The sequence below is a fragment of the Oryctolagus cuniculus genome, chromosome 7, assembly GCF_051225735.1.
Source record: "Oryctolagus cuniculus isolate XC-2025 breed Fujian yellow rabbit chromosome 7, ASM5122573v1, whole genome shotgun sequence".
In the NCBI taxonomy this organism is placed as follows: Eukaryota; Metazoa; Chordata; class Mammalia; order Lagomorpha; family Leporidae; genus Oryctolagus; species Oryctolagus cuniculus.
The window spans coordinates 126,389,046-126,531,456 of NC_142873.1; the positions used below are offsets into that span (position 1 = coordinate 126,389,046).

A 142,411-nucleotide genomic window follows, 5' to 3' on the forward strand; every position below is an offset into this window, starting at 1 on the left:
ATCTGTTTCTCATTATTTCTAAGTAATCTGATTATTAATTTTCTGAATTCTTTTTCAGGCATGGTTTCAAATTCTTCTTCTTCAGCCTCTATTATGGATGGTTTAGCCTGCTCCATTGGCGAGTTCATAGGTTCTTCTATATTCTTATTCTGGATTTTTCCTTTGTTCTTCAGCATTTTTTTGGCTTATTTTTCAGGTTGATTTCCCTCTGCTATGGGCTGCTGTGGGTCTGTACCAACATCCAGTGTAAGCAGGCAGCTCTACCTTCTAGAGTTTATTTATTTATTTTGGTAATTTGAGTGGGCTGGTGTCAGGGCTTTGAGGTGCCAAGCTCTGCCCCTTGGGGCCAGTTTCCCTGTTCCTTTGTTTGCCCTAATGTGCCTGGTCCTCGTTAGTCAGCCGCTCCCCCTAACTGAGCCCTCTGCATGAGGAGTGAGGGGTAGCTCCAAACCACCTTTAGTCTCCACCCCTGAAATTTCCTCCTTCAGAGTGTGAAAGCAGAGGCCGTTCTCCTTTATGTTCGAATGTAAACAAACAAGATGGCTGCTTTCCACCTGCTGCAGCTCTGATGGGGGGGCGCTGGCGGAGACACCAAAAGATCCTGGCATGTTCAATCCCTCAGTTCATCCCCCTGGATCATGCCCTTTTCCCATGGGCGCTATTCACTTTGTTTTGATTTCCTCGCCCACTCAGTTGTGTGTGTCTCACCTGTCCGTCCCAGGGTGGGTCGGGGGCAGCAGTGGCGGCTGCCTTGTCTCACCTCCCTTTCCAGTGCTGGTGCATGGACTCGGCGGCTGGGGTCCTGAGCCGTGGGTGCCCATGCCCTCCTCGTAGGTCCACCATGTCCCACTAGTTCTGGAAGAGCTTCCTCTGCAGTTTTTTTCCTTAACTTTTTCCTGAAACTACAGAATCTCCACTTTTATTAAACTATCTTTTCCCGGACTATCAGTGTGCTCCCTTCCTATTCCTCCATCTTGGAGCCCTCCGAGTACTGGTTCAGTGATGTGGTCTGCAGTGTAGTTTACCCAGATGGTTCTTTAATGATTTTTTTTTGCCTGGACAATGTGTTAATTGATGAAAGTGGGGTGTTGAGGTGCCCATTACTATCATACGGGAACTTATCTCTCCCTTTAGACTCAATTATGTTTGTTGTATAAAATGGGTGCGCCAGCGTTAGGTGTACATACATTGAAATCATCCTGTATTCTTGTTGAATTTATCCCTCGATTGTTAGAATTGTCGCTTTTTATAGTTTTAGTCTTAAAGTCTGTTTTGTCTGATAAAAGTATAGCTACTCGAGCTTACTTTTGGTTTCTGTCTGCATGGATTTTATTTTTCCATCCTTTCTCTGTCAGTCTGTGTTTGTCTTTTCCTGTAAGGTGAGTTTCTTATAGGCAGCATATTGTTGAACTATACATACATACATACATACATATATATATATGTATAAATATAATACATATAAAAATATTCAGCCAGCCTGTAAGGATTTATTTATTTATTTTAAAGACAGAGTTACAGAGAGACAGAGAGAGAGAGGTCTTCCACCTGCTGGTTCACTCCCAATATGGCCACAATGGCCAGAGCTGTGCTGATCCAAAGCCAGGAGCCAGGAGCTTCTTCTGGATCTCCCATGTTGATGCAGGGGTTTAAGGACTTGGGCCATCTTCTACTGCTTTCCTAGGCACATTAGCAGAGAGCTGGATTGGAAGTAGAGCAGCCGAGACTCAAACTGGTGCCCATATGGGATACTAGCACGGCAGGCAGCAGCTTTACCCACTATGCCACAGCACTGGCTCCCAGCCTGTATTTTTTAACTGGGAAATTTAGACCACTTACATTCAAAGGTATTATTGATAAGTAATGATTTAGTCCTACTATGAAACAATCCTTCTGTTTCTTTTGACTATCCTTTGTCCTTTGTCCTAGTGGATTTAATACTTTTACATGTTTGATTCCGTTTCAATAAGAGTGGACAAAGAGTGTTGAAGGGACACCGGGTCATCTCTGCCACAAGCAGCCTATCATTTGAACTTGGACTGGGTGGGGTTGCTTAAAACAGAAACAGTGTCAGGGATCAGGGACCGTGCTGACCATGAAACTTACATTTATAATTCTGCAATCATGATTCATCCAGATTTGCAGTAGGCCTTACAGGTTAATTTGTAAAGGAAATTGATAACCTCACCACAAAAGTAATTACTGCCATTGTTGTGCCTGAGCGAGTGCTGACAGGAGTGCCACACACTGATACACTTTGGAGTCCTTTATTGCCGGCGATGGAGAGTGGGTTCATGCCCTGAAGATCTCCTGACCCTGAAGCTCAGAGCAATGGGGCTTATAAAGGCACAGACCACAAGGGGGGGAGGGGGAATACATGTTGCTAGGGTCTAGTTGACCTAAAACATATGTGAAACTAATACCAATTACAATCTTGACATCAGTCCAGGTGCCGGCCTGAATCACATGTGGGACATAGACAAATTATAATGTAAACATGAATCCAGGTGCAGCCCATCTGTTTTAAGCTGGAGCGATCATGCCAGGGAATCTCTATGTTCTGCCAAGCGAGGTGCAGTGTACTGTTACTGCCTTCGTTGTAGACCACAGTTAGTTTCAGACCATAGTCTCACAGTGCGGGGTGCTTTCTCAAGATGGAGGCTCAGCTGCTCTAAAATGGAGTCCCTCTTGTCAGGGTTCACTTCAGTGTGAGTTCCAGAATCCCCCAAGCACTCATGACCATAGCCCCCATGGTCGGGTAAGCACTACCTGGCACTACACTGATCAGAGGTTGCCAGTTAAACCAGTGGAATGGAGGCTCCCTCAGCTGGTGAGTGGTCTTCCCCAGGAGTGCACATGGGCACGGAGAAGACACAGGAAAGCTGGGTCAGAGATCTTTGGACGTTGCCAGCTGTTTCTCTAAGAGGCATTTGACACTACTACCTTTGAAGGCTAAGTCCTCTCTATCATTTCACTCATGCTTAGTGGGATACAGGTTTTGTTAACTCCAAGGTGGTGGCTTTTGCGTCTGGGTAAGGGAATTCTTGGTCCCACAATGCACCTGCTTGTGATTGAAACGTGCAGGAAGTCAAGGTGGAGGATGGCCAGAGCGTTCTGGGCCCAGGGTTATGAAGCGCAGTCCTAGGATTGGATGCTATAGCCTTGGGCAGTCTTCACAAATCGTTAATTCTCCCTTTTCAATCACGCCCTACTTCCAATCCTTGAACGAGTTCTAGCCACTCTATCAAATGCCACCACGGCCCAGGCCACATCCACTTCCCTTCAGCTCCACCTCTGCCATTGTCTCTTCCCTGTGCTGTTGCAACAGCTTCCTAACTGTTGTGCGGCTCCGCTCTTGCCCTTCTCACACCTCCGTGCAGCAGAAGCAAAATTTCCTCGAAACTCAAGTCGCTGCACAACCCGCTGGTGGGCGAAGTCCTCTGAAGTCCTCCTCTGCACTTAAAAACAAGTCTGCCTGTCTCAGTGGCCTCAGATGAGTGATGAGTCTGGAAATCATTAAGACATGCCTGGTTGGGTTCCCCAGAGGTGGTGGGTACCAGGAAAACATGCAGAAGGTCCTTTATAATATTCTAATGAAGGCTTTCTCAGCCAAGACTCAAAGCCTAGAAACCCTAAAGAAAGGTTTATGTGGGGTCTACGCTGTGTCACAGCAGGTCAAGCTACCCCCTATAGTGCTGGCACCCCACATGGGCACCAGTTCGAGTCCAGGAAGCTCTACTTCCCATCCAGCTCTCTGCTATGGCCTGGGAAGGTGGTAGAAGATGACCCAAGTCCTTGAGTTCCTGCACCCACGTGGGAGACCTACAAGAAGCTCCTGGCTTTGGATCAGCCCAGTTCTGGCAGTTACGGCTGTTTAGGGAGTGAATCAGTAGATGAAAGATCTGTGTGTGTGTGTGTGTGTGTGTGTGTCTGTAACTCTGCCTTTCAAATAAAATAATTAAATCCTTTAAAAAAGGATAAAGATTTATGTATCTTACTTCATAAACATTTAAAAGTTCCATATGGTAAAAGCCATCATATGGGCTGGTGCTGTGGGCAGTAGGTTAAACTTTCACCTACAAGGGCTGCCATCCCACATGGGCACCAGTTCAAGTCCTGGCTGTTCTGCTTCCAATCGGTTCCCATCTAAAGTGCCTGGGAAAGCAGCACAAGATGGCCCAAATGCTTAGGCTCCTGCCACCCACGTGGGAGACCCCGATGAAGGTCCTAGCTCTTGGCTTTGGCCTGGCCCAGCACTGGCCGTTCACCTCTCTCTCTCTCTCTCTCTCTCTGCTTCTCTTCTCTCTGTGTAACTGTGACTTTCAAGTAAAATAAATCTTAAAAAAAAATGCAAAACTAATTTTATGAGTAGAATTGATTTAAGGCCGGTGCTGCGGCTCACTAGGCTAATCCTCTGCCTGCAGCGCCGGCACCCCAGGTTCTAGTCCCAGTTGGGGCGCCGGATTCTGTCCCGGTTGCCCCTCTTCCAGGCCAGCTCTCTGCTGTGGCCAGGGAAGTGCAGTGGAGGATGGCCCAAGTGCTTGGGCCCTGCACCCCATGGGAGACCAGGAGGAAGTGCTTGGCTCCTGGCTTTGGATCAGCGTGGTGCACCAGCCGCAGTGGCCATTGGAGGGTGAACCAATGGTAAAGGAAGACCTTTCTTTCTGTCTTTCTCTCTCACTGTCTAACTCTGCCTGTCAAAACAAACAAACAAAACCAACTTTGGGAGCCAGCTCTGTGGCATAGCGGGTAAAGCTGCCACCTGCAGTGTCGGCATCCCATATGGGTGCTGGTTCGAGTCCCGGCTGCTCCACTTCCAATCCAGCTCTCTGTTATGGCCTGGGAAAGCAGAGGAAGATGGCCCAAGTTCTTCGACCCCTGCACCCGTGTGGGAGACCTGGAAGAGGTTCCTGGATCCTGCCTTTGGATTGGCCCAACTCCATCAGTTGCGGCCATCTGAGGAGTGAACCAGCGGATGGAAGACCTTTTCCCCTCTCTTTCTCTGCCTCTCTTTCTCCCTCTGTGTAACTCTAACTTTCAAATAAATAAATAAATCTTTTAAAAAATAATCAGTGCTTCCCCTTCTCTCGTTAAAAAAAAGGAAAACTGGCATATTTGTAGTTTTTCTTGAAAAAGATCAATGTATTTATTTCTGTAGTAAATGTTTGCAGTTCACCAAAGGAATTTACATATATTTATGTATTAAGAACTGAAATAAAGACAACTTCGTAAATAGAATGAGGAACACTTAAAGTAAAAGAATGGGAAAAATAACAAATAAAAGTTATATATATAAATATTCGAAGATTATTTATTTTATATATTATTATTTATTATTTATTATATATTATATTATTATATACTATTGTATATATTACTTATATACAATATACTTGTATAAAGAATTCATATCAATCCACAAGAAAAAAGAGAATCCAATACAAAAACAAACATAGACAATGTACACACATGAATCACAGAGGAAAAAAAAAGATAAAAATGGCCCAGGAAACAGCCTTTGAAATAATAAAGAACTTAAATATCCACTGGGAAAAATAATGAAGTACATCATAGTACATCCATATTAAAGAATACCATGGAGCCACCTTAAGGAATGAGGTGGGTTTTTATTTAGTGAAAAACCAAGAACAATGCAGATATAATGCCTTTATAAGAACACATACATACATATGTACACATGGAACATTCTGGAAAAAGTCTGAAAGAATGCACACGAAAATATTCTGTTTTAGGAAAAGCATTGGTTTTGGGAGAGACTTGGTCAGAGTATGGAATGTAGGCTTGGTGAAGTGGGATTTTCAGCCTTCTAATATTGCAAATAGTTTACGGTGAACTTACACACCTCCCCCCCCCCACCTGTGGGACTCTGAAAACTACTTTAAAAGCAACAGAAAATACACTGAAGTCACCTGACAAAGTGCTTGGTATATGGCACTAACAGTAGTCAGACTCCAACAGAAAAAATCCAAAACTCTCCCACAGTCACACGGAAACAGACACGGGCATCACTCCACGTTACTTAAAAGTGTGTTTGCATAACAGGCTGCTCCCAAGGTGCCCTTGCCTCCCCACCCCCACTCTCCCAGGACACTTTGGTTGCCCTGCATTTGCCTGGGCTATTAGCTGTGAATTTAACTTGAAAACAAAATGCATTTAATCACCATACCCTGGGATTGGACATGCAGGGAGTTTCTGCAGGCGCAAGTGGATCCCATTCTTAGGTTTGAGGATGACGTGGTTGGAGGAGGCCAGAGGCGTGGGGGAAGCTGGGGCCACTTTGAACCGGAGCAAAATCAAGGCGATGGCCACCTTCAACTCGAGCATGGCGAACTGCTGCCCGATGCAGTTCCTGCAGAGAGCGGGGGAAGGAAGAGATGTTTGCAGAGGGGATGCTTGTCAGATTCCTTAATAAGTTACCGGAGCAACAAGGGAGAACCCAGCAAAGCGGCGTTTTCATACTCAATGCCGTGGGAACTTCGGGACTTTTGATCAGCACTGTTTCCTGTGAGGCTCCAGTGTGCTGTCCTCCCCACGAGGCAGCACTGAAGCCACTCAGAGAGTGGCTCCTCCCGCACTGAGCCGGTGGTGAGCAACCACATCCACCCCTGGGTCACTGCTGAGGCCAGCTACACGGTGTGTGGCAGGGAAAGGATGTCCTTTGCGACTTCAGCTGACCCTATAAGGGGCTCGGATAGGCACTGAGTCCATCTCACGGTCAGGGGAGAAGGTGGGGTTCCAGGGCAGAGTTTAGAGGACAGAGAGGCTGAAGGGAGCATGCTGGTCCCTAACCAGACACTTCTGTGTATTCTGAACAGCTTCAGGCGTTCTCACCGTGAACCAGCTGAGAATGGCAAGAAGGCATGAGGATGTCTCTGAGCAGAATTCTCCTTAGAGAACCTCGAAGGGTCGAACACCTGAAATGACAGCAGAGCGCCACCGCCAACTCCCAGACAGCACTGAACACATTTCTTCAGCGACTACCTAGTGCTGACCAACAGACGTACAATATGGATCATGTGTGAAGTTTAAAGTGTTCTGGTAAACACATTTTTTAAAATAAAAGGCAAAACTGGGGCTGGCGCTGTGACATTGTGGATAAAGTCGCCGCCTGTGATGCCGGCATCCCATATGGGCACCAGTTCAAGACCCGGCTGCTCCACTTCCTATCCAGCTCTCTGCTGTGGCCTGGGAAAGCAGTAGAAGATGGCCCAAGTCCTTGGGCCCTGCACCCACGTGGGAGACCTGGAAGAAGCTCCTGGCTCCTGGCTTCAGATCAGCGCAGCTCCAGCTGTCGCAGCCAATTGGGGAGTGAACCATCAGATGGAAGATCTCTCTCTCTCTCTCTCTCTCTCTCTGCCTCTCCTCCTCTCTCTGTGTAACTGTGACTTTCGAGTAAAATAAATAAATCTTTTTTAAAAAAGGCAAAACTAATTTTATGAGTAGAATTGATTTAACCAAAACTTGTTCTGACATGCAATCAAAATAAATAGTTATTGAGGAGGTATTTCACTTTTTGTCTGGTGTTGTGTCTTCAGAATTCAGTGCATCCGTTACACGGACAGCACATCTCAGCTCCGAGAAGGCACATTTCAAGTGCTCAGCAACAGTTTTGGCTAACCGCCGCTCCACTGGACACCGCGCCTCCTGACCTGCAGACCCTGGCTGGCCTCCTAATGGGCTTGTCTGCTATTCAGACTAAGTAGGAGGGAGGCAAAAAGCCTGCCGTGGTAACTGGTCTGGTCTTCACCTTGGAGGTGAGAGTGCATCCACTTGGAAGTGAGGCTGAGATGAGTGGGAGGTCAGTTGTTACTGGGACAAGTGTAACAGAGCTTGACCTCACAGGCCTCTGTGAAAGAAGGCTGGGAGTGTTTCGAGGTTCAGGAACTCAAGTAAATTAAAATCATATTGTTGTGAAACTCACAGGAAAAAAGAAAAAAGGAAGAGGAGGAAGTGTGGACTATCTTCTCAGACTTGTTCTATGAAATACATGAAATCTGTTCTCTTTATAGTAATAAAAATAAAAAAAGAAACAGTACCTCTTGGAAGTAAAGATAAGAAACTAAGAGTGTGCTGAGCCAATTTCCCTGTGGGACCAGCACACTGAAGGCGCCAAACTCTAAGAAGCTGCCATGGAGATGTGAGAAGCGCCTCAAGTACTTTTCGTGTTTGCCACCAAGCTAGACTTTAACTGGATGTCAAATTTGTAGTCTACATGCGCCCACTTGACAGATATTTCTTCTTCTGATGAATGTAATAGCTAAACTTCAGGTGACTTTCCTGCTGTTGAACTAAATAAGTATTTCAAAAAAATGATAAAGCAATAGGCAATGTGTAGTAAGAAACAAACAAACACTGAATCGAAGATCTCAGGCTTGCTTCAATCTTTTTTTGCCTGTCTAGATGTTCTCTCCTTTCTCCCTCCCTCTTCAGGGCTCCAGGAAGCTGGCGCCCATGGCTTCCTGTTGGGTTTGGTCAGTAAGAGGCATTGACAGGGCATCTGGAGAGAGGGAGAGTTGAGGGCTTCTGTTCCCCGGGCTCCTTGCCACTGGCTGCATCAGTGTGATCGTGTCTCTCCACAGCTTTCCCCAGAAGCACCCTCCTTCCAGGCTCTGTACCCTTCCCTCCCATGCCTGCCAGGCCACAAGGACCAAGCACTTCTGGTAGGGATTTGCTCCACTTTTCCTCAAACCCATTCATATCTTTGTTAATAGTTCCTTTATAAAATATTCAAACTGCCCAACTTGAGCACGTCATGGATTTCTGCCTGGGAATCTTTTCCATCCAGCAAAAGCGAGTTACCTGGAGTACACAATTAACAGATCACAATCTGACATCCAGCTAAGGGCAGGACCACAGACTGTGGGGGCTGAGAACAGACTGTGTGGCATCAGTGGACCTGTTCATTCAAAGGTAAAGACAGAACAGGAACAGAAGAGGATAACTTCATTTGAGTGCAAAAGGTTTTAAAAATTATCTATCTATCTATCTATCTATCTATCTACCTATCTACCTATCTAATCTAGGCATCCATCTATTTATTTATTTTGAAAGGCAGAGACAGAGAATCTTCTATCTGCTGGTTCACTCCCCAAACACCTGCAACAGCTGGGGCTGGGCCAGGCTGAAGCCAGGAGCCAGGAACTCAATTTGAATCTCCTATGTAGGTGGCAGGGATCCTTGCTGCTTCCCAGGGTGTCCAACAGCAGGAAGCTGGATCCGAAATGGAGCTGGGACTTGAACTTCAACCAGGGATATGGGAATATGCCCCATATGATCTTTTATTGGTTTGTGCTTATTTTTGTTTTCTTTGTATCATTTGCCTTAACTGAGGGGCCACTTGCAGGCTCGCTTGCCAGAAGGTGAACAGCACAAAACTCGCTCTTCGAAGTGTGTGTGCGTGTATGTGTGTGTGTGTGTGTGTGTGAGAGAGCCACACCTTTGGGTTCTTCCAGACAGCAGGGTTGTGGTGAAGACCCCAGATGCTGAGGACCACGATCATTCCTGAGAAAGGAGGGAAAGAAAAGAGGTTTGCACTGGCATCTTAGTTTTCAAAACAGCGATTTAATTGGATTACATGGTTCCACTTTAAGGAGCAGTTGGTGCCATGTCAGAATCATAAACTATGCTTATGGCTTCTATTATCTTTGGAAATTACTTAAATCTCTGTTATGGCCTCTAAATCTCCCCCTGAGACAGTTTGGGTGCAAAGAACCAGAGTTGAATTCCATCATGTGGTTCCAATGGCAAGTTCCTGTCACTGCTGTTGATACGTGGACGGTATGAAATTTCTGGAAATGTCCATGTGGTTCAGCATGGAAGGGAGGAGAATGTGAGGATTACTGGGCTAACAGAAGCTGTTCTGATGAAGTGAGTCTGGGTCTGTCAACGGAGTTGCAGTGACAGCGGCAGCTGTCGGCTACAACAGCACTGTTGGCTGTTTCCTAAGGCCGGCATCAGCGGACCACTGCTCAGACACCTGTGCCGTTCTGGGCCACCTTAGGTTCCTTGCACCGGCCTCCGACAGCTCTGCCCACATCGGCCAACCTCAACTGCACAGTGTGCTCCCCCAGTGGGTTTCTGGCTCATCACAAATGTTTAAAAGGGTTTCAGAAACTGTCAAACACTGCACATGTGTCTGTTAAGATCACGCTCAAGGGGAAAACCAGGTAAGGTGTTTGAAGGGCTCTGTGTGAACTATGGAGTGGTGCACGCTTGTGAGAGTGACTACGGTGATGAGGACAAAGACCCCACCCTGGTGTACGCCCCTCTTTCTCCTTCCTGGGTCTCCCGGATAGAGATAAACTTGCTCAGCTCCCTCAGCTCCCATGAGGTTTCAAACTTGGTCAGACAACGATGACCTCAGCACCAATGTCCCCCAGGGGAAGAAACGCGGGGCTGGGGTTCCGGGGGTGTGACTTCCGGGCTTAGTTTTGCTGCACCTGGCTATGCGTCTTTGGGAAAGTCATTGCAATTCACATTTTCTGAGCTCTTAAGGTGCCCAAACCTAAGCCAGCTGTCCTCAGGATTATCTTTGACTTCTCTGACAGCTCAGGAACCTTGCAGTGTTTGTCACTGTGGTCCCTAGGAGCCCACTGTCTTCAGGAAGTGCTTAGGAAGAGAGGGCAGAGACCTGCAGGCAGCGCGCGGCCGTCCGGGAAGGTGAGGGGCTTGCTGAGTTCTCTGGAAACGGCCGGGACTGGAGGAAACAGGCGGAACGTCTCGCTGATGCACATTGAGGTGAAGCACAGCTCGTCCAGCTGCTCCCTGGGGGACAGGGAGGGGACTCAGAGGCCACATCCAGTTTGTCAACACGGATCTGTCCTTCTATTTGATCTTTTTTGGGTAAATATCAGCCAGGTGTTAACTCTACTTTGCCATCAGTTTATGTAACAGAATATTAAAACGAGACTCTTTATGCCGCGGGTCAGAGACAGAGGTCCCAGAGAAGAGGATGCAAACAGGTGACAAACATCCTGATTGCAAAGTTAAACTGCCAGCACAGGGTCTCTAAGGCGGTGACTGCACTTCCTAGTTCAGCATCCGGAGCAAGAACGCACAGGGATGGCTGAGGATAGAGGAGAGAGGCTTAAGAATTACAAGAGAAAAAAAACCCTGGAAGAGAGTTGTTGGCATGGTGGAAGCTGTGGAGATTGGAGAGTGCTTCCCCATCTCCATCAAAGGGAGCCTTCAAGAGGATCAATCAGATGGGGAGGTGCTCCCTGGACTGTGGGGAGCTCCGGACGGACACAAGAGGCTGTGGCTCAGAACACAGAGAGAGGCAGGAGACAGCAGCTGAGCCAGGCGGAAAAGCGCAAGTGTGTTCTCGGAACCAAACGGACCAGTGGGAGAGGTCTGGAACCGACCTGAGAAAGATTCTGCTTAAAGCCCAGAACTCCTCCGTCCCGTAACTCACCAGCGGTGAGTTCTCGTGATGGCGTTCCACGAACCCCGGAGAGTCAGGGGAGCAAGGGATCCCCATCAAGTCCTCTGGGCACGGCCACAGTCACACCAGCCCCTGTCTCCTTGCCCCTGCTCCTCCGGGAACCGTGTCAGGACTGGTTTGGAAGAGCAGCTGCTAGGTGGACGAGAAGGTCAGCAAGATTAGCCAAGCAGAAGCCCTCAACCAGCCATGCAGGCTCCCGGGCCCCAGGAAGCACCAAGCAGGGACTGAAGGGGGAGCTCCAAGAGGACGAGTGTTGGAAGGTCTTGTTATGTCTCTGGGCCAGTTCACTGATGTGAGCCCTGTTGTGATGCAAGCGGATGGGAACTCTATGAGATCCACTCAGGATTTTCTCCAGAGACGAAAAGGGCTGGTCCTGTGGCGCACGTCTGAAGTGTTAGCAGAGGAATACAGTCGCTTTTTTTTTTTTTTTTAAATTAGCATCCTGGCTAGTCAGGTTGGTTCACTAAAATGACTGCATTTATCTGGTCTCATTGCTTTATTGTGTTTGTATTTGCTTTTCTGATGACTTATTTTGAATGTAGGCTTTGGTCACGTGGTAATGTGAAATTTTAATTTTGAACTCTTTCCTCTGCAAGCTCAGGATAAGACAGAGTAATTCTACTTGCCCTGCAACTTTGTATAATTAATAAAAACAATTTTTTTCCGTATCAGTCATGGTGCAAGAAAACAAAAAGAAAAGTTGAAAAACTCTTTAGCTTCCTCACTGTTTGGAGTGTGTTGTTTTATTGTTATTGGGGAGCAGAGTGAAGTTTCAGAATTCCATGTACAAATTAAATTATATGTGACTATAAGTGTGTATTACAGAGTAAAAACTCTTCCCTATAATATTATTGGCAGTTCTCTCATTAAAATAAATGGTAGTAAGTAGATCCTCTGGGCTTAGTTTTCTCACCTGACAAGGATTGCTTTATTGTTTTCACATTTAGAACAAGCAGACATGGGACAGTCAATATTTGAGTTGTATAGATATCCACTCTAATCAAGGGTAAAGTATCAAATTCGCATTAGGAGGTGATGTCCAGTGTCTCCAAATTCAGTAAACAATTAAAAAACAATGACTTGTCAAGATGGGAGAATAGGAGGTTCCCCACTTGGAATCCCCTCTAATAATAAATTCGCAGCCATACACAGATGGCGTATCTTGTGAGAGGCACTACCTGATCTGAAAGTCTACTACAAAGCTATGGTAATCAAGACAGCATGGTGCTTTCACAAAACAGACACATGAACCATGGAATAGGACAGAGGCCAGAAGCACATCCACACCTTTGTGGCCACTTAATCTCAACAGAGGTGCCAAGAACACAATGGGTGTTAATCTCTTCAGCGAATGGTGTAGAGAAAACTGGACATCCATGTGTAGAAGGACAGACTGGACCCCGCTCTCACTCCATATACAAAAGCAACTCAAAATGCAGTAAAGACTTAAACATAAGAACTGAAGCAGTGGGGGCCGGCACTGTGGTGTAGCGGGTAAAAGCTGCCGCCTGCAATACCAGCATACAATATGGGCACCAGTTTAAGACCTGGCTGCTCCACTTCTGATCCAGCTCTCTGCTGTGGCCTGGGAAAGCAGTAGAAGATGGCCCAAGTCCTTGGGCCCCTGCACCCATGTGGGAGACCCAGAGGAAGTTCCTGGCTCCTGGCTTTGGATCAGCGCAGCTCCAGCTTTTGTGGCTATCTGGGGAGTGAACCATTGGATGGAAGACCTCTCTCTCTCTCTCTCTGTGCCTCTCCTTCTCTCTCTGTGTAACCAACTTTCAAGTAAATAAATAAATCTTTAAAAACAAACAAACAAAAAATCTGGAGCAGTAAAAACTACTAGCAAAAGAAAAGACATGGGAGAAAATTTCTTGATATTGATCTTGACAAAGATTTTTTTTTGATACAATATCCAAAGCACAGGCAACAAAAGCAAAAATATAGAAATGTACTGATGGTATCAAATTTAAAATCTATGCACAAGGGGCCCAAGCACTTGGGCCATCTTCCCCTGCTTTCACAGGCCATCAGCAGGGAGCTGGATTGGAAGCGGAGCAGCCAGGACTCACTGTTGCCCATATGGGATGCCGGCACTGCAGGCAGATGCTTAATCTTCTATGCCACAGCGCCGGCCCATGGTATCTACTCCTGAGTATAACAACTTACATAGTTTGAGAGAGCGAGAGATGCTTTGGGACTGGTGCTGGTGTGTTCTTGGCATCATTGTTTACTGGATAATGTTTATAGGTTAAAAAAGACAAGATAAACTAATAAAGGGATAATTACAGGAGTAAATCAATTCAAATTCAGATAATCCTTGTGTATATTACCTAAATAGTGGTGTAGATGTGTTTTAATAATTCATTTATCTCATAAATTGGATGACTCTATTGCCTCAATTTTACAAGTTGCTCATGATAGCAAGAAAAAAAATCTATTTACATGAAAACTACTTGCTAGAATTCAGGCCTTCATGGCTTCAGAAAACCAATTGATCCATAGAAAATTTAGATATATTTGTTCTCTTCAGAATATTTAAAGCAATTCATATTGAAGTTTATTTTTATATTTTCATAAAGTATGCTATAAGATTTGAAGTGATAGTTTTCACTGTTAATGCACTGAATCATTTAAAATTCCTAAAATAGAGTTATCTTTTACACTTGCTTACAATGCAGAAACAGGCTTAGATCAGTGAGGGGGTGTAGGTGTGACTCCCCAACAGGGGTGGTGAACCTTTGTCTGCTAATATTTTATAATATCATTCATGGGCCATACAAAATTACTGGCTTAAAAATTAGCTTACTATAGGCTTATTGAATTTCAAATCACACCCGCAGTAGTCTAAGTAGGGCCAGATCAAATGATTTCATGAACATTATAGGGTATGCAGGGTGAATACTCCCCACCCTCACAAGGGATAAGCTATTTTGAGGGAGAAAATTTGTAGTGATGAAATAGTTCTATATCTTGAATGCTATTGTGTTTATACAAGCTAATACATGTGGGAAAGTGAACAATACACACAATTTATGCCACTCTCAGTTCTTTTCGTTTGATATTATTACATATCTATGTGAGACTTAATTAATGAAGCAAAGTGAGTGACGTGTGCACAGTTCCTCTTCATAAACCTTTGCCACTTCCTGTGAGTCTATAATAATTTCAAAGTAGTCTTAAAAATAACGCTTAATTTATAAGACACACTAGTTTAGGGGAAAATGAGGACACCAGACCCCAGAATGTTAATTGATGCATTTTTCTTTATAAGTGAATAATTCTTACTTGATTTTTTTTCAGATTGTTAATTAACAGGGTAATGAGTTATTGTAAGCACAGCTTTTTTGTCTTTCCTAAAAACATAATAATCACATTTGAGATCCTGTATGTTCTTGCAAGTATTAAAAGTCTTCTGAATTAATTAATAAGTCCAATTCAGAAATAAAAAAAGGCTATGTACAGCAAAGGAAACAATTCACAGAGTGAAGAGGTAGCCTACCAAATGGAAAAAATATTTGCCGATCATGTATCTGATAAGGAGTTAATATCAAAGTACATAAGGAACTCATCCATCTGCATAGCAGAAAACAACTGCAGTAACAAATGGCCGAGTGTGGACATCTGGCCTAGCAGTGAAGACTCCCGTAAATGGGGTGCCTGGATTGAGTTCTGGATCTGCCCCTGACTTAAGCTTCCTGCCAGTGTAGACCCTAGGAGGCAGCAAACGATGACCTCCTGGCTCGGGCCCTGGCCTACCCTGCAGCCATTGTGTACATTTAGGGAATGAACCAGTAGATGGCAGCTCTGTTTGTTTGTCTCTCTGCCTCTCAAATAAATAAATAAAATTTTTAAATGAGCAAAGGACCCAGACAGACATTTCTCAAAAGGAAGCATACAAATAGCCACAGATATGTGAACATAGGATCAACATCACTACCCATAGGGACATGCAAATCAAAATCACAGTGAGATATACATTAAAATGTGTTAGGATGACTATTATCTAAAGGAAAAAGATAACAAGTATTGATGAGGATGTGAAGAAAAGGGAACCCTTGCATGCTGTTCATGAGAATGTAAATTAGTGCAGCCTTTGTGGTCAACAGTATTGCACTTCCCCCAAAAATTCATAAATACAGGGTGAGAGGTGTGTGGGGAGTGTTACGTTTCAATATTCTGCATATGGATGTCTAGCTTCCCCAGTACCATTCATTAAGGAGACTGTCTCTCTCCTGCGTTGATGTAGATCATTAGCCAGGATAGATTCATTTCTGGGTTCTCCATCTTGTTCCACTTTGTTTTTATACCAGTATCAGGTGGCTTTGTTTACAAGTATTTTTTGTATGCCTTGATATCTGGTATTACACTGCCCCCAGCTTTGTTCCTTTAACTCAGGATTGTTTTGGCCATTCAGGGACTTTGGTGCTTCCAAAAGAATTTTAGGCTTTCCCCCCCTTGTTTTGTGAAGAATGTCATTAGCATTTTTATGAAGATTAAGTTGGATCTGTAAATTGCTTAAGATAATATGTGCATTTTAATAATATTCTTTCAATACATGAACATGGAGGTTTTGTATTATCTTCAGTTTCTTCCTTAATGTCTTATAACTTTCACTGTAGAGATCTTTCACATCCTTGGTTAAATTGATTTCAAAATATTTTATTTTTGTGTAGTTATTGTGAATGGGATTGTTCTTATAATTTCTTTCTCAGTGAGTTTATCATTGGTGTATAAAAATGCTATTGACTTTTGGCGTGGATTTTGTATCCTGCAAACTTTACTGAATTCATTTACCAACTCAAATCATCCCTTGGCAGAGCCCTTAGGTTTCTCTCTCTGTAGAACCATGTCATCTGCAGGTCGGGATAATGTGGTTTTCTCCTTTTCCATTTGTATGCCTTTCATCTCTCTCTCTTGCCTAAGCGTTCTAATGTAAGACCTGGAACTGTGAAAGCACTAGAAGAAAACTCTGAGATGTTGGTTTAGGCAATGACTTACTGAACAGGATCCCAAAAGCCCAGGCAGCCAAAGTGAAACTAGACAAATGGGACCATATCAAACTAAGAAGCTTCCACACAGCACGGGAGACAATGAGTAGGGGGAAGGGACAACTGATGTAGTGGGAGACAATATTTGCAAGTTATTCATCTGGCAAAGAATTAATATCCAGAATATATAAGGAGCTAAAAAAAGTCAACAACAAAACCCCAAACAATTAACTTAAGAAATGGACAAAGGAGCTGAGTAGACATTTCTGAAAAGATGACACACAAATGGCCAACAAATACATGAAAAAATAGTCAATATTACTAGCCATCAGGGAAATGCAAATCAAAACAACAGTGAGGTATCACCTCATTTTAGTTAGGATGGTTATTATAAAACAATAACAAATGCTAGTGACAATGTGGAGAAAAGAGAACTCTTATGCACTGTTGCTGGGAATGTAATTTAGCATAGCCATTAAGGGGAACAGTATGGAGTTTCCTCAAAAAACCAAACAACAAATCTACCGTATGACCCAGCTATCTCAAAAATGGGTATAGATGTGAAGGAAATGAAATCAGCATACTAGACAGTCACCTGCATTCCCATTTTCACTGCAGTGTCATTCACAATAGCCAAGATATGAAAACAACCAAGGTGTCCATCATCAGGTAGATGGATAAAGAAAACGTGATGTGTGTGTGTGTGTGTGTGTGTAAAGGAATATTATTCAGTCATGAAAAAGAATGAAATTATGACATTTGCAGCAAAATGGATAGATCTGGAGATCATTATGGAAATTGAAATAAGCTATACACAGAAAGATAAATACCATATATTCTCTCTGATATGTGGGAATTAAAAAACAGTAAATCTGAATTTAGGATTGTGATTACAGGAGGTAGGAAGAATGGGATGAAGGATAGAAGCGGGTTGGGTAATAGGTACCAAAACACCATCAAATGAAAAAAAAAACCACCATCAAATGGAAAAGTCCCAGTGTTCCACAGCACAGTGGGGTGGCTGTGACGCATAACCATGTATCATAAAGAATGGGAAGAGAGGAGCTGGTAGGATCTGAACACAGAGGAAAATAAGGAGATGGAAAGACCAGTTGTCTGATTTGATCAGTTTATGCCTATATATTATACTGTGTATAAAATATTGCACTATATATTATAAAATAAAATATTAATTTTAATAAAAATGTAAATATAAAATATTAATAAAATAGTTTAAAAGAAGAATCTAGAATTGCTATTTGATTCAGCAAGCTCTAATCTGGGTATATACTGTAAAGAAATCAAATCATTAGCTCATAAAGACATTAGGACTTCCATGTTCACTGTGGTGTTATTTATTCACAGGAAGCAAGATGAAAATAACCTGTGTCCATGGAAGGACAGACGGACAGACAGACTGCGGTTATGTGCACAATGGGATGCATTCACGCTCAGGAAAAGATTACGCCGTCCATCAGCACCTGACTGGACGTGGAGGCCACAGCGGTGAGGTGAGTCAGATGCGGGGAAGAACACATTATGAGAACTCACTTACCTGTGGAATCTGACAAAAGGGTCAAGAATAAACCAGTCATCGCCTGGGCAGGAGTGTAGGAGGAGTGGGGAGTGTGGACCGGAGGATGCAGAGGAGTAAACAAGTGGGCTGAACAAGTCTGGAGGCCAAATGCGCAGCACGAGGCCTGTGGTTAACACAGTCAACTGCGAGGGATTTCTCTAAATACATGGATTTTAGCTGCTGTCACCACACACAAAACAGGTAACTCTGTAAGGTGATAGATTTGTAAGTTTGCTTCTCTACAGTCATCATTTTACTATCTGCATCCATTGCATAACATCATGTTATATACATTAACATTTATTTCTAAAATTAAGCAAAAAGCAAATATAACAGACTCTATAAGTATGAGTGCATACTTGTTTTCCCTGTCTTTTCTCAGCTTCTTTAAAATTTAAATTGTATAAGAAGTTAATAATAGAACTACTGTGGGATATAGCAATTCCACTCTGGACATATGAAAAGACTTTTTGCATATTATGCAAAACTATTCATGGATTTTAATTTTTTTTCACACCAAAATAAACCTATCTTTTGATTTCATGTTTCGTGAACTTTTGGAAGTACCCTCATCTGTCCAAGAGGGAATGAAATTAGTATGTTGAAGAGATATCTCCACTCTCATGTTCATCATGGAATTATTCAAAAAGTCAAGATATTGAGTCAACCTAAGTGTTCATCATGAGATGAACATGTGAGGGACATACATACACACAATGGAACACTTCTTAATCTTTAAAAAGAAAGATATTCTGTTATTTATGACAACATGGATGAACTTGAAGGATACTATGCTGAGTGAATAAGCCAGGCACAGAAAGACAAAGACCACTTGATCCTCCTTACTTGTGGAACCTTAAAAAGTTGAACTTACAGAACAGTACGATGCTGCTCACCAGGGGCTGGGGTGGGACAACAGATTGGAAAGATGCTGACCAAAGGGTGTAAAATTTCAGTTAGGAGAATATGTTCAAGAGCCCTATTGCATAATATCTGATTATCAATTATATCAATTATCAATAATTAGTTGTACATTTGAAAATTTCTTGGAGGGTAGATTTTTAACTTCCTTACCACAAAAAATAAGTATGCTGAGGCCATTGATTGATTTCTTCATTCTACATATATGCACTGGACACACACACACACACACACACACACAATTTGTCAGTGAAAAATATGAAAGATGACTGAACACTGAAATGGTGCAGCTGCTTGCACAGCCCTTAGGAGACGAGCCCACCAGTGAAGCTGTAGACGCAGCCTTGGGACCACGTCCTCATTTCCAACACACCAGAGCTCAGGTGATTAGAAAATCAATGACCGTTTGTGGATGAGCGAGCTTCTTTTGCAAGAGACACAGGGATAATTTGAGGCTCTCCAGATACAGAAACATCATCTACCTTTTCTGCTCCCAAGAGCAAGCATCTTCAGGCATGACGGTCACCAAGGTACCAGGAAAAAGACTGTCTCACCAAAAGCAAAATCCCATGTGGATCTTACCAGGTGGTGGAAGACCCGTTCCCCAGGACGTCCCTGATCTCCTCCCGGCATCTTTCCTGGTGCTCAGGGTTCAAAGCCAGGCAGTAGAGAAACCAGGAGAGGCTCGCGGCCGTGGTACTGTGCCCTGCCAATATGAATGTATTCATCTCAGACTGCAGGTCAGCGTCCGAGAAGCTGTCTTCATTCTCGCGCTAGAACAGACAGCAGAGAAATCTGTCTGGAATATTGGTGATAATGTTTGTGGAGGTCCAGTCAAAACAATGGTGCAAGGCAGAAAATTAGTTTCAAGTGAGTTTGTGTATCTATCTGATTACCTCCAAGTCCTGCCAAATCAGCAGTTTAACTTGCATCAGCTCCTTCCCAGTGACAGAGTTCTGGAACTCCATCTTCACCCCAGTCTACATGGAGCCAACTCATCAATTCAAAGAACTAATAAATTTGGTCAACCAGGTTTTTTGGGTATATCGAGACAGAGATTTATTTTAAGGAATTGGATCACATGATTGTGAAATCCGTCAAGGCCAAAAGGCTGGACAAGAAAGAATTGATATTGCAAGTCAGGAAAGAGTTGGTACTGCAAATCAGGGAAGAGTTGGTACTGCAAATCAGGAAAGAGTTGATATTGCAAATCAGGAAACAGTTGGTACTGCAACTCGTATTGCAATCTTTGAGTCCAGAATCTGCAGGGCAGGCCAGTAGGTGGAAACCCAGGAAGGACTTTTCCCTTTCTTTTTTCCAAGTCTGGCTTTAATTCCTTGGGGAGCTGTTCATTATTTTCTTTGTTCTGCTTTTGTCTCCTCCCCATATTCCTACACACTCATCTACCCACAGAATTAACCGGTTACTGGAGCCGACTCACAGTGTTGGAAGTCTTACCTGGGCAGAAAGGACAATATCCAGGAAATCCTGGTACTCCGTCTTCCCAGCGCTAGCCTGCTTCACCCCACCCTGGAGGGATTTCCTTCTGTCTTGGAGGACCTGTTCTGGGTAGGATGATAGTTCTCCATTACCAAAGTGATAAAGAAGTCAGTCAAACTCAAATAAATGAAAAAGAAAGCCGTGGCCCAGGAGTAGCTTCAAATCTTGTCTGAGTTCCAGAGGCCAGAGTAGGTACTAAAACACTTAGTTTTCACAGATGGCTCATTTTCTCACCAAAATGAACAGCTTTTAATCCAAAGCTCCAAAACAAAAACAACAGATGGAAAACATAGGTTATATCACAAGGCAAGCTGATTATGATTACAAATTTATATGCAACTGACCAATCATTCTCTTCTTCCTCAGTCTAATACCTTCATGAAAAAGTTACAAAAAGGCCGGTGCCGCGGCTCAATAGGCTAATCCTCCGCCTTGCAGTGCCAGCACACCGGGTTCTAGTCCCGGTCAGGGTGCCGGATTCTGTCCTAGTTGCCCCTCTTCCAGGCCAGCTCTCTGCTATGGCCAGGGAGTGCAGTGGAGGATGGTCCGAGTGCTTGGGCCCTGCACCCCATGGGAGACCAGGATAAGTACCTGGCTCCTGCCATCGGATCAGCGCGGTGCGCCGGCCGCAGTGCGCCGGCTGCGGTGGCCATTGGAGGGTGAACCAATGGCAAAGGAAGACCTTTCTCTCTGTCTCTCTCTCTCACTGTCCACTCTGCCTGTCAAAAAAATAAAAAATAAAAAAAGAAAAAATTATAAAAAGACATGGAAGACAGGGCAAAATGCCAATACATGTATAATTAAAGGGCTGGAAGAAAAAAGAAATGAACAAAAGTTTGGGACAGAACTAATATTTAAAACATAATCCAAGAAAACCATCTAGAAATAAGACAAAACTAAATACATCTCCAAGCCTGGAAAAATGGAATGGCCAATTCTAATATGTATCCTAGTAAAACTATTAGACAGTAAAGACAAAGAAAAAAAGTTCCTTGGGGCAGGTGTTGTGGCACAGTAGGGTTAAAGCCCTGGCCTGAAGTGTTGGTATCCCCTTCGGGCGCTGGTTTGAGTCCTGGCTGCTTTACTTCCAATCCAGCTCTCTGCTAATGCGCTTGGGAAAGCAGCAGAAGATGGCTCAAGTCCTTGGGCCCTTGTACCCGTGTGGGAGACCCAGAAGAAGATCCTGGCTCCTGCTTCAGATCAGCTCAGTTCCAGCTGTAGTGGCCATTTGGGGAGTGAACCAGTGGAAGGAAGACCTCTGTCTCTGTCTCTACCTCTCTCTGTAACTCTGTCTTTCAAATAAATAAAATAAATCTTTAAAAAAAGAATTTCCTCAGACTCCAGACAAAAAGACCAAATGACTTGTAAGGGTAAAAAAAAAAAATTGGGCTACAGACACAGAAACACAAATATCACATGTTTTCTCTCATATGTGGAAGCTAAAATTGTTGATCTATATTTAGAAGAAAGATGAAATGAATTTACATAGAAGAAAGAAAGATATCAGGGAGTTCCTCACACACACACACACACCCCACAAAGGACAAGGAAAAGAGACAGGAACAGAAGAAATATGTGAAGTAGTAAATGACTGACAGCTTTCCACAATTATTTTTAAAGATTATTTTATTTATTTGAAAGACAGAGTTACAGAGAGAGGTAGAGACAGGGAGAGAGAGGTTTTCCATCCACTGGTTCACTCCCCAGATGGCTGCAATGGCTGGAGCTGCGCTGACTGAAGCCAGGATCCAGGAGCTTCTTCCAGGTCTCCCACATGGGTGCAGGGCCCAAGGTCTTGAGCCATCCTCTACTGCTTTCCCAGGCCACAGCAGAGAGCTGGATTGGAAGAGGAACAGCTGGGACTAGAACCAGCGCCCATGTAAGATGCTGGTGTTTTAGGCCAGGGCTTTAACTCGCTGCGCCACAGCACCGGCCCCAGCTTTCCACAATTAATGGTAACCGCATTAACGCACAATGCCATAGTGCTGGCCCCTGCTGAATCTTTTTCTGGTTTTGGAATTTAGGTGATGTTGGCCTCATGGAAGGAGTTTGGGAGGGCTCCTTCCCTTTTAATTGTTCAGAATAATTAGAAAAGAATTGGAATTAGTTCTTTAAAGGTTTGCTAGAATTCAGCAGTGAAGGCATCCAGTTCTGGATGGCAGGCTCTTTATTACTGATTCAGTCTCCATCTTGGTTATTTATTTATTTAGGTTTTCTATGTCTTCATGATTCAGTTTTGGTGATTGGCGATTGTACGTGTTCAGAAATCTATCCCTTTCTTCTAGATTTTCCAATTTGCTTGCATATAGCTGTTTGTAACAAGTCCTGATGATTATGGTATATAAATTTTGTTTTTTTATTCAAACAGCTCTTCATTTTTTGTTTTTTGGTTTTTTTTTTAAATTTTTTTTTGGTTTCAATTTTGTTTATTTCCTCTCTGATTTTATTTTTTTCCTCTACTAATTTTGGGTTTGGCTTGTTCTTGTTTTCCTAGGTCCTTGAGACACATTGCTAGATCATTTATTTGATACCTCTCCAATTTTTTGATGTAAGCACTAATTGCTATAAAATTCCACCTTAACACTGCTTTGCTACATTCCATAGTTTTGATATATTGTATTTTTATCATCATTCTTTTCTAGGAACTTTTTGATTTCTTCTGTGACACACTGTTCATTCAGGAGCATGTTGTTCAGTCTCTGTTTGGTCATTTGATAGTATCCCATAAATCTCAAACACGGTATTCAGTTTTTCTATTTTCTTCTTCTTCCTTTTTTTTTTTTTTTGTCTCACTGAGATAGTTCCAAGGATTACTCCTTTAGCCTGCATCAGTCTGTTATTAAAGCTTTCCATTGTATTTAATATTTGACTAATTTAATTCTTCATTTCTTTTTTTAAAAAAGATTTATTTTATTTACTAGAAAGTCAGAGTTACGGGGGAGGGGGGAGAGAGAGAGAGAGAGAGAGAATCTTTCATCCACTACTTCACTTGCAAGGTTAGGCCAGGCTAAAGCCAGTAGCTAGAAGCACCATCTTAGTCTCCATGTGTGTGGCAGGGACCCAAGTATCTACTGACTCAGGCACATTAGCAGGAAGCTGGGTCAGAAGTGGAGGTGGGACTTTACTCACTCTAAGGGATGTGGGCATCCCAAGTGGTGGCTTAACCTGCTGCACCACAATGCCTGCTCCTAAACTTCCCTCTTAGTAATGCTTTTTCTGTAGCTCATAGATTTTGCTATATTGTTTCCATTTTCATTTATTTCAAGAATTTTTAAAATTCCATTCTTATTTCTTCCTAGATCCATCAGTTGTTCAGATTAAGTTGTTTAATTTCCATATATTTATGTAGTGTCTGAAGTTTCTCTTTTTATTGATTTCTAGAAGCTAGAAAAATACTTTTCTTGTGGCCAGAAAAAATAGTTGATATGATTTCTATTTTCAAAAATACGTTGAGACTTGTTTTTTGTTTTATCATGTGATCGACATTGGAGAATTCCTCAAGTGTTGTGGAGAAGAATGTGTACCCTGCAGCAGCTGGACAGAATGTTCTGTAGATGTCAATTTGGTTCAATTGGTCTAGGGTACAGTTTGTGTTGTTTCTTTGTTGACTTTCTGTCTGGATGATCTATTTTTTTTTTTTTTTTACAGGCAGAGTGGACAGTGAGAGAAAGGTCTTCCTTTTGCCGTTGGTTCACCTTCCAATGGCCGCCGCGGCCAGTGCGCTGTGGCCAGCGCACCGTGCTGATCCGAAGGCAGGAGCCAGGTGCTTCTCCTGGTCTCCCATGGGGTGCAGGGCCCAAGCACCTGGGCCATCCTCCACTGGACTCCCTGGCCACAGCAGAGAGCTGGACTGGAAGAGGGGCAACTGGGACAGAATCCGGCGCCCCGACCGGGACTAGAACCCGGTGTGCCAGCGCCGCAAGGCGGAGGATTAGCCTATTGAGCCGCGGCGCCGGCCTGGATGATCTATTAATTGCTGAAAGTGGAGTGTTAATATTTCCTACTACTACTGTATTGGAGTCTTACCTCCCAAACTCAGTCTATTAATATTTGCTTACATATTTGGACATTCTGATAATTGGTGCATATACATTTATAAATGTAATTTCCTCATGTTGAATTGAACCCTTGATTGTCATATAATGATCTTCTTTGTTTCTTTTCACTACTTTTGATTATAAACTTATTTCATTTGAAAAGTATGTCTATTCCTTCTTTATTTGGGGTTCTGTTTATTTGTTGTACCTTATTCTATTCTTTCAACTTCAGGCTATGCATGTTCTTAAAGGGGAAGAGAGTTTCTTGTAAGCAGCATATATTAGGGTTTTGCTTTTTAATCAGTTCAGTAACTCTTTTAATTGGAGACTTTAATCCATTTACATTCAAGGTAATTGCAATAGTAAAGTCTTACTACTGTAGATTTTTTCCCCCTCCCTCCCTCCCTCCCTCCCTCCCTCCCTCCCTCCCTCCCTTCCTTCCTTCCTTCCTTCCTTCCTTCCTTCCTTTTCTTCCTTTCTCCCTCTTCTACTTTTCCTTTGTGGTTAATTGATTTTCTTCCTTTTTTTAAATTTATTTATTTATTTTCAAAGATTTATTTTATTTATTTGAAAAGCAGAGTTACAGAGAGAGGTAGAGACACAGAGAGACATCATTCATCCATGGGTTCATTTCCCAAATGGCCGCAATGGCCGGAGCTGTGCAGATCTGAAGCCAGGAGCCAGGAGCCTCCTCTGGTTCTCCCACGTGGGTGCAGGGGCCCAAGGATTTGAGCCATCTTCCACTGCTTTCCCAGGCCACAGCAGGAGTTGGATAGGAAGTGGAGTAGCCAGGACTCAAACTGGTGCCCATATGGGATGCTGGCACTGCAGGCGGTGGCCTTACCTGGTATGCCACGGTGCCCGCCCCATATTTTGAATTTTTGATCTCCCATTTGCATCTTTCCACATCAAGTGTCTTGTAACATAATAATGTAGATATTAGTTTAGTTATTTTGTGTTTCAATCATCATACTAAAGCTGTGCATGGTTTACATACTATGTTTAACAATGAATTTTGCACCTTCTAGCATATTCTTTTTCTTTGCTAGCAACTCTTTCAGTTTAAAGAACTCCTCTTAAAATTTCATGTAAGACAGGACCGGTGGTGGTTAATTATTTTAGTTTTCTGATCTGGGGATGTCTTCATCCCCTCCCCCCCTTTATTTTTTGACAGGCAGAGTTAGACACACACACACACACACAGAGACAGAGACAGAGACATAGAGACAGAGAAGCAGAGAGAAAGGTCTTACTTCTGTTGGTTCACTCCCCAAATGGCCGCTACGGCCTGCGTGCTGCGCCATTCCTCTGGTTCTCCCACGTGGGTGCAGGGGCCCAAGGATTTGAGCCATCTTCCACTGCCTTCCCAGGCCACAGCAGAGAGCTGGATTGGAAGAGGAGCAACCGGGACAGAACCAGTGCCCCAACCGGGACTAGAACCCAGAGTACCAGCACCGCAGGCCGAGGATTAGCCTAGTAAGTCATGGTGCCGGCCTCACCTCCCTTTCATTTCTAAAGGATAGCATCACAGGTGCACTGTTCTTGGCTGACAATGTTTTCTCTCATCACATGAAAGTCTCACCTACTGACATGTAAGATTTTTGCTGAGAAACCTGGAGTCAGGCAAATTGGAGCCCCTTTGTGTGTTACTTGCTTCATTTTTATTACAGCTTTGAGAATCTCTTTGTGTCTAGCCTTCGGTAGCTTGATTATTTTATGTCATGGGGTAGACTTGGCTTATTTGAATCTGAATGGTGACCTCTGACCTTCTCATTTCTGAACAGTTATATCATTCTCCAGTTTTTATTATCTCTTTGGATATTTTTTATATTTTATAAATATATATTTTATATATTATATTTTTTATACCTCTCTGGCATTCTCAAGTTCCTCTTGAACCCCAATAATTCAGATATGTGCCCTTTTGATGCTGTCCTTAAGTTTCTGTAGCATTCTTTGTTCACTGGAATCTCTTCTCCACCAGTGTATTGCATAGTCTTCTCCTCCGGTCACTAATTCTTTCTCCTGTTTGATCTATTCTGCTATTGATGCCTTGGATCATGTTTTCTGTTTTGCTTAGTGAATCCTTCTGTTAAGGGATTTCTGATTGATTTTTTTCTGGTTGATTTTTTTTAACTTTTATTTAATGAATATAAATTTCCAAAGTACAACTTATGGATTACAATGGCTTCCCCCCCATACCATCCCTCCCACCCACAACCCTCCCCTTTCCCACTCCCTCTCCCCTTCCATTCACATCAAGATTCATTTTCAATTATCTTAATATACAGAAGATCAGATTAGTATACATTAAGTAAGGATTTCAACAGTTTGCTCCCACACAGAAACATAAAGTGAAAAATAATAGATGATTTTTTAAAATGATGATGAAATCAGATCAGACCTATTGTCATGTTTAATCCCAGTGAGAGTCAAGTTAGGAATTGATAATTTCTTTTTTTTTTTTTTTTTTACAGAAGATCAATTTAGTATGCATTAAGTAAAGATTTCAACAGTTTGCACCCCCATAGAAACACAAAGTGAAATATATTGTTTGAGTACTCGTTATAGCATTAAATCTCAATGTACAGCACATTAAGGACAGAGATCCTACATGAGGAGTAAGTGCACAGTGACTCCTGTTGTTGACTTTACAAATTGACACTCCTGTCTATGGCATCAGTAATCTCCCTATGCTCAGTCATGAGTTTCCAAGGTTATGGAAGCCCTCTGAGTTCTCCGACTCTTATCTTGTTCAGACAAGGTCATAGTCAAAGTGGAGGTTCTCTCCTCCCTTCAGAGAAAGGTACCTCCTTCTTTGAAGACCTGTTCTTTCCACTGGGATCTCACTCACAGAGATCTTTTTGCCAGAGTGTCTTGGCTTTCCATGCCTGAAATACTCTCATGGGCTTTTCAGCCAGATCGGAATGCCTTTAGGGCTGATTCTGAGGCCAGAGTGCTATTTAGGACATCTGCCATTCTATGAGTCTGCTGAGTATCTTGCTTCCCATGTTGGATCACTCTCCCCTTTATTTATTCTATCGGTTAGTGTTAGCAGGTACTAGACTTGTTTATGTGCTCCCTTTGACTCTTAGTCCTTTCATTATGATCAATTGTGAACTGAAATTGATCACTTGGACTAGTGAGATGGCATTGGTACATGCCACCTTGATGGGATTGAATTGGAATCCCCTGGTATGTTTCTAACTCTACCATTTGGGGCAAGTCAGCTTGAGCATGTCCCAAATTATACATCTCTTCCCTCTCTTATTCCCACTCTTATGTTTAACAGGGATCACATTTCAGTTAATTTTCAACACTTAAGAATAACTGTGTGATAATTACAGAATTAAACCAGTCATATTAAGTAGAACAGACAAAAAAAACTACTAAGAGGGATAATGTATTAAGTTGTTCATTAACAGTCAGGGCTATGCTGATCAAGTCACCGTTTCTCATAGTGTCCATTTCACTTCAACAGGTTTCCTTTTTGGTGTTCAGTCAGTTGTCACCGATCAGGGAGAACATATGGTATTTGTCCCTATGGGACTGGCTTACTTCACTCAGCATGATGTGTTCCAGATTCCTCCATTTTGTTGCAAATGACTGGATTTCGTTGTTTCTTGCTGCGGTATAGTATTCTAAAGAGTATATATCCCATAATTTCTTTATCCAGTCTACCGTTGATGGGCATTTAGGTTGGTTCCAGGTCTTGGCTATTGTGAATTGTGCTGCGATAAACATTAGGGTGCAGACCGCTTTTTTGTTTGCCAATTTAAACTCCTTTGGGTAAATTCCAAGGAGTGGGATGGCTGGGTCGAATGGTAGGGTTATAGTCAGGTTTCTGAGGAATCTCCAGACTGACTTCCATAGTGGCTTGACCAGATTGCATTCCCACCAACAGTGGGTTAGTGTCCCTTTTTCCCCACATCCTCGCCAGCATCTGTTGTTGGTAGATTTCTGCATGTGAGCCATTCTAATCGGGGTGAGGTGAAACCTCATTGTGGTTTTGATTTGCATTTCCCTGATTGCTAGCGACCTTGAACATGTTTTCATGTGCCTGTTGGCCATTTGGATTTCCTCTTTTGAAAAATGTCTATTGAGGTCCTTGGCCCATCTCTTAAGTGGGTTGTTGGTTTTGTTTGTGTGGAGTTTCTTGATCTCTTTGTAGATTCTGGTTATTAACCCTTTATCTGTTGCATAGTTTGCAAATATTTTTTCCCATTCTGTCGGTTGTCTCTTCACTCTCCTGACTGTTTCTTTTGCAGTACAGAAACTTCTCAATTTGATGCAATCCCAATAGTTGATTTTGGCTTTAACTGCCTGTGCCTCCCGGGTCTTTTCCAGAAATTCTTTGCCTGTGCCAATATCTTGAAGGGTTTCTCCAATGTTCTCTAATAACTTAATGGTGTCAGGTCGTAGATTTAGGTCTTTAATCCACGTTGAGTGGATTTTTGTGTAAGGTGTAAGGTAGGGGTCTTGCTTCATGCTTCTGCACGTGGAAATCCAGTTTTCCCAGCACCATTTATTGAATAGACTGTTCTTGCTCCAGGAATTGGTTTTAGCTCCTTGATCAAATATAAGTTGGCTGTAGATGTTTGGGTTGATTTCTGGTGTTTCAATTCTGTTCCATTGGTCTATCCATCTGTTTCTGTACCAGTACCATGCTGTTTTGATTACAACTGCCCTGTAGTATGTCCTGAAATCTGGTATTGTGATGCCTCCGGCTTTGTTTTTGTTGTACAAGATTGCTTTAGCTATTCGAGGTCTCTTTTGCCTCCATATGAATTTCAGCATCATTTTTTCTAGATCTGAGAAGAATGTCTTTGGTATCTTGATTGGTATTGCCTTGAATCTATAAATTGCTTTTGGGAGAATGGACATTTTGATGATGTTGATTCTTCCAATCCATGAGCATGGAAGATTTTTCCATTTTTCGGTATCCTCTTCTATTTCTTTCTTTAAGATTTTGTAATTCTCATCGTAGAGATCTTTAACGTCCTTGGTTAAGTTTATTCCAAGGTATTTGATTGTTTTTGTAGCTATTGTGAATGGGATTGATCTTAGCAGTTCATTCTCAGTCATGGCATTGCTTGTGTATACAAAGGCTGTTGATTTTTGTGCACTGATTTTATATCCTGCCACTTTGCCAAACTCCTCTATGAGTTCCAATAGTCTCTTAGTAGAGTTCTTTGGATCCCCTAAGTAAAGAATCATATCGTCTGCAAAGAGGGATAGTTTGACTTCTTCCTTCTCAATTTGTATTCCTTTGATTTCTTTTTCTTGTCTGATGGCTCTGGCTAAAACTTCCAGAATTATGTTAAATAGCAGTGGTGAGAGTGGGCATCCCTGCCTGGTGCCAGATCTCAGTGGAAATGCTTCCAACTTTTCCCCATTCAATATGATGCTGGCCGTGGGTTTTTTATAAATTGCTTTGATTATATTGAGGAATGTTCCTTCTATATCCAATTTGCTTAGAGTTTTCATCATGAAAGGGTGTTGAATTTTATCAAATGCTTTCTCTGCATCTATTGAGATAATCATATGGTTTTTCTTTTGCAGTCTGTTAATGTGGTGAATCACATTGATTGATTTGCGAATGTTGAACCATCCCTGCATACCAGGGATGAATCCCACTTGGTCTGGGTGGATGATTTTCCTGATGTGTTGTTGTACTCTATTGGCCAGAATTTTATTGAGGATTTTTGCGTCTATGTTCATCAGGGATATTGGTCTGTAATTTTCTTTCAGTGCTGCATCTTTCTCTGGCTTAGGGATTAAGGTGATGCTGGCTTCCTAGAAAGAATTTGGGAGGATTTCCTCTTTTTTGATTGTTCTGAATAGTTTGAGAAGAAATGGGATTAGTTCTTCTTTAAATGTCTGGTAGAATTCAGCAGTGAATCCATCTGGTCCTGGGCTTTTCTTTGTTGGGAGGGCCTTTATTACTGTTTCAATTTCTGTTTCAGTTATGGGTCTATTTAGGTTTTCTATGTCTTCATGGTTCAATTTAGGTAGATTGCATGTGTCCAGGAATCTATCCATTTCTGATAGATCTTCCTGTTTGCTGGCATACAGGTCCTTGTAGTAATTTCTGATGATTCTTTTTATTTCTGTGGTGTCTGTTGTTACATTTCCTTTTTCATCTCTGATTTTATTGATTTGGGTCTTTTCTCTTCTTTTTTTAGTTAGTTGGGCCAATGGGGTGTCAATTTTGTTTATTTTTTCAAAAAACCAGCTTCTCGCTTGGCTGATTTTTTGTAATTTTTTTTTATTCAATCCTGTTGATTTCTTCTCTGATTTTAATTATTTCTCTTCTCCTACTAGATTTGGGTTTGGTTTGCTGCAGTGTTTCTAGGTCCTTGAGATGCGCTGAAAGCTCATTTATTTGGTACCTTTCCAATTTCTTGATATAGGCACCTATTGCTATAAATTTGCCTCTCAATACTGCTTTTGCTGTATCCCATAAGTTTTGATATTTTGTGTTGTTGTCTTCATTTACTTTCAGAAAGTTTTTGATTTTTCTTTTGATTTCTTGAATGACCCAGTGTTCATTCAGGAGCATGTTGTTCAGTCTCCATGTGTTTGCATACTTTCTGGGGTTTCCTGAGTTGCTAATTTCCAGTTTCATTCCGCTGTGGTCTGAGAAGCTGCATGGTATGATTCTAATTCTTTTAAATTTGCTGAGACTTGCTTTATGGCCTAGTATGTGATCAATCCTAGAGAAGGTTCCATGCACTGCTGAGAAGAATGTGAAGTCTTTAGACGTAGGATTGAAAGTTCTGTAGATATCTGTTAGATCCATTTGGGCAATAGTGTCAATTAAATCTGCTGTTTCCTTGTTGATCTTCTGTCCGGATGATCTGTCTATTTCTGAGAGTGGAGTATTGAAGTCCCCCAGTACTATTGTATTGGAATCTAAATCTCCCTTTAAGTCCCTTCACATATCTTTTAAATAGACCGGTGCCCTGTAATTAGGTGCATATACATTTATAATAGTTACATCTTCCTGTTGCATTGAACCCTTAATCATTATATAGTGCCCCTCTTTGTCTCTCTTAACAGTTTTTGTATTAAAGTTTGTTTTGTCTGATATTAATATGGCTACACCTTCTTTTTTTTGGTTTCTGTTGGCATGGAATATCTTTTTCCAACCTTTCACTTTCAGTCTGCATGCCTCTTTGTTAGAGAGATGTGTTTCTTGTAGGCAACAAATAGTTGGGTTGTGTTCTTTGAGCCAATCAGCCAATCGGTGTCTTTTAACTGAAAAGTTAAGACCATTAATGTTTAATGTGACTATTGATACATAGTGACTTTGCCCTGCCATTTTCCCGGAGATATTTTCTAGTATATGCTTTGAGCTTCCCATGCTCTTTTACTGGTAGGTGTTCTTCCTTTCCCTTCTTTCATATTGATGGCCGTGTTTCTGTGTTTCTGAGTGTAGCACATCTTTAAGTATCTTTTGCAGGGCCGGACGAGTGGCCACAAAGTCTTTCAATTTCTGTTTGCTATGAAAGGTCTTTATTTCACCTTCATTCACAAATGAGAGCTTGGCAGGATATAATATTCTGGGCTGGCAATTTTTCTCTCTTAGCACCTGTGCTATGTCTCGCCATTCCCTCCTAGCCTGTAGTGTTTCTGATGAGAAGTCTGCTGTGAGTCTGATTGGAGATCCTCTGAGAGTAATCTGACGGTTCTCTCTTGCACATTTTAGGATCTTTTCTTTATGTTTTACTGTGGTAAGTTTAATTACCACGTGTCGTGGTGAGGATCTCTTTTGGTCATGTTTATTGGGGGTTCTATGAGCTTCCTGAACTAGGATGTCTCTGTCCTTCTCCAAACCTGGAAAGTTTTCTGCTAGTATCTCACTAAAAAGGCCTTCTAATCCTTTCTCTCTCTCCATGCCTTCAGGAACTCCTAGAACTTGAATGTTGGTTTTTTTTTTTTTTAATAGTATCCTGTAGATTCCCAACAATATTTTTTAGATTTCTAATTTCCTCTTCTTTTCTTTGGTTTGACTGTATGTTTTCCTGTGCTCTGTCTTCTAAGTCCGATATTCTCTCTTCTGCTTCACCCATTCTGTTTTTATGGCTCTCTAATGTGTTTGTCATTTGATCTATTGAGCTCTTCATTTCATTTTGATTTCTCTTAACTATCACACTTTCCTGTTCTACTAGTTTCTGCGTTTCATTTTGATTCTTCCTTAAAATTTCATTTTCATGAGAGAGATTTTCAATCCTGTCCAATAAGGATTTCTGTAGTTCAAGGATTTGCTTTTGAAAACTTCTAAATGTTCTTATCATAAATTTTTTGAAATCCGTATCTTGCATTTCTTCTATCTCATCATCTTCATAATCTTGGTTTGGGGTGTTTTATTTGGAGGCATCATAGTGTCATCGTTGATCTTGTTCCCTCGATTTCTGTGTTTGTTGCTTGGCCTAGTTAATTCTTCTTTCATCACTGTGCGTTTTTTTTTTTAATTTTTTTTTTTATTTTATACTATGTCCGTATTAAGTGGACTGCCTGCTGTTGGAGGAGCCTTGGAGGCTTGAGATGGGTGTGGCCTGAGAGCTCTGCTTGGTTCTTCCTGGTTACGGGTGTGCAAAGGTGACACCCTCAGGTTATGTGTGGTAAATCTCTCTCTATTTATTTATTTATTTATTTATTTATTTTTTATTTTATTTATTCAGGGGGTAAGTAATACCGCACGGCATGGCTGTGCAGAATTGATGGTATTTAGCTTCCAGTCTCTGGCTTCTACCCAAAGAGTCTGTGTAGGCTCCTCTGGACTCCCACTGGGTTGCCTAGGCTACTGAATTGTAGTGACTCAGTTCCTTAGCTCTCCCCTGTTGATATGTAAATCCAGAGAGGGGGCCTGCTCTTTGTCTCTTGGGAATTCTTCAAGCCTTGCAGCCTTGCAACCTTTGCAAGGCTGGGAGAGAGAGAAACCCCCAAGCTTTTTTTTTCCTTCTTTCCGGTAGTGAGTCTGCTGCACTTTCAGGCCCCCCTCCAGATTCTGACCCCCGTTTCCCCGCCAATGTCTCGGGTTATTGAGCTCACCTCCCCTTCCAGCACCGATGTGTGGACTCGGAGCCCTGGATGTCCCAACTCTCCCCGCTGATGTCTGTGTGACATGCACTCCCCTTCCTGCACTGACGCGCAGACTCTGCGGCACCCGCGGCTCGGCTTCCGCGTGGTGGGCGACCTTGTTCTCCCAGTAGGTCCTCCGATTCACAGCCACTCGATCTAGAAGAGTTTCCTCTGCAATATTTTCCTGGTTCTTTTTTCTGAGGCTACCGTAACTCCCCTTTTATTAAACTAAATTTTCCCGGACTATCGGTGTGCGCCCTCACTATTCCGCCATCTTGGCTCTGCCCCCTTTCTGGTTGATTTTTAAAAATTACTTGTATTTCTTTGTTCAATCTCTGTTAGATAATTAAATTATTTTTCTGTTAGAAAATTAAATCATTTGCTTGTTGAGTTTCCTTAAAACAGCTATTTTGGGGGGCTGGCGCTGTGGTGTAGTGGGTAAAGCTGCCACTTGCAGTGCCGGCATCCCATATGGGCACTGGTTCGAATCCTGGTAGCTTTACTTCCTATCCAGCTCTCTGCTGTGGCCTGGGAAAGCAGTAGAAGATGGCCCAAATGCTTGGGTCCCTGCACCCACATAGGAGACCTGGAAGAACTTCCTGGCTCCTGGCTTTGGATCAGCCTAGCTCCTGTCATTGTAGCCAATTGGGGAGTGAACCAGCGGATGGAAGACCTCTCTCTGCCTCTCCTTCTCTCTCTGTGTAACTCTGACTTTTAAATAAATAAATAACTCTTTAAAAAATTCATCTGAGCACTTATAAATATCAGTTACTATCTTGTTGGTTTCTGGTACCTTATTTTGTTTATTAGCTTCGATCATGATTACCTGAAAGTTGTTGATGCTTGTTGGCACATGATGGCATAAGCACATTTAAAGACTAGGTGCTCCCCCCGCCTCAGTGTTTTAAGTCTGGCTTTATTTGTGGCTGTCCTTCCAGAAAATTAAACCACCTGCTTATTTTCTCTGAGTCAGTGGGTGCTTGGGCTACGTTAGCACTAGATGGCACCCAACAGCTAGATTTGTTGTAAGTGCAACATTGTGTTGTTATGGTTTCAGCCCCAGGGGATACCCAAGCCCAGAGTTTTCACAAGCACACAGTTGATGCATTCAGAACTAACTGGGGAATTATCTATGACAGAAAAGTCTGCACCTGCAAATCCCTTGCTGGGGCGAGGCTAGGCCAAGATTCCTAGTCCTGTGGCCAAAACGACTACAAACTGCATCGCCCCTGAGGCCCACAGCTCAAGACCATTACAGCATGAGGTATCAAAGCCCATACTTTTTGGCTGTCTGCTTTTGAGGTAGACTCACAAGTGAAGCTGGCTGGAATATAAGCATGATCAACTGGCACCACAGGATTCTGCTTGGCCCTAGGGAGGGTCCAGAGGCTCCATTTGCAGGTCCTGACATGTGAGCAAGGACCTTACAAATCTGCTCGGTGTTGGATTTAACTAGCACAGTCCTGTGGTTCTGTGCTGTCAGTCCACTTTTTGGGGAGGAGTGGTAAAGGCAGACCCTGGCCACCCGGGCTGTAGCTCTGCTGGGTCCCACCTGGGTCTCACAACCATGAGGTCCTGTGAAGTCATGGGGATGCACACCAGACTCACATAAAGCTGGTGGTGACACACACCAGACCAGGTCCATCCCAGCAAGACATCCCAGCAAGTATGTGCGTGATGCTGGGGCATCTGGTGGCTCCATTAGTTTTAATTCATTGCCAAAAAATGGAAATACATCCATAGTTATTTCATAATGTGCACTGTCCATGAACATTTTGAAGACCCCTTGCACTTTTTTTTTTTTTTTGGACAGGTGGAGTCATAGACAGTGAGAGAGAGAGACAGAGAGAAAGAGAGAGAAAGGTCTTCCTTCCATTGGTTTACTCCCCAAATGGCTGCTATGGCCAGCACTGCACTGATCTGAAGCCAGGAGCAGGGTGATTCCTCCTGGTCTCCCATGTGGGTGCAGGGGCCCAAGCTTGGGCCATCCCCCACTGCCCTCCCGGGCCACAGCAAAGAGCTGGACTGGAAGAGGAGCAACCGGGACTAGAACCCGGTGCCCATATGGGATGCCAGCACCGCAGGCGGAGGATTAACCAAGTGAGCCACAGTGCTGGCCCCAGAAGAACCCTTGCACTTTAATGTTTTTCAGTGCCAGATACTTCTCAAAGTGCTTTTCAAATACAGTCATAATGATGTTACTGTCAAAAATGGACTACTATATTTTATTAGGTATAATATATAGTGTGTCTACACCTGCTAGTAGGTTTTTGTAAGTGCATGTATTGCACACCAATGAAACTGCCTAATGATACATTTCTCAGAATATATTCTGTCATTTAATGACTCACGATTCTATTGGCATAGTCATTGTCACACAAGCCTATAAGATAGGTTCTTTTCTAGCCCCATTTTGCAGATGACACTGAGGCAACGCAGTAATTTGTCAAAAGATATTGCTAGTAGGTGGTAGAGTTGATATGAATTAATTAATTGTTTACTAAGTATTTGCTATTATAGTATTAATGAAAAGCAATGTTGAGTTGCTAAGAAAGCTTACTCTATTTCAATTTTTGCACTTATGCTTCGCAAAGCTATTTTTTTTTTTTTAACAGGCAGAGTGGACAGTGAGAGAGAGACAGAGAGAAAGTTCTTCCTTTGCTGTTGGTTCACCCTCCAATGGCCACCGCGGCCGGCGTGCTACGGCTGGCACACCGCGCTGATCCGAAGGCAGGAGCCAGGTGCTTCTCCTGGTCTCCCATGGGGTGCAGGGCCCAAGCACTTGGGCCATCCTCCACTGCACTCCCTGGCCACAGCAGAGAGCTGGCCTGGAAGAGGAGCAACCAGGACAGAATCCGGTGCCCCGACTGGGACTAGAACCAGAGGTGCTGGCGCTGCAGGCAGAGGATTAGCCTATTGAGCCGCGGTGCCGGCCTTGCAAAACTATTTTTGAGTTAACCTTTTGAATTCATGTCCAAGTTTACTCTGTATCCCTATTCTTTCCTATGTTGTACATTTTGGGTTTGTCATTATTACTGAAATCATGATGCAAAAGCTATGATGATGCAAAAATCCTATATGCTCACCTGACATATTTATATTAATAATGCTTATAAATAATAATATATAGAAAAACTAACTGCTACTATAATGTAGCGAAATCTCATAAGGGATTCAAATTGTGCTTCATTTGAGCAGCATCTACACAAAAACTTCTCTAAGAACAAGAATTCTGGGGTGGGAGTGGGTTTTTGGGCTAGTGGTTAGGACGCCGGTTTGGATAACAGAGTCCCATATCACAGGGCCTGGGTTTGAGCCCAGATCTGTTCCCTCTTTCCACTTCCCGCCAATGTGCACTCCGGGAAGCATCAGGTGATGGCTCCTGAACCTGGGTCCCTGACACTGACATGGGAGACCTGGACTCAGCCTGGCCCAGACCTGACTTGTTGTGGCATTTGGAGAGGTAGGCAGCAGATTGAAGATTCTCTCTCTCTCTCTCTGTTACTCAGTCTGTCTCTCAAGTAAATAAATGAAAAATTCTGTGTCAAGTGCTTTACTTGGCAGTCAAGGCAGTTAGAACACTGGTTAGGATGCCTGTACCCCGCATGGGCGTGAGTCCTGGTTTGATGCTTGGCTCTGGCTCCTGAGCCCAGCTTCCTGGTAATGTGAACGCTAGGATTCTGTGGTGAAGACTCCAGCAGCTGGGCTCCTGCCACCCCTGTTGGGGGCTTGGGCTGAATGTCCAGCTTCTGGCTTTGCATCCCAACACCCTACTCCAACCCAGTGCAGATGTCTGGGGAGTGAACCTGTATATGAGTGCTCCATCTCTGTCTTTCTCTCCGTCTCTCAGAGGAGCAAATAGCAGTACCAAAACCAACAGAAGTTTTTTCAGTTTTCATCATGAGGCTTATCCTCCTTGATAGACACAAGACCATCAGGACAGGGTGTGGACTTGGACAACCCATACCCAACCACACCCAAGAAATACCTGTGTACTGACGCAGCACTTGGCTCAACTTCTGGAAGTGATAGCCCTGAGGGCTGAATTTGAAAATTATGTCATGGTGATGCAAGCAGTTGTAGAAACGGTGAGATAGGATTTTGTCCAGTTCAAACATTGCTTTTACATAAGGATCATGGGTGCTAGAAGAGAAAGAGAAAGGTGGGACAGTGTGTTAACAAATGACCTAGATAATATTGAACAAATTTTTTATTTTTTTGCTTTCTGGTCACTGACCTGTTTGTCTGGCAGTTGGTCTCCTTGCTAAAAGCACATTTCATGATTATGTCCAGGGCCATCAAGTTGATGTGCTCATGGACCTCCACGGCTGTGTCCTGAGCACCGCCAATCTTCTCCCACTTACCCTGGCACAGAAGGTCAAAGTCAACATCATCATCAACACCATCAACAGTCTTCCTTGTGGTGAGGACTCCTCCCTGACCCTGCACTCAGGATCCAAGGGAGACAAGCTTGACCCCACGCTAACTGAAGGTCAGGTTAGTCAGCTGTGTGCCTACCTCGTTCATGTGCTCAGCTGAACGACAAAGAGCATGCAGCAAATTGCAGATCTCGTAGACGGCTGAGTTCAGGATTGTGGCCTTCACCCTGTCCATTAGAACCCACCATCTCTGATTCAAGGCCTAAAATTACAACAGGTCTCTCCAGGACGTCCTCCATTTTCAATCCCCAAATTGCTAGCTACACACCACTACTCTCAACCACTATAACCACACTCAAACTTGGGACAATAAAAAAAGAAAACACTTTAGATTCATTTTTAGGAGACAGAGAAGCTGGGAAAAGAAGCGGCTGTAGGGAGTTGGCTCCCAGCAGGGCACACTGTGTCCACTTAACGTCCTCACAAAAAGAGACCTAGCCACGTGGCCTGAAATGCTTTGCTTTACTTTTAAAAAAACCATTGCAAGGTCCCCAGTTGAAATGTACTTGCCATTGTACAAATACACTGTACTTTCTGTAAAAATCAAAATAAATTGGCATGTTTCAGCTCAGTTCAAGCTACATTTGTTGAGCACCTATGGGTGCTAAGCTAGCTGTTGAGGACTTGGAGACCACAAATAAAAAGCAAAGGGGGTTTTACAAACTTTGGCCTAAGTGTCAGTTGTCCAGTCCAGTGACTTGCATCTGCTTTAGCTAAGTTTTATGGGGGTCCAAATGGTGAATTTAGAAGAAGGGCAAGCAAGGGTATCTTGAGGCACCCCAGACCCTTCGGCAGGAAAGGGACTGTGAGAGGCTCTCGGGAAATGTGAGGCTGGGAATCAGGCACGGCTCCTGGAAATGCAGATAAAACTGAAACCCATCCCTGGCCGATTTTAGGTTGTGTTGAACACTGAACAGCACCAGACCTGGAGGAAGATGCTTGCCCCCCTCTGCAGCCTCTACTTCCTGCTCTCTAGGTCTCAACCTCCAGAACCCACACAGATATTTTCACCACAATCCTGGTAGACTTCCGGTTAAACTTGCTTTCGTGAACTTGACTGAGAACCCAACCCGGGGGCAGGTGACAGTGCTTCCTCAGAGGAGGGGGAACTTTGGGTTTATTCTGTGGTGCTTGAAGTGCTTACAGTGGAACTATCAATGAAGTATTTGTCTGCTTTTAAGATACATACAATTTTAGAATTAAAATCTTTGTACACACAGAGATTTGGAACAGAGTCAATTTACAAATCAGGGACTGTGACAGGGTGATTCCTGCACAGCACCCCCCTGCCCTTCCAGGGAAGCCCACATCTGCCCCTCTCATTCGGACATGCACCCTCCGCTTGGCCCTTCATGCTCCCTGGGCAAATCCATTCCAGCCTCCGGAGCTGTCTTCATGCCGACTCACTCTGGCTAGAATCTGTATTACCTACATGCTCAAGCCCAGCTTACGCTTCCTGGTAAGGTTAGTGTCCTTTGGGTTCCGAAGCTGCAGTGGCTTTTCCTAGGCTCTTTACCTGTCATTTACACCACTTTCTGGTTTACTGCCAGAGTATCTCAAAACATATTAAAAATAAATCTTTTTTAAATCACTCCAAGAATGTAGCAAAGGAGTATACAATAGACACGTATTGTCCAGTGGCTACTTCTACACTGATTAATTTCTATACATTGATGTTTGATTTTCACTGTCTGTTAAACACGCGTCTTGTACGGTCACTTACCAGCATGGTGTTCACAGAGCGAGCCATCACCGCAACGTAGGTTTTCAGGATGTTAGAGTGGAAGCCCGGAGTCAGAAGGCGGCGATGCTGGAACCACGTGGGCCCATCTAGGTTCCCGAGTCCTCTTCCTTGAGAAACAGAAGGCACAAAACCTCTTGCCATTTTATTAGGTAGATGAAGAAGGAGCGATGAGGACACAGACAGCACGGACGGCTGTGAGTTGCAGACAGCAGCGCGGTGCTCACATATTGGGACGGCTGTTTCTACTCTTGCAGAGTGAGTTTCCAAGTGTGAGTGATGAGAGTGCCAGTACTGAAACCACCAAGTACTACCACATCATAATCGGGTGAGGTACTTACCCTTCTGAGGCTTGGTTGTCTCAACAACGAAATACGGTAATAAGTGCCTGCTTCACTGGTGCTATGCAGAGTACATGAAGGTGTATACATAAGGTGCCAGTGCTCCCTAGCTCACAGTCAAAATACAACAAACGTTCATCGCCTGTCCACTTCAAACTGTCCCACTAACCCTGCCGTGAATGTGGGTGCCCAAGGAATTAGAGTCCCCCCAGAGAGCCCCTCCTTGAGTCCTGCTCTGTGAATGGCACAAAGTGGAAACATGGCTAATGCGGTACAATCCTTCTAGTATAAGAGTGGTCATTAAAAATCTGATTTTAAAGGACTTTGCAGTTTATTAACACACAACTGACACTATACTCTTCTGTGTGCTTATGACGCGCCAGGCTCGCGATGTGTGGTCTGGTGCTGGTACAATGCCGGATCCTACAGCAAGTGCTGAAACAGGTGTTTCTCTTAATCCTCACCATGGCCTAGATATGGGACGCTCATCTTAATTTTCAAAGATGAGGAAACTCAGAGAGAGAGAGAGAGAGAGAGAATGACTTTTCCAAGATCACATTCAACTGTCTCCTGGGATGGGCAGGATTGAAATTCAAGTGGCTCTGAATCCAACACCCATATTCTTTCATTTAATTCCCTTCTTGTCTGACATAAATCCCAACTATGTGACTGAGGAGTTTAATTTATTTGCTCATAGTGCATTGCCAACTGTCCTGTAGAACAAGATTATTCTCTTTCGCCTACAGAAATAACAGAACCCCAAAAAGAAAGGAAAAGATCCAAGACAACAAGAGAGAAGGAAGGGTAAAAAAAGAAAGAGGGAGTGAGGCTGTCATTTGGAAGGAGGAGGACAGACTCACAGATAAGCTGCCTTGAGAACGAGACTTTGGGGGAGAGAAACGGACGGGGAAGCTTTCCAGGAACTCGAGTTGGCTTAAGGCTGCTCTGAGCCTCCTTTCCCGCTCCCGTAACTTTTGGGACAGCCGTACCTTGCTCCTAATGAAATGAATGCAGACTTGAGTTTCTTTGGCATGCTCCATTATGGGAAGGGGGTTCCCAGGGGCAGTGGGTTACACCTCTCATTTACACATACGTACCAAGACATGGAGTCATGAACTTGGACAGGTACTGGGACTTGGGATCTGCAGAGTCAAGCAGAAGAAACAACAGGTGGCATTAGACGGAGTGCAAGTCAGCAGCTGAGGTTGGGAAAGGGCTTCTTCACGCGCCTGCACCCAGCACAAAGCGTGGGCTCATGGAGCCCAGTGTTCACACCCCCAGGAGAGACCGCAAATCTGGGCCAGGTGCTGGAAAACAGCAAGCCCGGGAGGCAGATGGCTACACGAACCTCAACTCTTCCCTGGTCCACACTTCCTCCAGCAGGACCAGAGATCGCCTGAGGGTTGCAAAGTTCCTAGAGTAGGCATCGGGATAATGTGCACCTGTCTTGGAAGGCAGATTAATTATTAGGTCAGGGGCTGGCAGAGAGCAGAGAAGAAGGCACAAATGCCTGTTGGAGTCCTTCTCATTCTAACATGGAGGTGGGTCACAGTTCCTGTCCTTAGGAGGCAGACTCCTGAGCAATCAGGTTGAGGGCACTGGGAAACATGGAGGCACCAAGGGAAAGCCTGCATCTTTTGTTAGGTTTAATTAGTGGCACGAGTGCAATGGTGCCGGAAAGAAGATTAAGAGCATGAGACCTCCGTTTTGCAAAGTTGACCAAGCAAACACTGGATGTTTTAGTTTTGTGTTAGGGAATAATTCACAGTGGGAGCCTTGAGAAAGGACTGGGCTGGGGAGGTCGCTGACTCACATCCTAAAGGAAATGTCATTGAAAGAAAATACGCAGAAAAGCAAAAACAAAACCTGGGTTACAATCGAAAGGTTAGAGTGATGAATGAATAATCCAGCATTCAGATCTATCTGGCTCTGGGGAGGCAGGGCTCCTTCTGCTGTCCCCTGAAGACTTGTGCTCAACAGAGGGCACGGAGTGAGGGGGTGTTGCTGACACTGAAGTCACAAACCAAGGCAAAGGAAGCCCTGGGCCGGTGTGGAAATGCCAGCTGGGCTTTAATATACGCTGGGGGGTGGGAGAAGATGGGAACCACCTCCTCGTGGAAAGGAAACCCTCCCCATACTTGCCCCAGGGTCTCTTGCAGGCCTAAGACAAGCCTTTGCGACTGGATCCTGCCTACAAGTTGTGTGCACGTCACTCCCGGGAAGACCAGGTCTTGGATACTGGCCCCTTTGCTTACCTGTCCTGCTCAGAACCGTCTCTGCATACTCTGGGTCATAGATAAAGAGACAAGCCTGGAAGGGCCCCACCCAGCAAGGGAAAGCACAAGGGTACTTGTCCATGAACTCTTCCAGCTGCTCCATGTTCTCGTCCTGAAGAAACTGCGGTGAAGAAAAAGTAAAGGGAATCAGAGAACCTGCCAGGCGGGCCTCGTCCCCGCTCACAGCCGCGTGCCGGGTGGAAGGCCCGCCTAGGGTCCCACGGGCAGACGAGCCCTGGCCCCTGGTCTGGAAGTGGGTGAACAAGTTTGCTCTGGGATTTCGAATGTCAGGGCATCATTTTCCGGACAAGGTCAGTGCACATATCCTCCAGTGTAAATATCTGTTGTCCCCGCAGGGCCAAGTCACTCTCAACGTCAGTTCTCCCAACCCTCTCTGCCTCACCTGCCAACTTCACACACTTACTGGAAGTGGAGTCTGAAGGCTGAGCACTTGGCTGTGTGGGAAGCCGCTGTTGGCATCCTGAGCACAACCCAGCAACCAGCTTACCATTCCTTCTCCCTGCTACTCCATTTATTGATCAGTGATTCTTAAGACCTAGGAGGGAATGCTTCTCTCTAAAAACTTGCCATTTCTTTGGGGCTGGTGCTGTGGTGCAGTGGGTAAAACTGCCACCTGCAGTGCTGGCATCCCATACGGGCACCGTTCAAGTCCCGGCTGCTCCATTTCTCATCTAGCTCTCTGCTATGGCCTGAGAAAGCAGTAGAGGATGGCGCAAATGCTTGGGCTGCTGCACCTGTGTGGGAGAACCAGCAGAAGCTCCATGTTCCTGGCTTCAGATTGGCCCAGCTCTGGCCACTGTGGCCATTTGGGGAGTGAACCAGTAGATAGAAGACCTCTCTCTCTCTGTAATTATGTCTTTCAAATAAATAAAATAAAACTTAAAAAAATGCTAGTTGTATCCATAAGGCAAATCCAATTCCTTTTTCCTACAGCAGTGGAAAACCCATTTTGAAGGTGTGTGAAGCTTGAAGTAAACTCAGATACACAACTCTCAGTTTCTGATCCTTAGACGTCAGAGTGCAAATACTACCTCCAGAGAAGACCTTTCTTCTTTTATAAGCAGTTTACCAATGGCTCATTGCCAAGATCTCTTGAAATCACTGATGTGATTCTTGGATGATGTGGGAGCCACTGTGTATGTTTGGGTGTGCCTGCCCACACTGGTGGCAGGACTGTGCCAGAGAAGGAGAACACAGACTTTCAATTCCTCTATTCCCACCATGAACTCTAGTCCATGCAGGGTTCTCCAGAGAGTACAGGGTCTCTAGCAGATCAAGACACTTGCACTGTGGTTTCTGAAATGCTGCTGATGTTCTCACAATAAAGCCAGTGACAAGTGCCCAGTGATGACCGAGAGTGGTCATTCCTAGCTGCTCTGGTTTGAACATAATTTGGCTTCTGAACTCATATAGAAACCTGTAAGTCATAAGCTAATGATACTAAGAGATTGGAAACTGGCTTCAATTACGGTGTTTGGGAGATGGGAGGCCCTTAGCTCATTGGGGGTGTGCCCTCCAGAGGTAGGCTTTTTTTTTTTTTTTTTTTTTTTTGACAGGCAGAGTGGACAGTGAGAGAGAGAGAGAGAAAGGTCTTCCTTTTTCCGTTGCTTCACCCCTCAATGGCCGCCGTGGCTGGCGCGCTGCAGCCGGCACACTGCGCTGATCCGATGGCAGGAGCCAGGTGCTTCTCCTGGTCTCCCATGTGGGTGCAGGGCCCAAGCACTTGGGCCATCCTCCACTGCACTCCCGGGCCACAGCAGAGAGCTGGCCTGGAAGAGGGGCAACCGGGACAGAATCCAGCACCCCAACCAGGACTAGAACCTGGGGTAACAGCGCCACAGGTGGAGGATTAGCCTATTGAGCCGCGGCGCCAGCCCAGAGGTAGTTCTTAGGACAGAGTTGTTTATAAAACTGAGATAGAACCAAGATGGTGGCTGGGTAAGCAGCTCCAGTGACCCCCTCCCTGCAAAGACACCACTGTGAGCAAGCGATATGCTGCCCCTGTCAGGAGCTACAGAGGCCAAGTGACAGACCATGGTGTCTTGTGATCAAAGGGAAAGTCCACTGAAGAGAGCAAGAATGAAGGAGTTGCCTGTGGTGCCCCTACCACATAGAGACAGCGCTCACTGAATCCCAGTGCCAGACCCACTGTGGAAACACAGCTGGACTAAGCTCCCTGCCCACCCCGGCCCCTGGCCCGTTTCTGTGGAGTGAATATTTGGAGTCTCCCCAACCAGGTGACTTTTGCTACCCTTCCCCGAGTCACCAGCACAAGACCAAACTCCAGCCATGCAGAGAGGCCAGGAGAGGAAACAGGATAATTCCTTGGAGCTCAGATCCCAACCTACTGCACTGAGAACCACCACCTGATAAAGCCCAAAGACCTCTAGCCCCTGGCCTGTGCTCACATCTAGACCTGCACAGTGCATAGCTTCCAGACTAAGCCTCTAGATTTGCCCCTTGTGCTCCAGGGGGTCACACTTATTTAGCATGGTCACTGCTGGTCTCTTGTGGGCATTGTGTACAAGCCAGGTGACTCTGTAGACAGCGGTGACTGCGGGACCCAGGTGCAATGAAAAGACTGATTTTATTACTCTTCTCCAGCCCAGGCAGACAGAAGGGGCCAGAGGACCGTGTCTTGGGACTCAGTGCTAGGCTGGTAAAGCCCAACACTGGGAAGAGTCTAATGATTTCCATCTCAAGGCAGGTGCCTGTGCACTTTCTCTCGATCAGAAAGAGACCTGCACCCTAATGGACAGGCTCTCTTTAGGCTGGAGTGCACCCCAAGATTGCACAGGGCCTGGTGACTGTGAGTCCCACGTATGACCAACCTAGGACTTGCCTAAGTAGCTAAAAGGTTGCCTGCAACCAACCTTCTTACAATCTTGGTTAGAATGCAAGCAATCATAGGACTGTTTTGGAAATCAGTCCCAGGCTGGCAAAACCAAGCCCTGGGCAGATCCCAATGGTCCATGTTCTCAGGCCACTGACTGCAGGCAGGGCCTCTGGATCTTCTTCAGTATCCCTCAGCGTTCTGTAATTCTAGTTGGGCAGTCTTATACCCAGCCAACAACACAAGCGGATGACAGGTGTGGTGGGCAATGCACCTGCCTCGGCAGCAGACAGACCAAAGCAGAGTGAGCTTTGTTGCTACCTCCAGGCTGCTCTAGTGCTGCTGGGCTGAGGGCTCAAGATGTGATCTGGCATCATGGCCTTTGTGGACACAGGACAAGGTGTCTGGACCAGGAAGAGGCTCATAGGATGAACTACTCCCTTTTAAGCACTTTCCCAGTTTATGCTGGACAATATATAAACTGAAAATTTGGGAAAAATTTAAGATTGAATCAGTAAAAATACAACAGTGGATCTGGGGCAATTGCAGCTTAGGGTGCTATTTAGGGCCGAGACAGGGGACATATCTACAGGCTCAGAGAAAATGACCAGATTGCTTGAGTTTCTAGAAGGACATACATAAATGAAGCCCAATTACCATAGCTTAGTCTTCAGTGCCCAGATGATGTTGTATAGCAACAAATACCAGGAACTTCCAGGGAAACATGAACTCACCTAAAGCAAAATAAGGTTCTAGAAACCAGCTGTCTAGGGATTGAAATTTCCAAATTATCTGATGAAGATTTCCAAATAGCTGTTTTAAGGAAATTCAACATCATTCAAAAGAGCACAGAGAAATGATTCAATATTGTAATAAATTTGGTAGACAGATGGAATTAATTAAACAAAAATCAAGCAGAAATCCCTCTGCTGAAAGTGAAATTAAAAATGTAATAGAAGGCATCAATAGTAGGGGGCCAATAGTGTGGTGCATCAGCTTAAATTGTCATCTGTGATGCTGGTATCCCATATACATGCTGTTTGTATCCCATATATGTGCTGGTTCAAATCCCAGCTCCTCTACTTCCTATCCAGACAAGGATACAACAAAAGAAGAAAACCATCAGTTAATATCTATGATAAGCATAAGTGCAAAGATGCTCATCAAAATACCAAGAAACTGAATCCAAAATCACTTTAAAAAGATCATTCACCATGATCAAGTGGGATGAAATAATGGCTCAACATATATATGCAAGTCAATTAATGTGGTAATATGAAGAACAAAAAAAAATCATATGATCATCTCCATAGATGAAAAAAAGGCATTTGACAGAATTCAACATCCATTCATGATTAAAACTCTTACTGAATTAGTTATAAAAGGAATGTACCTCAACATGATAAAGGCAGCATATAAGAAGCCAACAGATAACATCATATTTAATGGGGGAAAAGCTGGAGGTTTTCCTTCTAAGACTGGAACGACAAGGCTGCCCACTTTCAGCACTTCTAATTGACATAATACTAGAACTCCTAGGTAGAGAAATTAGGTGAAAGAAAAAAATAAAGGACATCCAAGTTGGAAAGGAGGAAGCGATGTTGTCACAGTTTGCTTATGATGTGATCTAATATTCAGAAAATCCCAAAGACACCACCAAAAAGCTGTTAGAACTAATACATTCAAGAAAGCTGCAGGACATAGTCAATGTCCAAAAAGTAGCATCATTGTACACCAATGGTGAATCATCTGTGAAAGAAATCACAAGGGGCCAGTGCTGTGGCATAGTGGGTAAAGCTGCCACCTGCAGTGCTGGCATTCCATAAGGGCACCAGTTCGAGTCCCGGCTGCTCCACTTCCAATCCAGCTCTCTGCTATGGCCTGGGAAAGCAGTAGAAGATGGCCTAAGTCCTTTGGCCCCTGCACCTGCATGGGAGACCTGGAAGAAGCTCCTGGCTCCTGGCTTCAGATCAGCTCAGCTCTGGCTGTTGCAGCCAATTGGGGAGTGAACCAGTGGATGGAAGACCTCTCTCTCTCTTTCTATGCCTCTCCTTCTCTCTATATATAACTCTGATTTTCAAATACATAAATAAATCTTCAAAAAAATGTTAAAAAGAGAAATCAAGAAAGCAATTCCACTTTCAATAGCCCTCCAAATACAACATATAGGAATAGATTTAAGCAAAAAGTGAAATATTTGTATAATGAAAATTATAAATCATTGATGAAAGAAATTAAAAGGCATCCCATGTTCATGGACTAGAAGAATCAATATCCTTAAAATGTTCATACTCCTGAAAGCTGTTTGCAAGTTCAATACAATTCCTATCAAATTATAATGACAATTTCTACAGAAGTTAAAAAAAAACTATTAAAAATTGTGTGGAGGGGGCCAGCAGTGTGGCATAGTGGGTATAGCTGCTACATGCAGTGCTGGTATCCCATATGAGCACCAGTTCGAGTCCCAGCTGCTCCACTTCCAATCCAGCTCTCTGCTATGGCCTGGGAAACCAGTAGAAGATGGCCCAAGTCCTTGGGCCCCTGCACCCACATGGGAAGACCTGGAGGAAGCTTTTGGATCCTGGCTTCAGATCGGTGCAGCTCCAGCTGTTGTGGCCATCTGGGGAGTGAACAAGCAGATGGGAGACCTCTCTTTCTGCCACTCCTTCTATCTCTGTGTAATTCTTTCAAATAAATAAATGAACTCTAAAAAAGATTTGTGGCCGGCGCCACGGCTCAATAGGCTAATCCTCCGCCTTGCGGCGCCGGCACTCCGGGTTCTAGTCCCGGTCGGGGCGCCGGATTCTGTCCCGGTTGCCCCTCTTCCAGGCCAGCTCTCTGCTGTGGCCCAGGAGTGCAGTGGAGGATGGCCCAGGTGCTTAGGCCCTGCACCCCATGGGAGACCAGGAAAAGCACCTGGCTCCTGCCTTTGGATCAGCACGGTGCACTGGCCGCAGCGCACCAGCTGCGGCGGCCATTGGAGGGTGAACCAACGGCAAAGGAAGACCTTTCTCTCTGTGTGTCTCTCTCTCTCACTGTCCACTCTGTTTAAAAAAAAGAAGATTTGTGTGGAATCCCCAAAAACTCTGAATTTTTGAAGCAATTTTGAGGGAAAAAAAAAGCAAAGCAGGAGGCATTACATTATCTGATTTTAAAATATATTATAAAGCTGGCCAGTGCTGTGGCTCACTCGGCTAACCCTCCTCCTGCGGCGCCAGCACACTGGGTTCCAGTCCCAATTGGGGCGCCAGATTCTGTCCCGGTGCTCCTCTTCCAGTCCAGCTCTCTGCTATAGCCTGAGAAGACAGTGGAGGATGGCCCAAGTGCTTGGGCCCTGCACCTGCATGGGAGACCAGTAGGAAGTACCTGTTCTGGCTTCGGATTGGTGTAGCACGCCGGCCACAGCATGCTGGCTGTAGTGGCCATTTGGGGGGTGAACCAATGGAAAAGGAAGACCTTTCTCTCTGTCTCTCTCTCACTGTCTAACTCTGCCTATAAAAAAAAAAAGCTACAGTAATTAAAACAGCAATGATGTTTGCATAAAAATAGATTCATAGACAAATGAAAAAGAATAGAGACCCTAGAAGTAAATCTACACACCAACAGCCAATCTATCTTGGTAAAGTTGCTAAGAGCATGTACTGGAAACAGAAAAGTCTTTTTAATAAATGGTGCTCGGAAAATCAGATATTCACATGCAAAGGAATGAAGCTAAACTCCTACCCATCACCATATACAAAAATCAATTAAAATGAATTAAAGATGTAATACGAGACCCGAATCTTTGAAACTATCAGAGGAAATCACAGTGAAAACAGTTGAGGACGTTGGAATGGGCAAGGATTTTCTAAGTCATACCCCACAAGCACAGGAAATACAAGCAAATATTTGTACATCAAATATCTGGAAGCTACTAGCTGACAAAAGACTAATGTCCTGAATTGATCAGGAACAGCAAAAGCACAGCCAATCCAATTAAGAAATAGGCAAAGGAAGCCGGCGCCGCAGCTCACTAGGCTAATCCTCCACCTAGCGGCGCCGGCACACCGGGTTCTAGTCCCGGTCGGGGTGCCGGATTCTGTCCCGGTTGCCCCTCTTCCAGGCCAGCCCTCTGCTGTGGCCAGGGAGTGCAGTGGAGGATGGCCCAGGTGCTTGGGCCCTGCACCCCATGGGAGACCAGGAAAAGCACCTGGCTCCTGGCTCCTGCCATCGGATCAGCGCGGTGCGCCGGCCGCAGCGCGCCGGCCGCGGCGGCCATTGGAGGGTGAACCAACGGCAAAGGAAGACCTTTCTCTCTGTCTCTCTCTCTCACTGTCCACTCTGCCTGTCAAAAAAAAAAAAAAAAAAAAAAAAAAGAAATAGGCAAAGGACCTGAATAGAAACTTCTCAAAAGAAAAAAATGGAAATGGCCAATAAATATATGAAAAAATGCTCAATATCACTAGCCTTCAATGAAATGCAAATCAACATCATAATGAGATATCACCTGACTGTTGACAGAGTGGATATTATAAAAAAGACAGAAAGTAACAAATGCTGGTGAGGATGTGGAGAAAGGAGAAGTCTTATACACTGTTGGCAGGAATATAAATTAATAGAGTCACCATGGAAGAGAGTATAAATACTTCTTAAAAATCTAGATATAAGGGACAGCATTGTGGTGCAACAGGTTAAGCCAGTGCTTGCAACATTGACATCCCACATCAAAGCACCAATTTGAGTTCTGGCTGCTCTGTTTCTAATTCAGCCTCCTGCTAATGTGTCTGGGAAGGCAAATGATGGCCCAAGTGCTTAGGCCTCTGCCACACACATGGAGACGCGGATGGAGTTCTTGACTCCTGGCTTTAGCCTGGCCCAGCCTTGGCCCTAGCAGCTACTTGGGGAGTGAACCAGTGGATGGGAGATCTATGTATCTATGTTTCTCTCTCTTTATCTTCCTCTGTCACTCTGCCTTTCCAATAAATAAATAAATAAATAAATAAATATTTTTAAAAATCTAGAAATAGAATTATCATATGAGCCATCAATGTCACCATGGTAGCAAAATGGATGGAACTGGAGATCAGTTGAGTGAAATAAACCAGACATAGAAAGACAAATACTGCACATTTTCTATCATGTGTGGGAGCTGAAAAACAAAACAAAACTCAATCTGAACACAGGATGTCAATTACTAGAGACTGGGAAGTTTGGGGGGGGTAGTTGGAATTTTGATAAAAAAAAGTATGGAAAGCTGAGTACAGTTCATCAACTGTGATAAATATATCATACTAACATGAGATACTGAAAATAGGGGAAGATGGATGTGGTTTATAGATTGTGACAAATATGTAATAGTAACGTAAGATGATAACAACAAGGAAAGGTGAGGGTAGGGTATATGGGAACTCTTTGTACTACTTCATAATTGTTTACTAACTTTAAAGATATTCTGAAATAAAATGTAAAAATGTATAATCCAATTCAAAATAGACAGTATATATAAACAGACATTTCCCAAAGGAAGACATACAAACAGCCAATTGGTAAATGGAAAAATGCTCAACATCACTAATAGTCATGGAAATGCAAATCAAAACCATGGTGAGATTCCATTTCATCCTCACTAGAGTGGCTATAATCAAAGAGACCCAAAGTAACCAGTATTGACAAGAAGCTGGAGAAACTAGACCCCTCATATGTTACTGTGGAGAATGTAATATAGTGCAGCCGTTTTGGAAAACAGTCTGGAAGCTCCCCTAAAGAGTTAGGCATGGAGTTACCATTTCACCAAATAACTCCCACTAAGTATGCACACCTAAGAGAAATAAAAACTAATGCCCACACAAAACTTGTTCATGTAAATAGTTAAAAAGTAGAAATAATCCAAATGTCCATCAGCTGATAAATAAAATGATATATCCATACAATGGAATAATAATCAGCCATACAACAAGGCATGAAGTACCTTCACCTATATTCTTTTTTTTTTAGATTTATTAATAAAATAAATTTATTAGAAAGTCAGAGTTACACAAAGAGAGGAGAGAGAGAGAGAGAGGGAGAGAGAGAGAGAGAGAGAGAGAGAGAGAGAGAGAGGACTTCCATCCCATGGTTCACTCCCCAATTGGCCACAATGGCTGGAGCTGCACGGATCCAAAGCCAGGAGCCAGGAGCCAGAAGCTTCTTCCAGGTCTCCCACAGGGGTCAGGGGCCAAGGACTTGGGCCATCTTCTACTGCTTTCCCAGGCCATAGCAGAGCTGGTTTGGAAGTGGAGCAACCGAGTCTCCAACGGCGCCCATATGGGATGCTGGCACTTTAGGCCAGGGCATTAACCTGCTGCGTCACAGCGTGGGCCCCTTCACCTACATTCTTAACCTGAGGGCTTTTCCTGGCCATTGTAGCCTGTGTTGCTGCATCGATGATGCTAGCCTACAGTGCTGGGGATTTAACAGCATCCAGAATCTGTCTTCAACAGGAGACTGAAAGGAATTGGTGTAAAATTGTCCCCATTCCCTTATACTTCAGGCAAGATGATTCTGAAGTATAGACACTGGCTTTCCCAGTGGGATTAATCTCCAGTTATCCATAGGGTGAGATAAGATTGAGGACAACCCTCCCCTACCTATCCCACCTGCTCCACCCTCTATCAAAGTTCTCTGCTGTCATCTTGTGGGGAATCTCACAGGAGTCCCAAAAATAGAGTCACAGATCACTGCTTACCTGACCAGCAGAAGGAGGTGAACTGTGGAAACTCCACAGAGATGCCTAGAGTCAAAAACTACCGCTATCCACAAAGTGAAAGTAAAGAAAAATGGAGTCACTCATGCTAAGCCAGAGACTGATGACATCACTTATGTCAAGCTCAGTGCTTGCCAAGAAGGATGCTCCTCATCAGACTGAACAGACATCCCTGGGTGACGAGGCCAAGGCAACTTCAGCTGGCTGACAAGGTCACAGCAGAAGGTCTGTCTCAGCAAGGCATGAGGAGGACAGCTGTGGTCCTCTTGGTGGTTTTAGGTTTGATGGGAACTACACTCTGCATAAGCAAGCTGGAGCTTCCTGGTGGGCCTGCTAATGATTGCTGTATTCCTAATTTTACGGAAGAGCACTTAGTCTCATAACCTCCAAAATGTCCATTGCCTTGTAGAATTTTAATCAAGCAGAATGTTAGTGTAGAAGAAAGGGTTAATGCCTTATGCAAGGTTGAGCTGTTTGTAGAAAAGAATTAAAAGGCAACAGGCTTTCTGGTATATACTTCCCACTAGAATAAAGATAGATGCTAATAAAGCTTTAATTCACTATATGCTACAAGTACTACAATGGTTAGGATGTCAAAACTGTAGAATATATCTAAGTAAGCCTTTAAATAAGTGCAATAAAGAAATTAAAGAATTACAGAAAAATTGCAAAGAGGGGATACATTTTAAAAAGGGTCTGCTTTGGGCATGGAAGCCATGACACGGTGGCAAAAAACAATCTAAATGAAAGATCCTGGTGAACAAGACCCCAGCAGAAGGAACAGGCCATCAAGGAGAGAGGCGCCTTTCTCTGAAGGCAGGAAGGAACCTCCACTGTGATACGGCCTTGACTAAACAAGTTCAGAGTTGGTGAACTCAAGGGGCTTCCATAGCCTAGACAGCTCATAGCAAGAGTCTTGGGTGATTGCTGACGTCATAAATAAGAGTGCCAATTGTTAAATCAACAACGGGAGTCACTGGGTACATGCTTCCCACGTAGGATCTCTGTCCTTAATGTGTTTTACTATGAAACTTAAAAACAACACTACTAGTCGAACAATACCCTATACCTTGTGCGGTTGTGTGAGTGCAGCCTGTTGAAATCCTTGCTTAGTATATACTAAGTTGATCTTCAGTATATGAAGGTAATTGAAAATGAAACTCAATGAAGGGTGGGATGGGAGAGGGAGTGGGAGAGGGGAGGGCCACAGGAGGGAGGGAGGTTGGGGGGGAAGCCACAACAATACAAAAGTTGCACTTTGTAAATTCACATTTATTAAATAAAAAAATAACTATATAACAAACAAAAAAAGAAAAAGAAAAAAATAACTTAATACTTTACCCTTTTAGTATTTTTTATGTCCTACTTAAAATTATTGGTTGAACTCTGTAATTAATACACAATTACTCTTAGGTGTTTAATTAATGCTATAACTAGTACTCAAATAGTATTTTATACTTTGTGTTTCTGTGTGGGTGCAAACTGTTGAAATCTTTACTTAATATATGTTAAATTGATCTTCTGTATATAAAGATAATTGAAAATTAATCTTGATGTGAAGGGAAGGGGAGAGGGAGTGGGAGAGGGGAGTGTTGTGGGTGGGAAGGAAGTTACGGGCTGGGGGGAGCTATTGTAATCCATAAGCTGTACTTTGGAAATTTATGTTCATTAAATAAAATAAAATATAAAAAGGGTCTGCTTTGAACTTGGGGTTTCTAGTAAAGATTAGATTAGGAAGGTACTATTCTAGCTTATGTAGCCAATTTCTGCATAGTTCAGCAGCACTCGAGGCCTTGGCTTGTGTGGGTAGCCTGTTATCTTGCACCTGTCTGTGATTGTAACCCATGCTCTGAGTATGCCCTTGAAAATAAAAAAAATTGTAATTAGAAAAAATGGACAACAGGATTTTCATTGTAAGAAGAAAAAATCATTGTGTGGCTTATAATATAAAAATAAAGTCTGGTGCTCAAAAGCCAGAGCCATGCCATCAGCCTTGCTGTGAGTGTCTCTCATTTCTTCATGCGCCGACACCTCTCACACCTTGGGGCCCCTGAACTGGCTGGAGCTGGTCTCCAGCACCTGGGAAGTCTGATAATGTGTGTGCTATGGATGATAACCTCGAGTCACCTTCCTACTTGCATAGTGATTGGATGCACCCTGAGAATGAGCTGGAGGCACCCTGTCCTAGGCATTGGATTGGTGGCACCTGGGAAACTCTGAGAGGGAGTACAACTGATTGGTGACACCCAGACCTCTACTGGAGACTCCCTCTTCAGAGTGACAAGGATAAAAGGAAAGCCTTTTCCACGGCTCTCCATCCTCTCGAGGATCATGGCCCGGTGTGTGTGAACCTCTGGATCTCCACACGTCCAGAAATGAAGAGGCAGCCCATTGCAGATGGATCTATAACAGCACAAGCCAACAACGGATCAAGGGCCCCGTGTGTGTGAACCTCTGGATCTCCTCGCACTTGGAGCTGCAGAGCCAGCTCGCTGGCCCCCTTCTAAGTGACACAAGGTGACTATGGGATCAAAACTCCAGCAGAGATGCCACCTCCCCACCTCACCTGGACCCCTTATCAGCCTGCTGCCAGGCCTGACCGCAGAGCTGGACCACGCCTCTCAGCAGGGGACCTCCAACTCCTTGCCTTGCCATCTGCCTGGGAACTCCAAGCCCACTGCCCAGAGTGACAGCCATCCCACAACTCCCTGCCTATAAGTGACTGATCTGAGATCTGTCTCTGCTGAGACGTTGGGCTCTGGACCTTGAACACTGACTCTTTTTTGTGACCGTGATGTGATCCTTGAAAAATGCAGCCTTTATAAATGACATTAGCCATGTGTAATGTAATATGAATATGCTTTGATCCTATGATTAAGGTAATGATACATACCTTGCTGTACATATACTATTATAATTGGGTAGCCCTCAAAGTTACTTTAACACTGTATACTGTGATCTGTGGATTAATGAATAAGCTCAAGTAGTATTATTGATGTTGATATTAGTGGTATTAGTGTTGAGATTTAGTTCCAGTAATTCTTTAGTATTGCCGTTAATGGAATAGTGTTATAATAGTTGAGTTACATTGTTAAGTGTTAGTAGTTGAGTCAAGTGCTAGTAGTTAAGTATTGTTATAATAGGAAAACTGACAGTGATAAGTACATTGATACTGAAGAGTATGTTAACATGGATACTGATAAGTGTACTGACCTTAATGAGCCTATTGATAACAATGTGATAAAATCCCTGGTGTGTGAGCAGTAAAGTCTTTCATTGTAAAGGCCGTCTTGTGTCCTTGTGTTCCTGTCTTCCTCAGGCTCTTACACATTGCCCTTAAGCCCTGTCGAGCTGCGTGACAGCAGGTGCTCGCGACACATCTTCAAAATAAAGTGTGTGCCCCCGATTCCTTGTCCCAGGATCTTATTCTTGGGAAACCTGAACTAGGACAACAATTTTCAAAAAGTATCAGAATTGAAAATGAAATTCCAGATTGCAAAGGCAGTCCAGCCACTGTCAGACACAATGAACAAAGCACCATACCTCGGCACAACGTAACTAAACTTCACAAGGCAAAGTGAATCCCTTAAAGTAGCCAGAGAGAGTGAGAGGAAAAGGTCACATCACAAGAATTAGAGTCAGACAGGTAGGACTGGTGAAGAGGACTAAGGATTAAGAATCAGAATGGGGCCGGCACTGTGGCTCACTAGGCTAATCCTCTGCCTGCAGCACCAGCACCCGGGTCCTAGTCCCGGTTGGGGCACTGGTTCTGTCCTGGTTGCTCCTCTTCCAGTCTAGCTCTCTACTGTGGCCCAGGAAGGCAGTGGAGGATGGCCCAAGTGCTTGGGCCCTGCACCCGCATGGGAGACCAGGAGGAAGCACCTGGCTGCTAGCTTCGGATCGGTGCAGTGTGCTGGGCGTGGCATGGCGGCCATTTGGGGGGTGAACCAATGGAAAAGGAAGACCTTTCACTCTGTCTCTCTCTCTCACTGTCTTACTCTGCCTGTCAAAAAAAAAAAAAAAAATCTTTCTCTGTGTCTCTCCCCTTCACTGTCTGTAATTCTACCTCTCACATAAATAAATAAATAAATAAATAAAATAAAATATATTTTAAAAAAAGAATCAGAATGGAAGACACCAAAGGCTGAGTCCTGGAATAGTCACAGATGTTATCTTGAAAACAGCCCACAGCCTGGGAGCTCCCATATCTTCCTCAGCCATGGCTGAGCCTTGGGTCACCTGGGGTATGGTAGGTATAAAATGGAGTTTCCAGTTGGTCTGGAATCACATATTCTGCCCTTCCTATTACAGGCCTGAGGCCAAGGAAAGGCAGCTTTGTAAAATTCTCTAGGTGCCTTCCAACAAGTGTTCTGAATAACAGGTTTCTGATTGCTTTATGGATTAGATGAGACTTCTCAAGACTCTGAGGAAAAGAGAGAAAATCCACCAAATGCCTACTAGAGATCAAGCAGGACAAAAATTGGTCAGTTGAGACTGAGTGAGTGAGTGAAATTTGTGGATTTCTATGTCTTTTATTTGAAATATTGTTGGCTCTGTAATTAAGCATTTCATCTCCTGGGTTTCAAGAAACTTTTTTCTGGAGTTGGGTATCTTTGTCCCTGTGAGAGGAGAGGTCTGCTCAACTGAGACAGGGCGGAGGCAGAGGAGAGAAGCAAGACTCAGGCCTTCGAGGTCATCCCAGATAGACCAAGGGATTGGAAGATGATTGTCCAGGGGATGTTGACAACACTTCCCCCTGTTCAGTGCTCTGGAGAGGGGGTTGCAGAGCAGTCCGATGTTTGGCCAAAGGAGCCAGACAGTGGCCGGTGGCATTGCATATTGGCCATTTTCCACGAAAGTTTCTTTTAGTTGCTCTCACCACAACAAAAAGAAAGAGGAAAAAGAAGGGTAGTTACCTGAGGTGATTTTTATGCTAATTAATGTGATTGTGAAGGGTGATTTCACTACCTTGATGTGTGTCAAGATAAGTACATCAAAACATCCTGCTGTACATTTCACTTATATACAATTAAAAGGAAACAAAAACAAACCAGAAGCATCAGAATTTTCAGCAGCTGTCCTGAAAATTAGAGATAATGAAACAAAGTTTTCAAAGTTTTGAGAGTAAAATGTTTCCAAAGCACACTTCTATACCCAGCCAAACTGTCATTCTTGTTTGCAATTAGAATGAAGGCATTTTTAGCCATTCAAGAACTCAAAAACTTCACCTAACATTCTTTCACTCACTCCCAAGAAACTATTCCTAAAAATGATACAATAAATCAGAGACAACATGGAATAGTTTCCAGGAGACAGGAGATCTGACACAGGGTAGCATCAACGGGATTGCCTAAAACAGCATCTGTGTACTGGGCCTGAAAAGCAACCAGTCCAGATTGGAACAGGGACAGAGGTCCATGGGAGAAATGCCTCTGGAAAAATATAGGTACTGATAGGTCATTTGGTATGTTTGAGTACTTAGAAATATGTTGGAGACGTATTTGACAGATCTACTAAATTGTTATGGGAGGGGTTGGCGCTGTGGCGCAGCGGGTTAAAGCCCTGACCTGAAGTGCCAACATCCCATATGGGTACTGGTTCTAATCCCAGCTGCTCCTCTTCCAATCCAGCTCTCTGCTATGGCCTGGGAAAGCAGTAGAAGATGGCCCAAGTCCTTGCGCCCCTGCACCCATGTAGGAGACCTGGAAGAAGCTCCTGGCTCCTGGCTCCTGGCTTCAGATTGGCGCAGCTCTGGCCATTGTGGCCATCTGGGGAGTGAACCAGCTGATTGAAGACCTCTCTCTCTCTCTCTCTACCTCTCTCTGTAACACTGTCTTTCAAATAAATAAAGTAAATCTTATAAAAAAATGTTATGGGAAACTGAACTGGGGAAATTCCCTTAGTTTAAACAAGCACCAGAGTTGAGTGGAGGATCAGAGCAGTTTATTAACATCAATGGGGCTAGTGGAATTGCTTCCTAAGACTGAGCCTTGAACCCAGGTGTTTTAGTGTTTACAGGTTCATCAGCACTATACCTTAACTGGCACAGCACTGGTGGGTTTAATTGCAGCCTGCTTTCATAACTGTCACCCAAAGGCATACTTGAGGCACCTGAATCGCTGCAGCTGACTGAGGTGCAGCTGTGGTATTTCTCAGAAAGCCTCTGCCTGAAAGCACCCCCCCTTTTGGGTATCTGGTTGTTGTCTTATTTCCTCTTAAAAGCATTTGGAAAAATGTGTGATAAGTATTGAAAAAACTACACAGATGAGAAAAGGAGGAAGCTACCACCATGGGATGCGGAGAAGTTCTGTAAGAAAAGGAACAAAATCAAAGAGGACTCTTTAGATCAGCAATAAGTTCAATTTACATAATAAAATTAAATTAAATACTTGTTTTTCTGTTTAATCAAAAAAGTTATAATGTGACTACACTGGGACAGTGGGAGATGATGTTTAAATATGATTGCCTGTCACAAAGAAGTTCATAGATGTCTAAAATCAATAAATAATTAATAAATTAACTATTAATCTAATTTATTAATTAATCATTAATTTAATGATCAATTAAATTAAATTAATGTAATGATTAATTAATAAATACAGTACAGTAACATCATTTTACAAGTAAGGATTTACATACCAGAAGAAACATATAAAAGAGTTGAAAGTGGTTACTCTTTGGAGGAAGGACCAGGAAGCCAGGGGTGGGGGTGGGGTGGAGCTGGGGTGGGGGTGGGGCTGGGATGGAAGCACCTGCCCTACACCACCCATCCTTGGGATTCCGCTCAGCCCTGCAGACTTGCTGTGGTCCCTTAGGGATCCTCCAAGGCTCCCGTGTCCCTCTCAGAAGCACCCCTTACCCTGTAGTTTTCGTTTTCTCTTTGTGGTCAATGTCTGCACCTGCCTTGGGCTTCTGGAAGGCAGGGACCCATTGTCTCTCGCAATCCTAGCACCTACCACATAATTACCATTCAAAGCGGCTTATATGAATAAAATAATGCATCCAAGTGGCTGTGGATTTAAAGAACGGAGATACCAAATGGTAACGGTCTCTTCATCCTGCTTTATACATTTCAATCCAATATTAGCTGGGGCTGCCCCCTACTTCACAAGAATCTTAAGTTAATTTTCTCCAGTTAAAATAGACTAAGGGTGCCAACTATCACGTCCAATTTAACATATTTCCTGCAATTAAAAAGCATTATTTAGAAAAACACACGATTTTAAAGCAATACACATGGCAGGCTTTTGACCTCCAAGAGCCTGGAAGAGTCAATTAGAGCCAGACCTGGGCTTTGTCAACATCCAGGCTATTAAACCGCCCATGTCCACCCCCACAACTTCCTCTCCGGTGAGTGACATTTCCCTGTAGCCCTGCGACAAAGAGCCCTGGAGAGATGCTGCGAGCCGCTGCAGGGCAGGACCGAGGGTCCGGAGACACGGCAGGAGGTGGCCACCCCTCTGCCCGCCGCCCACCCCCTTCATCTACCTGCTGGTGCCCGTGAAACCAGTGTGCCGGGGGCGCGGGGAAGGAGCGCAGGTCCCGCTGCAGCCGCTGTCTCCGCAGGTGGAGCTTGATGGCCTGCAGCAGCCCCAGAGCCAGGCAGAACACGAAGGCCAGGTACAAGGACCGCACCCAGCGCGTCTCGAGCCAGGAGGCCTCCATCGCCGCCGCAGCCTCCGGGAGCCGGGGATGGTGTGCCTTTTCCGCTGCGGGCGCTCGGGGATCGCCCGCTGCGCCGCCTGCCTGGGCCTCCGGGAAGCTCCTGGCTGCGGGGCGGCCGGGGCGCGAGCGCTGGGCAGGGCGGCCCCGGCCCGGGAGAGGAGGCAACCGCGCGCTCCCGGCCGCGCGCTGGCTTTCAGCCGGCCCTCCTACACCCTCTGGCGTCGTGGGAGTATCGGTGTGACACCTCTCAATCACCCGGGCAGCTCGGTTTAGATTCCAACATAATGGTCAGGCTGTCACAAAGTAATACACACAAAAGCCGTCTTCCCCACTCCGGAATTCTATTAAAAGGCACAGGGCTGGGGATGAGCAGGTATTACAAGCTGACAACCATTTAGTGCGCTGGAAAACGCCTTCCAGGCTCTCTCGCCCTGATGTGCAGCGGGGCCGGCGCCGGCCCCAGCCTATTCCAAGCTGCCCCGTGGCGTGGCGGGTGGTAGCGGCAGGCAGTGGCGCTGAGCGCGGGGCCGGGAGGAGGTGGGTAGTATTTCCACCACACAGATGCAGTCAGGGCCTGCTGCCTCATCTATGGATCCCCAGGGGATTACAATGTTACTAATGACAGCAGTTCATAAAGCCAAGCCTGTGCCCCTCTGAGTCCAAGGTCCTTTGTGACTGCTCAGGTTCCTGGTCCCTGAAGCCAGCTCTGGATAGAAGAGAGAGAAACAACCTCAAAAGCACAGAGAGTGGCAAAACGTAGCAACGCAGCTGACCCGCGTAGATTTGGTTTGTTGCACAGTAATTAAAGGAGCAACCAGATAATTACTTTTAAAATACCTTCCTCAACCACCAGATATTATCTTCCTTTATCCACTCAGGGTTCTAGAAATATCAGATGTCTCACTTGCTTCCTAAACTGTTGTTGAAGTGCCTTTCATTCAGAAATACAGACCTCCTATTCTGCAAGAATCCCTCTTTTCAATGTATTTGTGTCTTTTTCACTCCTGGGTTCTTCACTCTGACCTAATGGGCACAGGCTCACTCAGGGTCCACCTGTAACTGTGACTACTACTGAAACTGACGTAGGGACTCGAGGAAGGGAGTTAGGTAGACATAGGTGAGCTGGAATTTTTGCCAGCCCTGCGTTGTACTTTTATCCCTTGACTTGTCGACCTAATCTGCCTACCTTCCCAGGATGCACTTGCATCTCATGGGGGACCAGGGAGGAGACACCAAGTTGGCCATCTGGAAGTTAGAGTCCAGGTGGAGATGCCATGAAAAAGATTCCAGAAAGCTTCACACGTACCCTGTTTGTTTATTCAACCAAGACACCACCCTCTCTCCAGGTGAAAGAGACTGAGGGTGGGGGAGGGGCCTTCTTTTGCCCTTGCTCATGCTTGGGGACCCTTCTCGCTCCCTTTCCCTCTCCCTCCTCATAGGCAACTGTCTGGCCCACTCGGGATGGGTGTTTCCCTGTGGGGCAATCCACACACCGGAATGTGTGTTCACTGTCTGTCTTTTCAGTAAGTCCTGCTCTCACTGCGCGTTGAATGGATGCTCTGCTTGGGATTCGTACCTCTATGGGGGCAAGAACCTGGATTAAAGCTCAGGATACCTAGGCCAGAAACAAAGCAAGTTCCCCCAGACAGAAGCTGCTGATACTTCATGTGTACAGCTGTGTGCACTTGACTCTCCATATCCATGGGTTCTGCAGGCATAGATTCCGTCAATCTCACGTGGAAAGCATTTGGGGAAAAATTGCTTCTGTCCTCAACATATATAGACTAGTTTTTCCTGTCATTATCCCCTAAATAATATCATAACAATTTACATTGCATTTTCACCATTTTAGGTGTTCTAAGTAATGTAGAGGTGATTTCAACACACGGGGGGAGTATGTGTAGGTTCTTGCAAACACTATGCTATTTTATTTAAGGGACTTGCGCATCCTGAGTTTGGTGTCCAAGGGAATATCCGGAAAACAATCCCCCAGGTATATGGAGGGAGAACTGTAAATAGGAGTGATGAGTTTCTAGTATTTGTTACTTTAAATGCTGAACTGGGGTCTAACAGACCTGACTTCCCACACTGCTGTCTCCCACTCTCAGTCTTCGTTTGAGGCGTTGCCCACTGTTCGTTCATTCACGCATGCTGAAACAGGCAGATGCTAGGTGCAATGATATCTCTGGCTCTGGGATGGTGTCATGTGGATAGGACCTACCTCGGGTCCTGCTCCGTGGGTATGGCTGATGCCGGGGTTTTCAGCACTGAAAACTGTAGTCCCAGCTCCGGGAGCTGTTAAAGGGATCTTGCCCCAGCCCTACAAGGTGAACACAAACTATTCTAGGGATCGTTTGCTGGCAGGTGTGGGTTTAGAGCCCTGGAATGAAGGTAGGTTCTTCCCTAAGGCCCAAAGGGTAGGATCCAGTGGTGTCAGTCATTCTGGAGATGTGTGTGGGCAGCCAGTGGTGGCCTGAAGCACAGGAACCTAGGTAGGACCCTCCAGGTTCCACAGGTGAGTGTGAGCAACTTCGGGGATTGCAACATCGACAATCACAGTGCCTGAGCTGCAGGGCACCATGAGGACTGCTCCCAATTCCTAGCAGGCATGCAGGGATGATGCTGGCATTTGTGCCCTGGGCACACAGCACTCTGTGCTAAGAGCTGCAGAGGGCACTTCCTCAGGGCCTGCCCTCTGTGCTTGTGTATGGTCTACTGGGGGTGCCCAGCCCAAAGAAGCCCAAGGGAGCTTCCCTAGATTGCTCAGAGTGAGAAAGCACAGCTCTTGCGAGTGCCCAGGCATCCTGCAGCTGCAGAACGCACAGGAGCCTACTCTCTGCCCTGCAAAGCATGCGTGCTCTGCCTCTGAGGCTGCTGCTGCTGCTGGGGCTGCCCGCTGTCCCCTAAGACAGAAGGGAGTTTCGCAGTGGCTGCCCCACAGCACACTTGCACTGATGTCTCAGAGGTAGAGGTATGCAATGTGAATTCCTTATTTATTTATTTATTTATTGGAACAAAGGAGTCACTTGGACCCCAGCTGGCTTTCCAGACTAGATCCAAGGTCAGAGAGGAGGTGGGATTCCTCATATTAGGGCTGCTGGTCTGCAGCAGTGGCAGGGGTCATGGTGCTTTCTGCCTATCTTTTCCCAGAAAGATGATGTCCCCCATCTCCCCAGCAAACTATTCATCAGATCAAGGGTTAATATCTATATTATATAAAGATCTAAAATACAGGGGCCAGCTCTGTGGCATAGAAGGTGGAGCTGCCGTCTGCAGTGCCCGCATCCCATGTGTGTCCTGGTTCAAGACCCAGCTGTTTCACTTCCAATCCAGCTCTCTGCTACGGCCTGGGAAAGCAGTGGAAAACAGCCCAAGTCCTTGGGCCCTTGCACCTGTGTGGGAGACCCAGAGGGAGCTCCTGGTTCCTGGCTTTGGGTTGGCTCAGCTCCGTTGGCCAGTGGATGGAAGATCTCTCTCTCTCTCTCTCTCTCTCTCTCTCTCTCTTTCTCTTTCTCTCTGCCTCTGCCTCTCTATGACTTTGCCTAGTCATAGTCATAGTCAAGTAAATAAATTAATTTTGTTTAAAAACCTCAGCAATAATGACAACAGCAAATTAATTCATTAAAGAAATAGGCAAAGGTTCCAAATAGACATTTCATAAAAGGGGAAATACACTTGGCCAAAAATAAGTGAAAAATGCTCAGTACCACTAGCCATCAGGAAAATGTAAATCAAAGCCATGAGAAATGATTAGCTTACTCCACTGAAAATGCCTATTGTCAAAAATACCGGTGAGGATGTGGAGGAAAGGGAACCTTTACATGCAAATTAGTACAGCCATTATGGAGAACCATATGGAGTTTCCCCAAAAAACAGAACAGGTCTGTAACATGACCAAGCTACCCCACTTCTGTGGATGAATCTGAAGGAAATGAAATCAGCATGTGGAAGAGCTATCTGCACTTCCATGTTAATTTCAGCCCTAGTCACAATAGCCAAGACACGGAATCAGCCAAGGTATCCATCATCAGGCAGAGAGATAAAGAATACGTGGCATATACACACAATGGAATATTATTTAGCCATAAAACAGAATGAAGTCCTGACATCTGCAGCAAAATGGGTGGAACTGGAGTTCACTGCGTTAATAGAAATTACCGAGACACAGAAAGATGAATACTACCAGTTCTCCCTCATATGTGAATGTGAATGTTAAAAGGATACAACAGATATGATTTTAAAATATTGGTTCCTAAGGCCTGGGAAGTTGTGGGAAGATGGGAAGGGGAGGGTTAATGGGTGCCAAATAGCAATTGGGTGAAGATAACGAGTTTCAGAGCCCCAGAGCCCAGCAGGGTGACTGTAGTTCATGGCAGTGTATTATATTCTGTGCAAAGAACTGGGAGAGGGGAATGATAGGCTTCAGAATCAAAGAAAAGAAATGGAAAGGTTAGTTACTTGGCTTGATTGGTTTATATTGTGTATATGTATTCAAATATTGCATTGTATCCCATAAAAGTGTACAAGTATTACATCACGATAAAAGAATTGGTCAAGATTTGAATCCAGTCTAACTTGAAGTCCTGAGACCTTAACATTTATGACCATCAGTTGAAGATAGTGGCAAGAGTAGAACTAGGGAGACCAGTTCTGATTCTAGGACAATATTTAGGTTATGCAGAATGGGGGCTCGGATTGGAGAGTGCACTGGGACGGAGGCCAGAAGGGGTATGAGAGATAGTGTGGTATGTTTTTCATGAGAGTTGGTGGCTAGATACTGGCACGGTCGGGAAGAAGTCCAGGATGGTCCCTATGATTCTATTCATTGTGATGGGAAAAGCAAGAAGAATCAGTGTCCTCCAGCCCCAGGCCTGTTTCTAGCGCCTGTTTCGTGTGTACTCTCTGTTCCCAGTGTGTTCCTCTAGCCTCACCTTTGCTTCAGATGCTTCTCTGCCTGCCTAGCCCATGAACAACTAAAGCCCAGATTTTTTTTGGGGGGGGGGGCAAGAAGAGTGGACAGTGAGAGAGAGAGACAGAGAGAAAGGTCTTCCTTTGCCATTGGTTCACCCCACAATGGCCGCTGTGTCCTGCGCACGCTGATCCAAAGCCAGGAGCCAGGTACTTCTCCTGGTCTCCCCTGGGGTGCAGGGCCCAAGCACTTGGGCCATCCTCCACTGCACTCCCTGGCCACAGCAGAGAGCTGGACTGGAAGAGGGGCAACCAGGACAGAATCCGGCGCCCCAACCGGGACTAGAACCCGGTGTGCCGGCGCCGCAGGCGGAGGATTAGCCTAGTGAGCCGCGGCGCTGGCCAAAAGCCCAGATTTTAAACCCATCATTGGACAATTCACTTGTCTTCACTTGTGTGATTCATTCTGTAACCAACAATCCTATGCTGCCTCTTGATGTCTTGCTCTTTGTATATTCAATTTATCTCTCTAATTAGCCTGTAAAACTCCATAGTGGTTCACTTTTTCATTTCTTGGATTCGCTTGGAGACTGCCTCTGGCCTGGAAACACAACAGACGTTTCATAAATTGTTATTTAACTCATTGAACCATGAAGACCTGCTGGGGGTAGGGGGGATTTAAGAAAGGGCAACATAGAGCAATGACCTACAAGACAAGTGGGTCATGGAGAAATGGAGACATTCCAGGTCAAGGGGTCTATTTGCAAAAGGAATAAATACAAACCATGAGGTGGGAAGATGGGTGAAGAAAGGAAAAATAAAGATGGGTACTTTTAAGACAGGAAGTCTGGTGCTTGCTCAGAAGGGAGAAGATGCTAATAGGAAGATGGAAGATGCTGACAGATGGAGCAAGAGGAAAAATAGGGCCGGGGGCAGCTGAAGGATGTGAGGCATTGAGCAGAATGGATAAATTTGACGGGCTGGTGCTGGACAATTTCATGGTTAGCTGTAGATATTTTTATGGAAGCAGCATGGCTGGGGAGTGATTACCTAGTTCTGCACCTAATTAACACAGTGGTTGTGCTTTTGAAGGGCGTCAGTTGGGAAAACCAACACATTAAAAGTGCAAGAGGAGAACTGGGGAGGAGGAAGCAGGCAGACGAGATTTCTGATGCCAGATAACCTCAATTAGAGGATCCTGAGGCAACTCCTGCCCCACAGGGGCAGGGACACTGTGCCCAACTACAGCAGGGTGTAGGGGGTACAGCTAACTACACAGGATGCAGTGGGTATGGGTGACAAAGGACACAGGAAACCTTTCCAGTCACAGGCTTGATGGGAAGCAGACCTCATTATGGTTAATGAAACACTGGCATCTCCTCCCTTAGTGCTTGGCCTCTTTCGGACGCCAGCCAAACCGTATTTTGCAGCTATTCAACCATGCAGAATGTGCTGTTTAGTTTCACGCATGTTAAGATCAAGGCATCAGAGGTTCTCAGGAAGCGGCACTGATGTTTTTAAACTTATAAAACAAATCTAATTGCTGGCTTTGCAGCCAGTGCGATCGTTTGGCTGTTTCCTCCTGAGCCCCAATGTCTAATTTAATTGCTGACACGTTTGTAGCTGTGCCTGCTCACGTGCTAGGGCTCTCCCAACTGCACTTACTGTCCCCACTCGACCCGTGAGCAAGTAGCGACCTGAAACACTAACTAAGCCGGTGCTGGTCACACAGGACATCCCAAGGGCATCCTGTGCAGGCACAGCTGGGGGAACCCCAAGACCCCTTGCCTACCCGTTCTCAGTGTGAAAACAAAGGATTTCTTTTTCTTTTTAAAGATTTATTTATTTATTTGAAAGTCAGAGTTACACAGAGAGAGAGGAGAGAGAGAGAGAGAGAGAGAGAGAGAGAGAGAAAGAGATTGGTCTTCCATCTGTTGGTTCACTCCCCAATCGGCCACAATGACCGGAGCTGCGCAAATCTGAAGCCAGGAGCCACAAGCTTCTTCTGGGTCTCCCACGCAGGTGCAGGGACCCAAGGACTTGAGAAATCTCCACTGCTTTCGCAGGCCATAGCAGAGAGCTGAATCGGAAGTGAAGCAGCCGGGTCTTGAACCGGCACCCATATGGATGCCAGCGCTTCAGGCCAGGGCGTTAATCTGCTTTGTGCGCCACAGTGCCAGCCCAAGGATTTTTTCCATATAATGAGCTAGAAAGTTGCCAATGTTTGTCAAAATTAACCCATATTCATTTATTGAGGAAATGTTAATGTGTTTACTCTGGTGAGAGGTAAAATAGGCAAACCGATGTAATTTATACATCTTGAAGTGTTCAGTGTCACCAAATTCAGATTTTCTAAATGCTTATCTTCATAATCACTATTCATATTTCCTTAAATTACTTAAATTCTTGAACCTTAAAGAAGAGTTGCCTACTCTAACTGAAATTAATTCAGGATTGAACTTAAAATTAGAAAAATATACTTGTCTCTCCATTCTTTAGAGCATGATTTAAGTTTCTCTGTGGACAACACAAAGAGTTGTTTTTAATTTGTGTAGACACCACGAAAGTCTACTAGTAAAATAATATCCATTTTCATAAACTGAAACACTGTAATAACAAGCAGGGAAACTTACAGCTTTAAAGGAAGACTTGCACTATGTGCCTCCAGAATATGAGCCCAAATAAACTCTTTTCCCTTAGAAAGGTAGACAGTGCAGGTATTTCCTTGTAGAAAAGAGAAACTGACTACTATAAAGGAGACTTCAAAAAGGTTGCAGAAAAATGGAATTAAAAGGTCAGTTCATTTTGGTGCAAATATTTTTGAAATCTGTGTGGTTTTTCATAATACACATTTTCCATTGTATTTCAGAAATGTGTCATTTTTAATCTCCAATTTTATTTATTTGAGTTTTCCCCTTTTTTCCTTGTTAGTCTGACAAGAGGTTTATCTATTTTATCTTCTCAAAAAACTTTTATATTTTTTTCAGTTTCAAGTTCATCTCATTTATGTGCTAATCCTTATTATTTCTCACCTCCTGATGATTTGGGGTTTGGTTTGTTGTTTTTCCTAAGTATTCAAGATGTATCATTATATCTTGGATTTGAGACATTTCTTTTTCTTTCATGTAGGCACTTAGTGCTATAAACTTCCCTGTTACTACTGCTTTTGCTGTATCCCACAGGTTTTGATATATTGTGTTTTCATTTTCATTTATTTCAAGAAAATTTTTGATTTCCTTTTTAAATTCTTCAGTGATCCATTGATCATTCAGTAGCATGATGTTTAATTTCCAAGTATTTATGAATGCTCTCTTGTTCTTCTTACCTTTGACTTCTAGTTTTAGTCCTTTATGGTCTGAGAAGATAGGTAGTATGATTTCAATATTTTTAAATTTGCTGAAACTTGACTTGTGGCCCAATATGTGGCCTATCCTAGAAAAAGTTCCATGTACCGATGAGAAGAATGTGTATTCTGTACTGTTGGGTGAAACGCCCTGTAAGTGGCTGTTAGGTCCACTTGCTGGATAGTAGGTTCAATTCTGATGTGTCTGTACTGATTTTCTGTCTGGATGACCTCTCCACTAGTAAGTGTGGTACTGTGTTGAAGTCACCCACTATTATTGCTTTGGAGTCTATAAACATTCAAGCAGGAAGCAACTCCAATACCTTCAAGCCATTCCAAAATATTGAACAGGATGGAATTCTGCCAAATGCTTTTTATGAGGCCAGCATTACTTTGAAACTAAAACCAACAAAGACACGACATGGAAAGAAAACTACAGACTTATATCCTTAATGAACACAGATGCAGAGATCCTCAGCAAAATACTAGCAAACAAATAAAAAACCACAGCAAAAGGATAATCTATCACAGTCAAGTGGGATTTATCCCAGGAATGCAAGGGTGGTTCAACATTCACAAATCAATAAACATCATAAATCACATCTATAGAATGAAGAACAAAAATCATACGGTCATCTCAATAGATGCAGAGAAAGCATTTGATAAGATTCAACACTACTTCAAGATAAAAACCCTCCACAAATTAGGTATAGAAGGAATAGTTCTCAAAATTATGAAGGCTCTATAACACAAACCAACAACTAGTGGCTAAAAGCATTTCCCTTCAGAACCAAAACAAGACAAGGACATCTACTTTTGCCACTCTTACTCAGTATGATACTGGAAGTGTTAGTGAGAGCAGTTAGGGAGGAGAACTAAAGAACATCAAAATGGAAAAAAAAGTGAAATTGTCCATGTTTGCAGATGACATGATGTTGTACATGGAAAAGCCTAGTTGATAAATCAATTCAGTAAAATTGCAGGTTACCAAGAAAATACAAAAAAGTAGTATTTTTGTATGCTAATGATGAATTCACAGAAAGAAAGAAATTCCTTCCATGATAGCCACCACAAAGTAAAATATTTAAGAATAGGCCGGTGCCGCGGCTCAATAGGCTAATCCTCTGCCTGGGGCGCCAGCACACCAGGTTCCAGTCCTGGTTGGGGCGCCAGATTCTGTCCCGGTTGCCCCTCTTCCAGGTCAGCTCTCTGCTGTGGCCTGGGAGTGCAGCGGAGGATGGCCCAAGTCCTTGGGCCCTGCACCCGCATGGGAGACCAGGAGGAAGCACCTGGCTCCTGGCTTTGGATCAGCATGGTGCACCGGCCGCAGCGGCCATTGTGGGGTGAGCCAACAGAAAAGGAAGACCTTTCTCTCTGTCTCTCTCTCTCACTGTCCACCTCTGCCTGTCAAAAAAAAAAAAGAATAAATATAACCAAAGAAGTAAAATATCTCTACAGTGAAAATTATCAAACATTGATGAAAGAAATCATAAAGGATACAAAAAATGTAAAGATATTTCTTGCCCATGGATTGGAAGAATCAGTATCATTGAGATGTCTATACTATGTAAAGCAATCTATAGATTCAATGCAATCCCTATCAAAATAAGAATGACATTCTTTTCAGAATTATAAAAAGAACTCCTAAAATTCATAAGGAATCATGAAAGATGCAGAATACTCAAAGCAATCCTGACCAAGAAAACACAAGCTGGAGGCATCACAACACCTGACTTCAAAGCATACTGCACAGCTATAGTAATTAAAACAGTATGGTACTGACATAAAAACGACACATAGATCAATGGAAAATAATAGAAAGCCCAGAAATTAGTCCACATACATGCAGCCAATTGATTTTTTTAAAAAATATTTCTTTAATTATTTGAAAGGCAGAGATAGAGAGAGAGAGAGAGAGAGGAAGTTCTTCCACCTGCTGGTTTATTCTTCAAATGGCCTCTCAGCTGGACTGGTTGTTTTTTTTTGTTGTTGTTGAATTTTTTAAGTTGCTGATATATTTGGGCTATTAATTCTTTGTCAGAGAGGTGGTTCGCAATATTTTTCCCATTCTGTTGGATGTCTCTTCAGTCTATTGATCTTTCCTTTGCTGTGCAAAAGCTTCTGAGTTTGATATAGTACCATTTGTTTAGTTCTACTTTTGTTGCCTATGATTTGGGGGTCTTGTTCAAGAAGTTTTCCCCTACACCAGTGTCTGAAAGTGTCTTCTCTACATTTTCTTTCAGCAATTTCATAGTCTTGGGTCTTTTTTTTTTTTTTTTTTTTTGACAGGCAGAGTGGACAGTGAGAGAGAGAGAGAGAGAGAGAGACAGAGAGAAAGGTCTTCCTTTTGCCGTTGGTTCACCCTCCAATGGCCGCCACGGCCTGCGCCCCACGCTGATTCGAAGGCAGGAGCCAGGTACTTCTCCTGGTCTCCCATGAGGGTGCAGGGCCCAAGGACATTGGGCCATCCTCCACTGCACTCCTGGGCCATAGCAGATGCTGGCCTGGAAGAGGGGCAACCGGGACAGAATCTGGCGCCCCGACCGGGACTAGAACCCGGTGTGCCGGCACCGCAAGGCGGAGGATTAGCCTATTGAGCCATGGCACCGGCTAAAATGTACACTTTAAAAATAGTATTTTACAGGCCCGTGCTGTGGCTCAACAGGCTAATCCTTCACCTGCGGCGCCGGCACACCGGGTTCTAGTCCCGGCCGGGGTGCCGGATTCTGTCCTGGTTGCTCCTCTTCCAGTCCAGCTCTCTGCTGTGGCCCGGGGGGCAGTGAAGGATGGCCCAAGTCCTTGGGCCCTGCACCCCATTGGAGACCAGGAGAAGCACCTGGCTCCTGCCTTCGGATCAGCGTGGTGCGCTGGCTGCGGCGGCCATTGGAGGGTGAACCAACAGCAAAAGGAAGACCTTTCTCTCTGTCTCTCTCTCTCACTGTCCACTCTGCCTGTCAAAAATAAATAAATAAATAAAATAATGAAGCGTACATTTTGCTTATGCAATGTCACTTAAATCTAATTTTAAATTTCAATTTTAATTCATAAAAAGTAAGAGAAGAAAATTCTTACCTTAAAACAAATACATATTTTCCATGAACTTTTTGAAGATCCTCTGTATACATGGATTTCAAAATATTTTGCAACAAAGAAACTTATTTTTTTAAAGATTTATTTATTTATTTGGAAAGCAGAAATACAAAGACACACACACACACACAGATCTTCCATTCTCTGGTGCATTCTTCAAATGGTCACAATAGCTGGGGCTTGGCCAGGCTGAAGCCAGGAGCCAGGAGCTTCTTCTGGATCTCCCACATGGGTGCAGGGCCCAAGGACTTGAACCATCTTCTGCTGCTTTCCCAGGAACATTAGCAGGGAGTCGGCTCAGAAGCGGAGCAGATGGGTCACAAACTGGCCACCCGAATGGGATGCCGGTGCTGCAGACAGCAGCTTTACACCTTACACCACAGCACCAGCCCCAAGAAACTTATCTACTTATTCTACTGCTTCACAAACTTTTGAAGTACCCTCATATAAAAGTATATGCTTTCAATAAATAAATCCACAGAGAGCTAGAGGTACTGTTCTTTTTGTCATGAAGCTTTTGGTCTCCCAGAAGAGGGACATTTTAAACTCATATTGTCCATTTAATGGTTTAGTGAGTAAATTAACCCCTTATCAAATCTCTTTAAACACTTTAGTTATGATGTTTTCACAATCTGTGAATGAACCAGACGGGACAGCTCACCATTGAGAAAATAGTAGGGTGCTCTTTCTCCTAGAATGAAACTCAAAGCTGGTAATTACATTACTTTGTGTTAAAGAACTGATAGACTCCAATATGTTTAAATTAATAGGAAAAAAGAAAGATGTTTAAATGTGTAAAATTGAGGCAAGAAGCAAAATTAGGTAAATGACTTAAAATTTTTTTGTTATCGCTAGAAACATTAGGAGTCACTTTGGACAAATTTGACTTATTTTAAAAATATGTATTTGTTTGAAATTCAAACTTTCAGAAAGAGAGAGACAGAGAGAAAGAGAGATCTTCCATTCCCTGGTTTACTCCCCAAGTGGCCACAATAGCCAAGGCTGGACCAGGCCAAAGCCAGCAGCATGGAGCTTCTTCTGGGTCTCCCACTTGGGTGCAGATGGTACTGGTGAATGGCATGGTTCTTGTCTTTGTGCAAGAAAGAATTCAGGCATGAGACAGAGAGTAGTGGGAGGTAAAATAGCAAGGTTTATTAGGGAAGGGACATCTGTAAGAACAGATGGGCACCTCTCCAGACAGAACCTGAGGGAGAGTGCCCAGTCCCTCGGACTGGGCGGGGTGGGAGGGGAGAGGAGCCAGTTTACATGGTTGAGTGGAGAGATTACAGCTGGGCAGGCCAGGTGGGCGGCTCAGCATAGAGGCAGAGGGCTGAGCGTGCAGTCCGGTTGAGGCCGGGGGTTTTTAAGGAGATGGGTCTTTGTCATCTCCTCCTGAATCAAAGGATTTTATGGATGTAAATATTAAGAAGCTCCTATCTGAGTTTTCCCCTGAAGGTATCAGACGGGAGGAAGCCTAGCTGGTGCCTTCCTGAGTTAGAGGAAAGGTGAGCAAGCACCCCTGGAGAATGGGGATCCAGAGCAGGGTATTTGAAATGCAGATACTGGGCTGCATCTGGGAGATTGTGGAAGATTGCCAGGCAGAAGGGGCGGGACCCCTACCTATCAGGTTATCAGGTAGAAGGGGCAGGGCAGGATGCGAACACTGGGCTGCCTCTGAAATGGATGACTTTGAGATACAGATGCATATGCTGGACATAGATGTCTTCTCTTCAGGCCTTTATGTCACACACACATAAGCTCATATCTGACTTCCTACCTAACATTCCCCCCTCAAGAGGGAATACCCAAAATTCTTCTTTGGGATTATGGATGGAGTTCCAGTTTCTGTAGCTTCTTCAAAGCTGGCATGTGGGCGTCAAGGAGGATTTGGGTATTTCCTCTTGCCATCTGTCTTATGGTGTGCAACAGTGGCCTTGGAAAGACTGCCCTGCTCGGTCCAGAGGGCTGCTCAGGTCGTCCAGTGAAATGGGCTGGAAGCCTTGTCTCACGATAATTTGGAGTTCGACAGCTTTTATTCTGCTAGAGATAAAACGGACAAGGGCAGTATAAAACACACGATCCAAAGAGAAGCAGCAAGATTACAGAAGTCATTGGGCCAAGGAGAGGAAATAGCCAGGATTTCCACGACCAGATGTCAGGCCAGAAATCCCAGCCCTGCTTGGCCTGGTCCTGGAGGTGCTTGGCTTTGTCCAGGAAAAGTATGAATTTGGGTTTGCACCTGTCCAGTCTGACCCAGAGACAACATTCTTCCTGTAACATGGCACAGACACCTCCTGGAGCAGCAGTTAGCATCTCTAATATTTCTTTCTTTCATAATCTTTTGTGACTTCTGCACACCTTCTTCAATTTACTTGAAACATTCCATCGTTTCCATTCCAGTCTAGAGTAAACTAGCCATCAGGACAAAGTCATTCTTACAAACCATGTCCTTTCCTTATTTAAAAAAAAAAACCTCTTTCCTTCTTAACCTTCCTTACCAAGAACACTCTTTCCTTCTTAATCTTTCTTACCAAGTGCACGTTTCTATACTTGTGATGTTTTCCATAGAGTCTGGTTGGCTCTTTCTACCTTACCAGAAGACTGAGGTCTCCCTGCAGAGTAAAGGTGCCAGGTTATTCCTAGGGCCTTACAAATCCCTTATGTATCTGGGAGATGAAGGAAGGCCCATTGTCACTTTGTAAAGATTGTGGGAGACCAAAGCGTGGAAACTTTCCTTCAGGAGAGTTCTGGCCACTTCCTGAGCTCTTTCAGTTCTGAGCTCTGGTTAAGTGATCAGTTCTGCTAACTGAGCAGAAGTTCCTGGGGGCAGAGCACACTTGTAGCTCTATCTCTTCACATGGTATGTCAGAAGACAGGGGATGGCATATGGCAATAATAGGAATCTGGCCATCCTCATGTGCAGAGAAAGTCACTCGAGTTCCCAACTTACTTAGGGGGTCCCTTCCCAATAGGGGTGTGGGACACTCAGCCATTACTAAGAACTGGTGGGAAAATAAGGTCTTCCCCCAAAGGCAACATAAAAGGGGTGTGAATCTTCTTAGGGAAGGCACCCCGTTGACTCCCATTACTTGGCTGGACTGTGAGGAGAGTTGCCCGGAATACGAGACAAGTACAGAGTAGGCGGCCCCTGTGTCTAAGAGAAAATTTACAGCCCTACCTGCCACATCAACTGTGACCCTAGGCTCTGCCCCTTTGATGGCGATGGTTGCTTCGTGAGCCAGAAGAGCAAAGGGCTCCTTCAGTTTAGGGCCAACAGGTTTTGTGATTCTGATCTGGAGTCCTTCGACTCTCAGGGCAGTCTCGCTTCCAGTGGCCAGGCTTTTTGCAGAGCGGACAGGGCTTCTTTGGAAGCCGGCCGCTGCTATGGCAGCCTCTAGCCCAGTGCCCTGGCTGCCCACAGCGAAAGCAGTTACCACTTGGAGGTGGGCCGGCCTTGCTGGGTCCCTTTGATGGCAGATTACTGCACAAAGCAGCTGTCAACTGGGCCTGCCACCTATACTTATGCTGTTCCTTCCATTTGTCTCGATCCTCCTCCTGGTCTCTGTTAAAATAAACAGCAGAAGCAGCCTTGATAATGACAGCCAAGGGGGTGCTTGGTCCCATCCCTAATTTCTGAAGCTTTCTTCTAATATCAGGGCAGCTTGAGTTAGGAATCTGTCCCCTAATATGGCATTTCCTACAGCAGAGTCAGGATCTAAATCAGTATACTTATCAAGACCCTCTTTGACCTTTCTAGAAAGGCAGCTGGACTTTCCTGCGGCCCCTGTTCTATCATTGGTAGCTTGTTAAAGTTCTTTGGTCTTGCCTTACTGGCTGCCCTTAGACCTGCTAAAAGACAAGCCAGCATGTGGTCCCTACTTTTTCTTCCCTCAGGGATATTATAGTTCCATGAAGGTTCCTTAATTGGGATTGCTGCTTCCGTGATTGGGTGTCCCTCATCTTGCCTATGCAAGGCATTTGCATAATCATTGGCAGGCTGCGACACCATTTGCTTTTCCCCATGAGTTAGGGTAGTGTTTAGAAGAAATACTACGTCCTGCCAAGTGTCCTGCCAAGTAAGCTCAAACATGCCGGTAATCTTATACCATCCCTCTAGCCACCTGTTGGGGTCCTCAGTGAAGCTTCCCATTTCTGCTTTCATCTCATTTAAATCCTGCATTTTAAAAGAGACCCGTATTTTGGTGGGGCCATTGGGTCCTATCATTTCCTGTAAGGGAAACATTCCTGCACCCTCTGCGCTCCTGCCCGGCTCACGCCTGTGCTCCAGCTTCCGCTTGTGCTCAGCCTTGGGCTCATCCTTGGCCTTGGGCTCGGCCTCGGGTTCGGCCTCAGGCTCAGCTTCAGGCTGGGGCTCCAGCTAGCGCTCAGCAGAACCTCTGGGCAAGGTGGGGCTGTTGGCTCCAGAGGAGGCTGAGGGAGTGGTGGCCCCAGGGCATCTAGGGGCGTGCTAGATGGTGGCTACTTTGGCTTAGCTTTACAGTGGACTCTGGATAATAACTCAAATGAAGCATCGATAAGTCCAGTTTGCAACTTTGACAGAGCTTGTGATTTTTCCTGAGTGCCATAAAGACCTGTAACATAAGGGATTTCTGTCCATTTACTGTGCTCACGGCAGTATAGATGTAAACAAGAAATGGTATTAGAATCTAAAGTCCCATTTCCTGGCCACACTCTCTGATCATTTTTTTTTAACTTTTATTTAATGAATATAAATTTCCAAAGTACGACTTATGGATTACAATGGCTTCCCCCCCATACCGTCCCTCCCACCCACAACCCTCCCCTTTCCCACTCCCTCTCCCTTTCCATTCACATCAAGATTCATTTTCGATTATCTTAATATACAGAAGAGCTCTGATCATTTTGTTTATATTGTGGCCAAATGTTGTTACAGAGGGAAACTAGCAATTTCTTCTTTAAGACCCTTGGGTCAAACCGAGACCAGTTCCTGAGAATGCATCCTAGTGGTGAGTCACATGGTGGTGACAAGAGCTGGTTTCCCATCTGAAAGAGAATAGAGGAGAAATCCTGGCAGAGGTTTCTGCCGCGCTAGGGAGGGAGCGGGCGTCCCTGCAAACCTCCAAATCACTCCTTGGCTCACTGTGTAGCCAGTGGGTTATGGGCCTGGGTTGCCGGGCTTAACTAGTATTACCGTGTAACCTGCAAACACTCTTGGGGCTCCTGGAACCCAGTAATCTGATATCTGCCACATAATCACCTCAAAACATCTCTAAATCTCTCCCTTTTGGGATCCTGTTCTCAGTACTATCCCTTAATCAGACTTGGCCTGATGGCCCCTGGATATTTTAATTTTAATTTGGCTAAGCCAGTCAGCCCCCTCTTCTGAATCAGGGCCTGCAAAACTGTTTGGACTATACTAAAGTGCTCTTTCTACTTGGAAGGGTGCGACTGATAGCAAAGTCTATCAGGCGGTTCCCTGTCCCAGACCTAGGCCTAGAGGGAAGAGGGGAGGGCCAAGAGTAAAACAGGAGTGCAGCAGGGAGGGGTAGCCAGCTCCCTGTCCTGGAGCCAACTGGGCCCTGGTCAGACACCAGAAGGAGGGAGGGCACATGCATCCCATTGCCCTTACTATCACACGATTCAACACGTAGAGCAAGCCAGACCTGACACAAAAACCCTTGGGGGAATGAGGTCAACTCTGAAGCTGCGTCCCATTAACAGTACGTCCCATTAACAGTACGTAAGGAACCAGACCCTCGGGTAGGCACAATGTAAGCTAGCAAAACCTTTTTAACGGAACAAAGAAGTTTGAGCGATCTAGTCAAATTAAAATGGCCACCAACGTGAGATCTTAATCCACACAGCTCAATATTTTAACCAAAACCAGATCCAATTAGGGCTACTGAACTCACTCAATTAAAACAGATAGTTAATTTTAGCTCCTTTCCAGATTCAGTCCTCAGACAATCAAAGCTTAGCAACAGTAACAGTGCACAAAAATTTTAAGAGGCATCAGAGCAAAGACAGAAAACCTGTGGTATAGGAATGGAGATGAGCAGAAACAAAGGGAGGGGAGGGAGACGGAAAGCGACAGAAGACAAGATGTGAGTGACTGCCCTCACCTTCCTCTATGAATCTCAACTGGAGGAGAGCATAGGGAAAGGCCCTGATGTCTGGGGGCTGAGTGGGTGTTCAAAATCTCCTATTGCTCAAGGTTGCCCACTACCTAGTTGTCCGAGTTTACCTGGAAGGCCAATATTAGCCTCGATTGAAGCTAGGCCCTGCTCACGTAGCAATAGGCAGCGTGACCAGGCGACCCTCCAGGAGAGAGACCAGGTCCTTGGGTCACAGTCCGGCCACCTGGAAGCTAAAGCGAGCTCAGGGGGTCTCCAGGTTCTCAATTGCCCTTCCTAGTTGCCCTTCCATTCCTCACAATCCCTCTGGAGTTTCTGCTGTAGCTAAGCCGTGGCTGGGGTGAGGGAACTCCGCATTCTCGGAGAGCTGTGGGGTGCCGGCTGATCAATAGTCACTCCCACAGATCTGGTCCCACTTGAGGGAAGGAATATTGACCTTCGATGTCTTCTCAAAATCCCTTCGTGGTTGCCAGAATGTTACTGGTGAATGGCAGGGTTCTTGTCTTTGCGCAAGAAAGAATTCAGGCATGAGACAGAGATTAGTGGGAGGTAAAATAGCAAAGTTTATTAGGGAAGGGACATCCGTAAGAACAGATGGGCACCTCTCCAGACAGAACCTGAGGGAGAGTGCCCAGTCCCTCGGACTGGGCGGGGTGGGAGGGGAGAGGAGCCAGTTTACATAGTTGAGTGAAGAGATTACAGCTGGGCAGGCCAGGTGGGCGGCTCAGCATAGAGGCAGAGGGCTGAGCGTGCAGTCCGGTTGAGGCCGGGGGTTTTTAAGGAGATGGGTCTTTGTCTTCACACATCTCCTCCTGAATCAAAGGATTTTATGGATGTAAATATTAAGAAGCTCCTATCTGAGTTTTCCCCTGAAGGTATCAGATGGGAGGAAGCCTAGCTGGTGCCTTCCTGAGTTTAGAGGAAAGGTGAGCAAGCACCCCTGGAGAATGGGGATCCAGAGCAGGGTATTTGAAATGCAGATACTGGGCTGCATCTGGGAGATTGTGGAAGATTGCCAGGCAGAAGGGGCGGGGACCACTACCTATCAGGTTATCAGGTAGAAGGGGCAGGGCAGGATGCGAACACTGGGCTGCCTCTGAAATGGATGACTTTGAGATACAGATGCATATGCTGGACATAGATGTCTTTTCATTAAGCCTTTATGTCACACACACATAAGCTCATATCTGACTTCCTACCTAACACAGAGACCCAAGCACTCGGGCCATCTCCCACTGCTCCACTGCTTTTTCAGGTGCATTAGCAGGGAGCTGGATAAGAAGCAGAGCAGTAGGACTTGAACAGAGCCAATATGGAATATTGGTGTTGCAAGCAGTGGCTTAATACACTGTGCCACAACACTGGCCCTGACAAATACATTTGTATACTCTTTTTGTAATTTTTAAGAAAGCTGTGCCTGGAATATAAGGCTGTGAAACAGTAAGTCTTACCCTAAAATACTGCATTCAGAAATATTTCTCTGTTGGAGCCAAAGAAGAGGGCAGCTGGAGAGCGATCATGGAGCTGAAGAAAGGTTGGGCAGAGGGGCTGTAACTAGTTTCATGACATTGCCCTCGGTATGGGCAGGAGCCCAAAATCTCAGAGAGAAGGAAGAGGACTTTGGCCCTTGGTTGTATAATGAAGCACCTGTCATGAGGTGCAGCCCAAGGGGCAGATGTTAGCTGTAAGAATTGATTTAGTTGAGGGAGCAGGTCAGAGAGACCTCGTAGTCCTTTCCAGGAATTCTGGAAATGTTTGCATGGATTTGACCTTGGAGGAGATAGGCATGAAAATAGTGAAGGTGAGGAATTGAGGGGTGCCCACATCCCCATCGCTTGTTTTTGGAATGTATGATCTTCCTGGCTGTCTCAGTGCCTACTCTATAGCTAACACATTCCACCTGCTAACTCCTATTCATCCATCAAGACATCGTCCTTTTTTGAAGTGTTTTCCTTCCCTGAATGCACATTTCATTCTGCAAGTCCAGCCTGATCATACTTTATTGTACTAATTCCTTCTTTTGGTTTTTACCCACTCTGAGCTCAAGAAATATTTGCTGAATGAATGAATGACCTACGAAATATTTTGGAAAGGGGTTACCATAAGAGAAGAAACTGGGGTTCAGAGAGGTAAGGAGAATGACCTGGGGCCTGAGTCTCGAGTCTCTATCCACCTGAGGTGATCCCAGGTGGACTGGACAGTGAACTGGGACAAGCCCCAGAGGCAGCTGTGCAGGCAGATTCGGAATCAAACTCTGATTCCAAATGGCTGTTTCCCTCTAAACACATCTCTCCAGCTCTGTGGGATCAGTTTGTCACCACTGACACTGGGATAACAGTACACCCAACCACACTGCTGAGTACTTGGTAAACTGCACTGTGAATTCCTTGAAGCAGGGTTCATGTCTGCTTTCTTTGCAGCTGTGTGCCGTGACCTCACAGAGCGCCTAGCATGCAGTGCGTGCTCATTCAGTATTTCTGTGTGTGCACAGCCATTCCACCATCAGCGGGTAAAGCTTTTCTCTCCCTTTCTCCCAGTATGGATCCTTCAGGCTAATGAGATCTGGAGGCCGTGGCAAAGCTCTGCACTCACCCTTCCCAGAGGTAGGTGAGACAGCCCTCCTGGGTCTTAGGGAAGAGTCATCTTGTTACCGGAGAAGCAAGGGTTCTTATCTTCACGCAAGAAAGAATGCAGGCATGAGACAGAGTAGTGGAAAGCAAAATAGCAAGGTTTATTAGGGTAGGGACATCCGTAGGAATGGATGGGCACCTCTCCAGACAGGACCTGAGAGAGAGTGCGCAGTTTATATTTAGGCCAGGGTTTTTAAGGGGATGGGTCTTGCCTTCCCACCTCTTCTCCTCCTCCTAGAACAAAGGACTTTTTGGATGTAAATACGAAATATTCCTTTCTGAGTTTTCCCCCTGAAGTTATCAGACAGGGGAAGCTGGTTAGAGGAAGGATGGGCAGGGCCCCCTGGGAGGTCAGGATCTGGTAGGATGTTTGAAGTGCAGATACTGGGCTGCACCTAGAAGGTTATGGGGTGATTTTGAGATGGGGATGCTGAACCTGGATGTCAATGCCTTAGGCCTTTGTCACATACACATAAGCTCATTTCTGACTTCCTACCTAACAATCTGGGCAGCAGGGAGGGGGATCGGTGACAGCAGGGACAGTCGGTGACCCGGAAGCCACCACACTGTGAATGTCTGTGTGCTAAGCCTGGCCAGGCTCCCATGTGGAACATAACCAGACAATGGGGCAAGGGTATTTATAAAGATGTGGCTTTCTTCCCAGTGGTTTTTGACAGGGTTTAGGATTTAGGAAGCGCCATGCATTATTTAGTTGTGAGGTAGGGGAAAGGGTATGGATAGATGAGCGAGCAGGCTCTGCAGAAACCCAGGGCCCTGGACAAGCTGGCTGCCAAGGCACTCCTCCTAGAATACCTGTTGTTTTTACGATCTGGGAAGGAGATTAGATTGTGAGGCAGTCATTGTGATAAACACGAGGGTGAGGAACTTGAAAATGAACACGAACATGTCTGCACCTCTTGCTCCTGGGTTTGGCATCTCCTTGTTTTTCTTGCTGCTGTCCCTCTACCTCGCCCTCCTCGCCTGTGGACTCATGTTGATCCAAGCCCTACTGTTTCCTTTCTTTTCACTCTGAATGTTCGTTCTCCTTTTGGAGTTGAACATGGATTTTTCTAGTGAATCTTTATCACATGAATTATTGTGCTAGTTTTATTCTCTGGCAGTAGAGATACTTGAATGAGTGAATGAACAGCCTTAGGAGGTATTTAGGAAAGAGATTATTACCCCATTTCCTAAGAGCAGGTGCTGGGGTTCAGAGAGCACCAGGCACTTGCCACACAGCAACCTCAGCACCTGCTCTCCTGCATCCAAGGCCAGCAATCCATCTACCAGTGCACTCGCCCTGCACCGTAATTGGGTGGTGTGCTGTGACAAGCCCCTGGCAACGTTTCAGAGGCACATGGGATGGGGGGGCAGTGTTGAAACCCAACAAAGAAAGATTAAGATCTCACCTCCCGTATCAATACCTGCTTTCCTCTGAACATATCTCTGCCTCTCTAATCAGTTTCTCATCGCTAAACTGAGAGAGCATTACAACCAACCAGGTCTACTGAACATGCCGTAGACAAGGCTGTGAACTTGACATTAGGGCTCTCACATGTGTGTCCCTCCAGCCAGTGGTGGTGCTGTTAGGTAGGAAGTCAGAAATTGAGCCTATGTGTATGAGAAAGGCCTGAAGACCAGCACCCACTGCAGAAGCTCCAGAAGCCCAGCATCTTGCACTTCAAAGTCCTGCGCAGACCCTGATGACCTCCCCGGTGGTCCCAGCCCTCCCACCAAGGAAAGCTGCCAGGAGAATTCCCTCTGCTCAGGACCAAAGGGGTTACTTGATAACATGGGGCAATAAAACCTTCTCAGATGCTCTAAGGGAAGCCCCCCTACTCTGCCCAGGGTGCCAGCAAATCTGGGGAGGAATTTGCTAATTTTCACCCAAAAACCCTTCCCCCAGGACTCTCCATCCTTTGTCCTGGAGGAGGGGGTAGGTGGGTAAACGACTCTCTTAAAAACCTAGAGTCCAACTGGACTGCGCACTCAGCCCTCTGCCTCTCTGCTGAGCTGCCCACCTGGCCTGCCCAGGTGTATTCTCTCCACTCAACCATGTAACCTCACTCTCCCCCAGTGAGCGACTGGGCACTCTCTCTCAGGTTCTGTCTGGAGAGGTGCCCATCCGTTCTTACGGATGTCCCTGCCCTAATAAACCTTGCTATTTTGCTTTCCACTACTCTCTGTGTCACGCCTGAATTCTTTCTTGTGTGAAGACAAGAACCCTTGCTTCTCTGGTAACATTCTGGCAAACACAAAGGGATTTTAAGAAGACATCAAAGGTCAGTATTCCTTCCCTCAAGTGGGACCGGATCTATGGGAGTGACCGTTGATCAGCCGGCACCCCACAGCTCTCTGAGAAAGCGAAGTGCCCCCCAGCCATGGCTTAGCTATGGCTGAAACTCCAGAGGGATTGTAAGGAACAGGAGGGCAACTAGGAAGGGCAGTTGGCTGAGAGCCTGGAGACCCCCCGAGCTCGCTTTGGTGGTGGTCAGACTGCGACCCAAGGACCTTGCCTTTCTCTTGAAGTGACACTAGGTCATGCTGCCTACTGCTATGTGAGCAGGGCTTGACTTCAGTCGAGGCTAATATTGGCTCTCCAGGTAAACTCGTACAACCAAGTAGTGGGCAATAATGAGCGATAGGAGATTTTTTTTATAATCCTCATGTTTATTTATCAAATATCATCAATGGGGTCTTTGACCAGCTTATAAAATAAATTTCCTTATACTGGCATACTTGGCAAAGCAGGTAAGCACAGAAAGTAACTTCAAGATTTTTCTAGAGGGGGCGCACAGGTCAGCATTTGGTACATGTATGCATTACACTATTGAGCATCTTCCCACACATCATGAAAACCTGGAGGTAATTTGTGTAGCTTGAAATGTCTTCATTTTAGAATATGCACAAAAGTGCCTTATGAACTTTTCCAGGAAAGTGGCATTTTCTGTGTTCAGACTACAATTTACAACACAACTGGCTTTTGATGTACATTGATTATACTTCAAGTTCCAGAGTATGTGGGGCATAAAACCTGATTAAAGTTTTATATGACAAAAATCCCAGTCAATGTTTCTTTTAGTAAATGGCTTATTGATTTCCTCAGATTCAGTCTAATCATCCAAGAAAAAGTAGTTTCCACTCTTCTTCTGTTCTACATCCTTAATTGAGTTGAGTTTGTTTATTCGTGGTCTATAGTTGTTTGGATCTCTTCTGAATGTAATTTCAAGCTGAGACAAACATTTATTCATGCCGGCCAAAAGGGTTTGAGGACTATTTGCAACAGTGTTCTTAGATGGGACACCATCAAAAACAATGACTCGATCTGCTAGATAGGTGGCCGTGATGAAGTCATGTTCCACAACAAAGGCTGTCTTCTTCGCATGGAGTATGAAACTTTGGCAACTCGAGCTGCCATCAATCTTTGCTCAGAATCCAAATATGCAGATGGCTCATCAATTAAATAGACATCAGCAGGTTTGCCCAAGCAAAGAGCTAAAGCTACTCGCTGTAGTTCTCCTCCAGATAATGTTTGTACCTCTTGATCAATGATGTTTTCAATCTGCAGAGGCTTCATTACATCAGTCACAAACTGCGGATGAGTGTAAGCATCGCTTATCTTTTCATGTAATAACTGGCGAACACTTCCAGTTGATTTGGGACTGATCTTTTGTGGTTTATAACTGACATTTAGAACTGGCACTTCTCCTCCTTCATCAGGTTTAAGCCTTCCAGCAAGCATTCTGATGAATGTCGTTTTGCCTGTACCATTTTCCCCAAGCATCACCATAATTTCAGAATCCGTAAACTCTCCAGCTGCAATTGCCAGTGCAAACTCTCCCATCTTTTTCTTCATCCCTGGGTAGTTATACATACACATCTTTTTAACTTCTTCATTTGCTGTCTCAGCCACTTTAAAAACAAGCGCTGCATCTCTGAATCTCAAGTTTTCTGTTGGAACATAGCCATCCAAGAAAATGTTTATGCCTTCTCTAACACTACAAGGCATAGTTACAACACCATAAGCACTTGGCACACCATACAAACAGCATGAGGAGTCAGAGAGATAGTCTAATACACTTAGATCATGCTCCACAACAGTGATGTACCTATCTGGGTTTATTAAAGATCGTATTTACTATACGATAGTAAATAGTAATAGCAGCCTTAAAGCGATAGGAGATTTTGAACACCCACTCAGCCCCAGACATCAGGGCCTTTCTCTGTGCTCTCCTCCAGTTGAGGTGCCTTGCAGGCACAGCCAGAGATTTCTGATGGAAGATGAGAGCACTGGCTCACATCTTGTCCTCTGTCACTTTCCCCCTTCCTCCTCCCTGTCTCCTCCCCTCTTTGTTTCTCCTCGTCTCCAGTCCTATCCCACTGGCTTCCAGGAGGGGAGAGGGAAATTCCACAGGTCTACACTTAAGAAAGGGAAAAGCCTTGATCTTATAACCCTTTCCAACCTGGCAAATGTCTTTCCATCTTTGCAGCTTATGGTAGCTATGGTGCGTCTTGAAAAGTTTTTTGTGCACTGTCTATTACTGTTGCTAAGCTTTGATTGCCCAAGGACTGAATCTGAAAAGGAGCTGAAGTTAACTATCTGTTTTAATTGACTGAGTGATTGCAGTAGCCCTGATTGGATCTGGCTTTGGTTGAAATATTTGAGTTGTATGGATTAAGATCTCACCTTGGTGGCCATTTTAATTAGACTAGGTGGTTCAAACTTCTTTGTTGCAGTATAAAGGATTTGTTAGCTTGTATTGTGCTTACCCAAGGGTCTGGTTCTTTAAGTGCTGTTAATGGGACTCAGCTTCAGAGTTGACCTCATTCCCAGTGTTGTGTTTTTTTTTTTTTTTACAGGCAGAGTGGATAGTGAGAGAGAGAGAGACAGAGAGAGAAAGGTCTTCCTTTGCCGTTGGTTCACCCTCCAATGGCCACCGTGGCCGGTGCACTGGGGCCAGCACACTGCGCTGGTCTGAAGGCAGGAGCCAGGTGCTTATCCTGGTCTCCCATGGGGTGCAGGGCCCAAGCACTTGGGCCATCCTCCACTGCCCCCCCGCCCCGGGCCACAGCAGAGAGCTGGCCTGGAAGAGGGGCAACCGGGACAGAATCCGGCACCCCAACCGGGACTAGAACCCAGTGTGCTGGCGTCGCTAGGCGGAGGATTAGCCTATTGAGCCATGACACTGGCCTCCCAGTGGGTTTTAATGTCAGGTCTGGCTTGCTCTGCGTGTTGAATGGTGTGATAGTAAAGGCAATGGGATGCATGTGCCCTCCCTCCTTCTGGTGTCTGACCAGGGCCCAGTTGGCTCCAGGACAGGGAGCTGGCTACCCCTCCCTGCTGCACTCCTGTTTTACTCTTGGCCCTCCCCTCTTCCCTCTAGGCATAGGTCTGGGACAGGGAACCACCTGATAGACTTTGCTATCAGCCACACCTTTCCAAGTAGAAAGAGCACTTTAGTTTAGTCCAAGTAGATCTGCAGGCTCTGATTCTGTTCTTTCAGAAGGGGGGCTGACAGGCTTAGCCAAATTAACATTAAAATAGCCAGGGGCCATCATGCCAAATCAGATTAAGGGATAGTACTGAGAATGGATCCCAAAAGGGAGAGATTTAGAGACATTTTGAGGCGGTTATGTGGCAGATACCAGATTACTGGGTTCCAGGAACCCCAAGAGCATTTGTGCAAGACTAGTTAAACCTGGAAACCCAGGCCCATAACCCATTGGCTACACAGTAAATATCCAGAAGCCAAAGGATGGCAGAGACATCTGCCACAACTTCTCCTCTAAGTCAGGCTATCCACTAAACACTGGTTAAATGCCAGTTAAATCTGAAAGCCCAGGAAGTCAGGTTAAGCAGAGAGACCTACTTGCTGCCTCATTTCTCCTCTTCTCCTTCTCCAGAAGGGAAGTTACTACTGTTCTGCAGGACTCTCCACTGTGATGTACGGTTTGATCCCCAGACCTTATATAAGGGATGACTGACCTTTTCTGTAATAATGCTGGGCCACAGTATAGAGGATCAGACAGCATAGCCAGAAAAAGAGAGGTTAAACTATGAAGTAATGTCACAGCTAGATTGATTTTTCTGTGTACATGGTAAAAGGGCGGAACTCCCCTTTTAAACCAAATTGAGGGAAAGATAAAAAGTTGTACTTGTGGGCAGAACAGGCAGTTCTCCCTTTGTTTACACTTAAGCATATGAATGGAGACTTCCTGGCACAGACAGTTAGGCTAGGGAGATTCCGGGAAGAGGCAGGAAGAACCTTATCTCACTGCTAAACCTTTCACAAGAGATGATATAGACAATCAGTTACACCTGAAACCTGCATTTATCACCTAAGTGTTTTACTGTACCCTTGTAATCAATAATTAAGAACCTTATGGGGAACTCTTTATAACCTTAAAAGCCTTTTTGATATGTAAATCTTTTGTGCTCCTTCTTGTAAACAACTGGTCATGTTTAAATACTACTGGATTTGTTCAATAAAGGAGCCTTGATCAGGCCTTGTCTTGGCTCCATTCTTTGCTGCGTCCTTGTCCCTGCATTCCGGTTCTTTGTGCTGCAAGCTGGCACAAGTGGTGCCCGAACATGGGACCTGAGAATTAGAGAAGCAGTGAGGAACCTGGATTCATGGAGTCGCGACTATAGAGGTATACAATTTATGGTGAGTACCCGACACCAAAATTGTGGAGATTTTTTTTGAGCAGGCATTATGGGACAAGCATCGGGAAAACCCCCAATAGTAAAGGCAGTCAAGGCGTTATTGCAGACGCAAGGAATAGGGTTAAAAAAGAAAGCTATAGAGCAATTTATAAACCATAGAAATTGCATGCCCTTGGTTTATTGAAGAAGGCCTTATAGATGAGATGCATTGGGAGGACATGAGAAAATTGAGGAAGCCAGAAGCTGTGATGGCGAGGATAATCGATCCTGCTGATCCTCTAGTTCTATGGAAAAGGTTACTCCTTCCACCCCTCCCTTTAAATCATTTATAAAAAATAATGATAAAAATTATCTCTTTGTCAAGAAGGGGAATGTTTGCCAAATATCTTAAAAAGAGTGTTGCTCAAACCCTGAGAAAAGCAGCAGAGCAAGGCCAGGAGGAAGCCAAAATCTTTTGATGCTTTCCCAGTGGAAGTATATACAGAAGGCGGCCAAGAAATGCCAGTCACCATCCAGTCCCCTTTAAAATGCTAAAAGATTTAAAATCTGCTTGTGATGCATATGAGCCCACTGCTCCAGGAGAAAGAGAGAGGAAAAATTCCACAGGTATCTTGACCTAGAGAAAAGTCTTAATTCGATAACCCTTTCCAACCTGATAAATGTTTTTCCATCTTTGCACCTTAAGGTAGTTCTGGTATGTCTTGAAAAGCTTTTGTACGCTATTAATTATCTGTTTTAATTGAGTGGTTGCAGTAGCCCTGATTGGATCTGGCTCTGCTTGAAGATCTCAACTTGGCGGCTGTTTTAATTAGACTAGGCGCTATAGAAGGTTCCCAGCACTCTTGGTGAAACGGCGCACCTACCCAACCCCACGGCCAGTCCTGCTAGGCCCTTGCGTGTGCAGTCTTCCCTGTAAATGAGGGACCACAGCCTTTCTCTGCACTCTATTCCAGCCAATGTGTCCTACCGCACCCATGCAGGCTTAGCCAGATATCTCTTGGGAAAGGGCTCCCCAAGGCCACTTTTTTTTCCTCTCCATTTCCAATTCAATAACCTCCTCACTAGGAGGGGGGCAGGGGCAATGCCTCTGGCTACTGCTGGCCTTACCTAAGGGAGCAAGAACCTTAATCCATTAACTTGATGGGTTTTTCTCTTTATAGTTAATAAAAACTTAAGCAATGGGCTCATACACTGATAATCAATTCTTTTCTGTGCTGCTGTAGCTAACTTATCTGATGAGAGTTTTCATGTGTCTTGAAGGTTTCGCATTTTTCTATTGCCAGTATGAGTCTTGAATGGAAAAACTGCAATGCTAAGCTCTTTACGTTATTTGCCTGTCTTTAATGTTTGAGTGATTACCTAACTCTGGTCAGATCTAGCCCACAGCCTTGGTTAAACGTATTAATTTTTGACTAAAATGGTTTGACTCTGATAGTTTAAATTCTAAACTGAGTCTTTCAACTTTGGGGCTTCTAGTCGGATCCCTGCAACGAACTCTCAAAGGATGAGACTCTAAATTTGTTAAAGTAACAGCTGTTTGAGTCAATTCAAATTATACAAAGTGTATTAAAATGTAGTAAATGATGTCAGATCTATGTTGTATTCATGTTTTTGCTTTTCAGCTAGAGTAGTCTTATAAAAATGAGCTTAACTTCTGTGTATACAAGCCTTTATGTTGTTAACGAAAGTAAGCCAATACAGATTGGTTCAGAAAACTGGGTTAATGCAAACGCCCTCTGGTTCACTTGCTCAGTTTTACATGTCTTTGATATGCTTTAAACTTGTTTCTCTTAAGGATAAAGATCTTTTCAAAGTTGTAAATATGCACTAGTGACTGTGTTTGCTGCTCAAGTGGTGTTATCCTCATGTTACTTAAAAGCATGGAAATATAATTTTGACTTTTTTTAATTTAATGAATATAAATTTCCTAAGTACGGCTTATGGATTACAATGGCTTCCCCCCCCCAACATCCCTCCCACCCGCAACCCTCCCCTTTCCCACTCCCTCAGCTGTGGCATTGCTTGTGTATACAAAGGCTGTTAATTTTTGTGCATTGATTTTATACCCTGCTACTTTGCCACTTCTATGAGTTCCAATAGTCTCTTAGTAGAGTTCTTTGGATCCTCTAAGTAAAGAATCATATCGTCTGCAAAGAGGAATAGTTTGACTTCTTCCTTCTCAATTTGTATTCCTTTAATTTCTTTTTCTTGTCTGATGGCTCTGGCTAAAACTTCCAGAACTATGTTAAATAGCAGTGGTGAGAGTGAGCATCCCTGTCTGGTGCCAGATCTCAGTGGAAATGCTTCCAACTTTTCCCCATTCAATAGGATGCTGGCTGTGGGTTTTTCATAAATTGCTTTGATTATATTGAGGAATGTTCCTTCTATACCCAATTTGCTTAGAGTTTTCATCATGAAAAGGTGTTGAATTTTATTGAATGCTTTCTCTGCCTCAATTGAGATAATCATATGGTTTTTCTTTTGCAGTCTGTTAATGTGGTGAATCACATTGATTGATTTGCGAATGTTGAACCATCCCTGCATACCCTGGTAGGATAAATCCCACTTGGTCTGGGTGGATGATTTTTCTGATGTGTTGTTGTATTCTATTGGCGAGAATTTTATTGAGGATTTTTGCGTCTATGTTCATCAGGGATATTGGTCTGTAATTTTCTTTCAGTGCTGCATCTTTCTCTGGTTTGGGGATTAAGGTGATGCTGGCTTCATAGAAAGAATTTGGGAGGATTCCCTCTTTTTCAATTGTTCTGACTAGTTTGAGAAGAATTAGAGTCAGTTCTTCTTTAAATGTCTGGTAGAATTCAGCAGTGAATCCATCTGGTCCTGGGCTTTTCTTTGTTGGGAGGGCCTTTATTACTGTTTCAATTTCTGTTTCAGTTATGGGTCTATTTAGGTTTTCTATGTCTTCATGGTTCAATTTAGGTAGATTGCATCTGTCCAGGAATCTATCCATTTCTGATAGATTTTCCTGTTTGCTGGCATACAAGTCCTTGTAGTAGTTTCTGATGATTCTTTTTATTTCTGTGGTGTCTGTTGTTACATTCCCTTTTTCATCTCTGATTTTATTGATTTGGGTCTTTTCTCTTCTTTTTTTAGTTAGTTGGGCCAATGGGGTGTCAATTTTGTTTATTTTTTCAAAAAACCAGCTTCTCGCTTGGCTGATTTTTTGTAATTTTTTTTTTTGGATTCAATCCTGTTGATTTCTTCTCTGATTTTAATTATTTCTCTTCTCCTACTAGATTTGGGTTTGGTTTGCTGCAGTGTTTCTAGGTCCTTGAGATGCGCTGAAAGCTCATTTATTTGGTACCTTTCCAATTTCTTGATATAGGCACCTATTGCTATAAATTTGCCTCTCAGTACTGCTTTTACTGTATCCCATAAGTTTTGATATGTTGTGTTGTTATCCTCATTTACTTCCAGAAAGTTTTTGATTTCTCTTGATTTCTTGAATGACCCAGTGTTCATTCAGGAGCATGTTGTTCAGTCTCCATGTGTTTGCATACTTTCTGGGGTTTCCTGAGTTGCTAATTTCCAGCTTCATTCCACTGTGGTCTGAGAAGCTGCATGGTATGATTCTAATTCTTTTGAATTTGCTGAGACTTGCTTTATGGCCTAGTATGTGATCAATCCTAGAGAAGGTTCCATGCACTGCTGAGAAGAATGTGAAGTCTTTAGATGTAGGATTGAAAGTTCTGTAGATATCTGTTAGATCCATTTGGGCAATAGTGTCGATTAAATCCTCTGTTTCCTTGTTGATCTTCTGTCTGGATGATTTGTCTATTTCTGAGAGTGGAGTATTGAAGTCCCCCAGTACTATTGTATTGGAATCTAAATCTCCCTTTAAGTCCCTTAACATATCTTTTAAATAGACCGGTGCCCTGTAATTAGGTGCATATACATGTATAATAGTTACATCTTCCTGTTGAATTGAACCCTTAATCATTATATAGTGTCCCTCTTTGTCTCTCTTAACAGTTTTTGTATTAAAGTTTATTTTGTCTGATATGAATATGGCTACACCTTTTTTTTTTTTTTTTTTTTTTTTTGTTTCTGTTGGCATGGAATATCTTTTTCCAACCTTTCACTTTCAGTCTGCATGCCTCTTTGTTAGAGAGATGTGTTTCTTGTAGGCAACAAATAGTTGGGTTGTGTTCCTTGAGCCAATCAGCCAATCTGTGTCTTTTAACTGAAAAGTTAAGACCATTAATGTTTAATGTGACTATTGATACATAGTGACTTTGCCCTGCCGTTTTCCCGGAGATATTTTCTAGTATATGCTTTGAGCTTCCCATGCTCTTTTACTGGTAGGTGTTCTTCCTTTCCCTTCTTTCATATTGATGGCCGTGTTTCTGTGTTTCTGAGTGTAGCACATCTTTAAGTATCTTTTGCAGGGCCGGACGAGTGGCCACAAAGTCTTTCAATTTCTGTTTGCTATGAAAGGTCTTTATTTCACCTTCATTCACAAATGAGAGCTTTGCAGGATATAATATTCTGGGCTGGCAATTTTTCTCTCTTAGGACCTGTGCTATGTCTTGCCATTCCCTCCTAGCCTGTAGTGTTTCTGATGAGAAGTCTGCTGTGAGTCTGATTGGAGATCCTCTGAGAGTAATCTGACGTTTCTCTCTTGCACATTTTAGGATCTTTTCTTTATGTTTCACTGTGGTAAGTTTAATTACCACGTTTTGTGGTGAGGATCTCTTTTGGTCATGTTTATTGGGGGTTCTATGAGCTTCCTGTACTAGAATGTCTCTGTCCTTCTCCAAACCTGGAAAGTTCTCTGCTAGTATCTCACTAAAAAGGCCTTCTAATCCTTTCTCTTTCTCCATGCCTTCAGGAACTCCTAGAACTCGAATGTTGGTTTAATAGTATCCTGTGGATTCCCAACAATATTTTTTAGATTTCTAATTTCCTCTTTTCTTTGGTTTGACTGTATGTTTTCCTGTGTTCTGTCTTCTAATTCCGATATTCTCTCTTCTGCTTCACCCATTCTGTTTTTAAGGCTCTCTAATGTGTTTGTCATTTGATCTATTGAGCTCTTCATTTCATTTTGATTTCTCTTCACTATCACACTTTCTTGTTCTACTAGTTTCTGAGTTTCATTTTGATTCTTCCTTAAAATTTCATTTTCATGAGAGAGATTTTCAATCCTGTCCAATAAGGATTTCTGTTGTTCAAGGATTTGCTTTTGAAAACTTCTAAATGTTCTTATCATAAATTTTTTGAAATCCGTATCTTGCATTTCTTCTATCTCATCATCTTCATAATCTTGGCTTGGGGTGTTTTATTTGGAGGCATCATAGTGTCATCGTTGATCTTGTTCTCTCGATTTCTGTGTTTGTTGCTTGGCCTAGTTAATTCTTCTTTTGTCACTGTGCATTTGTTTTTTTTTTAATTATTTTTTTTTATTATACTATATCTGCATTAAGTGGACTGCCTGCTGTTGGAGGAGCCTTGGAGGCTTGAGATGGGTGTGGCCTGAGAGCTCTGGTTGGTTACGGGTGTGCAAAGGTGACACCCTCAGGTTATGCGTGGTAAATCTCTCTCTCTCTTTATTTATTTATTATTTTATTCAGGAGGTAAGTAATACCGCACCGCACAGCTATGCAGAATTGATGGTATTTAGCTTCCGATCTCTGGCTTCTACCCAAAGAGTCTGTGCAGGCTCTGTTTCTCCACTGAGTTGCCTAGGCTACTGAATTGTAGTGACTCAGTTCCTTAGCTCTCCCTTGTTGTTATGTAAATCCAGAGTCCAGGCCTGCTCTTTGTCTCTTGCAAAGCTTGCAAACTCTTGCAAACCTTGCAACCTTTGCAAGGTTGGCGGAGAGAGAAACCCCCCACCTTTTTTCCTTCTCTCCTGTAGTCAGTCTGGTGAACTTTCCCGCTCCCCTCTAGATTCAGACCGCCGTTTCCCTGCCAATGTCTCGGGTTACTGAGCTCACCTCCCCTTCCAGCGCCGATGTGTGGACTCGGAGCCCTGGGCGTCCCTGCTCTCCCCGCTGGTGTCTGTGTGACATGCACTCCCCTTCCTGCACTGGCGCACAGACCCTGCTGCTCCCACGGCTTGGCTTCTGCACGGTGGGCGACCTTGTTCTCCCAGTAGGTCCTCCGAGTCACAGCCACTCGATCCAGAAGAGTTTCCTCTGCAATATTTTCCTGGTTCTTTTTTCTGAGGCTACCGTAACTCCCCTTTTATTAAACTAAATTTTCCCGGACTATTGGTGCGCACCCTCACTATTCCACCATGTTGGCTCCGCCCCCTAATTTTGACTTTTAATTCAGATAATGGTGTGGTATTCATTAATAACTCAGTGTCTTAAGTTATCTAGGCATCAGTGCTAAGGAAAACATGAAAAATGTATTATGTGTACTTTTAACATCTTAAATTTGATAAGAGAGACTGTTTGAGTTTGTCAGCATGTATTCTCAGAGGTTGTCCATTCATGACAATTCAAAACTATGGAAAAGTAACTACAGGTGTAAAGGTTCAGAAGGTGTGAGCAAGTCATGAAAAGTTGTAAAAAGTTTATGATTTTAAAACATTGTTTACAGGATTTTCTGTAAGTTAAATGTTAATGCCAAAATTACACTAATCTAAATTTGAAGTCTGATCTTCTGTTACAACAATGGGGTTTTTAAAAAATGTGTACTAATGTTAGTAATTATCTGGAAATGGTCTCAATCGTAAATCTTAAAATCTGTTCTTGCAAAAACTGTAACGTCTCTTTTTAACAATGTCTGCTTAATCGGTTACTCTGCCATTTCTAAATTTTTTTTTTTAATTTTTTTTTTAATTTTTATTTTTGACAGGCAGAGTGGACAGTGAGAGAGAGAGACAGAGAGAAAGGTCTTCCTTTGCCGTTGGTTCACCCTCCAATGGCCGCCGCGGCCGGCGCGCTGCGGCCGGCGCACCGCGCTGATCCGATGGCAGGAGCCAGGAGCCAGGTGCTTCTCCTGGTCTCCCATGGGGTGCAGGGCCCAAGCACCTGGGCCATCCTCCACTGCACTCCCTGGCCACAGCAGAGGGCTGGCCTGGAAGAAGGGCAACCGGGACAGAATCCAGAGCCCCGACCGGGACTAGAACCCGGTGTGCCGGCGCCGCTAGGCGGAGGATTAGCCTAGTGAGCCGCGGCGCCGGCCCTGCCATTTCTAAAGTTAGGTCGTGTAAGCTCTTTTTAACTCTGTTAAGTAATTCTGAGTTATGTGATAATTTCACTCTTATGTTCAAGTTTTTTTTTTATTGTTTCTGGTTTATTCAACAACAAGAAACATAGAATCCATATTCTGCCAAAGTAATCTGTGTACTCTACTGTCTGTTAAGTTATGATTGATAAAAAGTATTAAGTCTTAAAAAGTTATGTTAAATATTATTATGATCAGATCTGGTCTAAAAGTGTTAAAATCGCCCTGACTAAATGTTAAGATATTCTATTTTGACCAGACACTCTAAGTTCTCTTGGCACCTTTAACAGACTTTCTGAAAATCAAAGTTTTAAATTCTCTGGACTTTTGATACCTCCAGAGGCGCCCCTAGAGATGTCAAAAGATAGATCTCTCATCTCACAGAGATAATAACCAATTGGGCTGTTTAGATTAAAAGTGGTGCCAAGATGTAAAATGATACTAAACTTCAGTTATAAACGTGTTTCTTTCAAGCTGCTTCAGTCTCTGGCTCAGAAGCCAGATCCTTTAAAGAAAGACTGACAAAGTCTAAAAAGTGTCCCGTGGTCATGATTGCATCACCTCAATGCCCAGACCTTACGATTAAGATATGGAATCACCCAGGAACAGGCAAGGCAAATTGTAAAATCCTGCCCTTCCTGTGTCACATTTCTCCCGGTCCCTCATTATGGTGTAAATCCTAGAGGTTTTATGCCTAATCAGCTTTGGCAGATGGATGTTACCCATTTTCCTGAATTTGGTAAACTAAAATACATACATGTCTCTTTAGATACATGTTCAGGTTTTGTTTTTGCCACCCTGCAATCCGGCGAGGCTGCCAAACATGTCATCTCTCATTGCCTTCAGGTCTTTGCTGTTTTAGGAACCCCTATACAAATAAAAACTGATGGTGGCCCAGCATATACTTCTGACCCTTTTAAGCACTTCTGTGCTAACTTCCACATCGCTCGTATCACCAGGATTCCCTATAACCCCCAGGGACAAGGTATTGTGGAACGTGCACATGCCACATTAAAAAATTATTTACAAAAAATAAAAAAGGGGGAATACGGGACCATAGCACATTCCCCACAAAAATGGCTATCACATGCTCTTTTCACTTTAAATTTTTTAATACTGGATAATCAAGGGAAATCTGCAGCTGATCATCACTGGCATCCTGAAACCAAAAGACAACAAGTCTATGTGAAGTGGAAAGACCCTCTAACTGCTCAATGGTATGGACCTGACCCTGTTTTAATATGGGGACGTGGACATGTTTTTATATTCTCGCAAAAAGACAATGAAGTACGATGGTTACCTGAGCGACTGGTGCGGCAAACAGACAATGTCACGAAGCAGCCCCTTGATCTTCATTATGATAACATTGCTGATCAGAATCCCCCTGAAGATGAATGAAGCTTGCCGGCTCACATCAAGCCAAACCTACGTTACCACCTCTGTTGGTTCGCCGGTAGTTCTAAATTGTTCATGTGCTTAATTAAAGCAGGGTTTGTACAACGGGCAAGGAACAATCAACCCTTGTTCCGTATAGGGAGGGATATAGTTGAAAATCAATGGCTTAATGTGACTGATCAATTGAAAAGGGAGAATACTGATTTTAGCATATCAAAACTGGTCACGGGCCGGCGCCGTGGCTCACTAGGCTAATCCTCCGCCTTGCGGCGCCGGCACACCGGGTTCTAGTCCCGGTCGGGGCGCCGGATTCTGTCCCGGTTGCCCCTCTTCCAGGCCAGCTCTCTGCTGTGGCCAGGGAGTGCAGTGGAGGATGGCCCAAGTGCTTGGGCCCTGCACCCCATGGGAGACCAGGATAAGCACCTGGCTCCTGGCTTCGGATCAGTGTGATGCACCGGCCGTAGTGTGCCAGCCGCGGCGGCCATTGGAGGGTGAACCAACGGCAAAGGAAGACCTTTCTCTCTGTCTCTCTCTCTCACTGTCCACTCTGCCTGTCAAAAAAAAAAAAAAAAAAAAAACTGGTCACATTGACAGACTCGGGTATACCTTTGTCAATTCTGGAAAAGAGGCCTCCTTGATGTATTGGTCAAAACTGTTAAAGTAACTCTTACGGTCAATTCCTCCTTCTCTGTCGAAAGTAGCAATTTCTGGCTACATTTAGCTGCCATTAACTACTTACTACTGAACGATCATGTAAGCTGTGACTTGATTCCTGGAGGTTGCTGTTTTAATATCTCAAATAATGTTCCTTACATAAAATATCTGGTACAGCAGCTAAAAGGTGAACTTCAGCATATGTTTCTAACTAATCCCTTTTCTTTTGGTGAATCTCAATGGACCCACTGGCTTTTGATGTTGCTGGGTCCTTTATTGCTGCTCCTGCCTTTTTGTCTGTGACTCCCCTGTATATTCCAATGCCTCTCTGTGTCTTTTGGTGCCGTTTGGTCTGAGATTTTAAAGTTATGTTCACAGCTTCACCCCCAAGCCAAAAAGCATGGCATTGAATTCCAATGACGGGTAAGACTCGGTCTCCTTGTACCAACCTAAGACAGGAGCCTCAGAATGTCTGGGGTGTCCAATGACGGGTAAGGACAAGAAGGGACACGGGCAACCTAAGACAGGAACAATGCCTCAAAAAATAAAAAAGGGGGAAATGTGGGCAGAACAGGCAGTTCTCCTTTTGTTTACACTTAAACATATAAATGGAGACTTCCAGGCACAAACAATTAGGCTAGGGAGATTCCGGGAAGAGGCAGGAAGAACCTTATCTCACTGCTAAACCTTTCACAAGAGATGATATAGACAATCAGTTACACCTGAAACCTGCATTTATCACCTAAGTGTTTTACTGTACCCTTGTAATCAATAATTAAGAACCTTATGGGGAACTCTTTGTAACCTTAAAAGCCTTTTTGATATGTAAATCTTTTGTGCTCCTTCTTGTAAACAACTGGTCATGTTTAAATACTACTGGATTTGTTCAATAAAGGAGCCTTGATCAGGCCTTGTCTGTCTTGGCTCCATTCTTTGCTGCGTCCTTGTCCCTGCATTCCCACTCTCTGTTTCAGGAAACCCAGTTCTTTGTGCTGCAGGCCGGCACTGTACTGATGACCTCAAAATATGCTAACAGGTCACCACAGTTGATCTTACTTAAAGATCATAGTTCTCCTCATGAGCATATTTTTAACTCATAGGAAAATGCTAAGCGTCAAAATTTGCTCATGACCATAGTTTTCTAGCTCACCTTGATGCTGGTAAAGAAATCTTGGAAAATCAGGATTGAGTTGAGCACCCCCTTGACTGACATCATAGAGGTTGCCTCCATGGTCTACTTTATTAGAGACCAGGAGAACAAGGAGCAAGCTAGCAGCAGGAGCAATGTAAGGATAGGCAACAGGCCAATCAGTGGCTGCTTTGCACGGTGATCTGCCGTCAAGGAGACCCAACAAGGCCAGTGCTCCCCAAACGGCACCTGTTTCTGATATGAGGAGCCAGGGCGTTAGGCAAACAGCTGTCATGACAGAAACCGCCTTCTGTCAGCTCTGTCAAGAGCTGGACACAGAACTGCCCTGGGTGTCGAAGGACTCCTGGTTCAGAACCACAGACCCTGTGGCCCCGAACTAAAAAGCCTTTGGCTCTGCCCAGCCTTTGCCCAGCTTCCAACTCTAGCCACTGCTATTGAGGGAATGGCCAAGGGTCAGTGAAACGTAAGTTGCCTATTTGTACCAGCCTCCTGTTCAGCTCTCCTCCTAGTCCAGCCATGTAATGCAAGTCAACAGGGTGCCTCCCTTAAAGAAGATGCACATCTCTCTCACAATTCTCTTCCAGCACCCCATGGATAGGTCTGGGTCTCACATACCCAGCCAGGCCTTAAAGTCTATCCAAATAGTATTAAGCTTAGAAAGCCCTTCCTGCCAGTTCCTAAATAACAGGGCTTTCAGTAACAGCTAACTTAGATAGTCCTGCACCTATTTGGACAGATCCTCATTGAGGGCTTAAAGAGCCTATCTCTTGAGGGGGGTGCACAATGATCTAAAATGTAGATGGTTAAATGTAAGTGATTTATTAGTCTGATTCCTTTCCCAGCCTGAGACTCTGGTTTTATACATTGGCTTAACTTCCTAATAAAACTAGCTACTAGGTATCCAGAAAAAAAAAAAGCATAGCCAGTCCATTAGAGAGTTAACCCTTACCCCTACACCTGGGGAGAGAAAACCAGCCCCAGAGAGGATATGGGCCATGCAGCAAATTCCTACTTCTGCAAACTTCAGGCAGTCCCAGTATTTCCCTAACAGGTTACAGGTTCCTAGATACAGGGGAAATAGCACAATTCCTAAACCAGGCTCTCAACAGGGAGCCAAAGCAGAGCCCCCTCCTTTGAGAAAAACAAAAAACAATGCACAGCTTTCATCCATTAAAAAGCTGCCATGACTAGGGCTCTCACATAAGTATTGCTAATTCAGTCCTTCAAACAGGCAGGCCCTGGATCTGCTACGTGCTGCCCAAAAAAGTGCCTCAAACTAGGGTCAAGCTAAAAGGGTAAAAAATCATATTCATGCTCTCTTGGACAAGGCCAGACAACTCCAGGGCCAGGTCAGTCAAGGCTAAAATATCCAGCCTAACATCACATCTGGTCATGGAAATCCTGGTCATTGCCTCTTCTTGGTGACGTAGCATCCACATTCTTTCTGCTTCTCTGCAGACTATTGTGCTTTAACATCCTTGTTTGTTCTGTCTCTAACAGAAGACAAGCCATCTGGCTCCAGGTGCTTCTAAGATACGGCTTCCAGCCTACCTCATCAGACAAGTTGACCTGCCCTCTGGACCAAGCAGGACAATGCTTCCTGAGGCTACTCTCAAGCACCATAGGACAGATAGCAAGAGAAAAATATCCATATCCATCACTACACCCATTTGTCAGCTTCAAAGTAGCTATAGAAGATGGAACTCTGCCCATTTATTCCCATAGAAGAATTATGGGTATTTTTTTCTTGAGGGGGGATATGTTAGGTAGGAAGTCAGAAATTGAGCCTATGTGTATGAGAAAGGCCTGAAGACCAGCACCCACTGCAGAAGCTCCAGAAGCCCAGCATCTTGCACTTCAAAGTCCTGCGCAGACCCTGATGACCTCCCCGGTGGTCCCAGCCCTCCCACCAAGGAAAGCTGCCAAGAGAATTCCCTCTGCTCAGGACCAAAGGGGTTACTTGATAACATGGGGCAATAAAACCTTCTCAGATGCTCTAAGGGAAGCCCCCCTACTCTGCCCAAGGTGCCAGCAAATCTGGGGAGGAATTTGCTAATTTTCACCCAAAAACCCTTCCCCCAGGACTCTCCATCCTTTGTCCTGGTGGAGGGGGTGGGTGGGTAAACGACTCTCTTAAAAACCTGGAGTCTAACTGGACTGCGCACTCAGCCCTCTGCCTCTCTGCTGAGCCGCCCGCCTGGCCTGCCCAGGTGTATTCTCTCCACTCAACCACGTAACCTCACTCTTCCCCCAGTGAGCGACTGGGCACTCTCAGGTTCTATCTGGAGAGGTGCCCATCCATTCTCACGATGTCCCTACCCTAATAAACCTTGCTATTTTGCTTTCCACTACTCTCTGTGTCATGCCTGAATTCTTTCTTGTGTGAAGACAAGAACCCTTGCTTCTCTGGTAACAGTGCCACAGTGCCTGGCATACCGTGGGTACCTAATAAGTATTCCTTTGGAAGAGGGGAAAATGGCTGTGTGCATGGCCATTACTATCATCAGCTGATAAAACTTTTCTTCATTTTCCCCATGGTAGGTCATACAGGGTTAATCAGTTCTAGATTGCAAAGATAAGCTCTGCCCTTACCATTCACCAATCCCACAGCTGGGTTGGGCAATCCTCCCAGGACTTAAACAAAGTTCCTCTCGGGAGTGAGTGACAGAGAAGTCAGTTACAGGTCCAGAGCCGCTGCACCATGAGCGTGTCTGCACTGAGCCCCACCCGGCTCCCGGGCAGCCTCTCTGGGCTCCTCCAAGTGGCGGCCCTGCTGGGCCTGCTCCTGCTGCTGCTCAAGGCAGCTCAGCTCTACCTGCACCGCCAGTGGCTGCTCAGAGCGCTCCAGCAGTTCCCGTGCCCGCCCTTCCACTGGCTCCTGGGGCACAGCCGAGAGGTAGGAAGGAGTGGGACAGGGACCGGGAGGGCAGTGCCGGAGTCCAGCTCCAGCCAGTCCAGGGATTCCCAAGGGTGTGAGAGGTGTTGGTGCAGGAAGAAATGAGAGCACACTCGCAGGAAGGCTGAAGGCTCAAGGCGTGGCTCTGGCTCTCGAGCACCATACTTTACTTTTATAGCCCAAGTCACATCATGATTCTTTCTTCTTACAATAACAAGTCTGTTGTCTATTTTCATCTAGTTATGATTTTTCTGATTTTTAAGGGTGTATTCAGAGCATGGGGCACTATCACAGACAGGTGTGAGATAACGGGCTGCGCACACAAGCCAAGGGCTGGAGTGCTGCTGAGCTATGCAGAAATTGGCTACAGAAGCTAGACTATCACCTTCCTAATCTAATCTTTACTAGAAGCCTCAATGTTTAAAGCAGGCCTCCCCTTTTTTTTAAATGTATCCCCTCTTTTGCAGTTCTGTTTGTAACTCTTTAATTGTTTTTATTGTACTTATCTAAAGGTTCACTTCAATCTATTCCACAGTCTTGACATCCTAACCATTGTTGTATTTGTAGCACCTATTGAATTAAAGCTTTAATAACATTTATCTTTGTCCTAGTGGGAAGTATACACCAGGGAGCCTGTTGCCTTTTAATTTTTTCCACAAACAGCTCAACCTTGCATAAAGCATCAACCCCTTCTCCTACACTAACATTCTGCTTGATTAAAATTCAACAAAGCAATGGTCATTTGGGGGATTATGAGTCTAAGTGCCTTTCCCTAAAATTAGAAATGCAACAATCATTACTGGGACCACCAGGAAGTTCCCAACAAACCTCAAACCAACAAGAGGACCACGGCTGTCGTTCTCATGCCTTGCTGAGACAGACTTTCTGCTGTGACCTCGTCAGCGAGCCGAAGTTGCCTTGGCCTCGCCAGGGCAGGGGCGGCCAGGGCTCAGAGTCTGCTGAACGGGGGTCCACAGGGCACAGGCTGTTGTGTGAGGAGCACAGAGCTCACCTCTCGGGTCTGGGTTCATCCCAGCGACAGGGAGCTCACTCCCTCCCAGGAAGCCCATCCTGCTGTGATACAGCCGTCACGCACGCCTTCCTCACTCTGTCCTGGCAGCCCTGCACGTGGAGGGCACAACTGTTCCTTCCTGAGGTTCTTTCCAGGCTGAGCACCCCCTGCAGCCCCAGCTGTTCTCAAAGAACCAGGCTTCTTTACCCCAGTCACTCAACACCATCCTCCGTGCCTGGTCCTTTGCTTGTCTGGAGACACAGACATCAGTCTGAAGGATCCTGCTCTGTGGGGGTCATGGGGTGCAGCGATGATAGACGGGAGTCTCAGAAGGAGCCAGGACACGGGCGGGCTCACTCTGCTGCGGTGAAAGTGGTGTCACCGCACACCCTGGACTGTGAGCTCCTTGGAGCTGAGTGCACCATCCCCTCCCTGCACCCCAGTGCCCAGCTCTGAGGCACTCAGCACCGGCGTCTGGACAGACGGAGGAAGGAAGGAAGGAAGCAGCTGGAGGGACAGGGTCACCCCCGCACTGGCCGCCCCGGGGTGGGGACGCAGACCCAGGTGAGGAGCCTCGCAGAGAGGGGTCATCCAGGGTCCGTGCATGGGGCAGATGTTGGCAGACGGGAGTTTGCAGGCACTGAGGCCTCTTGCTTCTCTTGTTACCGGCAGAAGGGGCCAAATATGGAGACCGGAAACATCCAACCTCCCCTCCATAACCCTGTCCTCTTCTGTCCCACTGCCCTGTTCTACACCGCATTATTCATTAACACCCCTACCTGTCCATGCATTTTTACCTCTGGGCCTCTGCTCACCCTGTGCTCTTGGCTTGGAATAACCTTGCCTCCCAGTGTCCAACCTGCCAATGCCCAGCCCCAAGCCACGTCCTGGAAGAAGTTTCCCGGGTCTTTCAGGAATGGAGGGGCGACTCCTTCCTATGCACTGTCCTCCTCATGGGACAGCACAGTGACAACTTGATTCAGGTGTTTCCCTGCAGCGTCCTAGCTGGGAGCTCCTTCTGGGTGGGATCATCTGACTCACGTTTGTAACCATGGAGACTCAATGAGTGAATGAGCACGCGACGAGGAAGGGCTTTCTCGTGTCCGGGTCTGAGTCAGCCCCCTCTCCAGGGCTTCCCCAATGCTTGGACTTCCTTCTGTCCCAATAGTAATGTCCTGTGCTGTGGCCTCCCAAGCTTCCTGTCTGCCCGATGAGGCTGTGAGCTCTAGACAGCTGAGGATCCATGACCACGCCTCCATCCAGTGCCTGACTTGGTTCTGGGCACCTGGTAGGAGCTTGGTGAACATGCACGGATGACTGGGCCTGTCGTGACAGTGGCTGTGAGGAGGATGTGAGCAATGACTGGATACGTATGCAGCCGGCAGTTGCTTTGAGTTCTGTAGAAACAGCAGAAATGACGAAGAGCTGACTGCATGGAACATCTCCAGGAGCGAGTGCCTGTGGGGACTGCAGATGAGCTGAGTGTTGACAGTAGGGGGGAGGCCGCAGCTCTGGGGCAGAGGGGAGGGACACTCCAGGCTGGGGGAGGAGCCTGTGCAAAGGCCCAGAGGAGTGAGCAGGTATGGCTGTGGTAGGGTGAGCACAGAACAGCAGGGGTCATGTGGAATGGCCAGCATAGAGGAGGAAGCAGGGAAGGGCTTTGTGATCCACACTGAAGAGTTTAGAAAGACAGCTCACAAAAGATTCTTCTCAATGAGAAGAGGAAATGCTTACACAAAACCCCATCATCAGACTGCAGTATCTTGGTATGTAAGCATCCAGACCTTGTGCTTAAAACCTCTCTACGTTTAGCATGGCAAATAACACTACCTGTACCATTTCTATTTCATCTTTTTTCACCTTGCCCTTTTCATCCCAAATATTATTTCATCTTAACAAATGTTAAGCATACTTGTCGGAGTAATATTGATACTATAACAACCAGTATAATAATATAAAAATTAGGGGGCCAGTGCTGTGGTGCAGCGGTTTAACGCCCTGGCCTGAGGTGCGGGCATCTCATGTGGGGGCTGGTTCGAGACCTGGCTGCTCCACTTCCGATCCAGATCTTTGCTATGGCCTGGGAAAGCAGTAGAGGATGGCCCAAGTCCTTGGGCCCCTGCACCTGCGTGGGAGACCTGGAAGAAGCTCCTGGCTTCTGGCTTCAGATTGGCCCAGCTCTGGCCATTGCAGCCCATTGGGGAGTGAACTAGTGGCTGGAAGATCTCTCTCTCTCTCTCTCTCTGCCTCTCCTCTCTCTGTGTAACTCTGACTTTCAAATAAATAAATAAATATTTAAAAAATAATAAAAAATTAATGCATACATTTTAAAGTTTAAATAGAATTTCTTTTATTTTCTTAATAAGCTGAATTATGTTACACAGCTGCCCTCAAGTTATATCAGTTGTCATATAATTTCCATGGACATTGTTGTGCTGATGCTTTTTGTGGTTTTATACATCATGGAGACAGTGCAAGACTGAAGCTTCTGCAGGTGGTTTGCAGGAAGCCTCAGAGGTTTGCCCAAGAAGGGGCCTAAAGCTGGCCTGAGGTCGAGTCTTGGTTGGCTGGACCACACTGGACCAGATCCACGGTCCTTAGAAGCAGCTACAAAGTCATGATTTCTACTGATGGATGCAGAGCTGTCTCCCTGCTGCCCCTCTGCTTTCCCACTGCAGGAATTTGAATCAAATCAAAGTGTGCATTGACGTGTCATTTTCTTTGCTAACAGTTCCAGAATGACCAGGAGCTAGAACGGATTCAGAAATGGGTAGAGAAATTCCCTGGTGCCTGTCCATGGTGGCTGTCGGGGAACAAAGCTCGCCTCCTCGTTTATGATCCCGACTACCTCAAAGTGATTCTGGGACGATCAGGTGAGAAGGAAGCCTCATCTCAGCCACAGCAGCCCTGCCCTCTGAGGCCTGGGCCCCATATGGCCATAAAATCCCAGAGGAAAGGGACACTGAAGCTTCACTCTCTGAAGCCTGCACCAACCAACCCTGCACCGAATCCACAACCCAGCCTGCCAGGCCACCTGCACAAGGATAAATAGCCTCTTTCCCCTCTCACTCCCTGGGTTCTTGCCTTTTTAAGCAAATCTTGGTGATCTGTTATGTAAATGGCACTTGATCTTAATGATCAGTTTCACATCCAGGCTGGCTTGGGTTTGTAACCTTTCTGTATTACTGTCCCCGGTGTGCAATGACCAAGCCGTCACCCCCAGTAGAGGAATCACAGGCTCCATCTTCTTCTTCTTGGGCATGGAGGATGTGGCTTGGGGTTTTCCACAATTTACCCCCTTGATCCTGTGGGTGTTCAAGTGCTGGAGACCTGGGTCTGCCCTCCTGAGCTCAGCTGGCTGTCAGGACAAGACAGAAGGGAGTGAGAGGCCATGAGAGGGGACTTGGGAAGCACTGGCCAGCCGACAAGCACAACAGAACCCCTGCCGCCTTGGTGACTGTCCTGTTTGGTCTTCCAGGTCCTCGTAAACCCCTGCTTCTCTTTCAGACCCAAAGGCTCCTCGTAACTATAAGTTAATGACTCCCTGGATTGGTAAGTGTGTGCAAACTAGGACTGCAGTCCACGCTCTTGTTAGGTTTACCAAGAGCTATCACCTAGGCCCACGGAGAACAGGTGATGGCCACCATTGCCACAGCCCTACCCTAAGTCAAGCCTCATTTCTCTTCTAATCAGACCTCTTCAAAGGCATGCAGCCTGATACTTACTTAGGCACCCTCGCTCCCCCGGCCTTGACCTGCCAGGACTCTGCTAACTCTCCTAGCAGTCATTCTCCTAACAGACGGACCTGTCCATTGCGAGCTTCACATTCCCGAGCAGCTCTCCGCATCCCTCCCTTGGTCAAAGATATTCCACCATCTGGGTTTTCGCCCCTTGCTCCACTCTTGAGTCCTCCCTGTGAACCTGTCACACTTTCCCCTCTCCCCTCACTAAGCATACACACACCCGTCTCTGGCCCAGGGTACGGTCTGCTCCTGCTGGACGGGCAGACATGGTTCCAGCATCGGCGCATGCTCACCCCAGCCTTCCACTACGACATCCTGAAGCCCTATGTGGGGCTCATGGTGGACTCCGTCCAAATCATGCTGGTGAGTCTGCTGTCACCTCCACACACCCATTCCCAGCTTGCATGCACAGACTTCGCTCCCAAACACGTCTTCCACAGACAGCCACTCTCAGGTCATCACTCACTGTAGTAGCAGGAGTTCCCAAAATGGATGCGACAGAGAATTTCCAGAATCAAGATGAATATACTCTTTGCTTGTTATCCAAGGAAGAGACAGTTATGCTGAATACGGGTGCCTTTTCCCCCACTTCCAAGTCATCAGTGCAATGGACTTTAGTTGCAGTCGGTCTTGTGGACAATAGGATGAGCGCCCCCAGCTGACCTGGGCAACCACAGCATCAGTGACAAGGTGCAGTCCTAGTCAGCTTTCCATTGCTACAACAAAATATTGAAACTCCTCTTGAAGGAAAGAGAGGTTTTCAATAGAGAGTTTCGGAGACTAAAAGTCCAAAGGACTTTCACAATGCAGGCTCTGCACAAGGACCCAGGCTGGCCAGGGGAGCGTGTCTGGAGGAAGGCTCGCATGTCAAGCCAGGAGGCCAGGAAGTTCGGGTTGGGCCACACACAGGCTTTTACAACAACCCACTGGCGAGAACTAGATTCCAGGGGCATAACCACAATGACCAAAGTCCAGCCCATTACTGGTGGCTCCATACCTCTCAGTTGTACCACGTTGGAGACCAAGCCTTTAACAGATAGGCCTGGGGGGGTGGGGCACACAAGATTATATCCAAACCATAGCAGTAGACATTCCCTGATATCACTCCATCAGGCTCTGGCCTGGAGCCTAGGGCTTTTCTATGAGTTTGAGTGATCCTTCGAGAGAACTGGACCCTCTGTCCACATTCTAAGAGCCACTGTGGCCACGCCCTCTTTTCCCATCAGTATCTTCATCTCTTAGCAAATTTTGCTCAGTGAGCATTTGATGAATGACAGAGCTGGAAGTCCTCGCTGGCTCTCCAGTAGACGCGCTTCTACATGCTTCACAGCTTCCTTTAGTCGTGACACACGTGTTGGCCGATCTGCGCTTCTATCAGTTTCTCATGTCCGTCTCAGCTTTCAGAAAATGGAAGGGTGTCCCTTTCTCATCAACCCAAATGTCATAACCGATTTCCAAATTTTAAAGTGCAATCCGACTACATGAAGAAAGTATATTTGATTATGTAATAAATGCGAATGAGAAATAGGCATCATCTTGCAAACATTTTCTTCACAGCGTTAGTTTGCTCAAAGGCATCTACTCTCTAAAGGGAGAAGTTTTGAACAGGAAATCTGGAGATACAGGGAAAAGCCCAGTTAATTAGCACAGGACATCCACGGGATTCAAGGTCAACATCCCCTCGCCCACAGGACAGATGGGAACAGCTGATCAGCCAGGACTCCTCGCTGGAGATCTTCCAACACGTCTCCCTGATGACCCTGGACACCATCATGAAGTGTGCCTTCAGCTACCAGGGCAGCGTCCAGCTGGACAGGTCAGGGTCCTTGGTATTTCCAACTGACAGCCAGGTGAGGAGCTCACACGCTCACCTCCACAGAAGGCAGGGTTCTGACACCGAAGCCTATGCCAAGCTCTAAGTGTAGACCAGACCTAACCCTGTCTTAACCACGGATTCTTGATCCCTGGCACGATGGAAGCCTGGCTCTCATGCTGTCTTACAGAGGCCTGTGGTCAAAGCCTGCAAAGGGGTAGTGGCACGTGCCTCGGTGCTGCCTGTCCCCACTGTGCCAGGGAATCTCCCCTGAGAGCCCTGCTCTGCCTGCAGATCAGAGGCCGCTCCACTCTGACCTCTTCCATGTCCTCTCCTCAGGAACTCCCACTCCTACATCCAGGCCATCAATGACCTGAACAACTTGGTATTTTACCGAGCGAGGAACGTCTTTCACCAGAGTGACTTCCTGTACAGGCTGAGCCCTGAAGGCCGCTTGTTCCACCGTGCCTGCCAGCTCGCCCATGAGCACACAGGTTCTGCCTCCTCCTCCTCCTGTGTCCCCTCCTTCACCAGAATGGCCCAAAGGAGCCAATCCCGACTCCTCAGAAAGAGCCGGGCCCATGCTCCCCCTGCAGGAGCTGGGACACACTCATGTTGGGTGCAGGGGTCGGGAGCTGAGATGATGGGGTGCCAATTGCTGGGCAGGGGTGCTCTGTGTCATCATGTTGGTGAATGAGGCCTCATCCCAAAAACATTTAGCCAGGGCTCTTGGGCTGTTCTGGATCCCACCCCGACCCACACACCCACTCCCACACTCACCCTGACCTCCAGGGCACCCGGGTTGGGGCAGGTGGGGCTCTCAGCTGCTCCGGTACCCACTGCTCTGGCACAGACCGAGTGATCCAGCAGAGGAAGGCTCAGCTGCAGCAGGAGGGGGAGCTGGAGAAGGTCAGGAGGAAGAGGCGCTTGGACTTCCTGGACGTCCTCCTCTTTGCCAAGGTCAGTGTGTGCAGGGCAGGCCCGAGCTTGGCCTGGAAGCACAGAGCCAGGGACAGAGCCCGTGCCCTCTCTCCCGCTGTGGCCTCCCCCAGATGGAGAACGGGAGCAGCCTGTCCGACCAGGACCTCCGCGCCGAGGTGGACACGTTCATGTTCGAGGGCCACGACACCACAGCCAGCGGCGTCTCCTGGATCTTCTATGCCCTGGCCACGCACCCCGAGCATCAGCACCGGTGCCGCGAGGAGATCCAGGGCCTCCTGGGGGACGGAGCCTCCATCACCTGGTGAGTGAGAGCCCAGGGGGCGGAGGGGGAGGACCCTGCCTGTCTGGGAGGGGAAGCCCTGGGGGCCCAGCCCTGCCCCCTCCTCTGCCTGGGCTTTGTTTCAGGGAGCACCTGGACCAGATGCCCTACACCACCATGTGCATCAAGGAGGCGCTAAGACTCTACCCACCAGTGCCAAGTGTTACCAGACAGCTCAGCAAGCCCGTTACCTTCCCTGATGGACGCTCCCTCCCCAAGGGTATGAACTGCCCACCCTCACTCACCTGTGTGCTCCCTGGCACACACAGGGGATCTGTCACCCCCATGTGCCTCTGTGGTTCTGAGCCACTCTGGTCTCCAATTTCCTCCTCAATAATTGAGTGCTTGCTTTGTAGTGAGGGTGAGGTGTCTGAGAATCTTGGCACAAAACTCTATAAATATGAGGAGTCTCAAAAGATTCATGGATATACAAACAATGAAAATTATGCATCTATTTCATTTTTTTGGCAGCAAAGCAAACTTTTATTTGAATTATATTTTTCACGAATTTTTGCAAGTATCCTTGTAAATGTTAGCCACCGGATTTGTCTTAGGGATTTCAGCCCTAAAATTCTATTCCAAGATGTTAGGTCCACAGAGACAACTGGACAGAGGCAAAAGGAAATACGCTTCTTTCCTTGGGTTAAGATGGATGAGGGAGATCAGGGGAATCTGTGTCAAGGGCCAGATGGGGTCCGGTGTGTAGGAGTCTCCAAGTCGATGGCAGAGGGCAGATGTGAGCGTCGCCAGTGGCTCCCCAGCCCCTGCCTGTGACTGCAGCTCTGCACACCTGCTGTGAGACCACAGGCGATTCACTCAGCCTCTCTGAATCTTAGAAGGATGGGGACGAGAGGCTTGTGGGAGTTTCTCGGGAAGGAGCTGCAGCACTGAGTTGTTAGCTGCTCAGTGCACACGGCAGGCCCCTGGCTCCTTCTTGCTGTCATTCCCGTGGTCTCGCGCCTCGGCTCTGCTCATGGGCTTTGCAAAGCCCACCCCTCCTGCCTGCAAGGGGTCATCCAGCTCAAATGGATAGCTTGTTGATCCGGGTCTTTAGTGCCTGTGTGCTTCCTCGCGACTTCAGGACAGCACCTCACCCCAGGGGATGATCAGTCTTTTCTGTGTCTCCTGCCTGTCCCACAGGTGTCATTCTTTTTCTCTCCATTTATGGCCTTCACTACAACCCGAAGGTGTGGCAAAACCCAGAGGTACGAGGGCTGGGGCGGGGAGCATGGCGGTTCTCTCAGGACAAGTGCCTCCCCCTGCTCTCGTCTCTATGCATCCTGGTCCCCCATGGATTTTCCTTGACCCCCACCCATCCTGGCCCTGGTGCTCTCTGCAGGTGTTCGACCCTTTCCGGTTTGCACCAGATTCTGCTTACCACAGCCACGCTTTCCTGCCCTTCTCAGGGGGAGCACGGTGAGTGTCCCGTGTGTGCTGATGTGCTGGGGGGAGGGTCCTCTGGTCCCATACCTGATGCTGTGACTCTTGGTTCCTCTGGGGCTTCTTGCAGGCTGTTGCTTTTGGGAAGGGAGGCTTGTGTGGATGTCCCCGTGTGCAAAAGAAAGGTGACATTTCATAGCATGACATAGATGTGCCCTTTCCAACGGCCAGCCAGAATTCAGGGTCAGGGCATGTCAGATGTCAGTGTAGTCTGGTCTTTGTCTCAGTGTAGGAGTTAGGGTTTCTTCTGCAAATTTAACTTTAGATGTTAACTTTTTTCTTTTCTTTTTTTTTTTAAGATTTATTATTTGAAATTCAGTTACACAGAGAGAGAGGGAGAGGCAGAAAGAGAGAGAGAGAGAGAGGTCTTCCATCTGCTAGTTCACTCCCTAATTGGCCGCAATGGTTGGAACTGCATCGATCCAAAGCCAGGAGCCAGGAGGTTCTTCAAGGTCTCAGGGGCCCAAGCACTTGGGCCGTCTTCTACTGCTTTCCCAGGCCATAGCAGAGAGCTGGATCTGAAGTGGAGCAGCCGGGACTAGAACCGGTGCCCATATGGGATGTTGACACCGCAGGTGGCAGCTTTACCCGCTACACCACACCACTGGCCCCTAAATACTAAAGTTTTTCTACTGAAGAAGGCAGTCCTCCTAAGCCAAATTGCTTCAAATATCATCACTTTTTTCAATAGTCAGGATTTTCTTTTCCCACACATGGTCAGTATAGTCCACTAATATACATTCTCGTTGAACCCTGGAAGAGTTGGCACGCGTTTCAGTTTCCGGATGCCTTGCTGGGTTTCCTGTCCAAGCCACAGCTGTGGAAAGCTACAGGAGTTCCTGTAGCAAGTTTCACACCAACATGTGTCACCTCACACATTTTCAGTCCTTCTCAACACAGCTTTCAACATATATAAATGTCCAAATGCCTGTTGACTCTCCTAGTCAGCAAAATCCAGTATGTTGAGTGGAACCTCTTACCATAGTCCGTGGTCCCAGCAGTGACAAATATGTGAAAGTAGGGACAACATATTACCCGTGAGAGGAGGCCCACTGTTCAGTGTGATGTGTAGACAGTGCAAGATTCCTGCTGTGCAAAATACAAAACCCACTTGGAACAGCTGGTGGGCTGGACAATGGTAATCCTAAGTGGCTGCCATGGATTCACACGGCCTGCAGGAAGGGTCCTGGGAAACCAAATTGCCACAAATATAAATAACTAGTGGAAATAAGGTTTTTCTGAATCAGTGATCCATTGAATTGTTAAAATGCTAAGTCAATGTTCACAGAACAGGTTTTTAGCCAATCATTCTTCCATGAACTTGATTTCTAGGCTACGGCTTATCCCAGGGCTGAGAACTTCTACTCAGACTTTAGCCACAAAACCCGTTGTGGCTACCAGAGTGCTGGAGGGACTAGGTAGCTCCGGTTCCAGCTCAGAACTCATACTGACTTTCAGTGTTTTCCACTCTGTTGTATTTATTTTAAACATTTAATTAACTTCATTCCAATACAATATTATTGCAAAGGGCCTTTCTCGGTGTCAAGTCTTGTGCTGAGAGATGGAAACAGATATCTCCAAGACTTCAGAGACAGAAGCAGAATGTGTTCTTGAACGTGTTTGACAGAGTGTTGAAAAGGCATTGGAGAAGCATCCCTATACTAGGACAGACACCATTTCTTCATTCTTTCACTCATCCATTCGCTTCTGGAGCAGCTTCCAGAATGTTCTGTGTTCCTGACATTGTCCTGGGCATGAATAGAGTATGAGGGGGGTCTCTGAGTAAAACCCTAATCATGTCTTGGAAAATGATAGACAGAGTGGGGAGGGCTACCTGCTCAGCAAACTCAGCAACATGAGCTGAGCCGGGAAGTGGGGCTGGACTGGGAGAGGTGGGTGAGCAGCAGCCCAAGAGGGCTTGAAGCAGATGAAGCATTTGAACCCAGTCCTGTGGGCTTGGGGGGCGTGGGAGGGTCTGAGCTGAGTGAGGTTTTCGATGTGGGGGGAAGAGGCAGGGAGAGCAGAAAAGTCCCAGGGAGGAGACTGAGGCACCAGGCCAGAGATGCTGGTGGACAGAGGGCTGGGGTTTAGGCAGGAGCCCGGACCTCAGAGTGGGTCGAAGATGGAGCTATGGTAGGCGGGTCCCTGACCTGTTCCCCCTCCAGAAGCTTCCCCTCTGACACTCTGACTTCCTCCAAGGAACTCTGTTCTTGGGGCCCCCTAGAGAATGAGTGCCTGAAAATGTAGTCTTCCTGTCCCCTGTGGGCCTGACCCTAGACTAACACGCTGGGGAATTAGATATTGTGGGGGTGGGGGTGGGGGTGGGGTGGGGGTGAGGTGACCTAACAACGGTCAACTCTTTAAGTGATTCCCATATTAGACTCTGTCTCATACAGCACTGGCCCTGTCCTAGCACTGACTTCCTGCCCAACAAGAGCAGAAGTAGAGACAGGGATAGCCCCGGAAGAGTGGTAGCTTTGTGAAGGTCAGGAGACTGTGACCAAGGCTTGGGGACAGTGGGGGACTGGAAGGAAAGGGGTCAGGGCTGGGCCACCTGGAGGAGGGTTCTGAATGGTTAGCTCTGGGGCTGGGGCTCAAGGGTCAGTGCCTGTCCCAGGAGGGGCAGGAGGGGACCTGAGGCCACTTCCCATTTCATTGTCTCTCCCTGGCCCAGGAACTGCATCGGGAAACAATTTGCCATGAGGGAGCTGAAGGTGGCCGTGGCCCTGACCCTGCTGCGCTTCGAGCTGCTGCCGGATCCCACCAGAGTCCCCATCCCCATCGCACGGGTTGTGCTGAAGTCCAAGAATGGGATTCACCTGCGTCTCAGGAAGCTCCACTAACCCTGCTGGGGACTAGAACAGGCTCTGAGGCTTCCTACCTGGCATCCCGCCTTTGGATCACCTGCCTGTGGCCACTGCCCCTCTGCACACACCCTGCTTTCTCTGTGCCCACCTGCCCTTCTTGCACCTGCCTGCCTTCCTGTCTCCTGTCTGTCTGTCCTCTCCCCCACCTTCCTGCAGGCGTCCAGCCTGCTTGTCTGTCTACCTGTCTGAATCTCTAGTTGTCACATCACCCCCTGATCACTGCCAGCCCTCCAGCCTGCCTGTCCCTCTACCCTTTGTGCTGCTTGTCTGCCCCTTTGGGAGCTTCCTATTGCTTCTAAAAAGTGATCAAAACCTCAGCGGTTTTAGTGACATTAGTTACTCTTTTATGGTTTGGAAGATCAGAAGTCAGCAGAGTGTTTTCCTGGGACACACCAAGTAAAGATAATCCCTAAGTCACTACGATGAAAGATTCTCAGACTTCACCCTGGTCTGATGGTCCCAGGCACTTGAGTTTGTGGTCGCTCCCTGGGTAGTGATGTGTGGTGCGAAACTTGCTTGTGGTGTAGGGCATGGCAGCCAGTGCCCCTCTCCATCAGCCACGGGTTCACAGGGCCGACACAACGTACAGCGCAGGGTGCTTTGACACTGCGATATGTGGTAGGTTAGCTGTATTAAATGCACCCTCAACTTCCATTTTCAACCAGGCAGGAGTTCACTGGGATGAGAGCCCACGGCCCTAGGAGAGGCTTCTGTTTGTGCAGGGCCACCCTCCGTCCAGGGCTCTGGGCAGACTTCCTTCCTCTCCTTTCCCATTCCCAGAGCTCTATTCCCTGCACTCTGTGGCTTCTGGACTCTTCCTCCTCATTCAGATCCATGGAACTTTCACATTTCTCTGCTTCTCTGTGTCACCTGCAGTGTCCTATGGGCCCTCACGACTACCTTGCATGCACTCAGATAGGACAGGACAAGTCACAGGTGTGCCGGGATTAGGACTTGAACCAGACACGGGCATTCTTGAGTCTAGCGCAGTCCCTTCCCGACCACCACCCACTCTGTCCTTGTAATCTCTCCCGCAAGTTGTCTGAGCATCTTCCCACATAAATAAAGTTCACAAGTTGTGTGCAGTGTCTGCTCTCCTTTGGGAGGAGATGGAGGGAAGAAGGGAGAGGCAAAGGGCAAGGGAGACACAAGGTCAAGTCGCTTTCGGGGAAGGAGACGGGTGACATCTGCCCTGTGGTGCTGGGACCCCAGGCCAGCCTAAGGCAGCCCACTCCGCTCCACGCAGACTCACAGCCCCCTGGTGCCCCCCAATGCCAGGCAGCCCCTGAGGCTCCCTCTGCATCCCTGTGTAGACCAGGGGCTCTTCTCTAGGAGCTCAGAGGACGGGACCATGCCTCTGCTCTGCTCAGACCTCAGCTCTGCTCACAGGGGATTCTTCAGAGTAGGGCTGAGGTAGACTTGTCCTAAGCTGGGCAGGAAATCCTTCCAGGCCTGTCCTAGCTTGAGGGCCTTGGGGACTCAGCTTGTCGCAGCCCTGGTGAGACGTGAGAGTCTTGGCCATGTCACCAGCCGCCTGCCAGCCTCCCTCACACACAGGGAGCACAGGTTGTCCAGAAGGCTCATAGAGGAGTCCATAAGAGCATGAAGGGGCCCAGGGGGCAAACAGGTCCGTCTGCAGTGGGAAGGACATGAGACCCAAGCAGCTCCTCCCACACAGGACAGCCTTGTGCTGTCCTCTGTGTCCAAGCCCTGCCCTCCCCAGGTCCTGCCTCCTCCCCACCCCCTACGCACTCTCACAAGGTTACTGGGCTAGTTCTCTGCTCTCGCCAGCCACTGTCAACCCAGACACACCATTTCTTGCTGGCTCTGCACACAGGTCCCTGTCTGACCCCCAACATTCCTCACCAGGGCCCTGGATGTGGGGGACAGGGCTCTGTGGGGTCCTCTATCTGTAGTCTGAAGTCAATTTTTGCTTCCCTGAAATGGCTTCACCCTGGCTCAGTGTCTGCCGCCAAGACCTGGCCTGCTGGTCACTGTTGTAGTTCAGCCCTGCTCTAAGAACGGGCAGGAAGGAGCAGGTGGGACAGTCCTGGCTTAACTGGAGAGGAGTGTAGGGGCAGGATAATGAGCCAGGAACATCCTGGCCAGGACTTGTGGCAGGTGCCTGGCACCAAGTGGCGCAGAGGGCTCATGTTGCCCATGCTCAGTGAGCACAGGACAGCAGGAGTTCGCGGCCATTACCACCCCTGGTGCTGCGAGTGAACAGAGGGTGTTGACCAAATGGGTGCATTCATGCACTCAGGCTGCTGTAAGAAAACTTCATGAGCTGGCATGTCACGGTTAGGAGACGTTTCTCCTAGTCCTGGAGGCTGGAAACTCCAAGGTCAAGTCCCCAGCAGCCTGAGCGCATGCGTCTTGATTCATAGACAGCATCTTCTCATAATGTCCTCTTGCAGTAAAGGGGAAGGGGGCTTCTCTCACTCTGGCAATGCCGCCAAGGACAAGACCTCCTTCCCAATGGCTCTTCCTTCATCCATTCACCTCCTGCAGTCCCCACCTATGAAGAACATCAGATTAGTGACTGGATTTCGACACTGGATTTTAGAGGGTTCCAGGCATTCACATTCAATCTGAAGAGCGTACAGAGAGAGAGAGAGAGTTTCCAGAAATAAGGACATTTATTTGGACATAGAAGAGCACTGCTGTGAGAAAACATGTGGATTACAATAGTGCACATAACCTCTGTTGTTGCCAAATCAATATTATTCTTTAGAGAATCTCTCTACATGTTATTTTTGTGCACGCTTACAGTACAAGCCCTGTGCCTGAGCAGTGTCTAGTCCCAACCCTGTGCCTGTGCCTGTGCAGTGCTTGGTCCCAGCCCTGTGCCTATGAGGTCCCTGGTCCCAACCCTGTGCCTGTGCCTGGGCAGTGCCTGGACCAGACATGTGCCCTGTGCCTGTGCAGTGCCTGGTCCCAAGCCTGTGCCCCGTGCAGTGTCTAGTCCCAAAAGTGTGCCTGTGCCTGTGCAGTGCTTGGTCCCAACCCTGTGCCCTGTGCCTGTGCAGTATCTGGTCCCAACCATATGCCTGTGTCTCTGCAGTGTCTGGTCCCAGCACTGTGCCCTGTGCCTGTGTAATGCCTGGTCCTATCTCTGTGCCTGTGCAGTGCCTGGTCCCAGCCCTGTGCCCTGTGCCTGTGTAATGCCTGGTCCTATCTCTGTGCCTGTGCAGTGCCTGGTCCCAGCCCTGTGCCCTGTGCAGAGTCTTGTCCCAACCTTGTGCCTGTGCCTGTGCACTGCCTAGTCCCAGCCCTGTGCCCTGTGCCTGTGCAGTGCTTGGTCCCAGCCCTGTGCCCTGTGCCTGTGAAGTGTATCTTCCCCCAGTCCTATGCCCTGTGCCTGTGCAGTGTCTCTTCCCCCAGTCCTGTGCCCTGTGCCTGTGCAGTGTCTGTTCCCCCAGTCCTGTGCCCTGTGCCTGTGCAGTGTCTGGTCCCAGCCCTGTGCCTGTGCAGTGTGTTGTGCCAGCCCTGTGCCCTGTGCAGTGTCATGTCCCAGCCCTGTGTCCTGTGCAGTGTCTTGTCCCAGCCCTGTGCCCTGTGCCTCTGCAGTGTCTTGTCCCAACCCTGTGCCCTGTGCAGTGTCATGTCCCAGACCTGTGCCCCATGCAGTGCCTAGTCCCAGCCCTGTGCCCTGTGCAGTACCTGGTCCCAGCCCTGTGCCTGTGCAGTGTCTTGTCCCAACCCTGTGCCCTGTGCAGTGTCACAGTGTCATGTCCCAGCCCTGTGCCCCATGCAGTGCCTGGTCCCAACCTTGTGTCCTGTGCCTGTGAGGTGCCTGGTACCAACCCTGTGCCTGTGCCTGGGCAGTGCCTGGTCTCAGCCCTGTGCCCTGTGCCTGTGCAGTGTCTGGTACCAGCCCTGTGCCTGTGCAGTGTCTCTTCCCCCAGTCCTGTGCCCTGTGCCTGTGCAGTGTCTGTTCCCCCAGTCCTGTGCCTTGTGCCTGTGCAGTGTCTGGTCCCAGCCCTGTGCCTGTGCAGTGTGTTGTGCCAGCCCTGTGCCCTGTGCAGTGTCATGTCCCAGCCCTGTGCCCTGTGCAGTGTCTTGTACCAGCCCTGTGTCCTGTGTCTATGCAGTGTCATGTCCCAGTCCTATGCCTGTGCAGTGTCTAGTCCAAACCCTGTGCCTGTGCCTGTGCCTGTGCCTGTGCCTGTGCCTGTGCCTGTGCAGTGTCTGGTCCCAGCCCTGTGCCCCATGACTGTGTAGTGCTTGGTCCCAGCCCTGTGCCCTGTGCCTGTGCAGTGTCTGGTCCCAGCCCTGTGCCCTGTGCCTGTGCAGTGTCTGTTCCCAGCCCTGTGCCCTGTGCCTGTGCAGTGTCTGTTCCCAGCCCTGTGCCCTGTGCCTCTGCATGCCTGGCCCTAGCCCTGTGCCTGTGCAGTGCCTCGTCCCAGCCCTGTGCCCTGTGCCTTTGCAGTGTCTGGTCCCAGCACTGTTCCCTGTGCCTGTGCAGTGCCTGGTCCCAGCCCTGTGCCCTGTGTAGTGCCTGGTCCCAACCCTGTGCCCTGTGCCTGTGTAGTGTCTTGTCCCAGCCCTGTGCCCTGTGCCTTTGCAGTGTCTGGTCCCAGCACTGTTCCCTGTGCCTGTGCTGTGCCTGGTCCCAGCCATGCTCCTGTGCAGTGCCTGGTCCCAGCCCTGTGCCCTGTGTAGTGCCTGGTCCCAACCCTGTGCCCTGTGCCTGTGTAGTGTCTTGTCCCAGCCCTGTGCCCTGTGCCTGTGCAGGGCCTTGTCCAATCCAATGCCTGTGTAGTGTCTAGTCCAAACGCTGTGCCTGTGCCTGGGCAGTGCCTGGTCCCAGCCCTGTGTGCTGTGCCTATACAGTGCTTGGTCCAAGCCTTGTGCCTGTGCGGTGTCTGTTCCCAGCCCTGTGCCCTGTGCCTGTGCAGTGCCTGGTCCCAGCCCTGTTCCCTGTGCCTGTGCAGTGCCTGGTCCCAGCCCTGTGCCCTGTGTAGTGCCTGGTCCCAACCCTGTGCCCTGTGCCTGTGTAGTGTCTTGTCCCAGCCCTGTGCCCTGTGCCTTTGCAGTGTCTGGTCCCAGCACTGTTCCCTGTGCCTGTGCTGTGCCTGGTCCCAGCCATGCTCCTGTGCAGTGCCTGGTCCCAGCCCTGTGCCCTGTGTAGTGCCTGGTCCCAACCCTGTGCCCTGTGCCTGTGTAGTGTCTTGTCCCAGCCCTGTGCCCTGTGCCTGTGCAGGGCCTTGTCCAATCCAATGCCTGTGTAGTGTCTAGTCCAAACGCTGTGCCTGTGCCTGGGCAGTGCCTGGTCCCAGCCCTGTGTGCTGTGCCTATACAGTGCTTGGTCCAAGCCTTGTGCCTGTGCGGTGTCTGTTCCCAGCCCTGTGCCCTGTGCCTGTGCAGTGCCTGGTCCCAGCCCTGTTCCCTGTGCCTGTGCAGTGCCTTTTCCCAGCCCTGTGCGCTGTGCCTGTGCAGTGCCTTGTCCCAGCCCTGTGCCCTGTGCCTGTGCAGTGCCTTTTCCCAGCCCTGTTCCCTGTGCCTGTGCAGTGTCTGGTCCCAGCCCTGTGCCCTGCGCCTGTGCAGTGCCTGGCCCAGCCCTGTTCCCTGTGCCTGTGCAGTGTTTTGCCCCAGCCCTGTGCCCTGTGCCTGTGCAGTGCCTTTTCTCAGCCCTGTGCCCTGTGCCTGTGCAGTGCCTGGTGCCAGCCCTGTGCCCTGTGCCTGTGCAGTGCCTGGTCCCAGCCCTGTGCCCCGTGCCTGTGTAATGCCTGGTCCTAGCTCTGTGCCTGTGCAGTGCCTGGTCCCAGCCCTGTGTGCTGTGTCTGTACAGTGCTTGGTCCAAGCCTTATGCCTGTGCAGTGTCTGTTCCCAGCACTGTGCCTGGCAGTGCCTGGTCCCAGCCCTGTTCCCTGTGCCTGTGCAGTGCTTGGTCCCAACCCTGTGCCCTGTGTCTATGCAGTGCCTTTTCCCAGCCCTGTGTCCTGTGCCTGTGTAGTGCCTGGTGCCAGCCCTGTGCCCTGTGCCTGTGCAGTGCCTGGTCCCAGCCCTGTGCCCCGTGCCTGTGTAATGCCTGGTCCTAGCTCTGTGCCTGTGCAGTGCCTGGTCCCAGCCCTGTGTGCTGTGTCTGTACAGTGCTTGGTCCAAGCCTTATGCCTGTGCAGTGTCTGTTCCCAGCACTGTGCCTGGCAGTGCCTGGTCCCAGCCCTGTTCCCTGTGCCTGTGCAGTGCTTGGTCCCAACCCTGTGCCCTGTGTCTATGCAGTGCCTTTTCCCAGCCCTGTGTCCTGTGCCTGTGCAGTGTCTGGCCCCAGCCCTGTACCTGTGTAGTGCCTGGTCTCAGCCCTGTGCCCTGTGCCTGTGCAGTGCCTTTTCCCAGCCCTGTGCCCTGTGCCTGTGCACTGCCTGGTCCCAGCCCTGTGCCCTGCTCCTGTGCAGTGCCTTTTCCCAGCCCTGTGTCCTGTGCCTGTGCAGTGTCTGGTCCCAGCCCTGTGCCCTGTGTATTTTCATGGCTCTCCTTTTTCTACCTTGGGGAAAGAATAATATTTATTTTACATAGCTGACCATCAAGGAGACAGGAAATGATCCAATCTTGCTCCCTGATCAGGGTCTGGCGTAAGTTTTTGCGTTATATGGAAAAACTGGCATGAAGAAGCACTGACAAGGCAAGTCCTGGTTGAGGAGGTCTGGAACCAGACCATTTTTGGGAGCATTTAGTAAGATGGGTTCCAGCACCCTCTGGTCACCACAGCCCTCACACCCGAGATTGTTTTTGGGCACAGGACCTGGTCATGCTCTGTTCTCTTTGGCTTCTTGTGTTAGATTTTGCTCCTGCAGGTGTCCAGGTTATATGGCTTGCTGTTTTGGCTTTGTGTTCCCTCTGCACTTCAGCTATTGAGTTTTATGCAATCTTGCATTAAAAAAGAGGAAGTAGAACTAGGACAGGTGTTTCGCTTACTGGCTAAAATCCCCATTCAGCAGTCTGCATCTCCTATTGCAGTGCTTGGGTTTCTTCCTGGCTCCAGTTTCCAATTCTGGCTTCCTGCCAATGCGAGCTCTGGGAAGGAGCAAGCGATGACTGAAGTAGTTGGGTTCCTGCCACTCACAGGGGAGACTTGGATTGAGGTCCTAGCCTGGCCTCAGCCACTGTATGCATCTGAGCAGTGAACCAGTAGGCAGGAGCAGGGACTCAAACCAGCTCTTCTGATATGGGATGCAGACATCCTAAGCTATGCCTTAACCACTGTGTCAAATGCCTTCCCCTGGGGGTGTATTTTTTGATAAAGTTAAGAGAAAAAAAGATAATTCTTTTTTTAAACAAATCATTTTATGTGAGGGGCCGGTGCTGTAGTATGGCAGGTAAATCCTCTATCTGTGGTGCTGGCATCCCATACGGGCACTAGTTCAAGTCCTGGATGCTCCACTTCTGATCCAGCTCTCTGCTATGGTCTGGGAAAGCAATGGAAGATGGTGCAAGTCTTTGGGCCCCTGCACCCGTGTAGAAGACCCGGAAGAAGCTCCTGGCTCCCGGCTTCAGATTGGCCCAGCTCTGGCCATTGTAGCCATTTGGTGAGTGAACCAGCCGATGGAAGGCTTCTCTCTCTCTCTCTCTCTCTCTTTGCCTTTCCCTCTCTGTGTAACTCTTTCAAATTAATAAATGAATCTTTAACAAAAATAATTTTATGTGATTAAAATAAATATTATTTTTGCTCTAAAATGGAATTATTTGGTTGTTCCAGATGAAAATATGTTAACAAAACTTAAAGATTCAAATAAATCATAGCAGGTAATGCCAACTCATAATGAAGTATTTTTGAGAGACAAATCTTAGATTGAATAGCCTTTGTCTTGAGCATTGAGAAACAGTTGTTTTTTCGTACTATTTGTTGAACTCTTAGTATAGAGTTAATCATATGTGTATAAAGTTAATTGAAAATAGATCTTATTAAAAATAAAAGTGAGAATAGGAGAGGTAGGAGGAAGAGGAGTGGGGGGCAGGTATGGTGGGAAGAATCACCACGTTCCTAAAGTTATACTTATGAAATGCATGATGTTTATATCCCTTAAACAAAAGGCTTCTGGGAAAAAAATAAACCCCAGAAATAAATAAAGATTACCACTCAGAAATTTTAAAAAAAGATAAATCTTAGAAAATTTATATGTGATTAGGTCAGCAAATACTGAAAGGAAATTATTTATAAATGCTTTTAAAATGCAACATTAATTATGAGAGATTTTTACTTTGGTTCTGAAATATGTTTCTTTAAAACTTTAGCACCTTCTGAACTTCAAGGCTTTCTGCCTCGTCCCCGTTTTATGGTTCCTTATAATTGCCGACTCTGCCCCTTCTTAGAGCTTGACTTTTCTTCTGACTCTGCTGCAGTCTGCCGCGAAGGCCTTTCCCCAGTGTTACTCACTCATGTGCGCCTGGATTTTCTCAGTACACTTATATCTAAACTGTTCTGTGCAACCAGCAAAACATGACATGCATTTGTTTTTAAGAGCTTTACAGTCACTGCTGATGTTTCTGATCTTTCTTGCTCACATTTTTGTCTAATGCTGTGTGTACTGATAACCTGGAATGCATGCTCTTCCAACGTCTGAGTCCAGGCACCTGGACGTCAGGCACCTGGACGTCAGCATCAAGTTCTAGGTTTTCTTTTCTTTTCTTTTCTTTTCTTTTCTTTTCTTTTCTTTTCTTTTCTTTTCTTTTCTTTTCTTTTCTTTTCTTTTCTTTTCTTTTCTTTTCTTTTCTTTTCTTTTCTTTTCTTTTCTTTTCTTTTCTTTCCTTTCCTTTCCTTTCCTTTCCTTTCCTTTCCTTTCCTTTCTCTTTCTCTTTCTCTTTCTCTTTCTCTTTCTCTTTCTCTTTCTTTCTTTCTTTCTTTCTTTCTTTTTTTCTAGTGGAAAAGTAAAATAGCAAAGTTTATTAGGGAAGGGACATCTGTAAGAACGGATGGGCATCTCTCCAGACAGAACCTGAGGGAGAGTGTCCAGTTACTCGGACTGGGGAGGAGGAATGAGGTTACATGGTTGAGTGGAGAGAATACACCTGAGCAGGCAGGCGGGCAACTCAGCAGAGAGGTAGAGGGCTGAGCGCACAGTCCGGTTGAGGCTGGGGGTTTTTAAGGAGATGGGGTCTTGCTTCCCCACCTCTGCTCCTCTTGGAACAAAGGGCTTTTTGGGTGTAAATAGAAAAACTTCTATCTGAGTTTTCCCTTAAAGGTATCAGACAGGAGGAAGGCTAGCTGGCGCCATCCTGAGTTTAGAGGAGGGGTGAGCAAACCCCCTGGAGAATGGGAATCCAGAGCAGGGCGTTTAAAATGCAGATACTGGGCTGCATCTGGGAGATTGTGGGAGATTTGTCAGGCGGAAGGGGCAGGGACCTCCACCTGGAAGGTTATCAGGTAGGAGGGGGCAGGGCAGGATGCAGAACCACCTGAGCAGCCCTCTGGACCGAGCAGGACAGTCTTTCCTAGGCCACTGTTGCACACCATAAGACAGATGGCAAGAGGAAATACCCAAATCCTCCTTGACACCCACATGCCAGCTTTGAAGAAGCTACAGAAAACAGAACTCCATCCATAATCCCAAAAAAAGAATTTTTGGGTATTTGCCTCTTGAGGGGGGAATGTTAGGTAGAAAGTCAGATATGAGCTTATGTGTGTGTGACAGGCCTAAAGAGAAGACATCTATGTCCAGCATATGCATCTGCATCTCAAAGTCATCCCAATAACATTTCAAGTTCTAGGTTTTCTTAATGGTTTCCTGCAGGGGGAGGTAATCACACAGCAGGAAGCTTTTCTTTACCTTTTAGTATTGGATTAGGAAGAAAAGATTTTTGTTTTGTCAAGTCAATTTCTTGCGTTTTGTGCCACCTTCATTAATTTTTTAATGCTTTGGGAAGTCTGAAACTTAAACGAATTAAGGTTTTTCCATATCTAAGTAACTTCTGTATTTGCTTTCAGAAAATTCTAATTACCACTCTGGTTAAATAAATGACAATTATTTCACGGTAGCTGGTGACTCTCTTTCGGTCAAGTGTTTTCAAACTTTTGGCACCTTTGCCAGGTTTCTTCTCTGTCAAAATTCCAGGTTAAGTCATTTTACATAAGAACTGACTTTGAGATGTTCCAGCTGGGTGATGTATTAGCCAGCTTTTCATTACTTTAACTGAAAAGCCCGAGAGGAGATTTTGGGAAGGAAAAGGTTTATTGTGGCTTTTTTATTTTTTATTTGGAGGCTCACAGTTCAGGATCAGGTGACAGTGGTGGAGCTGGTGGAAGGCAGTGGCCACACGGTGAGCCAGGAAACAGAGAGAAGCCAGGTTTACAGAACCAATCGCCTTTCAAGACTTACCTCCAGAGAGCCAGTCTTCAGTGGTGCAAAGACCTCCCAGGGCCCACCTCCTAACTAGATCAGGCCTCCATCCCAACCCATCAACCATTCACTTTTGTGGGTTTTAAAAATATTTTATTTATTTACTTAGGAGGTAGAGTTACAGACACAGAGAGACAGAGAGAGAAGTCTTCCACCTCCTGGTTCACTCCCTAGTTGGATGCAATGGCTGAGCTGTACCCATCCAAAGTCAGGAGTCAAGAGCTTCCTCTGGGTCCCCCATGCAGGTGCAGGGGCCCAAGGACTTGGGCCATCTTCCACTGCTTTCCCAGGCCATAGCAGAGTGCTGGATTGGAAGAGGAGCAGGAGGGACATGATCTGGCTCCCATATGGGATGCCAGCACCATAGGCAGAGGCTTAGCCCACTAAGCAACAGCTCTGGCCCCTTGCTTTCATCAATTAACTGTTCATGTAAGAATTTGGGTTTCAGGCCGGCGCCGCGGCTCAGTAGGCTAATCCTCCGCCTAGCGGCGCCGGCACACCGGGTTCTAGTCCCGGTCAGGGCACCGGATTCTATCCCAGTTGCCCCTCTTCCAGGCCAGCTCTCTGCTGTGGCCAGGGAGTGCAGTGGAGGATGGCCCAGGTGCTTGGGCCCTGCACCCCATGGGAGACCAGGAAAAGCACCTGGCTCCTGGCTCCTGCCATCGGATCAGCGCGGTGCGCCGGCCGCAGCGCGCCGGCCGCGGCGGCCATTGGAGGGTGAACCAACGGCAAAGGAAGACCTTTCTCTCTGTCTCTCTCTCTCACTGTCCACTCTGCCTGTCAAAAAATAAAAAAAAAAAAATTAAAAAAAAAAAAAAAAAAAAAGAATTTGGGTTTCGACATCAGCTTCAGTTTGGGCAGCCAAGTCCTGTTCAGTCCATAATAGACTCCCTGGGAGCTTCAAAGAATATATTTGTTGTCTTGTGGAGATAATAGACTAATGAGACATGTTTGTTATATTGGATTGTATAGGAGGTACTGTCAAATAGTAATGCTAAATCTTTCGTTTATATTTATATGGATATGTTTTTGATGTGAATATTTTAAGTACTACATAGAATTGAGATGAGTCAGATGGTCCTGGTGTGATATTGTCAGTAACTGTTGTTATCTTAAAGCCCCGTAAGCAATGAAAATATCTGAATTTCCTTGCAAATTGCTGGAATCTCATCAGAATTTCAACCATACCTATTCCGAGTCTTCCATTATTCATAGCTATGATTCTTCTTTAAAAGCATTTTCATCCAGACTGATAAAAAAGGCTCTAAAAAACACTTTTGAAAAGTAATTTTCGATAACTATAAGACAAATGGTCTAAATAAAATTTTCTTGTGTACTATTTACAGATTTCCATGCTGGGTAAGAGAATGTCAAGTATCATATGAAGTCAGCATTTCTCTTTTGTTTTTTTTCTACTAGAGGGTGTAGCTCTAGTAGAGTTTTGTTGTTGTTGTTATTTTTTAATGAGAAGGTATTATCAGGGAACCACATGAAAGAATTCCTTCATAACTCCTCAGCATTGTTTAATCTTATTTAGGTTGACACCAGTGACTCCATCTTGATCTTTATTCCCTCCTGGCATATTGTGACATGGTGTTCTAAGCCACAGCCTGTGACATTGGCAACCCATGTGATTGCTGGTTCGAGTCCCAGCTGCTCCACTTCCAATCTAGCTCCCTGCCAATGCACCTGGGAAAGCAGAAGAAGATGGCTCAAGTGATTGGACCCCTGCCACTTACATGGGAGACTCAGATGGAGTTCCTGGCTCCTGGCTTCCTTCTACTCCAGCCCCAATGATTTCAAGCATTTGGGGAGTGGACCAGTGGGTGGAAGATCTCTCACTCCTTTCCCTCCTCCCCCCATGTGTGTGTGTGTGTGTCTCTTGCCCTGCATTACTATGCCTTTCAAATAAATACACAATCTTTTTAAAAACATCTTCTGAGCACACTGTCAATCAACCATTCTGTAGCCGGGTTCCATTTGCTCCTTGCTTGTTCCATTTGTTCCAGGTTGGGTTTGAGCTGGTTGTTGATCCGGTTCTACACTGTGGGGAGGGGAATATTTGGCCACCAGCAGTCAGTGCCAGAAACCCCTTTAGCCACATCTGAGCAACAAAGGAGTTTTAGAAGGAGCTGACTTTAGGAGAACTTTACCTGGAGTCCCTTGCTAAACTTCGCTCTATTTGTTTTGTAGAGTCACCGTGCCAGTGTGCCAGGCCCTTCTGTAGAGCTCTGACAGGCGGTAGACACAAAGCTCAAAGACAACATCCACAGGAAATGAAGTCAGCGCATGAAAGACTTGCCTGTACCTCCATGTTTATAGCAGCCCAAGTCACAACAGCTAAGATGCAGAGTTCACCCAGATGTCCATCAGCTGGTGACTGGATAAGGAAATTGTGGTACCCACAGGACACAATATTACTCAGCCGTGAAAAAGAATGAAACCCTGACTTTCTCAACAAAATGGATGCGACTAGAGACCATTATGCATAGTGAAATAAGCCAGCCCCAAAAAGATGGATGTCATATGTTTTCCCTGATTTGTGGTTACCAATACACAGACAAAAGATGCAGTGTTTATGATTGAAATTGACATTTTGAGATTTGATAATTGTTCATAGCCTTGTCTATACTCCTGAGGAGCAGTGGTTTTTCTATTTTGTTGAATGCTTTATTTAGTGGAGGGTTAAGCTTATGACTGGTTGTTTTTAAAGGAAGATAAATATTTACTCAGAACAAAGCTTCCAACAGTTGATTTTACATTCTAAGCTACAAGGAAAAAGCAAAATGTGTAGCGAAGGGAAGACAAAATGAAAAGAAAAGCAGTGTCCTGTCTTTTCTTCTTGAACTGGATAGTACTGGACCGTTGACCCATGCCCTCTGGCCTGGCCTGTTTCTCAAGAACATTGTCATGGTACTGGCGCACTCAGGACTCTGCGTGCAAACCACCTCGCTCTGGAGGCTGAAGGTTACCTACTGTGGCTGGAAGCTAGGGGAGCCGTGCGCAAGCCGGCCAGCTGGCTGCTGATAACCGCAGCCAAGCCGATGGCAACCCGGGAGGTATTCACCTGAGGCAGAGCGCTGCTGCCCAGGGGCATTTCTGTTGCTTATTCCCCGGTGACTTCTGTATTGTTGGGGATTTTTTCTGCAGGTGTGTTTACTGCCAGCGTCCCATTGACCTCCACACTTAAGCTTTGCAGCTACTGGGACAAGTTCCTATTTGTAAACAGAGACGGAAGCATTTGTTTTTTTCTCCCCACTTGATTGTTCAATCAAAACCTAGAATTTTAATTTTATGATGCTATGGTTATCTGCAGATGTTCAAAGGAATGCGTTCTCTTCTGGAGTGGATACAGTTGGAGCCGTACCATTTTGAGCTACACGTGTAGAATGCCTGGCTTCCAGGCTTCTAGCAGGCTTAGGGACTTCAGGCTCCCGGGGGGCACAGGTCGGACAGGACACCTGCTCTGCTTTGCTCTTCCAGCCTCAGGGGTCTCTGACGTTAGTGTCTGGTGAGTGACATCTGTTCCCGTACTTATAGAAGTAACTACGCAAATCCGGTCAAATGAAAACTTATTTGGAAAGAAATTGGTCTTTTTTTTAATTATCCTTGGCAAAGTCAGCATGTCTGTGAGAGAAATATTGTTTTTGAAGGACACCTGTAATACACCTGTTGGAAAATTGCAGTTCTCATCATTGTTTTAGAGGGTTTTCCCCTTTATGATCTACCTGTAGATTGGGTGGGATCCTAAGTCTGTCTAGTTTCCCCTAATGTCTCGCTGCAACCACCCAACTGAGAATGAAACTGCTCTTTCCCAAGGTCCTGTAAGCTGATGCTGGAAGATTTAACATCATTCCAAGGGATCCGGCCCTTGTCTGCTGCGTATCACGTGCAAAGTTCGTCATACTGCCTGAGGCCACACCAGAGACGTTCAAACTGCAAAGCAGGTTGAGAAACTGATGTCCAAACAAGCCTCATATTAGAATGAGGTTTTTCTTCCTTTAAGCTTTGCCCTTCTCACATCTATCTTTTTATTTTATTTATTTATTTTTTACCTGACAAGTAGTTAAAATTTCACAATTGATAGCCACTGCGGGTAACTTGACAGATCTGACCTAAGAAATCCTTTACTCCACCTACTGGGAAACTTTGGTATCGCTCCAAGGCAGCTTTTGTTAGAGTTTTACCAGTGGTCCCTTTTGAGAACACTCTCTTAATTCTACCCAGTCGTGAGTTATTAAATGACAAAATTACTCTAAGTTATTAATTAGTTAAATAAGACAATGTCTGTGTTATTGCTGATACTACATGCTGTACCTGGGTAAGTCCTTCTGGGGAAATTGAGATCTAGCTACACAAAAGAGAACAGGCTCGATGACTGCACCAGGTCTCCCAGGCATTCATTCCAGCACTGAGTCCTGGGGCTTGGGGACACGAAGCCGGGCCACTGTTTTCTTAGAGGAGAACAAAAACTGACCGCAGAGAAAAAGTCAAAGCCCGGTGCATTCAAGCAAATTGTACTGAGGAATCCAGATTACTTTTTGATTTTGAGAAAATATGACCTTTTCTTTTTTTCTTTTAAAGATTTATCTTATTTATTTGAAAGACAGAGTTACAGAGAGAGGTAGAGACAGAGAGGGAGAGAGGTCTTCCATCCGATGGTTCACTCCTCAGTTGGCCGCAACAGCCAGAGCTTCGCCGTCTGAAGCCAGGAGCCAGGAGCTTCTTCCGGGTCTCCCACGTGGGTGCAGGGTCCCAAGGACTTGGGCCATCTTCTGCTGCTTTCCCAGGCCATAGCAGAGAGCTGGATCGGAAGAGGAGCAGCCGGGACTAGAACTGGCACCTGTGTGGGATGCCGACGCTTCAGGCCAGGGCTTTAACTTGCTGTGCCATAGTGCCAGCCCCAAAATGTGACTTTTGTACAATGCAGTTGTCATCAGCTGAATGATGCCCCTTTCTGAGCTAGGAAGTGGCATTAAGAACCACCAAGGACTTCTCCAGTTACGTTCCTGTTACACTGTGGCCATCAGGTGATGTGTGGACTTATCAGCAGTAGATGAGTTCTATCTCTGTGAAGAGCATAACTCATGGTGCTGAATCACCCCTCCCTTTCTGTTGCCTGACAGCAACCGGAGACAAGTATTTCTGGCACTTATGTTATGAAGATTTTGATTTCTTTAATACCTCTGTTATTGGCCACATCAGGAATAGAATGCCACATGTAATTAGGTTGAACCAATGGCTGTGCCCAGGAGGCGGGATTTGTAGGCAGCTGACCGAGCCGTCAGAAAGCAGGCCTGCCATGGTGTTGAGACACAGTCCCCATACCCAGGCTTGGTCAGCGTGGCTGGATCCTGCAGGAGGTGCAGAGTGGGGTGTTACTCTCGGCCATTGTTGCACTGGATCAAGGGACAAGAAAGGTGTGTACAATAGACACGGCCAGGGAGCACAGAGCAGCCTGACCAGTAGTTGAATCAAGACGCTTCTCAGTTCGGGTCAGGATTGTCTTCTCCACCCCATCCCTCGGGATCTAAGTTTTGTGCTGGCTGGAACTTTGTATACTGAGGAATCCCTAGCTCCCCAGAGGACAACTGACACAAAGAAAGTACTCAACAAGCAGTTATCAACTGAAAGAGTGAGTGAGTGAATCCATTCATTTCCTTCTCTTTCGTGAGTGCAGTCCCTGGCTGTGATAGAAACACTTTCAGATCAAACATCTTCCCTGTATGGAAGAGCTGAAAACCGTGTTCAGCTCCACCGCCAGCTGGCTGGAGCAGATGAGCACTCTAGCCACGGTGTCACACAGATTCTTAGAGGGGATTCAGTAGTAGCATGGTGAGGTGTCCATGCAGGAAGGGCAGCATTGCGCTGTCCACCGTGTAAACCTTAGCTTCATGTGGGCAGGCACTGTTTCTGCTGATTCATGTCTGTCTATTTGCCAAGTGAGTGCACTGATGGATGGGAGAAAGAGAAGGAGAGACTCAGCACCCTGGCAGCTCTCCCATCCCCCTCTGCGCCCTGGCCGCCTCCTGTCCTTGGGTTCCCAGGACACCCTTGCTTCCCAGCACCTTTTGTTTTACTTTCTTTTTCTTGTGCTAGCTCAAGATGATATCTATTTCTTGCAACAAGAATTTTAGTGAAACGATTTTAATGAAAGCATAGGAGAAATATGTCATCACTGGCACATATAAGACCCCAAAAGCAAAAGTGGAAAAATTGGATTATATCAAGTTAAGAAGCTTATGCACAGCAAAAGAAACAAAGTGAAGAGAAAAATCAACAGAATAGAAAAGTAGATTTCTAAATTATTTCCTCTGAAAGATTAATATTGGAATATCTAAGGAATTTTAAAAACTCAACAACAAAATAATAATACAGTTAAGAAATTGGTAAAATACATTATTAGATGTCTTCAGAAGAAGAAATACAAATAGCTAACAGTCACATAAAAATGCTCGCTACCACTAGCCATCAGGGAAGTCAAACCAACATGACAATGAGGTGTCATCTCACTGCAGTTAGAATGACGATTATCAAAAAGATCAAAAATAGCAACCACTGGGAAGGATGTGGGGAAAAAGGAATCTTTATAAACTGCTGATGAGAGGTAGATCTGTGCAGCCATCGCAGAGAACAGAATGCTAACAATAGGTCTAGCAGATGACCCAGTTATCCCTCTTCTGAGCACATATCTAAAGGAAATGAAGGGGCCGGCGCTGTGGCCTAGCAGGTAAAGTCATCGCTTGCAGTGCTGGCCTCCCATATGGGCACTGGTTCGAGTCCTGGCTGCTCCATTTCCAATCCAGCTCTCTGCTATGGCCTGCGAAAGCAGTAGAAGATGGCCCGAGTCCTTGGGCCCCTGCACCCATGAGGGAGCTCCTGGCTTCGGATCGGTGCAGCTCCAGCCATTGTGGCCAATTGAGGAGTGAACTAGCAGATGGACCCCCACCCCTTTGCCTCTACCTCTGTGTAACTCTGCCTTCAAATAAATAAATTAATTAATCTTAAAAAAAGGAAATGAAATCAGTGTATGAAAAAGATACCTGCAGTCCCATGCTTATCTCAGCACTATTTACACTAGCCAAGATATGGATTCAACCCAGATGCTGTTAATGAATGAATGGATTAAAAAATGTAGTAAAAATACACAATGGACTATTACCCTACCATAAAAATAAATGAAATCCTGACATTTACAGCATGATGGATGGGACTTGAGATCATTATGTTAAGTGAAATAAGCAGACACAGAAAGACAAATACCACGTGTTCTTTCTTATATGTGGCAGTTTAAGATAACGATACGAACACATATATTTGATCTTAAGAAAGAGGAGTGGTTCCTAGAGGCTGGGGAGGGTGCCAGTATGGGAGAGGTTGGGCGGTGGGTGCTGAAACACAGTGTGGTGAATTTAACAGCTTCTGGCGTTTCGCAGTGCAGGAGGGCACCTACGGTTCATGATGATGTATAAAGTTCTCTACAAAGAACTGAAAGCGAGGAGCAGGTAGGCTGCACATACAAAGAAAAGATAGAGAAATGGAGAGGCTGGTTGCCTGAGAGGGTAGTTAAAGCCATGTATGTGCGTTAAAATGTTGCATTATACTCCATACGATGTGTGACTATTACACAGTAATCCACGATTTAAAAGTGAATGAAAATGTCTGAAGCTTTCCTGGACACTCACTCGTTCACTGTCCATCGTGTGCCCACTCGTTCTCTCATGCACGTTTTCATTCTCTGAGAAATGAGGCATGTTCCCCAAGACGTGTGCTCTGCACTGGCCCTAACAACGCAGAGACGAGACGATACACTTGCAAGGTAAGCTTGCCGAGTGGCTGCCCGAGGGTTAGAAAATTGAGCTGTAATATGGTAGTAGACACACAGTGGCAAGTTGTGGAAACCAAGAGAAGCATCAGGATCTGTGAGACCATGGAGCACAAATAACTCCAAACCTGGAGGAACTCACTGCCTCAGCCATCACTTCTCCAAGAGCCCCTCTGGGACGTCCCAGCCTGCCTAATGCCACACTGTGTCATGGGCAGCAGCTGTCCCTTCCTTTCCCCATCATCAAGGTCCGTAGTTGGCGACACAGCACTCCCCTGACCAACAGCTTAAAAGGACAGCCCGTCCACTGTCTGGGCAGGTTGCAAACCCTACTTTAGATTGCACTGCGCTGTTCTGTCTTCAATAAGTCTTTTTTATCTTGACCAGTTGCCTCTGCGCCTTCTTTGCTCTGGTTTCCTAACCCCAGCAGGAAGGCCACCCTGGCATCAGCAGGGTTGGTTTTAGTGCAGACCACGTGGGCATGTCATCAAACACTGGTTTCCTCATTTTTGGTAAAACAGGAGAAGCTCGTAATCCTTCCCTGGCCATGGGTTTGGCTTGAGCATTGCATAATAGAATTCTGTCCAGAAGTTTTGGGCATCTGTGGAGCACTTCCATCCGTTGGTTCACTCCCCAGTTGGCTGGAGCTGCACTGATTCGAAGCCAGGAGCTTCCTCTGGGTCTTCCCACGTGGGTGCAGGGGCCCCAAGACTTGGGCCATCTTTTACTGCTTTCCCAGGCCATAGCAGAGAGCTGGATCAGAAGTGGAGCAGCCGGGCTCGAACCGGAGCCCATATGGGATGTCAGTACTGCAGGCTTTATCCACTGTGCCACAGCGCCGGCCCCTGAATTTGCTTTCATTTATTTTCATTCCTCTCTCCCTCCCCACCTCTCTCCCTCCCACCCTCCCTCCTTTCCTTCCTTCCTTCTTTCCATCTTTAAGTGATCTATTATGTAAATTGCCCCATATCTGAAAGACTTCTTCATAATCACACTGACTTGGGTTTGGAACATCTAATTGTTACTCCCCTGGGTCACGGGATGACCAAACCACCAGCCGTTGTAGAGAAAACGTGGGCTCCATCTCATTCTTGGGAGTGGAGGACATGGCCTGTGTTTCTTGCCAACTCGTGGTCCTGATCCCATGGTGTTCAGTTGCTGGTGTATGGAGTCTGCCTTCCTGAGAAGAACTGACTTTCGAGGGAAGATATGGAAGGGGATAGGACGGCAGTGGGAGGTGACTTGGGAGCCACTGCCAACTGGCACTCATCAAGAACAGATGGCAGACTATAGCCTGACCACAGCTGCCTTGGGGGCTGCCTTATTTGATCTCCTCCAGTTTCCCAAAAAGAATTTCTTATCTTTTTTTAAGATTTATTTTATTCATTTGAAAGGCAGAGTTAGGGAGGGAGGGAGAGAGAAAGAGAGAGATCTTCCATCAGCTGGTTCACTCTCCAGATGACTGTAACGGGAAGGGCCTGGCAAAAGCCAGGAGCCAGGAGCTTCATCTGGGTCTCCCACATGGGTGCAGGGGTCCAAGCACTTGAGCCATATTCGGCTGCTCTCCCAGGCGCATTAGCAGAGAGGTGGACCAGAAGTGAGATAGCTGGGACTTGAACTTGCATCCATATGAGATACCAGTGTTGCAGGGGCAGCTTAACCAGCTGCCCCACAATGCCGGCCCCTCTTCTTATCTTTCAACAGATTATCTCACGACACGTTCAGGTTCAGGCTCCCTGAGTTTGTCTCTACATCTAAACCAGGATGGCAACCCACTGGCAAGTTAGACTTTCCAAGAACTCACACTGACCCTCCAGGTGAAGGCCTCCACCACCACGACCCCATCCCTAAATCAACCTCTTTCTCTTCTAACCAGATCCTCACCTCCCACTAATGTTGGTGTGCACCCTCCTGCAGCTCAGCTGTGAAACACCACTTCTCAGTTCTCTGCACATTCTCAGCCTGACATTCAATTCGCATCTACTTCCTAACACTCTTTCAGCCTTCGTCTCATAGCTGTCACAGGGAAACCTAGCAGCCCAACTGGAAAATTCACATCTGTGAAAAGTGCCTGCTGTCTGGGTACACTGTCTGGGTTCCCCCCCAGCTCCCACCCCAGGCCCTCTTCTGTTCCTCCCACATTGTCTCCAGCCATCTCTCTGATCTGGTTTCACACACACACATGCACACGTTTGCACACACGCACATACAGGCATACTCATCTCTGGCCCAGGGTACGGTTTGCTCCTGCTGAATGGGCAGACATGGTTCCAGCATCGGCGCCTGCTCACCCCAGCCTTCCACTACGACATCCTGAAGCCCTATGTGGGGCTCATGGTGGACTCCGTCCGAGTGATGCTGGTGAGTCTGTGTCTCTCTGTCACCTCCACACACCCGCTCCCACGCACACTCAGAAATCCCACAGATTGTTTCAGACACAGCCACACAGACTAACCCATTCACATAGCTTTCATTATTGTGTATCCTTGGTGTATCTTATATTGTTATAATTGCTCCATTTTATGGTTATTGGCTGTTTTTCATCTCCTACGAAGTCCAAATCATGAATAAACTACTTCAGTATGTATGTTTAAGATAACACACTGTGTGCCTAGGGCTCAGTATCATCTGAGGTTTCAAGCATCCGTGGGAGGTCATGGGATGTGCCCCCACAGACAGGAGGGGTCAACTGCACCTAAAACCCTCTGCTTTGTCATCCCTGCCTCCTGCACTCATCCCACAGCAGAATCCCGGGCCACGACTGTGAGAGCAGGACAAACGAGAGGAGCTCGCTGGCCAGGACTCCACTCCGGGACCTTATACCACGTTTCCTTCATGACCCTGGAGCCCATCATGAAGTGTGCCTTCAGCCACCAGGGCAGCATCAGTTGTGCTGGCCAGGGATCCCCTAAAGTGAGTCAGTCCAAGGGTACCCAGGCAGCAGGATGAGTTCACACTCTTATCTTGCGAGGAAGCGCGGTCAAGGTGGAGGCAGGCCCCTCTTCCAAACTCTAATTCTTCAATTCAGTGGACTGGAGGAGTAGTCAGTCCCACCAGACAGCGGGGCCGCCTGCTGCTGGCTGGCAACCTTGGTGACAGGGTGTATGTTCCAGGATGTCTCTTGACTGGGCTCTGGCCAGGCTTTGGCCAGGGCTTCTGCATGGATTTGAGCTAACCTAGACAGAAATGGACCCAAATCCACATTCTCAGAGCCCTGCTCGCCATATCACTCTTTCCCTACTCGGAACTCCAGTTTTCTCATCCAAACTGTGCTCAGGAAGGAATGAAAAGGAACTGAATCCCAGATGTTTGTCTCTTAGGAGTTACGTCCTATCTCCTTAGCATTTATGTTGCCTTGAATTTCTGCTCCCTGAACTGGGGTCCTCCTGGCCCTGAGTTGTAGTTCAGCTCCAAAAAATATCCCCTGCTCTTGTTCTCCCCCAACTAATGTTTTCTTATTAAAGAAAAAGTGATGTGCGCAAAAACTTCTTCCTAAAATTCAAAACAAATTAAGTTTATTATGAGAAGACGTGTTTAATTTTATTGTAAAAGTTTGTGATTTTTAATTTTTAAGAAGTTTTGGTTGACCTGTAAACATCGTATATATTTATGGGCTACCGTGTGATACTGCGACAGGTATACACCGTGTGAATCGATCAGATCTGGATAATTAGCATCTTCCTCTCCTTACCATTCATCCCCTTATGCGTGAAGCCGTCAAGCTCCCTCCTCTTGTTCTTCACAAGGTATGCAGTGTGGTGTTGTGAACCCGAGTCACTCCACTCTACTGGGGGATCCTAGAAATTATCCCTTCCACCTGACAGTTTCGGCACCTGCTACCCAACATCCCTCTATAAGTAGACATCACTTTACAGACTCTTGTATTAAACCACATCTACTTTTTAAAGTCAGCAAATCTTCCTCAGATTATTTCCAAATACAGAGGCAAGCATAGCCTTAGCACACAGATATTGGGGAGATCTGAGAAGGTCAATGCCCTCCTCCTAACCCAGGACCAATGGGAAGAGCCCATCAGCCAGGTCTCCTTTCCAGACATCTTTCTATCCATCTCCTCGATACCCTGGACACCATCAAGTGTGCCTTCAGCCACCAGCTCAGCATCCACACGCCCAGGGCAGTGATAACCCATCTACAGAGTCTCTGCCCCCCCACCAGTGTGTACTCACCTACTGGGCAGGTGGGACAGCTCCACAAAAGGCCAGACTCTGACCCCAGCACCACACCACACTCTAAACCAGACCTCACCTTGCCTCAGCCACGGATGTCTGACCCCCCACACAAGTGGAAGTCTGGCTGCTTGTGCTATCTTACAAAGCCCTGAGTGTCACAAATGCTGTAAGACCTAAAGTGACGCGTGCCTCAGTGTAGCCTGTCCCCATTGTTTCAGGGACTCTCCACCCAGACCCCACTCTGGCTCCTGGCCTGAGGCTCCTCCACATACCAATCTGTTGTGCATCGTCTTCCTAAGGAACTCCCAGTCCTAACTCAGGCCACAGGCGATCGGATGATTTTCTGTGTGAGGAGTGCCTTTCACCAGAATAGCACCATCCATAGGCTGACTCTTGATGGCCGCCTGATCCACTGCACCTGCCAGCTTACCCATGAGTGCACAGGTCCCATCTCCCCCTCCTGTTTTCCTTTCTTTACCAGGAACAGCCCAAAGGAGTTGACATACTTTGTCAAGCAGAACCAGGTCCCTATTCCTCCTGCAGGAGCTGGGACACACATGCTGGGTACCTCCCTGGTGCAGGGGTCGCGAGCTGAGATGCTGGGGTGCCAGGTGCTGGCAGGGGTTCCCATCACACGGGCGATGACTGAATGAGGCCCCAGCCCAGCAGCAATCAGCTGAGGCTCCTGGGCTGTGCAATTGCAGGGAGGCCTGCCCTGCATCCCAGGATGCTGGCTCCCACCCCGACCCACACACCCACTCCCACGCTCACCCTGACCTCCAGGGCACCCGGGTTGGGGCAGGTGGGGCTCTCAGCTGCTCCGGTACCCACTGCTCTGGCACAGACCGAGTGATCCAGCAGAGGAAGGCTCAGCTGCAGCAAGAGGGGGAGCTGGAGAAGGTCAGGAGGAAGAGGCGCTTGGACTTCCTGGACGTCCTCCTCTTTGCCAAGGTCAGTGTGTGCAGGGCAGGCCCGAGCTTGGCCTGGAAGCACAGAGCCAGGGACAGAGCAGAGCCCGCGCCCTCTCTCCCGCTGTGGCCTCCCCCAGATGGAGAACGGGAGCAGCCTGTCCGACCAGGACCTCCGCGCCGAGGTGGACATGTTCATGTTCGAGGGCCACAACACCACGGCCAGCGGCATCTCCTGGATCTTCTATGCCCTGGCCACGCACCCCGAGCATCAGCACTGGTGCCGCGAGGAGATCCAGGGCCTCCTGGGGGACGGAGCCTCCATCACCTGGTGAGTGAGAGCCCAGGGGGTGGGGGGAGGACCCTGCCTGTCTGGGAGGGGAAGCCCTGGGGGTCCAGCCCTGCCTCCTCCTCTGCCTGGGCTTTGTTTCAGGGAGCACCAGATGCCCTACACCACCATGTGCATCAAGGAGGCGCTGAGACTCTACCCACCAGTGCCAGGTGTCGGCAGAGAGCTCAGCAAGCCCGTCACCTTCCCTGATGGACGCTCCCTCCCCAAGGGTATGAACTTCCCACCCTCACTCACCTAAGGGATGAACATAGTAGAGTAGGTATCTCTTTGATAAAATGCTTTTATGCCTTTCAGACACACACACACACCCCACAAATAGTGAAATAGCTTAATCATATGGGAGTTCTATTTCTGTCTTATTTATTTGAAAGTCAGAGTTAGAGAGAGAGAAAGAAGGAGGGAGAGAGAGAGAGAGAGAGAGAGAGCGCTATCATCCATATGCTGGTTCACTCCCAAGGTGGTCTCAATGACCAGGGCCGGACTGGGCTGAAACCAGGAGCCAGGAACTTCATCCAGGTCTTCCACATGGGTGACAAGGGCCCAAGCACTTGAGCCATCTCCTGATGCTTTCCCCAAACCATTAGCAGGGAGCTGGATCTGAAGTGGAGCAGCTGGGACACGAACTGGCACCCATATGGGATGCTGGTTTCACAAATGGTGGCTTTACCTGCTATGCCACAATACCAGCCCCTCTATTATTCATTTTTAAAGTAATCTCTATACTGTTGTTCAGAGTGTCTCTACTGACTTGCATTCCCACGACAGTGTGTTAGAGTTCCCATTTCTCCACATCCTCACTAGCATTTGTTACTTTTTTTGGATAGTAGTCATTCAAACATGGGTGAGACAATGTCTGATTGTGGTTCTGATTTGCATTTCTCTGATGGCTAATGATATGGAGCGTTTCTTCATATGTTTGTTGGCCATTTGTATTTCTTCTTTTGCGAGCTGTCTATTCAGATCCTTTGCTCATTTCTTAGCTGGATTGGTTGTTGTTGTTGAGTTTTTAGGGTTCATGATGTTTTCTGGATGTTAATCGTTTGTTGGACAAGTAGCTTGCAAATGTTTTCTCCCATTCTGTAAGGAGTATCTTCACTCTGTTCTTTCCTTCTGACTATGACATAATCCCATTTGTCAAGTTTTGCTTTTATTGCCTGTGCATTTGAGGACCCATTGAAGAAATCATTGCCCACACCAACATCTTGAAGCCTTTCACCTATGTTTTCTTCTAACAAGTTTGTAGGTTCAGGTCTTAGATTTAGATATTTGATCCATCTTGAGTTGATTTTTGTATATGGTGAGAGGTAGGGATCTAATTTTTTTTCCTATGTATTTATGTTCAGTTTTGCCAGCACCACTTATTGAAAGGACTGTCCGTGGCAGGTGTTGTGGTGCAGGAGGTTGATCTCTGCTTGGGATGCCTGCACTCTTATCAGAGGGCCTGGGATTGAGTCCCACCTCCATTTCTGATGCAACTTCCTGGTAGTGTCTCTAGGAGGCAGCAGATGACAGCTCAAGTACTTGGGTTCCTGCACATACATGGAAGATCCTGATGAAGCTCCTGGCTCTGACTGACTGTTTTGGGCACTTAGAGGGTGAACCAGCAGATGGAAGACCTTTCTCTCTTGCTCTCTCTGTCCCTCTTTCAAGCAAATAAAGCTTAAAAGCTACCTCTCCTCCAATATATATATGTTCTTAGCACCTTTATCAAAGCTCTGTTGGCTGTTTATATGTGGATTCTTATCTGAGTTCTCTTTTCAATTCCATTGATCTATGTGTCAGTTTTTGGGCCAGAGCCACCATATTTTAATCACTATAGATTTGCAATATGCTTTGAAATCAGTTATTACTGAACAATAAGATAGGAATAAGTGTCAAAGAGATCACATAACCAAGACAAAGTATCTGATAATAATAATAGAATTAAAAAGAAGAGAACCACCCAACATGGGATGCAGGCCACACAGCAGACCCATAGAATGACAAATGCCCTAAACAGCACTCTGGCCTCAGAATCAGCCCTTAAGGCATTCAGATCTGGCTGAAAAGCCCATGAGAGCATTTCAGCCATGGAAAGCCAAGACATTGTGGCAAAAAAATGGCTTTCATGAAAGATCTCTGTGAGTGAGATCCTGGTGAAAAGAAGGGGACATCAATGAAGGAGGTACCTTTCTCTGAAGGGAGGAGAGAATTTCCACTTTGATTACGGCCTTGTCTAAATAACGTCGGAGTTTGTAGACTCAAGAGGCTTCCATAGCCTTAGCAGCTCATGACAAGAGCCTCAGGTGATCACTAACATCATAAATAAGAGTGTCAATTGTTATATCAACAACAGGAGTCACTGTGCACTTACTCCCCATGTAGGATCTCTGTCCTTAATCTGTTGTACTATGCAAACTAATGGTAAAACTACTACTCAAACAGTACTTTATACTTTGTGTGTCTGTGTGGGTGCAACCTGTTGAAATCTTTATTTAGTATAGAGTTGATCTTCTGTATATAAAGATAATTAAAATGAATCTTGATGAAGAATGGGGTGGGAGAGGGAGTAGGAGGCAGGACAGTTTGGGGGTGGGAGGGTGGGTGTGGGGGCAAGAACTGCTATAATCCAAAAGTTGTATTTATGAAATTTATATTTATTAAATAAAAGCTTTCTATAAAAAAGAAATTTTCTTTTTAAAATAAAATAACTACAGTATGTTTTTACAGTGCTTTAAATGATCTGGTAGGGAAGGCTGTGTTTGTTCTATATACTTTTTTTGCATGTGTAGGTAGCACAAACCTTGACACATTATATTTTATAAATTTATTGTCAAGAAATGTAATGTATATGAGCAAAACAGAGATTTTAATGTGACTATTGTTTACTGCCCTTTTCTATACTCTTGAAGAACAGTGGTTTTCTTAATGTTTGTCAAATTCTTCACTTAGTGGAGTTTTAGAAGTATATAATTGTAAAAATTAAAAGAAAAAGTAAGAAAGGAAGGAGAAGGGAAGGTGGGAGAAAGGGTGAGAGGGAGGATAGGGTGGGAAGTATCACTATGCTCCTGAATCTGTATATATGAAACGCATGGGATTTGTTCACTTCATATAAATAAAAACGTTAAAAAAAAACCTTTTTGAAATCAAAATAAGCCTGTTTTTAAATTTTAAAAAAGAAATCAGTTATTATGATACCTCTAGCTTTATTTATCCATTTACTTTTTTCAGTAATGCTTTGATTATTCTGGGTCTTTTGTGGTTCCATGTTAATTTTAATTTGAGTATTAATTTAGGTTTGCTTTTGCTAACTCTGTAAAGAACACCGTGATATTTTGTTGAGGATGGCATTGACTCTATAGAGCTTCCATCTGCTGTTGTGGTCACCAGATGCCTGCAAAGGTCCCAGGCTGGGAACTGAAGCGGGATCTGGGAACTCCATCCAGGTCTCCCATGTGGATGTCTTCAATCCAGTAATTTAAACCCTGACCACTGCTTCCCCGTGCCCACATTAGCCTGAAGCTGGAGTCAGGAATGGGACCCAGAGCAACAAAAGCAAAAGTTGACAGATTACATAAAACTAAAAAGCTTCTGCAATCACCAGAGTGAAGAGAAAACTTACAGAACAGCAGAAAATATTGGCAAGTTGTTTATCCAACAAGGGATTAATCTCCAGAACATATAACGTACTCAAGCAACCCTACAAGAAAAAAACCTACAAATAAAATGATTAAACAATGGGAAGATGATCTGAGCAGATACTTCTCAGAAGAGGACATACGAAGTTCCAAGAAGTAAACGAGAGATGCTCAGCATCACTGGATGTTAGGGCGATGCAAATCAAAACTCCAGTGGGGGCCGGCACCGCGGCTCACTGGGCTAATCCTCCACCTAGTGGCACCGGCACACGGGGTTCTAGTCCCGGTCGGGGCGCCAGATTCTGTCCCGTTGCCCCTCTTCCAAGCCAGCTCTCTGCTGTGGCCCGGGAAGGCAGTGGAGGATGGCCCAAGTGCTAGGGCCCTGCACCCCAGGGGAGACCAGGAGAAGCACCTGGCTCCTGCCTTTGGATCAGCACGGTGCGCCGGCCGCAGCGCGCCAGTCGTGGCGGCTATTGGAGGGTGAACCAACGGCAAAAAGGAAGACCTTTCTCTCTGTTTCTCTCTCTCACTATCCACTCTGCCTGTAAAAAAAAAAAAAAAACACCTAGTGGGTATCAGCTAACTCCAGCTAGAGCGGCTGTAGCCAAAAGACAAAAAATAGCAGTTGTTGCCAAGGACGTTCAGAATGGGAAATCCTCATAAGCTGTCAATGGGAATGTAAATTAACACAGCCATTATGTGAAAACAGTGCAGATGTACCTAAGGAAGAAAATCTATCCTTGGAACTGCCCTATGACCCCGCAATCCCGCTGCTAGGTGTATAGCTAAACGAAGGGGAACAATTCTGTCACAGTAACTTCCACACTCACACATCTCACACGTTTAATGCAGCACAACTCATGATACCCAGACACGTGGCAGGTGTTCAGTGGGCCAAGGCATCCAGGACAACCAGATGCATGTTGTGGCAATTTATTGACAAACTGGCATTTTATAGAAGAAGTGCTGTGTCTCAAGGAGCAGAAGCTACGGGGCGAAGCGGAGGAAGAGGAGGCTGCGAGGAAGAGCCAATGTGTAAGGAGAAGAAGAAAAAGCAATGATAGCCCCAAGGGGCTGGCGAGAAGAGAGGAGAGGACATGTAACTTTTGCTTCACAGAGGAAGGGCTGTGCGCCAAGGAGCTACAGCCTCCAGGGAGCCTGGGGGGTGCTCATGAACCCCGGCCTTTTGGCTGCATAAGAAGCTGGCCACAGTGACGCCCTGCAGGTCTTGCCATGGTACTGCCCTAGCCAGACAGGAAGCTGGCCAGTTAGGGGGACGAGTGCTTGTTCTGAGGAATCGCCACCACCACCAGGTGTGACAGGATAGAGACAAGGCAACAACAGTGACAGCAAAGCCCCAAAACTTAGCCCAGTGTACATTTTATTTTGAACTGAAGGGGAGGGGTAGTCTTATTTCCCTAACAATGTGGAATCAACCTACTTGTCCGTAGGTGCTAAATGGATAAAGACCAAGTGATGATATACACACAGCAGAGCACTACCCAGCCATTACACAGAATGAAATTCTGTCCCTGCAGCCACGGGGGTGGGACTGGGGGGCAGCATGCTAAAGTAGCGTAAGTGAGGCACAGAAAAACAAACACCGCATGTTCTCACTCCCATGTGGAGGCCAAGATGTAGACCTCACAGAAGTAGAGACTAAAACAGTGGTGACCAAGCCCAGGCTGTAGGGGAGGCGTGGAGGGAGGAGAGGTCACGGGTGCACCTGCAGTTGGATGAGGAGTGACTTCTAATGTTCTCTAACACAGTAGAACAACCGCACTTGACAATGATTGGTTGAATATGTCAGAATGGCAGAGAGGGTGTTGCATGTCTGTGCCATAAGGAAATAGTCTTCGGTGACAGACATGCCAGTTACCGTCATCTGCCATTGCACAGCTGAAATAAGTGTCGCCCTGTTCCACGTAAATGGTACAATTACTATGTGATTTAAATACTATTAATTAAATTTACATACTATTGATTTAAAATAATATTTTTTACTTTTTCTATTTGTATAAAAGAAACGAATGTCATGTACTTCATATCTACTCCCCCCTCGCTGTCACCTTCCCTCCTTCTTTTCTTATTTTTCTTTTACTATTTACAATGACATACTTTCAACTCTCTTTATCATCACAAGCCTAACACTCCACTAAATAAAGAAGTCAACAAGTGCTAAGTGGAAGGACCACTGTTCCTCAAGAGTGCAGACAAGCGATATGAACAACAATCGCATCTCAGAAGGTCAGTTTGGCTCATATACATTGCCTTGTTTGTACTCTGTATATTAGCTACCACAAATCCGGGAAAACAGAGGATATTTTTAAGAAAATAAATGGAGGTTCAGCATGCATTCTAGGAAGGCACTTGCTCCTAATATCATCAGCTTAACTCAGGAGTCGGGCGGTGGGCACAGAAATTCAGATCATGGCATAAGGGAAAGTCTCGCTGTCGCTGGGCCTCAGGCGACTGGGACGGTAGAGAGCTGAGAGTGACCGAGGCAGTGTGTGTGTGGGAGGAGGTGGGGGAGCTGGAGCCTTGGCCTTCCGCACTTTGTTTTGGACAGCAGCGCTCAGGGTTTAGGGGTGGAGGAAAGAGCTCTGGCCCAGGGCTTATGTCACAGGTGCTAGGAAGCAGGAAGGGGTTTGGAAAAAGTGTTTGGCTGGTTGAGAACTCACTGCTGCTCAGAGAGCTGGCCGCGGGGGAACTGCCTCGACATCTTCCATGCTTCGCTCGCTCTGTGTAGTCTAAGTACCGGCTTCTGCTCCAGGGGAGATAACCACGAAAGAACAGGAAGATGAACACGTGCCCGTCCCTTGCTCCTCTGTGTGTGCACCAAGACCTTCCCTCCACTCACAAACTCCCATTCGTCCTTCAAGAACCCACTCTTCTCCAGGAGTTTCCCCTTCGCTGGGTGGAAAGTCACTCCTCCCAGAGAGCCGAATCATAGCTGTGGCTCTGATCCCCTTTTCTCCCTCTAGGCTGTGTGGAAGAAATATTTGCTGAGTACACGGATGACTGAAAGGAGGAGCAGTCTTGAGAGGTGTTTAGGAAAGGTGTTATTACGCCACCTTTTGAAACAAGGCCCTGGAGATCCGAGCAGCCGGATTCCTGGCTACTTGTGTGGTGAGCTTGACCTGGGGATTCCACTGCAGGGCTGCACCCAGGATGACCGCAGTCATCCCAGGTCGTAACTGGCCGGTGATCTGGGACAAGCCCCAGGGAACATTCTAGAGGCAGCGAGGGTAGGCAGTTTGAGAGTTGAACAGAGAAGGATGCTAAACCCATCTTAGCCCTTTTCCTCTGAACACATCACTTCACCTCTCTGTAATCAGCTTCTTATCACTAAAATTGGCGTGATAGTAAAAGCAGCAACCTTACAGG

General features: G+C 46.1%; 2 protein-coding genes, 1 long non-coding RNA gene and 1 pseudogene across 6 annotated transcripts; 2 read left to right on the forward strand and 2 right to left on the reverse strand.

Moving 5' to 3' along the window:
• Nucleotides 1-5,607: 5,607 nt before the first annotated feature.
• CYP4X1 (cytochrome P450 family 4 subfamily X member 1) lies at nt 5,608-60,157 on the reverse strand. Of its 3 annotated transcripts, XM_002715659.6 has the most exons (12): nt 59,437-60,152; nt 42,353-42,494; nt 41,195-41,239; nt 39,739-39,866; nt 37,814-37,941; nt 37,565-37,719; nt 20,411-20,517; nt 19,535-19,725; nt 10,652-10,785; nt 9,458-9,522; nt 6,853-6,935; nt 5,608-6,370 (listed from the first exon to the last, which is right to left on the reverse strand). In XM_002715659.6, the coding sequence occupies exons 1-12, from the start codon at nt 59,611-59,613 to the stop codon at nt 6,175-6,177; spliced, it is 1,551 nt and encodes a 516-aa protein (XP_002715705.1). In that variant the 5' UTR covers nt 59,614-60,152; the 3' UTR covers nt 5,608-6,174. The 3 variants fall into 3 exon arrangements, 2 of the variants coding, with proteins under 2 accessions (XP_002715705.1, XP_089193504.1); XM_089337378.1 differs by lacking the exons at nt 42,353-42,494; nt 59,437-60,152 and adding an exon at nt 41,446-41,545; XR_016237369.1 differs by lacking the exons at nt 5,608-6,370; nt 6,853-6,935; nt 9,458-9,522 and having other exon boundaries at nt 19,535-19,658; nt 59,437-60,157.
• A 22,644-nt stretch (nt 60,158-82,801) lies between these two features.
• On the reverse strand, nt 82,802-83,835 carry LOC103350282 (ATP-binding cassette sub-family E member 1 pseudogene; annotated as a pseudogene).
• Nucleotides 83,836-83,878: 43 nt separating this feature from the next.
• LOC149125720 (uncharacterized) lies at nt 83,879-98,888 on the forward strand. The gene is made up of 2 exons (XR_016237370.1): nt 83,879-86,368; nt 98,264-98,888. It is a non-coding gene; the product is annotated as an uncharacterized LOC149125720 (long non-coding RNA).
• Nucleotides 98,889-99,412: 524 nt separating this feature from the next.
• LOC127493460 (cytochrome P450 4A4) lies at nt 99,413-112,874 on the forward strand. 2 transcript variants are annotated; one of them, XM_051856509.3, is made up of 12 exons: nt 99,413-99,659; nt 103,403-103,544; nt 104,179-104,223; nt 104,650-104,777; nt 106,106-106,230; nt 106,567-106,721; nt 107,081-107,187; nt 107,280-107,470; nt 107,575-107,708; nt 108,629-108,693; nt 108,828-108,904; nt 111,603-112,874. In XM_051856509.3, exons 1-12 carry the CDS (start codon nt 99,465-99,467, stop codon nt 111,769-111,771), a joined length of 1,533 nt encoding a protein of 510 aa, XP_051712469.2. In that variant the 5' UTR covers nt 99,413-99,464; the 3' UTR covers nt 111,772-112,874. The 2 variants fall into 2 exon arrangements, with proteins under 2 accessions (XP_051712469.2, XP_089193506.1); XM_089337380.1 differs by having other exon boundaries at nt 99,430-99,659; nt 104,150-104,223.
• The last annotated feature ends 29,537 nt before the right edge of the window (nt 112,875-142,411 follow it).

Excerpts from the sequence above, each read along its gene's own strand:
- CYP4X1 (XM_002715659.6), bottom strand. The coding sequence starts at position 59,613 with ATGGAGGCCTCCTGGCTCGAGACGCGCTGGGTGCGGTCCTTGTACCTG. Across the intron at positions 37,942-39,738 it reads GCTCTGTGAACACCATGCTG|GGTAAGTGGGAGAAGATTGG; the intron begins GTAAGTGACCGT and ends CTTCTGTGCCAG. Across the intron at positions 9,523-10,651 it reads CGGCCGCGCGCTGCCTGCAG|GAATGATCGTGGTCCTCAGC; the intron begins GTCTCTGCCCTC and ends CTCCTTTCTCAG.
- LOC127493460 (XM_051856509.3), top strand. The coding sequence starts at position 99,465 with ATGAGCGTGTCTGCACTGAGCCCCACCCGGCTCCCGGGCAGCCTCTCT. Across the intron at positions 103,545-104,178 it reads AGTGATTCTGGGACGATCAG|ACCCAAAGGCTCCTCGTAAC; the intron begins GTGAGAAGGAAG and ends CTTCTCTTTCAG. Across the intron at positions 107,471-107,574 it reads GACGGAGCCTCCATCACCTG|GGAGCACCTGGACCAGATGC; the intron begins GTGAGTGAGAGC and ends GCTTTGTTTCAG.